The sequence below is a fragment of the Callospermophilus lateralis genome, chromosome X (assembly GCF_048772815.1).
Source record: "Callospermophilus lateralis isolate mCalLat2 chromosome X, mCalLat2.hap1, whole genome shotgun sequence".
Taxonomy (NCBI): Eukaryota; Metazoa; Chordata; class Mammalia; order Rodentia; family Sciuridae; genus Callospermophilus; species Callospermophilus lateralis.
In genome coordinates, this window is record NC_135325.1 from 40516725 (window position 1) to 40660903 (window position 144179).

At 35.7% G+C, this 144179-nt stretch overlaps 1 protein-coding gene and 1 pseudogene across 2 annotated transcripts; one reads left to right on the forward strand and one right to left on the reverse strand.

Moving 5' to 3' along the window:
- Nucleotides 1–23669: 23669 nt before the first annotated feature.
- Nucleotides 23670–25400, reverse strand: LOC143638432 (52 kDa repressor of the inhibitor of the protein kinase pseudogene; annotated as a pseudogene).
- Nucleotides 25401–39746: 14346 nt separating this feature from the next.
- Klf8 (KLF transcription factor 8) lies at nt 39747–78847 on the forward strand. Of its 2 annotated transcripts, XM_077106408.1 has the most exons (6): nt 39747–40688; nt 53726–53799; nt 63153–63717; nt 66886–66997; nt 67668–67807; nt 75722–78847. In XM_077106408.1, exons 1-6 carry the CDS (start codon nt 40412–40414, stop codon nt 75901–75903), a joined length of 1350 nt encoding a protein of 449 aa, XP_076962523.1. In that variant the 5' UTR covers nt 39747–40411; the 3' UTR covers nt 75904–78847. The 2 variants fall into 2 exon arrangements, with proteins under 2 accessions (XP_076962523.1, XP_076962524.1); XM_077106409.1 differs by lacking the exon at nt 53726–53799 and having other exon boundaries at nt 40591–40688.
- The last annotated feature ends 65332 nt before the right edge of the window (nt 78848–144179 follow it).

The following is a 144179-nucleotide window of genomic DNA, read 5'->3' on the forward strand; positions in this document are numbered from 1 at the left end:
AGTGCTGAGAATAGACCCCAGTGCCTCACACATGACAGACAAGTGTGCTACCACTGAGGCACAGCCCCAGCCCGAATGCACTATTTTTACATATTTTAGAATTTAATTTCTAGGCATGGATGAACTCTTCATGGGAGAGACTCTATTGAAAAGATAAAAAGTCTAGAATTTATCCACAACAAAATCTGGCATTTAATGAGTCACTTTGCTAAAGCATAAAGGGAATAGAGAGATAATTTTAATCTCTATTATGGCATACAAAAAAACCCACAAATAATTCATAATTTCAATTTTAACTTTTTTCTTTCTCCTAATAATTATACTCTATAATTATATGTTTATTCCTTGTCTTGCTATTTTATATCTTTTTGTGATTAATTTAGAGCTCCATTATGTAGTTAGAGAATATGGTTTATATAATTTTTAATATTTAGGAATATGTAGGGATTTTCTTAATAGCTAAATAAGCCATGAGGCTTTATTTAAATGTTCTATAGATATTTGAAAAGACTACATATATTCTTTTTCCTTTTCTTTATTTTTATTTCTTTCTTGTTGTATATTTGAATGGATTCAGGAAGGTGCTTAACTCAAACTTGTTGAATCAGATTATTAAACTTAAGTATATCAGGTGACCAGAGTAAGTGGCAGATGGTATCTCAGCATGAGATGTACTTTAGAAGGTGGTTATTAGATATTAGGGACATGGAGAGGGCCTGAAGCCAGTGCTTTATAGACAAATGAGTCCCTTTTGATGTTCTGCTGTGTGATCAAAGAGAGTGGCCTTGTCTGAACATATTGACTCCTTTTAGACCTTCAACAAAGAGGTTAACTGGACATTGTAGACCACAGAGAATTTTGCTGCACATAAGACTAAGGTAGGAGTAAAGGAGCAATGGCACATACATTGTCTTAATGTGGCTTTTTCTCACTGTATTTAAAGGAAATATGTTGGAGGAAACAGTGTGGAAATGTGTAAAAACAGAGAGTGTGACAACAGAGGGGTGAGGGAATCCGAGGTAGTGCTTCATTTGTGTGGTTCTTCCTTAGAAGAAAAAAGTGGAGATCCCATCATGAATTCTGCATTCCTCAGATATTGGACAGGTCTATGCCCCTTAAAGATATTGTTTAATGTGTGTTCTACAATTCTTGGGTTTTACTAATATAGTTAATCCTCATTATGGTCCAGTAAGCATTATAATCGTCTCCATTTCACAGATGAGGAAACAAGCCCAGAAAGGTTAAGAAACTTGAATGAGATCACAATGAGTCTAGCATCATAAAACAAATTCCTCAGATTGATGAATGGTAGTTATCAAACTTTGGCCTCAAGACTTATACACTTAAAAATTATTAGAGACCAAAGGAGATTTTTATGTGGATTTTATATATATATATCTCATAGTAGAAATAAAAATGAGAAAATTTGAAAATATTTATGTATTAATTAATGTTAATATTATATAAATAAGTTAATAAATAACATTTATGAAAAATAGCTTTATTTTCCAAAATAAATTAGTTTTCAGCATTACAGTTTTATATTAGAGCAGGTTTCTTTAATGTTTACTTAAAAAGAAGACAGATACACGTTACAAAGTCAACAAAAAAAATCAATAACTTTCCTATATACCAATAATGAATCTGCTGAGAAAGGTATCAGGCAAACAGTTCTATTCAAATAGCCTTAAAATAAAATAAAATGCCTAGGAATAAATCTAAGCAAGGAAGTAAGAGACCTCTACAATGAAAACTATAGAAAACTGAAGAAAACTTGAAAAATACCACAGGAGATGGAAAGATCTCCTATATTCATAGACAGCCAGAATTAATATTGTTAAAATGGTCATAATGTCAATGGTCATAATGTCAAAATTAATATGTCAACTCAATACAATCCCCATCAAAATACCAATGATATTCTTCATAGAACTAGAAAAAAAGTCCTAAAATTTATTTGGAAGAATAAAAGATTCAAAATAGCCAAAGCAACTCTAAGCCTAAAAAGCAATGCTGGGGGCATCACAATACCTGACTTCAAATTATACCACAGAGCTATAGTATCAAAAACTACAAGGTACTGGCATAAAAACAGACCCATAGACTAATGGTATAGAATAGAAGACAAAGAGCCAAAACCACACTCTATAGCCATCTGGTCTTTGACAAAGTTGCCAAAAACATACATTGGAGAAAAGATAGCATGGTGCTGGGGAAACTGCTTATCTATATGTGGAAGAATAAAACTAGATGCTTATCTCTCACCCTGCCCTAAAATCAACTCAAAATGGATCAAAGACCTAGTATGAATTAAATCAGAAAGTATGTAATCCTAGAACAAAATGTAGGGTCATACAGGCACAGGCAACAACTTTCTCATTAGGATCCCTAAAGCTCAGGAAATAATGTCAAGAGTTAATAAATGGAATGGCATCAAGTTTAAAAGCTTCTGGCAAGCAAAGGAAACAATAAAGAATGTGAAGAGAGAACTTACATAATGGTAGAAAATCTTTGCTAGCTATTCTTCTGACAGACAATTAATATCTAGAATATATAAAGAACTCAAAAAACAACAAAACCCCACAAATAACTTAATAAATGAATTAGACACTTCACAAAGGAAGAAATACAAATGACCATCAAATATATGAAAAAATTATCAATATCATTAGCAATTAGGGAAGTGCAAATCAAAACTACACTGAGATATAATTTCACTCCAGTCAGAATGGCAGTCATCAAGAATACAAACAATAATAAATTCTGGAGAGGATGTGGAGAAAAGGAACACTTTTACACTGTTGGAGGGATTGTAAATTAATAAGACCTCTATGGAAATTAATATGGACTTTCCTCAAAAGCCTAGGAATGGAACCCTCATATAACCCAGCTATACCATCCCTTGGCATTTATTCTAAATCAAAGTCATTATACTATACTAACACAAGCATTCCCATGTTTATAGCAGCACAATTCACCATAGTCAAACTATGGAGCCAGCCAGGTATCCATAAATGGATAAAGAAAATGTGGTACATATACAAAATGGAGTTTTGTACAACCATAAAGAAAATTGAAATTATATTATTTTTTAGGAAAATAAATGGAACTGGAGACCATTATGTTAAGTGAAATAAACCAAACTCAGAAGATCAAATGTGCTATTTTTCTCTCATATGTGGAAGCTAGAGTGGAAAAAGGAAAAGAAAGGTGGGGGGCAGGGATCTCATGAAAATCAAAGGGATGTCAGTAGAGGGAAAGGGACCAAGGGAGTTGGAGGCAGTGAGGGAAGAAGGAGTGATATTGGCTGAATTATATTGTTACATTGTGTGTCTGTATGAATATGTAACAACAAATCACATCGTTATGTACAACTATAATGCACTAATAAAAATGTGAAAAGAAAAAATAAAAGAAGACAAATTTTCACAACTGCTTCTACGTTCAATCTATAGTAATACATTGTTTTGGCCCAAATATATGAAGAAAATATAACTGTACAAAGATGTATATTTATAAAAAGGATAAGTATCTTAATAACCTTTTCAAATAACTGTGGATATTCTTCTTTGATTAAAATTTCTCAAGTGGTAAAAACTTGGTTGGTATATGAAATGTGAAAGCAAATTAATGAACTTCTCATTTAATCAACTTTTCATATTCTTTTCCATTAAAACCCATTGTACTACATTATATTTTGAATGACTCTTTTATCTGTGCATTATTTTATAATATCATCATGTTGGTCACTTAGAAAATATTGATTTGCTCTGTTTTGTAGCTCTTCCAAATGTTATTATGTTTATTATATTTCCTTGTACACTATGAAACAATTGCATACATTAATATTACCACTAATCTCAACAGACAAGTCTTTAAGCTGTTAAGCTCATAGAGCCAGATACAAGTCTTCAAATTTTTAATTTTTGCTTAAAAAACAAATTTTACTTTTGGTAAATATCAGAGACTTAAGTCTGACCAGAGTTTGTCTGACAGTTTTTCTTTCAAGTAAAACTAGTGTTCAGTGAAAATTGCAGGTAGTTTCATTAAAACCTAATTAACAAGTGCTTTTCCTTGGGACAATCATTATACTAAAGTGTATAGCAGAAGTGCCTTGGCCACACAGAATAAAAAGATTCAAACCTAATTTAATAAAGATAATTTTATAGCTTTATCAAGGTATTCTTTTTTAATGTACAATGTCTGTTTATTGAAGAAAACTTTTGAAACAGAATCAAGAAAAGAAAAAAATCAATCTCAATAATGTTAGTAGACAAATGTAAGCCTGATAATACTATCTATATTTTTCTTTACACACAAATATTCCAAAATTTATGGAATTTAGTATACTATATTTATTCATGCACATAGCTTAATTTGGACACTTTCCTTCTGCATTTCTTCCCCTCATCCATATCTCCTTTCTGCCCTAATCCCCTTCTTCTATTCCACTGTTTTCTCTTCTATTTTGATGAGATCAACATTTTAAAATTCTTTTTCTCTCTCTACCTTCCACAAATGAGTGATAACATTTGATTCTTGCCTTTCTGAGTCTAGCTAATTTCACTTAGCGTGGTATTCTCCAATTCCATTCATTCAACAACAAATGCCATAATTTCATTCTTTATTGATGAGTAAAATTCCACTGTGTATATATACTACATTATCTTTATCCATTGCTCTGTTGATGGACATCTAGGCTGGTTCCATAACTGGGCTGTTCTGAATTGTGCTGCTATAAACATTGATGTTCCTGTCTGACTGTATTATGCTGATTTTAGTACTATTGTTTAAATGCCAAGGAGTGGAATAACTGTATCACAGTGTGATTACATTGCTAGTCTTTTGAGGAATCTCCATATTGCTTTTCATAGTAGTTGTACTAATTTTCAGTGCCAGCAACTATGTATGAGTGCACTACTACCCTACATCTTTGCCAACATTTATTATTGTTTATATTCTTGATGATTTTTACTTTAGCTGGAGTGAGATAAAATCTCAGTTTATTGGCATAAAAAAAACAGACAGTGGAATAGAATGGAAGACACAAACATAAATTCACATAGATACAGTCATCTGACCCATTACAAAAACACCAAAAATTTGTGTTGGAGAAAACAGGCTTTTTAACAAATTATGGTGGAAAGACTGGATATCCATATGTAGAGAAATGAAGGAATGAGAGATAGATCCCTATCTCTCACTCTGCACAAAAATGATCTCAAAGTGTATCAAAGACCTACAAATTACAATAGAAGCACTGCAACTGCTAGAAGAAACAGGCTTAATACTCCAACATATCATCACAGCCACTGGCTTCTTTATTAAGACTCCTAAAGCTCAAGAAATAAAACCAAAAATTAATAAATGGAATGACTTCAACTTAAAAAGCTTGTGCATAGCAAATCAAGCAAAAGTGTGAAGAGAGAGCCTACAGAATGGGTAAAAATCTTTGCCAGCTACTCCCCCAACAGGGAATTAATATCCAGTTATATAAAGAACTGAAAAAATTTAACATCAAAAAACTAAGGGCTGGAGATGTGGCGTGCTCGCCTGGCATGCGTGCAGCCTGGGTTCGATCCTCAGCACCACATACAAACAAAGATGTTGTGTCCACCAAAAACTAAAAAAATAAAATAAAATATTAAAAAATCCTCTCTCTTTTCTCTCTCTCTCTCTCTCTCTCTCTCTATCTCTATCTCTATCTCTATCTCTATCTCTCTCAAAAATTAAATAACCCAGTCAATAAATGGACAAAGGAACTGAACAGCCATTGCTCAAAAGAAGAAATACAAATAGCCATCAAATCTATGAAAATTATTTCATCAAAATATTCTTAAGTGAAACTGCAATTTTTGAAAACTACAAATGTGTAATATCATTTAACATAATAGTTAATAGTTTATTTTACTGTCATTGCCTTGATTTGTGTTAAGGTGCCAGCAATTTAATCTACCGTTGCTTTTGTACCATCATAGAAAGTATCAATACAGTAAAAAGGCAAATGAAGTCTTCATTCTATTATCAAAATATTTTATATGTTTTAGTAGTAGTTGTACACAATACCTTATTTTACTTATTTATTTTTATGTGGTGCTGAGGATCGAACCCAATGCCTCTTGCATGCTAGGCAAGTGCTCTGCCACTGAGCCACAACCCCAGCCCCTATTATCAAAATATTTTGACCTCATGAAATCTTCTGAAAATGCAATGAGGCCCCTGAGATATTTGCAGATCATACATTAAGAAGTACTGTTATAAAGACATGGAATGAATGGAATCTGAGCTGCAAAACAAGCATGTATGGGTCACATTTCCATTCTTCAGGATTCTTTAGTGCCTCCAAATTTCCTGATCACTAGTGCAGAGGTAGACTCAGAAAGACTGATAGTAAAAGCACTAGATGTTTCCTAGGGGTATGATTTGTTTGTTTGGTACAGAGAATGGAACCAGAGGCACTTAGCCACTGGCCACACCCTCAGCCCTTTTCACTTTTTATTTTGAGACAGGGTCTCACTAAATTGCTTAGGGCCTCACTAAGTTACTGAGGCTGGATTTGAACTTGAGACCTTCCTGCCACAGCCACTCCAGTCTCTTGAGATTACAGGTGTGTGCTACCACACCCAGCTCCTAGGGGTATGATTTATTTCTGAGGAGGAAGCATTGTGTTCTGGCTGAAGCCTTTTATAGAGATGCTCAAGATGTGACAAGTGTCAGGCTTTGAGGACCAGAATCTATTAATTAAGAAATTGAGAGGTCTGTCTGAGGCCTCCATTCCTGTAATCAAGTTTCTAGAAGTTCTGGTTCAGTTTGGGAACATGGTGTGCATTATTCATATGTCCTGAATTTCTGGGCACTCTAAAAGGAAAGTAAATGAATTTTCAGGGCCTACAGAAACAGCTGAGGAAGGCAATAGGATTGCCATATGTAAGTCACGAAATTTTAATCTTGGGTTTTCTCCAGTGCCTGCCTAGTAAAAGAGACTAAGGTGTGAGTTAGTACTAAAGTATTGGCTAGAAGAACCTATTATTGTTGACTTTCATTCATGATTCATGGCTTTAAGACAGCCACCTAGGAAATTCCCTAAGACTAAAATTATGAACCTGTGTGCTCATATGAAAGGACTGTTGGGCAATGACATTATTGTCAAAATATAATTTAATAACAATAGTTTGTAACAACAATTAAGAATTTACCATGCCAGGCACTCAACTGAGCACTTGCTATGAATTATCTCATTTAATTTTTGCAGTAATTATACAAGTTAGGTACTATCACCATTCCTACTTCACAGAAAATGATATCTAAGTATAAGGAGGTTAAATGACTCATTCAAAACTATACTCCAATAAATGATAGAGATAATATTCTAGTGCAGGCAATCTTGATTTTAAACACATATTTAAAAGGTAATACTTCTTCCCTATATATGGAAGTATTGAGGAAAATAAAATTATGTTACTTATCAGATTTTGAGAAAAACAAAATGGATCAATGATTGAGCCCATATTTATTATTTTCAATGTTGGATTTTCATAAAATATATGACAAAAGAGCCATGATATGATGTGTATCTCAACCTAATTTTGGCCTGGTTAAATTTTATCACTTTGAAAGCCTGCTCTGAAGGGCTTTGAAACAGTGGTCTGAGGTGTCATGGAACAGGTGATGAAAGTCATACATTTCATGAGAATGTTTATGGTTCTACATGATATCATAGTTTTAGGCAAAATTTTTGTAGGCTTCCAAATAGACTTCTCAAAAAATTGTTAGAAATTCTACATTAATTCAGTAATTTTGCAGAATAAGAAATCAACATACAAAAGTCAATTGCATCTCAGTATACTAATAATAAACTATTTGAAAAAGAAATTATGAAAATATACACTTTTATAATTGCATCAGAAAAAATAAAATACTTACAAATAAATTTAACCCAGAAGGTGAAAGATCTGTATACCCAAATCTCTAAGACATTAATAGAAGAAAATAAAATGACAGAAATAAGTAAAAAGATAACCCATATTGATGGATTAAAAATAGTAATACAGTTAAAATGTCCACACTAACCAAAGTATGCCATACATTCCATGCATTCTCTGTCAAAATGCTAATGAGGGAATGGGGTTGTGGCTCAGCAGTAGAGCACTGGCCTAGCACCTGCGAGGCCCTGGGTTCAATCCTCAGCACCACATAAAAATAAATAAATAAAATAAACATATTGTGTCCAGTAACAACTAAAAAAATAAATAGTAAAAAAAAAATTTAAAAAACCACTAATGACATTTTACATAAAATAGAAAAAATAATACTAAAATAGTGTGGTACCACAAAAGACCCAAACAACCAGAACAGTCTGGAGTAATGTAATGTAATGTGGAGGGATCACTCTTCTTGATTTCAAACCATATTATAAACTGTAGTACTCAAAATATTACTAGCTGGGCATGATGGCAAATGCTTGTAATCCCAGCAACTCAGAAGTCTGAGGCAGGAGGATCACAAGTTTGAGGCCAACGTCAGCAACTTAGCAAGACCCTATTTTAAATGAAAAATTTAAAAAGTCTGTGGATGTAACTCAGTGGCAAAGCACTATTGAATTTAATCCCCAGTACCAAAAAAATGTATGTTAACCAACATAAAAATGAACACACAAAGCAACAAAACTGAATAGAGAGCCCAGAAATAAATCCACATATATGTGGTCAACTAATCTTTGACAGGGTCACCAAGAACACACAATGAGGAAAGGGTGCCCTTTTCAATAAATGATGGTGGGACTATTGGACCCTTATACCATGTTTAAAAATTCAAAATGAATTGAAGACATAAATGTTGACCTGAAATGATAGAGATAGAGTAAAACATACACAAAAGAATCTGTGGCATTGGCTTTAGCAATGATGTTTTTTAGGTGTGAACCCAAAAGCACAGGCAAGAAAAGCAAAAATAAACAATTGGGACTACATCAAACCAAAAGATTCTGCACAGCAAATTAAAACTATATTGAGATTTCATCTCATTCTAGTCAGAATGACAACAATTAAGACTATAAATAACAATAAATGTTGTCGAGGATGTGGTGAAAAAGGTATACTGAAACATTGCTGGTGGGACTGCAAATTGGTACAACCACTATGGAAAGCAGTATGGAGATTCCTCCAAAAACTTGGAATGGAACCACCATTTGATCCAGTTATCCCACTCCTTTGTGTATACCCAAAGGACTTAAAATTGGCATACTGCAGTAATGCAGCCATATCACTATTTATAACAGCTCAATTCACAATAACTAAGCTATGGAACCAACCTAAGTGCTCTACAACAGATGAATGGCTAAAGAAAATGTTGTATATATCCACAATGGAATATTACTCAGCCATAAAGAAGAATTCCACCCCCTTTTTATGTTACCATTCTCATATCAGACAGAATATTTGGCCTTTGTTTTTTGAGGATTGGCTTATTTCACTTAGCATAATAGTGTCCAGTTCCATCCATTTACTGACCAATGCCACAATCTCATTCTTCTAGGTATGTATCCAAAGAAATTGAAACCAGTATCTTGAAACACTGTCTGCATTCTCATGTTCACTGGGACATTATTTCCACTAGCCAAGATAAGGAAACAACCTAAGCATCTGCCATTGGATGAATGGATAAAGAAATTGTGATGTCGATAGATACATATAAATATAGATGTAGATATATCAATGATGGAATATTGTTCTATCTTTAGAAAGAAATCCTGTTATTTGTGACAACATGGATGAGTCTAGAGGACAAGATGCTATGTGAACTAAGCCAAGCACAGAAAGACAAATACTGTATGATCTCAATTATATGAAGTATATAAAATAATAAAATTAATAGAAGTACAAAGTAGAATGGTGGTTGCCAGGGATTGGGGTGAGGAAATAGGGAGATGATGGTTAAAGGGGAAAAGTTTCAATTATGCCTAAAGATGACTAAGTAAAATAAGCCAGGCACAGAAAGACAAGTACTGCACGATCTTATTCATATGTGAAATCTAAAAATGTTGATCTCATAGAAGTTGAGAGTAGTTTGGTGTTACCAGAGCCTGGGTGGGAAGAGTAGAGGTGGCGGAGGAATGGGGAAATGTTGATCAATAGGTACTAAGTTACATTTAGATAGGAGCAAAAAGCTATGACATGATATTTTCCAGTGAGATAACTAAAGAAAATAATAATATACTGTATGTTTCAAAAAACTGAAAGAAATTATTTTTGAAAATTTTCACCATAAAAAATAAATGTCTAAGTAGATATGCTTAATCTAATGTAAATTTTACACAATTTATACATGTATCAATGCATTACATAATACCCCATTAATAGGTAGTTTTTATGTTTTGTCAGTTAAAATAAATTGTAAAATGTTTTAGTTATACATGATGAGTAAGTTCTGGAGATCTAATATACAGCATAGTGCCTATAGCTAACAATACTATATTGTATGCTCTAAATTTGCTTAGAGGGTATGTCTTATGTTGTGTTCTTACCATAATACAAATCATAATAATGAGGAGGTTGGGAGGAAACATTGGGAAATGATGGGTGTATCAATGGCCTTGATGATAGTAATGGTTTCAAATTCTTTGAATTTATACAATATTGGCATGTACAGATTTTTACATGCCAATATTGCTTCAATAAAGTGTTTTTCAATACATACACCATTCTGTATAATTAATATGCACCCATAAAAATTATATAAATAGAAGTTTCTTAGAAACCCAGTAGGCTAAATATGGCTCACATAAGTCATTCCCTAGCAAATTTTAATTGTTCTGGGCTTAAATAATATAGATGTATATAATTTATCAAGTAGAACAACATGGAGCCAAGAAAATGCTTATCATTAAAACCTGATTAATACCCTACCAAATATCAAGAATTAAGAACATTCTTGGGATTCAGGAATATGTCAATGACTCCTCCCTCATTGCCAATCCCCTTAAGATTCTAGTTGCAAATATCAGAGCATACTAGAGAGGATAAGAATCTCCATCTCTAGAGAGAGAGCATGAAAATGAGTGGTTCTTTCCAAGAATCTTCCAGGTGGGCTACTGGCGTTTTTATGAGAAAAGAAGTATTAATAGTTTTGAGACCCCAAGTTTTCTGCCACATTGCTTGGGCAAGTCTTATTCTTGCAACACTGCTGTTAGCCTGAATAGCCTAAAGGTGCTATTATAATTGGTTGATAAAAGTTATATATGTAATTGGTTTCACATATCAGAGTTGCACAGAAAGTAAGATTCTGGCACTGATGCATGAAATAATTACCTATTTCTGAAAATATTTCTGTGACAGTCAGTTTCAGACAATTACCAAGTCATTTGGGATCAGTCTACATATGATGAAATCTTGGCTCTACTACTATTAGTTGTATGACCTTGAGTTTCAGTGTCATCATCTTTAAAAATGACCTACTTCAATTTGGGTGCAGTGACACATACTAGTAATACCAGCTACTCTGGACACTGAGGCAGGAGGATCACAAGTTTGAGGTCAGCCTAGGCAACTTAATGAGACACTGTCTCAAAAAGTTTTTACAGGATGGGCTGCTATAAGGAAACAGGGAGGAGGGAGGAAGGAAGAGAAAGTACTGGGGACTGAATTAGAACAATCTATATTCCATGCTTTTATAATTACATCAAAATGAATCCTATTGTCATGTGTAACTAAAAAGAATCAATTTTAAAAACAGATAAGGAGAAAGGACTATGGGAGGGAAAAGGAAGGTACTGGGGAATGAGATTGATCAAATTATGTTATGTACACATAAAACTAATAGCACAACTAATCCCACTATTACGTATAATTATAATGCACTAATAAAAATGTTAAATAATTTATTTTAAAAATGGTCTGGAGATATAGCTCAGTGATATAATACTTGCCTAGCATGCATGAGGCCCTAAATACAATCCCAGTACTGAAAAATTACCTACTTCATATAGGTCATATGTATAAACATTAAATTAGATAATATATACCTTCATATTAGCATGGAGTGTGTACTGTGTTCCAGGAACCATTTTAAGCACTTTATGGGTTATCTCTTTTTATCTTTAAAATAAATCCTATGATTTATTGTTATGAGCTGAATTATGCCACTGCATCCTCAAATTTATATGTTGAAGTCCTAATGCTCAGTAGCTCAAATGTGACTTTATTTAGAAATAGGGTCATCACAAATGTGATTAGTTAAAATGGGGTCATTAGGGTGAGCCCAATGACCTCATTCAATTCAGTATTGCTACTATCCTTATTAAAAAATGGAAATTTGAACACAGAAGCATACTAGAGGAAAGATAATATGAAGAGACATAAGGAGAAGACAGCCATCAACATGCCATGGAGAGAGGACTGGAGTAGAACTTTGCCTTACAGATCTTGGAATGAATCAACCGAGTGAACATCTTGATTTGGGGACTTCTAGCTTCCAGACTGTGAGACAATAAATTTCTGTTGTTTAAACCAATTAGCTATTGTATTTTGTTATGGTAGCCTTAGAAAATCAATACACATAGGTACTACTATTAGCCTTATTCTATACTGGAAGAAACTGAGGCACAGTAAGTTTAAATAATTTACCCAGTATGTCAGAGACAGGATCAAAACCCAGAAGTCTAAATCTGAAGTCTACACTCTTAACTACTACCCTATACTGCTTTCCACTCAAACACATGCCTATTTCATATTGGACAAACAATAATACTCAACATGTGTCAGTGGCCTTCCAATTTAGAAATCTAACTATTGACATAGGACAGAGGTAGATGACCAAATTGATTGGTAAACTTTGAGTCTTCTTCAAAGAGTGACCAGGTCCTAATTCATTTTGGTATGTCCAGAATCCATCAAATAATACACACCACCTCTTAAGTGCTTAGTAATTATTTATTATTGTTGTTTTATGAAGGAAATGCAACTGAAAAATTGAAGCTACCATGATTATGTTGGTTATTTGTATATAAAGTGAGCCAGTCCTCACTATTGATAAGATTCCTAATTAATTCAGTAAATTAGAAAATTCAAGAGAGAATTTGTTTTGACAAAAGAAAAAAATGTTTGGCTCCAAACTCAGCAAGTCTCTTATTATTGACTCTAAAATACTTTTACAAGAGAGCTCCAAGTAGTCTTGAGAAAATGCCTGTCTAGAGAGTAAAATAAGACCTGAGGTTTGTAGAAGTAAGGTGCTCAACAAATATTTAAGTTCTCCACAGCTCACATGTAGCTCCTCAGAAATTTACATAATCAACTACTTATTTGGCATTGCCTAAAAAACATCTTAACATCTATACATCTAAAACCAGTCATGATTTTCTCTCCCCAAACCTGTTTCTTTTCCATTTTCTCATTGAATGATATTTATCCATTTGCTCAAGTTATAATTCTAAGAGTCATCCTAGATACTTCCTTCTTCATCACCACCAGTATTAAATCAATTACCAAATTCTGTTGGTAGAGCTTCCTCAATTGCTCTAACGTCAGTCTAGATTTCTGAATCTTCATTGCCCCTCTCTAGAATAACCTATAATCCTTTATTTCTGAACTCCTGTACCAACCTCCTAATTAGCTTCTGCAAAATTACCACATCACTCTCCAATCAGTTCTCATGATACAAGCCAAGGTACATTGTCAAAATGCGTATGATGGGGCTGGGGATGTGGCTCAAGAGGTAACGCACTCACCTGGCATGCGTGGGGCGCTGGGTTTGATCCTCAGCACCACATAAAAAATAAAATAAAGATGTTGTGTCCACCGAAAACTGAAAAAATAAATATTAAAAAGTTCTCTCTCTCTATCTCTAAAAAAAATGTGTATGATGTTACTCCCTTGTTTAAAATATTTGGTTTCTCTTTGAATAAAAACAAAACTCAAAAAAAAGTTAAACAAACAAAAACTCTAGGATATCTAAAGATGCCTCTTTTTATCAGCCCCAATTTACACTACATGTCCTTTTACTTACTTTCCTCCAGCCTCTCTGTCTTTTCAAGTTTATGAAAACCTGGCCCCTCTTGCACAAAGCCTTTGCTATGGCATTCCCTGTACCTGTTACCTCTTTACTGGGCCCAGCTAACTTTTCCTCATCCTCTGTATCATGTCTGTTTTGTTCTTTTTCTTTTTATTCTCAACTGATACATAAAACATAAATTCATACTATTATTACTGTACAATATAATGTTCAGTACATGTATACATTGTATATTGTTTAAAGCATGTTAAACATATTTATATCCTCAAAGATTTATTAAATTTTTAAGATGAAAACTTTCAAAATCCTTTCTTCTAGCTTCTTTAAGTGTACAATGCAATGTTACCCCAGAGCTTTTTAGTCCTATCTAACTGTAACTTAGTAACCATCAATCAACTTTCCCCACTAAGCTGCACCAATGTCCCCAGCCTCTGATGACCACTATGCTACTCTCAGTTTTTATGAAATCATTTTTTTTAGATTCTACACATGAGTGAGATCATTCATTACTTGTTTTTCTTTACCTGAGTTATTTGTCTTATCACTAATTATCTCCATTTCCATCCATGTTACTGTAAATGGCAGGATTTCATTCTCTCTCTCTCTCTCTCTCTCTCTCTCTCTCTCTCTCTCTCTGTGTGTGTGTGTGTGTGTGTGTGTGTGTGTGTGTGTTTAGTACTGGGGATTGAATCCAGCAGTATTTAACCATTGCATCATATCCTCAGACCTTTTTATTTTTTTATTTTGAAATGGGATGTTGCTAACTTGCCTAAGGCTTCACTAAATTGCTGAGGGTTTCACTGAGTTTCTGAGGCTGGCCTCAACCTCCCAAGTCACTGGGATTACAGGAGTCCACCACACACTCAGCTCAGGATTTTGTTCTTTTATGGCTAAATAGTATTCTATTATGTATGTATACCACATTTTCTTTATCCATTCATCAGCTGATGGATACTTATGCTGTTTCCATTTATTGGTGATTATGGATAGTGTTACAGTGAATGTTGGAATGCAGACATATAGGTTTCATTTTCTTTGTTTATATACCTGGTGGAGAAATTGTGGATTATATGCTAGTTCTATTTTTAATTTTTTGAGGAATCTCCATATGGTTTTCAGTAATGTCACTTCTAATTTGCATCCATTAACAGTTGCAAGGGTTCCCTTTACCCCATAGCTTCACCAAAACTTGTTATCTTTAGTCTTTTTGATAATACTAATTCTTCTGGGGTGAGGTGATATTTCATTGTGCTTTTGATTTGCATTTCCCTGTTGAGTGGTGATTTTCAGCATTTTTCATATTCCTATTGGCTATTTGTATGTCTTCTTTTCAGAAATGTCTATTTAGATATATAGTCCATTAATAAAATCAGGTTATTTTTTTGTTATTTATGAATCAGCTTTTTTCATTGCTCTTTTTATTGTTTTTGCTTTTAGTTCATTATTTCTTTTATTCTACTAATTTTGGCTTTAGTTTGTTTTTTGTTTTCATTTTTCTTGTTCCTTGAGATGCATGTTTATCTGAGATCTTTCTACTTTTTTACTTGGGTATTAATTACTATAAACTTTGATCATAGTAATGTTTTTATTTATTCTATAGGCTTTGGTTTTTGTGACTCCATTTTCATTTGTTCCAAAAAATTTTTAAATTGTCTTCTTGATTTCTTCCTTGATCTACTGAATGTTCAAAAGTAAGTTTTTAAAATTTCCATTATTCTTAGTTTCCAAACCTTTTCCTGTTGTTGATATCTAGCTTTATTTCATCATGGTCAGAAAAGATACTTGATGTGATTTCAGTTTTTTTAAATTCACTGAAACTTGTTTTGTGGCCTATCCCATGATCTATTCTGTAAAATGTTCCCTGTGTCAATGAGAAAAATGTTCCTTCAGCATCTATTAAGTATAATATTCTGTAGATGTCTGTTATGTACATTTAATCTGGGGTACAATTTAGCTCTGTTCTTTCTTTGTTCATTTTCTGTCTGGGTGATCTGCCCATTGCAGAAAGGGGGCATTAAAGTCCCCAGATATTATTGTATTTTAGCCTGTCTCTCCCTTCAGTATTGGGTGCATATACATTTAGAATTGTTGAATTTGCTCTTGCTGAATGAACCAGTTTATCATTAATATCATTGACATTCTTTGTCTCTTTTTACTGTTTTTAATTTACAGTCCACTTAATCTAATAACAATATTGCTGCTTCTTCTTTCTGTTGGCTATCATTTGCATGGAATATCTTATTCCACCCATTCATTTTAAGTCTATGTATGTCCTTGGAGATTAAGTGAGTTTCTTGTAAGGGACATAGGGTTGGGGCTTGTTTTTCTTATCCACTCCATCACTCTGTCTTTAATTGGAAAATTTTATACTTTTACATTCAAGATAACTATCAAAAGGTAAGGTCTTACTTTTTTCATTATGTAACTTGATTTCCAGTTTTCTTATAGTTCCTTCCTTTCTCTATTTCTTATAATCTTCTCTGATGATTAAATGAATTATGCTAGTAGTGTGTTTTGTTTCCTTATTAGGTTTTTTAAACATTTAGTTTTTTAGAAGTAGTTGGACACAATACCTTTATTTTATTTATTTATTTTTATGTGGTGCTGAGGTTCGAAACCAGGGCCTTGCACATGCTAGACGAGCGCTCTACCACTGAGCCACAATCCCAACCCTTGTTTCCTTTTTATTTTTGGTTTGTACATTATAGGTTTTTGCTTTATGGCTAACCTAAGCTCACAAAGAACATATTTTGATTTTAAGAGGCAAATTTCCTTAGTTCTTGTACTGGTAGCTTTGTCTGTATATAGCTGTTCAAGTTAGTGTGTCTATGAGGAAAGCTTGCTGGAAGATCTTACTCAGGACTTCTCTCTGTCTCATATCGTATGGTATGTGCCAAACACGTATCTTTTAAGTAATTAGATATGTTTCAAGACAGGAAGACTTTCTTGATGCTCATAATCTTGTTCTGCTGGCCTATGGTGTCTAGAAATGCTAATTTGTATATGACTGTTTTCAGAATGGTAATGTGAACATGTGCTACTTATTTGGATAGCATACCTGATAGGAAAAATGTGTACCTTTCGAATTCTTAACTTGGAGACACACTCAAGGGTAGTGAGCCACATCTTGATAGTGCTTTCAAATGTAGTATACATTAGAAACCAGAACATCTCCCCTTTAACTCCAGTGGTATAAGGAAGAATCCCTTATTTATATTGGTATCTCTAATAGAACCTATTGAAACTAAATTAAACACTAATTACTTCCGGTTTCATGTAATTATAATTGTGGCATCCAAGATTCTTCTGTGCCATTTTCAATTGTATCTTTAAAAGGCTAATGATAGAGCTAGGCATAATGGTGCATGGCTACTTTGGAGGCTGAGGCAGGAAGATCACAAGTTTGAGTGAAGCCTGGGCATTTATAGTAAGGCCCCCAACTACAAGGAAATAATTTAAAATTTTAAAATAAAAAGCTGCAGATATTGGGTTGACCAAGAGTCAGGGTGGAATTCCTGGAATGGTGGGTACTAAGTCCTGCTCCATTATTCTACTAAACACTGCTTCTGGGGATTTTACTGAAGTTTCTGAACAGAGAGAAATATGCCTTTGAGATAAGAAAGCAACATAGAAAGTTAGCAGATATTCCAATAGGCAGAATATTGAAATGAAGAAGTAAATTAATATTGGGAATATAGATAGAAGGCAACAAGAAAGGGGAAATACACTGAAGAAGTGTGAGTGGTAGGCAGGAAATCCAAGCTTCTAGGTCCCTAATGTTATCTATGGTTAATTGTTGCAGACCAGGTAGGAGTGGGTTGATACTGGTAGAAATAGCAAAATCTCAGCAAGTAATCTGGTCAGAGATAGGACTACTGAGCAGCCATGGCAGCAGTGGTTCTAGTGAGAAGTGAAATCATTTGACTTGCTCCATATGCAAAGAGCAGGAAGGAAAACCTACTAATGCTTATATCTGTGTAGAGGAGATCCAAAGCTAACCTGTTTCTCAGAGCAGAGATGAAAGAACTTTGATTAATTAGAACCCTATAAGTGTCTGAAGTACTGGATAAAGTGTTCAAGCTCCTCTGCTAAAAGCAGGGATTAGTAAGGTAATATACATAGAATGGAATTCTGGATGCTGAGTTAAGAGTTTGGGTTAGAGTGATGGAAAGCATAGTCCTGCTGAGTAGCAGATATACTTTAGGGTATGGATAAAACAGTCTTCTTCTAGATCAAAAATGTTCTATGCTCAGAGTACCTAAATAAATTGTCTGTTTCCTATATGCAAAGCTAGCAACAAACATATTAACATTTTATCCTCTTAAAATCAATAATCCTTCCCTTTTATTATAAGCAGATCATTATTTTATCTAAGGAATATACTATGAATATCAAAAGAACCCATACTGTTTTATTGATACAATGAATTCAAACTTAAAATGTAAGTGTGTGCAAGTGGCACACACACACAGAGGCTCAGGGGGCTGAGGCAGGAGGATCACAAGTTCAAAGCCAGTCTCAGCAAAAGTGAGGCACTAAGCAATTCAGTGAAACTCTGTCTCTAAATAGAATACAAAATAGAGCTGGGGATGTGGCTCAGTGGTTGAGTGCCCCTGAGTTCAATCCCTGATTACCCCCCAACAAGAAAAGTCATAAATAGTAAGTAAGGTTGGAGCCAAGCATGGTGGAGCACACTGGGAGTCTAAGGAAGGAGGATTGCAAATTTAAGGCCACCCTGGGCAATTTAGCAACATCCTATCTCAAAATAAAGACTAAGCAAAAAGGCTGGGAATATAGCTCAGTGGTAGAATGCCCCTGGGTCTAATCATCCTGTCTTCAGTACTGCAAAAAAAAAAAAAAAAGTGAGGAAGGTTGGAAGGTCAATAAAATATCTAATTATTTAATTTTACCCTAGATATGGATCTAAAGGGGATAAAACATCTTCTCTGAAGTTGTCCATCCAGGTTGTAGAACTGTAAAGAGTTTGGGGGGTGGGGTGGGCTGTGGTTGTAGCTCAGTGGTAGAGCTCTTTCCTAGCCTGTGTGAGACACTGGGTTTGATCCTCAACACCAAATAAATAAATAAATAAAAGGTATTGTGTCCATCTACAACTAAAAATTTTTAAAAAAGAATTTGTGGAGATTAGGATGGGTTTTCACCCTGTGATAGTACAGCTATGAGATTAATAAATCAAAGTCAATTTAGAGAAGGGGATAAGTGCATGAAGTCTCAGGCCCCCACTATGGTCAAAGAAATTTTGGCTACCATTTTTGGTTAAAATTTTCAGAATACTTTTTTTAAATGAAATATCAAAAAGTATCCCAAGAATTATGCCATGTTTTAAATATCACATTAAACAAGAATACATTTTTAGTAACCACACACAATATAATTGACAAGATAATAATAATAATCTTAGTTATAAATGTAAAATTTCATAATGTACTATGGAGGTGTGGTCCAATTATGATTCTATATTTGAATTTGTATGATAAAATATTCTTTTAATGTTGTGACTTGGCAATAAGGGCAGAAGTTTAAACTGGATATCCTTGGGGGATATGAGACTTTGACCAAGTGATTTTCAGGTTCCTCTGTGATAAACCATGAAAAAAACCACTTATAATCCTTTCTGAGAATGTAATATTGTTAACATAGATAGTCAGTAGCTAATTATCACGGTTTCTCAAGCAAGAGGGATAAGTTCTCTAGGTATTCTACATAGACATACAGATTTTAATAATTATAATTTTAATAATTTTAATAATGATTTTAATAATTGAGAGACTCTAAACCCAAGGCAACTGAGAATGAACTGTTGCTAAAATGCCAGTCTCATTTTTCACCTCATACTAAGAATAATCTCCTCCCAAAAAAGATCCTTAACTAAAATGAGGCTGGAGTCCAGGGATATTCAGATGGGGACCAGTGCTAGAGAAGCCCATTGATCTTCAGTCTGTGCCCAGCACCCGCTCCAGTCCTCTCCCTACTTGTCCTCGTCGTCTTCCACCTAATTTAAAACTGGTCAAATGTTGAGAATGACTCAGTACTGGGGGGCAGTAGAAATGAAGCACATATACAAATTGGTATGTACTTGACTATAAAACAGGGATAATAACTCTTAGGGTGGATTCATTAATTAAATAAGGCAAATATCATGCTTAGCATCATGTTCCATTAATGTTAGCCCATTATCATCATTATTATTGTTCTCCAATTGTGTCATTCAGAGCCAACTTTGTCTTCACTCCTTTACCACCAGGAATTCAAGAAAAAATAGGAATCTCAGGGTACTGAGGACGGAGATATATATGTATATAAAATCTCCAATACAGTAATCATAATTATTAGCTGTTACAATGAAATTGATTTTTTAAATTAATGGTAAAATGTATTCTTTTCTCTGAAGATTTCAACAAAAAGTAATTCTGGGATCTGTCAACTGTTGGTTTCTAATATCTGTAGAATATTAACAGACTAGCAGGATGTATATTTTCATTCTCTAAAGAGCAAGAACTGGACCATTAATTCTCCAGCTGTGGTCCTTGGAATAGTAGTATCACCATTATAAGAGAATTTGTTAGAAATGAAAATTATTGGCCCAACCTATAGCCTACCAGATCAGAAACTCTGGGAGTAGATACCTACAATCTGTGTTTTTAACAAGACTTCCAGGTGACTCTGATACATGCTAAAGTGTGAGATCCATGACATACTACAGTTTTAAGTGCTGTCACAGAATCTGAATTCTGTGTGAGTCACTTCTTTTTCAAAGAAGACAAATTATTCACATAAGTTTTTTTATCTTATCTAAATTGTTCATGTTTCTCTGACAAATATGTATTACAGAATACTTTTATTCATCTATTCTGTGCTTTGTAACATTTAAAATAATGATCCAAATAAAGAACCTGACATTTTTGGCTTCCATATTTAATACAATAATTGTATGTATTTTTGGCAAACAAATGTAAGTTAAATTATACTTTCTTACTTTCACATAATAAAACATGTTGATTATTTTATGCACAAAACCCCTGGTCTTTCTGTCATACTAAAATGGGAATAAGAGATACTGGTGGGAATTGTCAGGACTGTTCTAAAGCAAGCTCTAAATGTTAAAATAATTCTATAGAAAGTGGCCTTTTTAAAATTTCTCAGTAAAAATTCTAAAAGAGAGGAGGGGTTGGAAAAATGTATTTCAAATCCTGAAAGAAAATAACTGTAGGTGTATGTGGTGGCATACACCTATAATCCCAGTGACTTAGGAGGCTGAAGCAGGAAAATCATAAGTTCAAGACCAGCATTAGCAATTTAGCAAGGCCCTAAGAAATGTAGCAGGACCATATCTCAAAGTGAAAAATAAAAAGTACTGGTAATATAGCTCAGTGATGAAGCACCCCTGGGTTCAGTTCCCAGTACCTAAATAAATAAATATTTATTTTGTGGATATTGCTATATCCACAAAAGATATCCTTCAGAATTAGAGAAGAAATAAGAACTTTCCACAATAATCATAAACTAAAGGACTACATGACCACTAAACAATTGCAGAAAGCAGTTAAAGGAAACCTACACACAGATGAGAAATATAAAAACAACCAAATGATCTCTGGAAGGAATAAATCTCATTAGAAGATTCAACAGATATATGAGATTAGGACCAAATCAAACATTAGAAGTAAAACAAAATTCCAGGAAATAATACATACTTCTCTATAATACCACTGACTATAAATGTTCTCCACTCTCCAATTAAAAGGAATTGACTGGTAGACTGGATTTAAAAATAGACCCAAGTACATATTACAAAAAAACATACTTCATTGGAAAAGACACCCTCAAAGTAAAATGGTACTAGAATGGAATATAATAAATGGTATTCCTTGTAAATGGAATCCTAAAGCAAACAGGAGTAGCTACTTTCATATTCAACAATTCAAACTTCAAGCCAAAATCAGTAAGAAGATACAAAGAAAGTCACTAAACAATGGAAAACGGAACAATACTACAAGAAGATACCACAATTGTAAATATTTATGCCCCAAATCTTGGTGCTGCCCGTTTCAAATTAATAGTGGGTGATTTCAATATACCACTCAAACCAACTAATTGGTCAACCAAACAAAATCAACTAAGAAAGTACAGAGTTAAAATATACTACAAGTAAAAGGAACTTCAACAGACATCTAGAGAACATTTTAATCAACAAATGAATACATTTTCTTTTCAGCTCCTCATGGACTTTTCTGTGAAGTATTTTAGACCACAAGGCAAGTCTTAGCAAATACAAAAAGTTTAAATAATTCCTTGAACCTTAATCAGGCCATATTGGAATAAAATTATAAATCAATAGCAAGAAAACTACAGAAATTATACAAACACATTGATATTAAATAATACTATTTTGAAAGATGATTGGGTCATCAAATAATTGGTGAGATATTTTAAAATTTCTTAGTATGAAATAAGAATAGAAATACATCATACAAGAACCTATGGAGGGGGGCTGTATTTGTGGCTCAACAATAGGGCACTTGCCTAATACATGCAGGATACGGGGCTCAATCCTCAGCACCACATTTTAAAAAATGAAATAAAGATATTGTGTCCAACTACAACTAAAACAAGTGGTGCAGCACTTGCCTAGCATATGAAAGGCACTGGGTTTGATCCTCAGCACCACATAAAAAATAAATAAATAAAATAAAGATATTGTGTCCATCTACAACTAAAAAAAATATGTTTATAAAAGAACCTATGAAATATACAGAAGGCAGTTCTTTTCAAAAATTCACATTTTATTTAAATTAGAATAAATTATACAAAAATAAAAGCAGTATTTTCGGTATTATTTCTAGATAAACTGCAAAATATTTATTTTGTAGGTTTTCCAGGTCTTGCTTATAAATTAAGACAAGACAGTACATATAATCATGGTAAGAATAGAACAGACAAGTTCAAATCGGTGGCCTCTGATTCTGTCTTGACCATGAAGCAGAATGTTCAACATTTACCTGCTAAAATGAAGGCATAGGCTTATGAAGTAGGCTCAACAAAGGAAATGTACCAGCAAAAACCAGATGTGGAACAACAATGGCAGACTCTTCCACTCAAACTTTAACTGTAACTTGTTCTTTAAATTGATTTGATAAAGACAAAATCTATACTGAAATCTGTTTGGTGAGATCACAACTCTGTGATTAACTCCCTTAACTGTCCATTACAGATTTTTAAATCACTTAAAACTGCTAAGAGTCAAAGATCAACAGTAGGCTTCATTGCAACATTTCAAACGATGCTTTCTTTTTTTTATACCTCCTCAAAATGTACTTCCTCAAAATTGATAACAATACCTGACAACTGGATCCACAGTAATAATACATTTTATAGCTAAATGACTTAACTAAAACAATTCCAGAGTGCTGCTGGCAGAGGTCATGCAGAGGTGAAATGTGGTACTTCCAATGCTATTTTCTGAAAAGACAAGCTTTCAAAGCATGAGAGCTCAAACATTTGTCACGTATATAGGCAGATTATGAATGGCTAATGTATTCTTCAGAGGCCTGTAGGCAAAGATATTTAGTGATTAGGTGACCTACATAATACCTTATAGCTTTTCTTCCAAATATCAAATATAGGAGAAAGCCCCTTTTAAAAGTCTTTTAGGTATTTTCAATAGTTTCTGAATTATTGGTAGAAAGATCTGACATAGCTGTATATAGTTTGATATGTGTGTCTACCATTAAATCCAGATCATGTTTTATATCAAAATTTATTTAAGCAAAGCCAAGTTACTTGACCTATGGTCTGTCAAAGTGTTCCTGAATTATGGTTTGAGATGCTTTCGACCATTTTCAGAGCATTCATTCTCAACCTTTATGAATATCCAGGATCTTCAGCAGGGAATATACATTAGAAAAAAAACTTGATATCAGGCAGATGAAGGGCTTCATAAATGGTGGATGGAACCCCTCTGTATCTTTCCTTATTTGTTTCCATTTGATTCTCTAAAAGTGAAGCTCGACTGAAAGTACATCCAGATAAGGCAAGTCACTTCTGTATATACCAGCATGTTGCTCCTCTGATGTATTGAATTTGAGCTGTCCCATGACTGAGGGTACCAGAGATAAACAGAGCTTTGAGGTACTCTTCTGAAAATATATCTTTAACTTCCAGAATGATGTGCTCCATTGTTGGAACACTTAGGGTTTCTTTATAGTAAATTTCAGAGGTTAATTGAGATTCCAGGTTTCCCTGCTGAGCCCTGTGAAATTTCCCAGGGAGTATTATCTGAATATCAAGTTTGGTTGCCAAATTTTTTGCTTCCTCAAACCAAAACTCATGATAGACTTCAATATTTTCCATTACTTCATTGAGTGAATGCAGCACTGTGGTCAAGCTACTGGTGGCAAAGAAGACATCAGAAGTTTGCCCTGGAGGTTTTTCCCAAATGTTCTTGTAAAATATAAGATATTTTTAAGAACAACAATAGTAGCAATGTAATCAAAATCTGTTACTGCACTACAAAGTACAAATGCACAGTTTTTCCATGTAATATTTGTGTCAATATTTATAACATCTAAACATAAAACAAATGCTTGCAGGAAATCCACCAAAATTTAAAAATCATCATGCCTGCCAGTCCACTGAAAATGGCAATTTTCCTTCAGTTCTTTACCCCTTTCTTCACTGTTCTGAAAAAGAACAGAAATTACATTGTCAAGTTCTAATAGCAGTTGTGATGATGATGGAAAAAAGAACAAACTCCCTCAATTGTTCCTAATGCAACAGACACCCCCATCACAGGCAGTAATTTTGCCAACATGTTTAAGATGCAGGAAGAACAGAGTGTGTAAATAGCTTGGGGATATTTCTCTAAAAGTCTAGAAGCAACAACTTTCATTTCAGAAGAGAACCCCTAGACACAATGTAAGCCTGGCCATGACAATAATCCATATTTAGTCTCCACTTCTCAGTTATTGTAGTGTAGAATTTCACAGCCAAAATTTCTGCATCAGCTTCAGAAGGCAGGAAACCCATGAATTCCTCTCTTAGGTTATGAGATTCATGTAGAAACCTCACCAACTTGGGAAGGTGTTCTTCCCCTGTTTTGTCCACCACATCGTCAGTGATAATGGAAAAGAAGCATTAGTCTTTCAATTTCCTGAGGGTTTCTTCACGAATAAGCTCTCACAGATCTCTAGAATCTGTTTCTTCTGTGTTTTTGAACAGAACAATGTGTTAACTGCTGTGATCTCAAAGCGTTTTCTTAGGACCTCTTCACCAGAATTTATCCAGTACCCCAACAGAGCCTGAAAGTTATCAGGAGTGAAGATACCTTCTGGGACTTCATCAGCCTCATGCCCATCCAGAGGTATGTTTTGTTTTCCCATAAGAATCAAAATTTCAAATAAAGACTTTAAGTATTCTTTGTTTTCCTTCAAGGGATAAAGGTAAAATATCTTCATTCTGCTCATCCCCCACCCCTTCTTCTGTACCAGGGTTCTGAGCATTGCTGTTGTTTGTTTCTTTGTTTTTGTTCCTGTTTGGAAGTTCGTAAATTTGTGTGTGTGTGTGTGTGTGTGTGTGTGTGTGTGTGTGTGTGTGTTTTCTATGTATTCTATGAGAATTGTTCAAATGACTGGTAAGATCAAATACTATTGGTATTGCATTAACTTGAAAAACTATCCTATAAGGACTCTATCAATTACTTCGCAAGTATGTGCTTCAGTTAATTTTGAGAAATAAAATAATCCAATCATTCTTTAGTTTTGTGATGCCTCTGCAAAATGTATAGGTCTTCAGATCATAGTGGTCTCGAAGTATTTGGCACAAATCAATAATGTTTATTTAGTTGATGAGGTGTTTAATCTTCCAAGTCAGCTCTCCTACAATTCTCCACCCACTTCTGGCATCTGGCAGGATCCTGCCAGAACCTGAAGAAGGCCAGGTGGGACTGCATACTCTTTTGCATGCAGTTGAGGGCAGCACAGAAGTTCAATATGTCACCTGCTTGCTGGCTGGTGCCTAGCCTCCCCTCCCCACCTCCTCAGGGCAGCCAGGCCAGCTGGCCTGCTCCTGAGGGCCTGCACGGGACTGAAGGCAGTTCTAAGAGAAAAATTTGTAGCTATAAGTGCCTACCTAGCAAGCATAAGAAAGGTCTCAACTAAATAGCCTAGTGATTCATCTTAGGGTCTTAGAAAAACCAATCCCCAATTCAATATAATGAAATTCATAATAAATATCACAGCTGAAATCAATGAAAAATAATTTTAAAAGTACACAGGATCAGTGAAATAGAGTTGGTTCTTTCAAAAGATAAGATTCAGAAACTCTTAGCCAAACTAACTAAAAGAAAGAGAGAAGACCCAAATTAATAAAAATGGCATTGAACAATAGAAAACACTGAAATCCAGAGGATCATTAAGGATTATTTTGAAAATTTATATTCCCATAAATTGGAAAACCTAAAAGAAATAGAAAAATTTGTGGGCACTTGAAATATACCAAAATTTTAAAAATGGATATAGGAAACCTAAGCAATGAGATAGAAACAGTAAGAAAAAGCCTCCCCAAAAATGAAAAGCCAGGAACAGATGGATTCACAGCTGAATTTTACCATATCTTTAAAGAATAAGTAATACCAATGCTCCTCAAATTATTCCATGAAATGAAAAGGTAGATAATGCTTCCAAATTCATTCTATGAAGCCAGTATCACTCTGCTACCATAAATAAATAAATAAATAAATACACATCAAGAAACAATATACCAACAATCTTGTTGAACACTGATGCAAAAATTCTAAGCAAAATTCTTGCAAATCAAATTTAGTAACACATCAAAAAGATCATATATCATGATCTAGTTGATTACATTCTAGCGATTCAAGGATGGTTCAACATCCAAAAATCAATAAATTTAATAGACCACATACATAGAATCAAGGACAAAAATGACATGATCATTACAATAGATGTAAAATCTTTTGCCAAAAGTAAACAACCTTTCATGATAAAAACCCTGAAGAAACTAGGGGTAGAAGAAACTTATCTCAACATAACAAAGATTATATATGACAAACGCAAAGCCAACATCATATAGAATAGGGAAAAATGAAACCATTTCCTCTGAAATCAGGAACCAAACAAGCATGAGGACTCTCACTGCTCCTATTTAATGTAGTACTTGAAATTTTGGTCAGAGCAATTAGGCAGGAGTAGGAAATTATAGGGTTGTATAACAAAAGAAGAAGTCAAATTGCCCCATTTACTGATGATATAATCTATAACACAGAATATCTTAAATACTCTAACAGAAGACTTCTGGATCTGATAAATAAATTTAGCAAAGTAGCATGATATACAATCAACATACAAGTATCAATAGGTTTTTATACACAAATAATTAACCCACTAAGAAAGAAAACAAGGAAAAAATTCCATTCACAGTACCTTAAAAACACCTAGAATAAATTTCATCAAGGAAGAAGAAGACCCCTACAAGGAAAATTACAGAACACTGAAAAAGAAATGAAAGAAGATGCTATAAACTGGAAAGACATCCCATGTTAATGAATAGGCAGAATTATTATGGTTAAAATGGCTACATTATCAAATGTGATCTAAAGTTTCAATGCAATTCCAATTCCAATTCATAGACCTAGAAAAAATAGTACTAAAATTCACAGGGAAGATCAAAAGACTTAGAACAGCAAAAGCAATTCTGAGCAAAAGTGGCAATGCTGAAGTCATTACAATACCATATTTCAAATTATACTACAATGTTATACTAACAAAAAAATTGCATTATACTGACATAAAACATACATGTAGACCAATGGAATACAATAGCATAAACAGAGACAAATACACAGATGCTTTCATCTTATTTTTGCTAAACATGCCAAAAACATACATCGGAGAAAAGATATCCTCTTTAACAAATGGTACTAGAAAAACAGGACATATACACACACACACACACAGAGAGAGAGAGATTCCTATCTCCACCCCACATAAAATTCAGCCCAAACCATGTCAATGAACTAGGAATTAGATCAGAAACTTTGCATAGTAAACACATGTAAAAGAAAACATAGAAGAAACACTCCAACATAGAGGTGCAAGCAACAACTTCCTCAATAGGACTCCTGTAGCTCAGGAAATAATATCAAAAGTAAATGAATAGAATTGCATCAAATTAAAATGCTTCTGCATAGCAAAGGAAACAACAGCATGAAGAAAGAATCTTCCAAATGGAAGAAAATCTTTGCTGGCTACTCTTCTGACAGAAGATTAATATCCAGAATATATAAAGACCTAAAAACCTAAATAGCCAAAATACAAATAACCTATTTGATAAATGGGCAAATGTATGAAATGGGCACTTATCGAAAGAAGTACAAATGACTAACAATTATATGAAAATTGTTTAACATCCTTAGCAAATCAAATCAAAAGTACAATGAAATTCTGTCTCACTCCAGTCAGAATGGCAGTCATCAAGAACACAAATAACAATAAATGCTGTCAAGAATGTGGGGAAAATGGAACACTTATATGCTGTTAGTGTGAATGTAAATTAGTATAGCTACTATGAAATCAGTGTGCAGGTTCCTCAAAAAAACTAAAATTTTAACTACAATATAACCCAGCTATGCCATTCATAAGTATTTATCCAAAAGATTAAAAAACACCATACTTGAATACTATAGTAATACATGCATTCCCATGTTTATAGAAGCACAACTCATAATAGCCAAGTTATGGAACCAGCCTAGGTATATGTCAACAAATGAATGGATTAAATTGTGGTATATATTCACAATTTTTAATTAGTCATAAAGAAGAATGAAATTATGTCATTTGCAGGAAAATGGATGGAACTGGAGAGAATCATATAAGCAAAATAAGGCAGACTCGAAAAACGAATGTCATATGTTTTCTCTCGTATCTGGAAGCTAGAGGGGAAAAAGGATCATGAAAATAGAAGGTAGACTAGTGGAGTAAAGAGGATCAGAGGGAGGGAAAAGGGGAGGGCAAGAGGTGGTACTGGGGAACAAAATTTATCAAATTATGTGCATCAAATTATGTTACATGCCACAATGCAACCTACTATTTTGTATAATGTGCACTAATAGATTTTTAATGGCCTTTTCTGTCACCATGGAAACGTACCTCTTGCTTTGTTGCTACTCATGCCAACACTAGATGAACCTCCCCTGGTCTCATTTCAAAACAGTATGTCTTAGGACAGGTATGAGCCTGCAAAAAAGGATTGTCATTTACAAAAACTCACACAAAAGTAAAATAGTCCCTTATTCAGACCTCAAGTCTCTCTTTTTGAGATTCCTGTGATATGTCCTATATATGAGTCCAAATTCAATCAGGACAAATGAAAAGGGTAGTATATTGTGTGATATTGATGAAATTACTTAGCTTCTCTCTGTTTCTATTTTCTCATCTGTAAAATGGGGATAATAATACTTATAATAATAAAGCTTATAATAATGCTTACTATATGTAAAGTGCTTAAAACAGAACTAGTGTATAGCAAGTACTCCAATCATGTTCATTGTTGTCATAGAAATGTAAATTAATTTCAACCTCACATTCTTACTCCAATTCTCATTTATGAGAGAAAAGAACTACTACAACCTACCCTACTCCCATCATTATAACCCATTGTCATCTAAAAACTTTCAGGAGCTTGTAGATCAGAGAAGTCAAAGATGAATGTTTCATTTAAAAAAAAAACAATGAAGATTATTATTCAGTCAACCTGGCAATTAAATTAATCAATATTTTTGAGAAAGTACTCTTCTAAGTGCTAGATTATATCTATGAATAAAGTTGACCTGATTTCTGCCTACACAAAAAATAGGTCCAGTTGGAGAGATGGGCTTAAAAGAAATAATTATACAAACGCGTAGCATATCTAATTACAAACTGTGTTTATTGCTACTAAAGGAAAATTATTCTGCCAAATGTGTAAGTGAAGAGCAATATTCATCCAAGATTTGTGTACTTTGGCTTGCAAAGCATTGTCCTGAGTAGCTGGCAAATGTTCATTGAGGAGATGAGACTAGGAAGAAAAGCATGTGTTATTTGCAGAGGCCTTTCTTGAAAGTCATACTGGAGATTTTATTTTTTGTCTTAAGAGCAATGAGTCACCTTTCAGAACTTTCTGATTTTAGAATGGTCGATCCTAGTTGTAGTTCAAAAGGACAAATATGGTCAGTGAGATCAATTAGGAGGTTGTTTTGATAATCTAGGTAAGAAATTATATGATTCCTTCCATTAGTAGTGTTATATGTTCATGCTCCTTCAGTATCCTTTTCTGAAGCTGATATGACTAATATAAGTGAAGATTGTGATATGATGATGCTTTACAAATAATTCATCTTATTTTTTATTCTAATTATGTAAATGAAGCCAGGCAAGGTGGCATGTACCTGTAATCCCAGCATCTCGGGAGGCTGAGGCAGGAGGATTGAAAATTCAAGACCAGCCTCAGAAATTTAGCAAGGCCCTAAGAAAATTACCAAGACCCTATTTCAAAATAAAAAATATAAAAAGGGTTGGGTGTGGTGGCACATGCCTGTAATCCCTGAGGTTTAGGAGACTGAGGCAGGAGAATGGAGAGTTTAAAGGCAGCCTCAGCAACAGCAAGGCACTAAGCAACTCAGTGAGACCCTGTCTCTAAATAAAATAGTGCTGGGGATATGGCTTAATGGTCAAATGCCTCTGAGTTCTATCCCCAGTATCCCCCAAAACAAACAAACAAACAAATAGGGCTGGGGATGTGGCTCAGTAGCTAGCACCCCTGGGTGTTATCACCAGTACTCCCCAAAAATACTAATTACAAAAATGATACAAATCAATGATAGGTACAGGCAACCACTTCCTTAATAAGCCTCCTATACCTCAGAAAATAATATGAAGAATAAATAAATAGGATGGTAACAAATTAAAATGCTTCTGCTGGAATATTTGTGTTCTTATAAGGGCTGTTTTAGGTTTCCAAAATGGTGTGCTATTGCTGTGTCCTACAGGGGGGGATTAACACTGACTTCATATGGCATAAGGGATGGAAAGGGCAAAAGGGACAAACTCTTTCCTGTAAGCCATTTATAAGGGCACTAATCCTATTCATGAGGGTGGAACCTTCATGGCCTAATCATCTCCCTTTTATTATCATCACCTTGGAAATTAATATTTCAACATATGAATTTAGGGAAGGGGGAACATATATTCAGACCACAGCATTGTATATTATAGATGTACTATAATTTAGCTACCCAATATATTATTGCTGAACATTTAGATTCTTTCCAACTTTTCATTATATTTATTTTCATTATATTTAAATATGGGGTGTTCTTTTTTGTCTTCATTTCTGTTTTGTGTAAATAGAAACACTTATTCTCACTATTGCGCTTGTTTACCTGGTAAACAACATAGTAAATCACCTTAGACTGAGATAGCATCCCTAGCCCAGGAGGTTTTAATTATCTTTCTCTAACCAACCAAGGTAACAACAGGTGGTAAGGTATATGGAAACTGTGTTATATAAGAAATAGATTAAGAAATCTGGGATGTTTATGGCAAAAGAAGGAAGGTGAGCCCTTTCAGGGATCATGATATGGAAAAAGTAGACTTGCTCTACATTTCTCCAGAGTTGAGTTCCCAGAGGAATTAGTAAAAATTTCAACAAGACATAATTCATTGTAATATAATACATGTTGCGTATCCTTTACTCAAAATGCTTGGGACCCAAGGTGTTTTGGATTTCAGATTTTTTCATAATTTGGAATGTTTACATATATACATAATGAGGTATCTTGCAGATGGGACCCAAGTGTAAACAGAAAATTCATTTATGTTACATATCCACCTTATACAAATAGCTTGGAGGTAATTACGTACAATATACTTAGCGTGCTTGCATTTTGACTGCAAAACATCACATGAGGTCAGGTATGGAATTTTTCATTTGTAGTGTCATGTCAGCCCTGAAAATGTTTCAGAATTTGGAGCGTTTTACATTTTGGATTTTCACATGAGGAATGCTCAACCTCGTAATAACAAAAATGTACATACTGCTTACTCTGTGCCAAGTATTGTTCTAATCATGGTACATGTACACATATTAAATTACATAATCCTCTAACTGTCCTATGTGGTGCAAACTATCACAATCTCTGTTTTACAAATGAGAAAACCAAGACCTGGGTAGATTATGTAACTTGTCCAAAGTCAATAGTTAATAAATGGTGATACCAGAATTAACAACCAGGCATCTCTAAGTCTAAATTATTTCATTCTACAAACTTGTATCATATGACAGATTCTGTACTAAGAGCTGAAAGCATAAAGATGATTGACCTAGTGATGATTCAATTCCTAACCTCAAGTATCTGACAGTCAAATGGGTAAGATTGCTACATAAATGGTATATTATAATGTTGTGAGTCCTAAGAGAAGTACCTTACAGTGCTGTAAGAGCCAGAAGAGGGTTCCTTAGCACACACTGGAGGTTCAAGAAAGAATGGAAGGCTTTACCTAGGCTCAGTGGAAAAATGACATGTTCTGTTAATTCTGCTATAGGCATAAGAGGAAGCAACAAGTTTATATTGTATTTATTGATTTCAGGTTACCCTTCCTCTAAATAAAGGTGTCTAATTAAGGAATTTTTCAATTGGGAGGAGAATTGGATTCACACTGTTTTTGCTAAAGTTCAATTATTAATGTTTCACTTTCATGATTTAGACCATATCTGAGTACCACCTGTACTTTCATTTACTTAATATGCTTCTTTAAATGAACTGACTTATTTTACTAAAATAAATTTCATCAAAAATAGCACTACCATAAATGGAAAGCCAGCTTTACTCTCCATAAATAGAAAGTAACCATAAAAATAAATACATACTATTAGAAAATATTTATCTATGTACAACCTAAAATAATCTTTCATACCACTATTGCATGCCACATGTTGAAAAACACTGAATGAAATAACTTCTTCAGGCCCTTCTACACCAACATTCTGTGATTGAGTAAATAACTCTTGCTACGATGTGACTCCAAAGTTTTATTTTCAGCATATTTTTGTATATTCACTCAATTTGTTTCTCACATAATCCGGATCATTTCAGCATGTCTCCACCATGTAAACAGTTGTTATTGGCTATATCTTCATGACAAAATCGACTCTCAATCCTGATCAAACCATTTATTTCACCGTAGAAAGTGAATTACTACTGATAATCTTCCTGCTATACTCTTTTAAATTCACTACTGGCCAGACATGAGAAGGAAGTATCCTGTCACTGTGGCTTCATGGTAGACTGCTCCAACTATATTTGTAGTATTGACCTGAGAGGAGAAAGGACTACTATAATGCAGGGCTATTTGGTCAAACACAGAACAGAAAATAAAGAACAAAGCTACAATATTTCAATAGGTGTGTTTGCAGAATGGTTTTAAGAAAGCAACAAAGACCCTTCCTTTCTCTTCTCCCTTTCACTTTCTGAGGGAAGTGATAAGACTTCCATGGGCAGAAAAGTAAAGGCCAATCTCCTGTTGGTTTGGGGGACAGTGGGAGATGGACACCACCCCTCTTTGGGGAAGTGAAAACTGCTTGTGGTAAGTAACATGAGGATGATAACTATGAGCCTGCCTCTGGTGGCCTGCAGGGCCCTGACACATCTCTGGATTAGCTCAGTGATAAAGGAGTTCCTGTTCTATTTATACATTTCCTTAGACAATCTCATATTTATTTGTTTAATACAAAAGCAAGAATGCAAGTCTTTTTTGTACACCCAATAGGAACCTTCCCTGACTCAGGAATATACATTTTGGGGACAAGGCCAAGGATGTTATCCATTTCCTGCAGGTGAGGCTAAGGCTCCCAGTTTTTCTGGTTTGACTTGGTTGCTGATTATGAAGCCTCTTCCCTGCCCCAATTTATGGGAGTGGTGGCTTCTAGGGTATAAAATGGTGTGGAAAATGCATGGACACCCAACTCCCTAACCCTACCCCAACACACACACACACACACACACACACACACACACACACACACACACACAGCCCTAGTCAAGCTCTTAGCTCATAAAGTTAGCAGCCTGAGGCACAACTAACTTATAGGAGTTAAAAGGCCTGCTAGAGCTTGTCTAGGATGGTGGTATGCCAGTAGAATTTCAAACCCTGGCCCATTGGCCATTCCTTAGGTAAATTTAATCATGCCTCCAAATGTCTTGAGCAAGAAGTTTAGTTATTAATTTTTATAAATAAGTTTACTTATATGCACAGGGAAAGGGGTTATGTGGATCATGGGATATGTTCTCAATATATTTAGCCAGAGACTCAAAGTTCATAGATTTTATAACTGCCATTGCTAAAAAATAATGGTTAACCTTTACTGAGAGCTTCATTTGTGGCAGGTGCTGTGCTTTGTAGGCTACAAACTCTGCAGGGGCTGATCTAGGTTTGGTAGGGCCTAAAGTTCGTAGACTATGGGGACCCTTTCTAAGGAAAACATAGGTTGATTCCTTCCAGAGTTTTGGAAAAGGGCCTGAAGGCTTAAATTCATTAGTGTCACTGTGAAAGCCACCTCTGCATCTTATTTAATCTTTTTGATAATTCTGTTAAGTAAGTGCTAGCAGTATCTCTGTAAAAGAAATAGGTGAGAAAGCATGTTTAGAGATATGAAGGCACTTGCTCAAAGTTGCATAGTTTATAAATTAAGCCAATTCCCATAATCTCCTTCAAGGTTTTCTCCTCTTAGCTAAATAGATTTCCTCCTCCAAAATATCCTTATCCTTTGCTGGCAGTAACCTTAGTGCTGTCCTCTGGGACACGTGAGGAACTTAACACTGGTTCAACATTAGCAGTGGAGCAAAAGGTCTCCTTCTAGCTGATTTTTCAGGAGGAGTAGGACCTCTGGGAAACTGCAGAGCAAGAAGAAAAGTGGGTGAGGAGGGCAATTTTGTTCCCACTAGGTCAGAGCTATGCACTAGTTTTAGCAACATTTTTGTTGTTCTGTGAACAACAGTGACTTAAGAATGCAGATTTTTCTGTTTATGTACTGCTTGACTTCTCTCCCCCTCCCCAGGCCAGCTCTCCCCAGCTGGGCCCCTAACTCTCCTTCCTTTCCCCCTCCCTTGCTCACTTCACCCTATTCTGCCCCACCTTCCCTTCAGTCCCAGCTCTTCAAGCCTTCTTTTTAAAAGTGTAGTTGTTGTTCTACTGGGAGCTAGGAGGGTGGAGTCCTCTTACTGAGGCTTTTCCTCCTCCCCTCCCTCTAGCCCTCAGACTGGGCTCCACCCTGGTAGTTTGTCAGTTGGCTTTCAGGAGCAGGAGGAGAAGCAGCAGGATGAAGAAGGGGGAAAGAGAACAGCATCCTGTGAGCCCTGACACGTGGTGTGTCTACATACTTCTCAGCTATCTTTCACTAAGTTAAACATATAATTTAACTCTTATCTTCCTCATCTGATTCTTTGGGTACATAAAGGAAAGCGCGGGCTGCTTCCTCAAGCAGTGGATTTCCCTCAGGCTCTGGGTGGAATGGACAGAGTTGAAGACATTTCAGGGTACTATTTGGTATATTTCTTAAATCTGCTAAAGAAAGGAGAACCTGTGGTGCTTCCTAGAAGGAAAGGGAAAGTGATCACAACTTTTACTTCTTCATACCTGCTCTCAAAATGTTTCTTCAGACATAGGCATCAGTCACATGCTTATTATTAGTATCAAGAAGTAAAGAATATAAAGAAAAAGCCCTGCCTTTCCCACCAAATGTGGTTATGGGGTACAAAGTTCCCTGTGTGTCACTTTTGACTCCTAATTTAAGTGAGACAGAGGCCATACCTAAAATATTCAAAAGGAAAATGTGGACTAATAGACTGAGTATGATAAAACCAAGGGCTCCTTACTGGAGCTCCTTGAATAAAATGAATGCTCTCATTTCTCCCCTTAGCACCTAGCATCGTTCTTGATACAACCCAGATGCTTAATATACTTTTATTTACTAAACAGATAGAAGAATGGATGGGGAAGAATCTAGAGTTTGTTTATAAAAGGTTCAAGAATTTACTTCATGTTTTTCAAAAGCTGAATTTGTTATATGAGGTCAAGTTTTCTACCCAAGTAAAACTGAGGCAGAAAAACAATAACCCAGGGTTGGGCTGGGGTTGTAGCTCAGTGATTGAGCACTTGCCTCACGTGCATAAGGCACTGGGTTTGATTCTCAGTGCTACATAAAAAATAAATAAAACAAAGATATTGTGTCCATCTACAACTAAAAAAAATGTTAAAAAAATAATAACCCAGGGTTAAGATAAATTACTTAATCAGAAAAAAGTTTAATAAGAATATAGATTGTTTGGCTATCTGCAAGATAGCTTTTATTTTTTAAACCAGGGACTGAATCCAGGCATGATTAACCACTGAAAAACATCCCCAGATCCCCAGACATTTTTATTTTGAGATACGGTCTCACTAAGTTGCTAAAGCTAACTTTGAACTTGCAATCTTCCTACCTCAGCCTCCTGAGTCACTGGGATTACAGGTGTGCACCACTATGCCTGGCTGGATAGGTCTTCAGTCTTTCCATATTGAATAAGGAACTCATGGTGACCTTAAGGCACAGCCAACCTAGACCAGGAATTCTAGTGGCTACTCTCTTCAAATTTTTACTAATGTTATCTACTCATCTTCATCTTTACAACATAAAAATGCATTCATGATATAAACAACCTAATACATTTGAATCTGAAACTCTTTCCAGTGTTGCTTAAAATTGCCTTGGTTGGAATGGTGAAAATCTTGAGTAGTACTTCCTAAATTTCATATATTAAGAAACTAAGGCTCCAAATGATAAAGTGATTCTTTTTTAAAAAAAAAATTAGTTGTCAATGTACCTTTATTTTATTTATATGTGGTGCTGAGAATCAAACCCAGTGCCTAACACATGTTAGGCAAGTATTCTACCACTGAGCTACAACCCCAGCCTGTAGTGATTCTTTTTAAAGAGAGTTGTAGTCATGTCTAAATGATTCCCTGTCATTTACCTTGTAAGCCGGGAAGGGGTACAGGGAGTGGTGGAGAGATATGGTATAGTAAGATAAGGAGTTATTTATGAATCCATACTACAGGAACATTCATGCAGCAAATATGTATATATGTTCTCTAATCTCTGTCCCTCGGTTTTCTCTTTTATAAACTGGTGATAGTAGTTATAAGGTCCTTGCTTAGCATCTGGATGGCCATCTTAAGTGACAGCCATTTTAAGGAAAAATTTTTGCTTTCCCGCCCAAGGGCCCCAAAGGTATTTCTGAGAAAGGTCACCACTCCCTCATACCAACCCAACCCTTAACCACCCACATTAGGACCCACCCACTCTGATTCCTGAGCCTCCCCCATAAAAGTCCTAGAACTCAAGCCTATTTTGCCTCTCTCTATTTCTATAGAGAGATGGCTTTTATTTGTCAGCTCTGACAAATAAACTGTCATGTGTATTTCTGCCTGGTCTCCCTCTTTCATTTATCACTTACCCGGCTCTCGTTTCTCACTTTCCCTTCAGTAATCCCTACTCACAGAATTTTTAATGATTTAATAGTCATAAAGAGCTCTACAACGGAGTTTGTCACATAGTGCTCAATAACTATTATAATTGTTAAACATAATAATGCCTGTCATCCAAGTTACAGATATTATAGTATCTGGTATCTAACCTCAGAGACTTTATTAAGGGAAGAAATTATATAAACAAATATGTGTTTGGAGTGAAGAAGGCAAAGAGGAAGAAATTTTGCCTGAAAGAAATAAATAAGAAGGAAAGCTACCTTGAGTTAGTCCTTTTAAGAAGGTAGACAGAGAGTTTAGGCCATTTCAGATACAAAAAGTAAAGTGACTCTAATAGCCAAGCTATGGAACCAACCTAGATGTCCATCAAGAGACGAATGGATAAAGAAAATGTGGTGTATGTATACACAATGGAGTATTACTCAGCCATAAAGAAGAATGAAATTATATTTGCCAGTAAGTAAATGGGTGGAACTGGAGACCATCATGCTATGTAAAATAATGCAGACCCAGAAAGTAAAAAGTCAAATGTCTTCTCTGATATGTGGAAGCTAGTCCAAAATAAGGGGAAAAGAAAAAAAACTGAGGAAGGGGGATTCCATCAAAATAGAAGAAAAATCAGTGGAATAGAGGAAAGGGATTGAGGGAAAGGAGAAGGGATAAGTACAGTCAAATGAAACTAACCAAACTTTCCTATGTACATATATGAGTATACCACAGTGAATCTCACCATCATGTATGTCCATAAGGCAACAATTTTCAAAAGGTAAAAAAGTAAGGTTGGAAACAGGCCAGGATTCTCAGGGATTTGCAATCCAGGGAAGACCTAGGACAGCAGTAAAAGCTCTGGTGCTGGAAAGGTAGACAGGGGCCAGACCACAGCAAGTTAAAGGACCCCAGTCTTGATGTCATTTAGGTGGCTAAACTATGGGAGAAAGAAAAATATGTTTGGGGAGATGAGGATGAAAAATGAGATTCTTAGAAGGCATGCAGGCAGAAATAATAATTAAGTGGGCCTACCTGTTGTGAAGTACTGGACTTTGACCCTGTTTCCTTAAATTAACAAAGGAGACAAGGAGGGTACAAGAGTACCTACTTTCCAGAGTTGTTGCCAGGAATAAATAGAGAAATGATGAATGTTAAAGCACCTAGTCCAATGACTTGCCCATATTAAGTGCTGAACCCATAGCAACTATTATTATTTCTCTTTCCTTGCTGCTCCCTCCCTTCCTCTGCTTTGTTTCTTGTGTCTCTTGTCTTTCCTCCTCTTTAGAAGAATTGTGGTAGGCAAGAGCTACTTGAAAAGGGGCTGTGGTTGCTTGTTACTTCCTGACCTCCCATTAAAATTAACTAGAGAAGGACTTTCAGGCAAGGGCAAAGAAATCCTGGAAATGTGGCTCCTATCCTATGGATGCAGCTCTACAGGGATCTTCGCCAATGCCTAGCTGAGAGGCGGTCCCAGGGGGTTGAGAACACTATTCTTAGAGATCTGGTATCTGGGAGACTGAGAACGCCTTTCTTAAGTCTCCCAGCTGGGCCACACAGTATTTGCAATTCTTCTTACCCATCCTCTCCTTTACCTTTACCTCCTTCCCTCCTCTGTTACTAGATAGATATGCAACCAGCTCCAATCTCCTTTCCTCTTAGCATCCTCCCTGAGAAGGCACTGTGACCTCAGTGTCCTTGCTGGTGTCACACGTTACCATGGAGAGCTAGGAGGGTAAATATCGCTTCCAGTTGCCAGTTTTCTTTTTTCTTTTCTTTAATGGAGAATATCATGCTAAGCGAAGTAAGCCAGCTTTCTTATATCTTTCCTTTCCCTGTCCCTTTCTTCCTAGGCATCCCCAGCCCCAGTCTCTACACCCCTCATCCTCCCCTGAGAGTTAGCAGAACGCGAGTAGATAAATGACCGAATAGTGTGTTAACAAGCTTCTTTCTGGGACGGATAAGGAACTGAAATTGATTCCAGTTGTACCTGCTGCTGCTGGAGACACAGAGAGGCAGCCGCCAGGGGCGAGGCCAGTTCTCTCCGCCCAGGGCCCCGCCCCAACCCCTTCCTTCTCCCTCCGCCTTCTCAGCCCCACCCTTCTCCACCTCCTCCTACTTTGCTCTCTCCTCTAGCAGCCGCTTGTCCCTTTTAAGGAACTCCACCCTAGGTGGAGTCCTCACGATAGTCACACCTCTCTTCTGGGCCTAGCCGGGCGGAGAAAGACGGAATCACTCCACCCACTCAGGTTGCCCAGAGAGCACTTCAGGTTCTGACCCGTGTGGGGCTCGAGGTCCCCAGTGGTGCAGCTAGGTGCCTCCAAGAAACCCCGCCCCAGAAGACCCGCAAGAGTTGCTGCCGTTTTTCGCTGAAGCCCCTTCCCTGGGCTGGTGTTCTATATGTTTCGACCAATCGTCGGCATTTTCTCCTCCCTTCTTTCTTTTTAGGAAGGCGCTGGGGTGTGCGGCGGCAACCGCGGTGGTGAAGGGATCCTCTCATGGTATCTCCTCGTGGGGAACGTTCCTGTCTTGAATGATTCCTTCTCTGCCTCAACTTTGTGTTCAAGTAGTGTTTTGAGGTTTAGGGTGGGTTTTTTTTTTAGCCCCCACCCCCGGCCCTCTCGTTTTCAAGGGTGTGCGGAGTTCAGAGGATGGGTGGAGAGTGGGCTTGGCCGGAACTAAATTGGTGGAGGTAAAAGGGGAACGGAGGATCTTTAGCATTGGCCCCTTCGGCCCAGCAAACCCACTTTATTTTTAGCCGAGGAAAAGCTGCAGGGGGAGGATTCTTTTTAGAAAGTCTGCTCTGCCGGCCCTGATTTTTGGGTTGGATGCTTGAGAGCTTTGTTTCCCTTGTTCTAAGGGTGGCCCAGCTGGGGCTGAATCGACTCCCTCCCTTTTCGCCTTCCTCCCCATTTTCCAGCCAAGAGAAAAAGGGGAGGTGGGGGGCCGAGAAAGAGAAGGCTAGAGCTAGTCGCCTGGCGCGCTGTCAGACAGGGGCGGGTGTGAGGGGAGCAGCTGTCTTGCGATCAGCTCAGGGGTATGAACCTCCTGGAGGACGGCATGAGCTCCGGACACTTCAGGAGTCCTCAGCTAGAGACATGGGCGGTAAGTGACTCCGGGATTAGAACCCACCCACTCTCATCCCCTCCGTCTAGATTCTACCCCTCCCCCCTACACACACCCACTTCTCTTTGGGTTTTAGAAGTGGAGGGGGCGGGGGCGGGAAGCGGAAGGGTAAGAACACTGTGTGGAATCAAATGAAACTCAAGGGAAATGACTTTGCTAAAGCGTTGAGCAAAGAGGGGCTAAGAAGGGGAAGAGATACTTTTGGGGGGCTTCGTGAAAGTACTGAAAGAGGACAAGAATGGATGGATTTGTCTAGTCCACCCTGGTTCAATGCTCGCAAATCCCCCTTAAGCGGTAAAGGTTTGTCTTTGACTTAACCCCACATAGCCAAAGTCGCAGCCAGCAAGAACAGTATTCAGAAAGCCGAACCAGGTAACCCCCGCCCCCGCCCCCCGCCAGGCACTAGCGGGTACCTAGAAATGCTTCTAAAAAGGAGGAGGAGGGGCAGGGGGCTAAAGTGGGAACCTGGGCTATTAGGGACACGAATCGCGAGACCCTGGAAGGAGCCGCAGGGGAGGAGCTGCTTAGGGCGTGCCAGTTCTTTAAGGAGGGGCTGAGCTTGGTTGGAGGAGGAAGCCCAAGCCTAAGGCCCAGCCCGGGCCCTTTAAGACGTGGCCAAGGCGGTTGGTTCGTCTGTGTAGGTGGAAGATTGGGCCGAATTGCTGCGATTGCTTGAGCTAATGGACTTGCTCGGCCACTTGGTGGAGCTTTTTATGTGTGTAGGTTTTTGTTTTGTTTTGTTTTAACCATAAGAATTTTGGGGAAAATAAACACAAACAGGTAGCCAAGAAAACGATGTCATATTTCTTTAATATTGTCTTCATTGTGAAGAAAAACATATACTAAGCACCTATCTGTCAGCAAGAGTAATAATAGCTGGAAAAAGAATAATCGCCAAATCTGAATTTTAAACTAACAAAAACTGTGATGGTTTGACAGTAACAGAAATATCTGCTTTGAAACCCTACTACCACCCCTAACTAGTTGTGTGACCCTGGGCATTGCTTTTCTCTACAGAATGCAGATTAATAATTATATCTCAAAAGACATTCAGGCAAATTAAATACCATAGTGTATGTGACACAGACTGCTACTTGTTGTATCTTAGTTTCACTTTTCTTACTCAGTTTGGTACTCTTTCTCTGAGCACTCATGATAGAATTGGTACTTTGCTGTCCTTAAAATACCGCCTAGGTGAACTGAAAGGAGGCCTAGGAAGATTGAATTAGCTTGCCCAAAGGCTGAGGCTAGAACATAGGTTTTATTTGCTTCTGATTTAACATTGTTCCCACTGGATTTTATCAGCTCTAAGAGAAAAGGCCACTAAACTGCCTTTCCCCTCATTCTTTGGGTAACTTAACCAGGACAATATAGCCATTGGGACCTTTGGACAACAAAAAACAGTGACACATAAATGACCTCATCCTACTCTTTAAAGTTTGAGGGAAACCCTTACTGAAAGTCGTTGATCTTTGGTAAAGGTTGGGGACAAAGAGAATAGACTGGGAACAGTGTCTTCAGGTTAGCTTAGGGAACAGGCAGACAGAAAACATAAGAAGGGCAGAAATATAACTTTAAAAGTAAAAGCAACAAATGCATCTATCTAGTCAATTCTCAAGATAAAACTCATGTCTCTACTTTCATAGCACTAGGGAACTGTAGGTCCCTTTTGCTTAGGCATTCAGGTTACAATAGAAAGAACATTAAGAGTAACAGAAACATTGGGAGAAAAACATCAACTAGGTCATCACCTTCACTCTCATTTAGTAATAGAACCCAGGTGTTCTATTACTAAACTATATTCCCAAACCTTTTTATTTTTTATTTTGAGATGGGGTCTGGCTCAGTTGCTGAGGCTGGCCTCCAACTTGCAAACCTTCTACCTCAGTATGCACTACCATGCTGGGCTAGTATATGAATTTTAGAGATGAAGTTCTTAGTGGTTCAGATATCTGAATTCTAGTAACCAATATATCAAGCCCAGTCAAGTTGTTCATCCTTCCAGATTGTTTTTGATGATGGGGAATATCAACCATTCATTCTTCTTCTTTCTTTTGTCCTGCATTACATACCTAAGCTCTTACCCCTTTTTCCGACTGCCAAGGCACTCAGTGACACGTAATGTCATTGTATCTTTATAATACTTAGCTAATCACCTTTCCCTTGTAAATGCTTTGTACATATTTTGTAGATTATTGTCTAAGGTCTAGTTCTAAAATGCCATTTTTTTTTTTTGTAAATGAAGGAAAACTTGATTGAGATGATTGACCAAAATGATCATCTAGTACACTTGCCATCTAATTGCTAAGTAGAGTGTATACACTAATGTTTTTGATTTAGGCATTATACCTACAATTCACATTTCCAATCTATTGATTATCCCCAACTTAGCTTCATTACCTAGTCTCTCATTATCATCTCTAAAATTATATTATAATTTGTGATTATAAATAATCTAAGTAAAGAATTGGACTCAGTGCCTGACATGTAATACAAATTTCATAAGTGGAAGGTCTCATCATTTTTATTTTGTTTTATTTAAATATTTCTGTGTGTTTGCGGGAGAGGAATATAGATTGATGGGACAGGAAGTTGGATATAAATGTTTGGAACAAAGATGCTGTACTAAAAGATATTGTCTGTGTATTTAAATGAATTGGATATATATATGTGGGCAAATCAAACTCTGGGATTTTTATTTTATTTATTTTATTTTGGTACTGGGGATTAAACTCAGGAACACTCAACCACTGAGTGACATCCCCAGCCCTATTTTGCATTTTATTTAGAGACAGGGTCTCTAAATAAAATACAAAATAAAATATATTTAGAGTTACTTAGCGCCTTGCTGTTGCTGAGGCTGGCTTTGAACTCACAATCCTCCTGTCTCCGCCTCCTGAGCTACTGGGATTACAGGTGTGCGTTACTATGCCCAGCTGCCCCAGACTCTTATCCATCCATCATTCAAGACTTCTCCTTTCTACTTCCCTGGTTAAGAAAGTTACATTACATCATTATCATAATCTTAGGGAACTTAATTAAACTTTGTACTTGTTCTCATCTGTGTACTGAGAATAATAATAGAAACTAATTCATGGAGTGGCAATGAGAAATAAATATGTTAATTTTGTTAAACAGAAGAATGCATGAAAACATAGTAAGCGGCAAGAAAATGTAGTTGTTACGGTTCTTATAACTGATGCTCAAAATGCTGGCATCAGACTTTTCCTTCTTTCTCTGTTTCCTCATCTACCTAAGTGCCAAAGGCTTTTTTTTTCCTCTTTGTATCTGGCATTAGTACATACTTTCCTTTTTTCTTCTAACTGCCACCCCCTGAATTTAGGCAAGCAGTGCAAAAAAAAATTAGCCTATGGATCAAATACAGCTCACATGTATATTTCCCCTAAAATTTGAAAACTCTCATTTATAAATATATTTTATCTGGGCTTGGTGATGCATGACTGTAATCCCAGCAACTCAGGAGGCTGAGGCAGAAGGATTGCAAGTTCAAAGCCTTCCTTGGCAATTTAGCAGTGCCCCAAGCAACATAGCAAGGCGCTGTTTCAAAATAAAAAGGGCTAGGGATGGGGCTGGGGTTGTGGCTCATGGGAAGAGCACTGGCCTAGCAAGCCTGAGGTACTGGGTTCAATTTTCAACAACACATAAAAATAAAATAAAAGGTATTATGTCCACCTACAACTAAAAAATAAGTGTTAAAAAAAGGTCTGGGGATGTGGCTCAGTGGTTGAGCACCCTGGGTTCAATTCCCACTACCAAAAAATAAAAAAATGTATTCTAGGTGTGGTAATGCATTCCACAGAGCTTAAAATCCAACATACACAAAACTGTACAGTGGACTTTCTCCCCTATTCCTGTCTTCTAGCCACCCATTTTTGCCTCACTAGAGTTAACTACAGTTATCAATTCATAAGGAGTATTTTCAGGGATATTTAACCTAGGTCAGATAATAAATATGTATACTCCCACTTCCCTTTAAACACAAATGGTAACACATTCTACACATTGTTCCACAACTTGTTTTGTCTACTTAAAAATATACTTGAGATCTTTCCATACAATACATAGAATATGTCTCATTCTTTTGTGTGTCTGCATAGTTTTTCACTATATGGATGAACCATGGTTTATTTAAACAGTTTTCTATGGATTGACAGGCTCTTTCCAAACTTTTGCAATGTTGTAAGAGCAATAACAACTTTGTAAGTTCTATATGAGAGGAATAGGGCTGTCATAACAAGATATCACTGACTGAGTCTGCTAAACAACAGATATTTATTTTTTTGACATTCTGGAATCTAGAAATATTAGATCAAGATGCCAGTATGTTCATATTCTTTTGAGAATTCTTTTCCTTGTCTACATAGCTGCCTTCTTGCTACATACTCACATGACCTTTATGCAAGGAGAGAGAGAGAGAGAAAGAAAACTCTATGGTGTTTCTTCTTATAAAGACACTAATTCTATCAGATTAGAACCCTACCCTTATGACTTTCTTTAACCTTAATAACTTCCATAAAGGCCCTGTCTCCAAATACATTCACATTGGGGGTAAAAGTGTTAACATAGCAGAATGTCAATTTTCCTAGTCTCAGACTTTTAAAAATTGGTTGACTGCCAACATTTCAGATCAGATTTTACTTTAAAATTCTAGAATTCAAGATTTTCCAGAATAATCAGAAGATACTAAGCCAGTATTCGCTCCTGGCAAAAATTGCCTAGAGTTTATGAACTGCTCCCTCTACCCCTTTTAGACAGGACATATATTATCTGTTCATTGTGTTCCTCATCTGGCCTAGGCGACCTTAAACTGTCTGGCCATTCTAGGTATTGAATTTATGGCAATTTTGCAAGTTCTTACCATAAAATAAATAGAATATTCAATTAGCTTCTACTTTTGCATTGATTCTTCCTCCTCTTCATTCTCTGAGGATTATTGCCAGGATATTGTCCTTAAAACACATTTAAAAAAATTATTCCTCTTTTCTTTGCCCAGTCATTTTACTAGACATCTACAAAATTCTAGGTATCATGCTAAAAGCCGGGGTTATAGTGGTGAATAATTTTAAGTGGGACTCTTTGTCTTCATAGAGTTTATAATCTGCTTTTTCTCTCATTTGAATTCCCTTTAGGACTTTTTTTAGTTCTTCAAGCTCCACTTCATAACAAACAATTCTTTGGGTATTTTTTTTCTGACTGTTCCATTTTCAGTAATCTCTCATAGCTTCAAAGGCTCATAACTTCAAGTTACAATTCACTGAAACAGCATCCATTACTTTCTAATGCTTTTTTTTTCTTCGCATGGGCATTGAACCCAGGGGCACTTAAACATTGAGCCACATCCCCAGCCTTTTTTTTTTTTTTTGTATTTTATTTAGAGACAGGGTCTTGCTGAACTGCTTAGGGGCTCACCAAGAGAGGAATGCCATGTCTAAAGGAAGCAGCCACTGATCATCTCCAAATATTTTTTCAGTGTATGCTCCATGTTGTGAGATCTGTCAAGTGTTCAGAAAATCAAGAAATAGATTTTCTTTTTAAATGAAATTTCCTGTATTTGAAAATTTTTCAGCTAATCATATTTTAATTTATAACATCTTGATGAGAAACAATTCTGTGACTTCAGTTACTAACCAATTTGTTATGACTTTGGTATTACTTAGTCTCTCTGACCTTTTATTTCCTCATGTGGAAAATGAGATCAACAATAGTAGCTATCTCACAGACAATTGTGAAGATTAAATATCCCCTGTTAGAAATATCATAGGAATGAAATGTTATAGTTTCTAGGATTTACCTAAAAATATCCACTGAGATAGGGCAAGTAATTTGGAGTACAAATAAAATAAGATTTGCCTTTAATTGAATATATTTGAAGCTGGGAATAGACACATAGGAGTCTGTCTCTACATTTGTATGCATTTGAAATTATCCATAATAATTTTAATGCCATTGGAATGAAACTCAAGTTTACGTAGTGGTTTGTAGGGAATTTAATTGTTTTTCTTGACATCAACCTCACTGGTTCAGCAGAAACGTGGATGATTAATATGGATTTTCCATCTATGACTTTATCATACAATACCCTGGTGGAATTCTATTTATTTATTTATTTATTTATGAATATTATAACTGGAAGGGGCCTGAAAAAGAAAGTAGTTTCAATAACATTTTGAGTAAAGGTAACAGTGGAGCTTGGTCTAGAATCCAAGTCTACCAGCTCCTAGTTAAATTGTTTTCCCTTTATTTCACACTGCCTTCTTTAACTAGAGCAATTTTATTATAAATTCTACCACTGGCTGAGTGTGGTGGTGCACACCTGTAATCCCAGTGACTCAGGGGGCTGAGACAGAAGGTTTACAAGTTGGAGGCCAGCCTCAGCAATTTAGTGAGGCCCTAAGCAACTTAACAATACCTGTCTCCAAATAAAAAATAAAAGGGGTGGGGATGTGACTTAGTGGTTAAGCACAGCTGGGTTCAATCCCCACTACCAATACATACATACATACATACATACATACATACATACATACATACATAAATAAAATTCCACCAGGGTATTGCATGTAAGATTATTATTTGAACATAAATGTACTGTTTGATGGTGTTTGAGGACAGAGGGACTAATTCTAGAAATCTGAGGTTATATTTGTGCAATTTTTAAAAATCTGTTCTTTCAGGTCATCCTCACAAGGATCCTGTGATGTAAGTGAGAAGAAGTTATTTCCGCTTTCCACATTAAGTGATAGGACTTGCCCAAGGTCACCTAACAATTTGGTGATTAAACTAAAACCAAAACTCATATGGGAGTTTATCATCATTCTCTTTAGCTTTTATTTTTTTCAGAATGAGGACTCCCTAGCACATTTCAAGGTGATTTATCAGTCATACATATTTGTTTTATTTCTTGTAGTAAAGAAAATTGGGCTTAACATCAGCATCTGAGGAGAGGACAAATATGTGAAAGCATTAGATGCCATGCAGGTGATACTATAGAATATGAAGTCATAGGAAATAGAGATAAATATATCAAAAATAATAAGATAGGAATTGTTACTCTAACTGATTTGGATCTTTAAAATATGACTTTATTTTTGTACTTTATTTTTTGATTTTTCTGACAGAAATCATCCTAAAAATTACATTGAGATCTTACAATTATGTCTTACAAACAAATGATTATATGTGTTACCATGATTTATCTTCTTGACAACCAAATGAGAGGATGTATTTCCATTTTGTGTATGAGAAACTGGGGCATAGAAAGATCAAATGACTTGCACAAAATCATCCAGCTTTGTTCTGGTGTATCTTATCACCTTATCTTTTCATTACCTCACACTACTTCACTACTTCAAACTTGACTAACTGTTGTGATGGTGTAATATTCAATTTCATTCTTTCTGTCACTGAAATTCACACATGGTATGTGCTGTCAGACTGTACTCATTTTTGTGGTAATGTGTTCTTTCCTCTTAAACTTCTATTCTTTTTACCATCCCAGTTGCCCCCAACACACACATATTTTCTTTTATCTCATTCTAAGTAGCAGGAAATGCAAGTTATAGGGTTTTCTGTCTTGAGGTCACTTCTGAGTACCTGCTGCGTGTTTGGACTAAGTACTTCAGAAACCCTCCAGCTTTTGTGTATATTGAAATCTTTCCATAGGAAAGTCATAAGGATTTTTCCACTGAGATACTACTGTTGGGATTTCTTTGAGATTGAGTTTTCTGATAATGTCCAAAGTGATAGATGTGAGGCTGTTTGAAGGAAATAGGATAAATTAGACGATCTTGCAATCTCCTTTTATTGGGTAGTTTGTTTCTAGCAACCATTTACCCTCTGTTATGGGACCTGCTTCAAGCAGAAGTTGGGGATACATTTGCCTCCAGATCAAGATGCATTATAACTTTATTATGGCTGTATTATAGCTCCAGGCTGTTGAAATTCAAATCCCCTTTCTGCCATTCCTAGGTGGGTGATTTGGGGATAAACCACTTCATCTCTCTCTGCTCATTTTTAAAATGGGGAGGATTGGGGTGTGACTTGGTGGTAGAGTGATGGCCTAGGATGCCTGTGGCCCTGGGTTTGATCCCTAGCACTGCAAAAAATAAAAAAATAAAATAGGGAAATAATAGTAATCACTACAAGGATTGTGAGGAGTAAATGTGATAATATTATTTTCACAGAACAGTACCTGACACATAGTAAGTACTTGGGGAATACAGACTTTTATAGAGCTTTTTATCACCATTCCATTGTTAATGTCATGATACCGAGTAACTTTAATCCTGAAGATTTTTGTAAAGACCCATCCTAACACTACTTTCTATTCCCCTAGAAGATATATAATAAACCATCTAAAATGTATGTGTACTCTAGTCCTTTAATTATTTTTTCTAATAATAAAAATATAGGTAGCACTTTTCAAAAAATGATCTATAATCTCAAAACGCTGAAAGATTGTTTCTCATATTTTAATAGTTTCAGCATTTTTTATGTTCAGAGGATGTAGGTGAATATCTGTATAAGGTCCTCCTAAGTGATTATTTTGTTGTCTTCAAACTTGATCTTTTAGCAGACAGTTTTTCATGAAGAATGTACTCACCAGATTTGAGGTATTCAAAAGTAGTGAGAAGGCACTAAGAGAATAAAAGTTTAAGTTCTTATTCCAGAACTTCTAAACTCTTTGTCATTGAGCCTCCAAATCAGTGATCCGTGAAATGGGAATTATATGAATGCTATCTCTTTCCCTGTTGTAGAGCTGTGCAGATACAGAAGAGGGATTATTATTTGCATTGCCCAAAATCTCTATTCTCTTAAGGCACTAAGTCCCTTCTTAAATGTGTATACTGTTCCCTATTTCTTTTTAGTTGTAGGCTCTAATAACTCTGCTTTGCTTCCCTCAAAGTTCTTATTTCATCTCTAGGCATTTTTCCTCTTCCAAGGTTGGCCAAAGGGTAGGATGTGGTCTTCTTAGTGAGCCATCTCCTCCTATCCCTTGGAGGCACTGTTTACTTTCATAAAACAAGCAGATCATTATAGGAAATGCCAGTTGGGTAAAAAAAAAAAATACACTTCGGAACATGACAGAAGTACATAATCTTATCAACTTCCTGTGCCCATGGTCTTCTATCCTACATGTGGGAGACATTGACCACTGGAGATGTGGCTCAATTCTCCTTTATTTCCTTTCTGCAATATCCCTGCCCCTAGAAGAAAGACCAGGAAATATAGCTTCTAAACCCAAAGGCTTGAAGAGCCAAACCAAGCAGAATTATAGTTACCTTAAGTATGTAATTTTTGTTTTTGATGCCCTCCTGCCTGGGTGATTCACATCTGAATGGCCCAGACCAGTGCATATTTTCTCACTACTCCCCTCACTGACAGCTTCTGTGCATCTGTCTGATCTCTCCTAGATACTTAGAGAAGCAATTCTGACTCTATAAAGTAAGAGGTTTATAAAGCTCTCTTTTTCAAAAACAGCTTTTTAAAAAACCATCAGTGGGCCCTAATTCCTTATTTTTTTAATTTTATCTGACTAAACATTGAAGATACAAAATTTTTAAAAGAGAAGTTTTTACATCTTCCCAAAACCTTTTTCTGTAGTCACTCCTACCAACATGTAGAATATAGATGAGAATTATCTAATGACTATTTGGCTATTCATTTGATGACATTTGGCTATTTATACTTTGAGTTAGTGGGCTCCAACCAGAAATGGCTGAGACATTTCTATTTGTCATCTATTCCCTTTGCCATTTGACTAAAATATTTGTAATTTAGATAGGGCAAGAGATATTTTTAAGTTTCTTGACAATTATTATTAAAGCTTTAGGAGATAAGCAGCTGTGGTTCTGGATGTGGCTCTAACTTTGCTTATTCCCATGATCATATATTCATTGACTCACCAGACATTAGGTCATAGTATGTAGGAGATACTCTGCTAAAAGAGAGAGGAATAAAAGTAGGTAACTATGGATGAGCTTACCCGGTATTCAGAAAAAGAGATAATACTTCTTTGTGACAGGTTCTGTTGTAAGCACTTGAACACTTACTAACTTTATAAATCACAACAACTCTGTGAACTATTATTATTCCCATTTTACAAATCATCACAATAACTCTATGAACTAATATTATTCCCATTTTACAGATGAGAAAACAGACATAGGGAGCTGGGAAACTTTGCCTAATGTCTTACTATTAAGAAGTCTCAGTACCAGAATTTGACCTCAGGCACTCACTCCAGAACTCACTCATTTTATCACACTTCAGTAACAATATGGAGTTTACAAGAAGGAGAAGTGGCTGGCAAATGATGAAGATCCAGGTTTAAGAGGTATTTCTGGAGTAGAATTTGTTGTCGCTGATGACCAGTTGAAGAGAGAGCGAGCGAGCGAGAGAGAGAGAGAGAGGTGTCAAAGTTGAATGACCCTCAGATTTTTAGCTTGATAGATTAGCTTGATGATGATGCTAGAAATAAAATATGTAAAAACAAATGAGCATTTTGTGAGCTTATTGAGTATAAAGGACCTATTGGATACCTAGGAGATATTCTGAGCCACAGCTCAAGATTCTGACCATCAGTAATAATGAGGGTTGGAGATTGTAAATTCAGGAGCAGAGTGCTTGCCTAGCATGCACAAGGCCCTGAGTTCAATCCCAGAACCAAAGTAAACAATAATGATAGTAATGTTTGTGGTGATGGTAATGAGAGTGGTTAATAAGGACTTTTTTATATGCCAAGAATTGTTTTGAGTGCAGTTATGCGTACTTAAAGGCAATATGATTTTTCCCCATTCTTGGCAGGTAAAGAAAACGAGCTTCATTGAAGCTAAATAGTTTTTCAATGTCATTCTTCTTCCTCAGTCCTGTTTTCTCTTAATCCATAGGAATTAAAGAAAACCAGATAGAACATGGCTCTTGTAAATTGTCCTGGCTAGAAAAATGAGGCTTAGCCAAGGTGTTGTGACTTCAGGGGGACAACTGAATTCTCTCCACATTCTCCTATAAATTTTCCGGGTAACAACAAAGCAAGTTCCAGCTTTTTTGTTTCCCTCCAACAATGTAGACAATATAAGAATTATCTGACCTAACACTGTTTTTCTATCATCACACTCCATTTTCCCATTCCAGGAATCAGAAAATGCTTTGCTGTCCTCTCTGACACCTCTTATTTTGTAGTTAATCATACAACAGTCATCTCTCTTATATGCCCTCTCTAATTTTCTTTCATTCTGTCCTACTGTTTTCCAATTCCTGTGCTTTAGAAAACATATTTCCTTGCCTTTTTCCTATCATTATCATCAAAAACATTCATAAACTTATTGAACATCTAACGTGCATCAGGCAATGTTCTAGGTCCTTGGAATATATTAGTGGAAAAAGCAAGGAGCTCAAATTATTTTGGAAATTATAATTTTTCTGAGTTCTGGACTCATCTGTTCTTATTCTTTCTCATTTTTTTGCTATACTTCTTTCTCCATTATACCACCCCTGAGAAGTTCCATAGAAGCCTTAGGGCTATGCAGAAGATAGTTCAAAATCCTTTCATTCTAGACAGATGAGTTGAATCTTTAAAAAAAAAAAAAAAAAAAAAAAAAGGCCTTGTCAAAATTGTGAAATGGTTCTTGTGCATCAGACTACCAGGACAAGATTCTGCTACATTTTTCTGGCTCTCCACATGTCTAGTTGGCCCAGAGCCCAAAATCATAGTAATGTTCCTATTCCTAGTATAGCCTTGGACACACAGCATCTATGTTTGGTGAATGAATGGAGGTCATGTGTACAGTTCTTATATACCTGCATCAAAGATGTCATGAATTTTTAAATAAAATTGGACATATGGTGCTTTAAAATGTTAAGTTTCCGGGGCTGGAGATGCTCGCCTGGCATGCGCGGGGTGCTGGGTTCGATCCTCAGTACCACATAAAAATAAAGATGTTGTGTCCACTTAAAACTAAAAAATAAATATAAAAATAAAATGTTAAGTCTCCTTGTATGTTTCTGCTCTAATTAGGGATGATTTTCTCAATTCTTGACATTCAACAAATGAAATAATTGTTTTCAGGTTCCTCCTTTACATTTTTGTGTTACAATATTATAATTTTGTATCCTTGTTGATTGTGTATTTGTTGTATTTAACTGAATTATGTTTTAAATGGCTGTTGTGATGTGACCTTTAAAATTAATACTTCTGTGTATTTGACATCCCAAACAATTAAGATTTATGAACTTTTGAAATGTAATCAGGTCATAGGCGAGGGAAATAATTGTAATTGACTTGGGAACACTTAATGTGACCTTATATCTCACTGATCAAGTCATAAGTGAGTTGTGGATTTGGCTTCCTTACCGTGTTTTTCTCTCTAGGGAGATTGGACTATACACAGATCAAAGAAAATCTAGTTGAAGAAGAGAACTTGATAGGTGCTTTAGGAAAAATTGTGATGTTTCAAGGCAGCTGAATGAGGCTACCAACTCTCTCATTTCATAAAAGGAATAGATATCTAAAGAGGAAAGGGAAGACTAGTTTTTATTAGCCCCCCCTCCCCATTTGTACATTTAAGAGAGGTAAACAGATAAATACTTCTCTGGAGAATATTCAATCCCAATGTATAGATATTTTAATTGGGTCAATATCCATATAGGAGCTTAGAACTCAGGAGAATAAGAACTGGATCAGGAGGAGAGGATTCTGGAAATTATGTAGTTATGCTGATATTCCTATGAAGTTGGAGAGGTTGGAAGAAACAGATTACCTGTATGCAGAATTTGGGGCAAGTGGGAGTCTAATATGTTGGGAACACATCAGGGCTATCTTGATGAATATATTAAATCCGAATGTTTTAATGACTTCTCTCTAAGTATCTATTAAATCCTGAAAAAGTGTATTCTCAGAACACATATAGGGGTAACCAAGGATAAGTGGCATACTGTATGTTCAGAGTGGGTTAGGTCTTGTTCTAAAAGTTATCTTTCCCTTGTATTTTTTCCAGATATGGATCAACTCATAAACAACTTGGAAGTCCAACTTAATTCAGAAGGTGGCTCAATGCAGGTATTCAAACAGGTCAGTTATCAGGTACTAATATTGAGCCATAAGAGTGTTGAGGACCAGTAATTATTGCAGAGCTAAAGCTCATCTTTTCTTCTAACATGTTTGGAGTCTGAGACAGAAAGGAGGAAGATAGATTTCCAGGAAGTATTTGAATGCCTGGGGTTTAGTTTCAACTATAGAGTAGATTTGACCTAAAAGAAACAACCACTGGGATCAAGGCTATAAGAACAATATTAGACCTTTGGTAGACCATAGCAATAATTTATCTAGCACTATCTCATATTTCAGGTATTGTGAAGATTAAATACATTCTCTTTTTTAATCTCCACAATAATCCTGTTGAATATTGTATTAGCCATGGAAATAGAGGCAATAAAATGTATATATAGATAGATACCTAGTAAATATATAGAGATTTTATGAAATTGGCTCACGTGCTTACAGAGGCATGACGAGTCCAAAATCTGATGGGATAGGCCAGCAGACTGGAAACACAGGAGGAATTGCAGTTTGAGTCCAAAAGCAGACTGCTGGCAGCAGGTGTCTATCCACATTATAAAGGTTAATGTACTTTACTCAAAACCAGTGATTTAAATGTTAGTCTCATCAAAACTGAACAATCAGTCCATCAGTCAATCAATCACAGAACCATCTACACCAATGTTTGATCAAATATCTGGCACTGTAGTCCAGCTAAGTTTTAACATAAAATTAACCATCACTATTCTCAGGGTTCCCATTTTACAGAAAAGAAAACAGGCCTTGAACAAGGATTCAAACCATTATTTTTTATAGATAAGCATTCTGTGCTATATATTGAAGTTCCATCTTGCTCACAGTTAAATTTTAATCCACTGTATAAATGAAACCCAAATACAGTCAAAATTATCTTTGAAAGTTGCCTATAAATTTGAGTATCCAATTTTGTGTATACAGTATTTATCTGTTTTTTTCTCATTCCCAGATAAACTATATGGATTACTTTTGGTTTTAGGAGTCATATTTATCTTTTATTTATCATTAAATATTTGGCCCATGGTATATAATTTGTTACATATATATATATATATATATATATATATATATATATATATATATATATATATTGCTAAGACTCCTTTGTAGTATTTTAGCGATATTAAACTCAATTTAATGTCTTGTTTACTTAGCTGTTGTCATTTAGAAACTATTAGCACATAAAAACTTGCTAATTATTGCAAAACATCTGCTAGTTACTGGAGTTTAGTGATAGTTAATACCAAGAGGAAGGTGAGTTTTTCTATTGTTAGATAAAAATATCTACTGTATGAATGTTGTCCAGCATGCATTGCTACTTTATTTTTCAATCTCAGTGTGCTTAACTATGATTCCAGATATGTATTTCCATGCATTATTTAAGTATAGTAAAATTCCAGAATTTGAAGGGACTTTGAAATTGGTTCAGTGTGTAGAAAATTCTAGATAGTAGGTGATTAAAGCACTTTGTTTGTATTCTGCCATTTTCAGGATATATTTACATTTAGTAAAATAAGATGCTTGTAGTACATAGCCATAGAACACTAGCCATGTCTTAGGGCACAAAGGCTAGGGGCTGGTGCTCTATAACCACACAATGCTAGCATTGTGGAAAATGCCTCCTGGTTTGGTTCATTATATGGTTTGTTTATGTCACAAATTATGATCTGTGATCGAATGTCTTGCTGAGAGCATATGTACTACTCTCCCTTCTCTGAATTCTTATATCAGCATATCATTACAAATGAGCACTTGGTTGTCACCTGCCCTTTATTTGTAGTTTCTAATTATTTCCTAGAAGTTGGATTTCTTGATTGAAATGTATGAACAGCTTTAGGGTTATTTACTGTTGTTAACATTTTGGAACATATTTTTGCATAGTTTCAGATTCCCCCCTCTTTATTTTCTCTCTCCCCACTCCCTTCATCCCTCTCTCTCTTCCTCTCTCTCATTTTCTTACTTTTGAAAGTAAGCTACATCAGTAAATTTTGCCCCTAAATAATGTAGCATGCATCACCTGCAAATAATGACATTCTGCTACATAGCTACATGAAAGAAAATGAACAGGATTTCCATAATAAGATCTAACTAAGTCATACATTTCTAAAAGTTTCTCAGTGCCACATTTTCTTACACTGATTTTTTTTCTGCTTGGACTCTGCCTCAGTCAGCCTAATTTACCAACCCCTACTACTTTTTTTAAGGTCCAAATTCCAATTTTATCTTTTCTGTAAAACTTTAACTGACAACCCTAACTCACAAATCTCTAGTGCACTTGCACCCCTGAAATGCTAACTTTTTGTACTTTCATGTAGCTCTGCTAGTTACTTGTTCTCCATTGTGAACAAATTCATATAAATATCTTACTAGTGATATTTTTCAACTATTAATTTACCACCTTCAAAATTTTTATCCTGTCTCTTGCCATCAATATTATTTATGTTTAAAAATCAACTAACTATCCAAATAAATAAGTGCATGCATAAATAAAGTCCTATATTAGTTTTGTCCTTAGCAATCTGGAGAATTATGGGATTTACATGAGGTATTAGTTTCCTAGAAATCCTGCAGCAAATTACCACAAACTTGGTGATATAAAACAAGAGATCCTCACTATCTTGGAGGCCAGAAGTCCAAAATCAAGGTGTTATCAGTGTTGTAGTCCATCAGAAGTTGCTAGGGGAGACTCTATTCATTATTTCTTCCAGCTTCTCATAGATAGGGCATTTCTTGGATTGTGGCCCCATCCCTCCAATGTCTGCTTGTGTTTTTACATCACCTTCTTCTTTTGTATCTATCATTCTTCTGTGTTCCTCTTTTATAAATTAGTCATAGAATTTAGCTGATACCCAGATAATTCAGGATGATGGCCTCAAGATCCTTAATTATATCTACAAAGAAAACTTTTCCAAATAAGGTATTATTCAAGGTTTCTAGAGATGAGAATGTGGAAAAATCTTCTTTGGGGTCCACCATTCAGCCTACTACAATGTGTTAAATTTTTATTAGAATGAGATTACTTCATCCATATATCATCCAGAAATTTTCTCAGATGCTTTGAGAAAGAAAAATTGTTTTATCTTATTGTTTTTCATTTTCCATAGTTTCATGCTGAATGTTTCCATATTTTATATGAAATACTAAGTAAATACCTAATGAAATAATATAGGCATACATGTAAATAATATAGCTTATACATATATATGTACATACATACATATCTACATTTCTGATCTCCTTTTCCATAGATGTGGCTGCTACTATCTTATTCCCTTAAGATTGCCTAGTTCATCAGTTTGTACAAATTGATGAATTCTTTTGTCCTACAATGCTTTATTTCCTGATGCTGTTGAGATGATGGTGATGTAAGATTCAAAATTCCTCTTGATTTAGTTTAAGTCTAGCTTTCTAATAATATCCATCTCCATCCACCTCTATTTTCTCTAATACTAACATGCATGATGTCCTTAATGTAGAAGGTTTAAAGTTTCAGAGGGTTAAACTGATTTTTGACCTAAACAATGAATGTGCACAATATATGTGTGTATGCCCACACATGTGCACCCAGGCATGAAAATGATTAGTCTACACCCAGAGAAAAGCTAGGAGAGACCTGTGTACAAAAACAGCATTCATCTTTCTCTTAGGGAGGAGCCTGGGCTTTATCTTGTTACCATGACAACGCTCCTTACTCTCCTTTCCACCTACTGTGCTGTCTGAAGTATTTTGTTCTTTCATTTTCTTTCTAGTCGTGCCTTCCCACTTTAATGTTCCACATCATGGCTGTTTCAAATAAATGAAAGGTGGAAACTTTGTTTTTAATAGTTGATTTTTCTGACCATTCATCACCTAAGGCTTTTCATCGCTATCTTTATCAAATACCCAAGAGCTTAAATCTTTGTGAAATTGACCACCTTTTCTCTGGATTTCTTTCTAGAATCGGGGATTCCTAAGTGCCTTTCTCTATCACCTTTGGTAATATATCAATAAAGATTTTTTTTTTAAATTGCCAACTCAGATTGGCTTTAAAAAACTGGATTAGGATTGTGGGAATTTGAGGATGAATACTGTATAAATTAAAGCTTCTCTCAATTTTCTCCCAAGTTTCTGTCTTTTTTTTCTCATGCATGACCTTCATAGACTCAAAAATTCTAGAAAGCTGTAGCTTCAGGTTTTAAAATAGAAAATGGGAAAAGTAGCCATTATCTTTCTTGAAGAGTGATAATGATTGGCTAGAGAACACTTAAAAACTGGAGCCATCCCAAAGTATTTGTATTTGTCAAGTTTTTGTTGCTGTGACAAATACCTGGGGAAAAAAACAGCTTAAAGGAGAAAAGGTTTATTTGGGCTCATGGCTTCAGAATATTTATGCCATTGCTTGGCTACAGCAATGGCTCCATTGCTTTTAGACCTTAAGCAAGGAGAAACATCATGGCAGGAGGGCATAGCAGAGGAAAGCTATACACCCCATGGCATCCAGGAAGCAGAGAGAGAAGCAGAGTCCCAGGACAAGATATAGATCCCAAGGGCACACCCCGAAGGACCTACATCTTCTAACTAGCTTCCACTTCCAACAACTTCTATGACATCTCAATAGTCAATTCATCCATGGATTAATCCACTGATGAGTTCAGAATCTTCTTGAGCCAATCACTTCCTATAATTTCCACCTCTTAACATTGCTCATTGGGGATCAAGTCTTCAACACATGAGCCTTTGGGGAATAATCCATATCCAAACTGTAACAACATTGAAGATGAAAAATGTGACTTAGAGTGATGGCAGAGCTTTAAATCAATGCTCAGATTAACTTTCAAAGTTAATATTCAATGAATAGTAGAATAGGGAGCCAACCTGAATCATCTTAGTGAGAATTTTTTTTTTAGGATGGAGATACTGGGAATTATTCAGAGACACTCACCCACTGAGCCACATCCTAGTCCTATTTTGTATTTTAGTTAGAGACAGGGTCTCAATGAGTTGCTTAGTGCCTTACTTTTGCTGAGGCTGGCTTTGAACTCCCGATCATCCTGCCTCAGCCTCCCAAGCTGCTAGGATTGCAAGTGTGTACCACCGTGCCCAGCTTAGTGAGGATTCTTAAAGTCACCAAAGTTCTAGGGTTGAAAACACACCCATTCTTTACATTATTTCTTCTTCAGAGTCTTTAAGTATAATGCACTATGTGGAAAGAGAAAGGAAATCACATAGTGTGTTTTTTTTTTTAACAAGAGGGATGTTTATAGTGATAATATAGAATAAATCAGTGTAATTAGGATCCTATGAAAATCATTTTAATCATGTTGAAAAGAGAATCCTCAGTGCACACAAAAACTTTTCACTATGTGACTGTATAAATATTGAAAACTTGTCTTTAAGCCACAAAGCCAGGAATAGTAAGAATAACCTTGAGAGCTGCTTTCGAGAGTAATCTGTTTTGTTGAGGAAGCTTGCTTGCAGAAGACAGTACTGAAACAGAAAATACTTGCTGTGGGCTGGATTCACTTGGATATAACAAGCACTCTTGAAAGTGATATGTACAGAAGGAAAATGTGATGATATGCTTTGAGGAATTTTACTATTAAAACACAGAAACCCAAACAACTAGCCTTCTAACATTTCTATCAAAGTCATGTGATGATGGCAGGAGAGGGGAATGATTGAAGTCCTGTGGCAGACTGGGTTTTGGTCTGAAAGACTGCAAGGCAGACTTAATCTATAAAGGGCAACTCAGGATGGCTTATTAGAGCAGGAAAATAATATCTCATCAAGGCAATAAGAATAACCTATTTATTCTTCAGTTTCTATACTTTCATGAGTTAGTTTCCATTTTGGATCTCCCTAAATTATGTGTTTTCAGTGAAATGAATAACTGTAGATCAAATACCAACTAGGCACCAGGCCTTGAACTAATACCATTATTGTAGGTAGCCCTCAGCATCTTGGAAATGGCCTTTGTTTGGCAAAAGAGAGAAAAGTTACCAAAATAATTTTCACTTTATATATTTAGAGTTTCGGCCTCATAAAATAAAATCCAGAAAGTCCCTAATAATTTAGCCACATCTTTTCTTGATGTTATTAGCAGATTGTGTCTATTTATATACCTGCACCCACAATACACATTCTTATAGAAAATAATATTATACCTAACTACTTAAGCTTTTTTTTTTTTTTTTTTTTTGGTGCTGGGGATTGAACCCAGGGGTACTTAACCACTGAGCAACATCACCAGCCTTTTTAAATATATTTTATTTAGAGATAGGGTCTGTCTGAGTTGCTTAGGGTCTTGCTAAATTGCTGAAGCTGGCTTTGAACTAGTGATCCTCCTGCCTCAGCCTCCCAAGCCGCTGGGATTACAGGCATACACCACCGTGCCCTGCTCTTTTTAAACTCTATTTCTTAATATCATTGACAGCTGTGATAGACTATGGAAACAGAAACCCTTCCTGTTCTTTTTTAGAGATTCCTTGGATTTGGTCTCTTTTATCTGGGAATAAAACAAAACAAGTGGGAAATGTAGGAAAAATAAAAACTTAAATTGGTTTGGGGGATTCAGTGGACTGGGATTTTTATGTCTGGCAAAACCATTCTTGATATTTTCTTCTCTCTTCTCGCTACACCCCACAAATACCACTGCCTGCAGGATTCTACTGCCTTCCCCTTCCCCAGATGAATTGAATCCGCCCATTAAGGATGGATTATATTAGAAATATATGCAATAGTACGAAAAATCACAAAAATTATGTCCTGGATGAGTAGACTAAAGCAAGGGTTTAGATTACAAACTAGGCCTGAGTTGAATTAGGGATTTTAAAATCAAGAACCAAATAGTGTCTCAGCATAGCAAAAGGTAAAAATAGGCAACATTCTGGTTAAATTCTGAAAATAAAGCATGGATGCTTTGGGTGCCCTTTACCTCATTCCCAGCATGCTCTGAGTCAGAGCAAGAGAACAGTACCTCCCAAGACCCTTCACCTTTCTCTGAATTAAGGCCCTTTTGATCTCAGCTAAATTTAAAAATTATTTATGAACAGAATATTATTATCAAAAATTACGTTTTAAAATATTCCTTAGTTATAGATGGACACAATACCTGTATTTTGTTTATTTAGCTTTTTGTTTATGTGGTGCTGAGGATTGAACCCAGTGCCTTAGGAGTGTTAGGCAAGCGCTCTACCACTGAGCCACAACCTCAGCCCCACACATTACATTTAACAATAATTCTTTAATATCCAACATCCAGTCAATATTCAAATTTCTCCAAATGTCTCATAAATATCTCACTAAGATGTTTATACTTGCTTTCTTTTTGGTCCTTTTGCGGCCAGTCTTTTCTTTAACACTACCTTCATTGAGAAGCTAGTTAAATCTCATAGAGGGCAGGGATATAGCTCAGTTGGTGGGGTGCTTACCTTGCATGCCTAAGGCCCTGGGTTCAATCCCCAGCACCACACCCACACACACACACAAAAAAAAAAATCTCACAGGAATAGTTCTGCCATATCACTCCACTCTTCCAAACAATTGTCTTCAACCTTTCCTTGAACTTAACCTTCCCTAATCTTCCAAATATAAAACACCAAAGGATGTTTCTATTTTGTATAAAGGATGCATTCTTGAACATCTCTCATAATTTAAAACTATTATGACTCAGAATATCATGGAGACTTGTTGTCAAGATCCAGAGTGCTGCTTGGCAATGGCATATGTATTTCACAGTATCTTTTGATGTTTCAAATTATGGAATTCTTAGAAAGTTTTTAGTTAGGTTGGAGCTCTACATTGGTTTATATTACATACAATGGTAATTTATTAGTAAGTATTAAAAAAATATTTCTTTACTGACAGAACATAAAATTTGACATAATAATGGGGTACCATGTAATGTTTCAATACACATCTTTTGAGTCATGTTTAAATCAGGTTAAATCAGGTTAAACATATCTATCTCCTCAAATATTTAGTATTTCTTAGTTGTGAAATTTTTCACTCCTTTCTTTCAGCTTTTTGAAATGCTTTATTGTTATCTACTCACCATAATGGGCAAAAAATAGCCCAGAGTCTCTTGTTCCTATCTAACTGTATCTTAGTACTCATTGTTCAACCTTTCCCATCTCTCCCCTACCACTGTCCCCAACCTCTGGTAGTCACCTAGAATGGTAGAATCTCTAAACTTCTGTGGAATAAACTCTTAGATTCCACATACAAATGAAATCATGCAGTACATATCTCTCTGTGCCTGGCTTGTAATCTCCAGTTCCATCCATGTTATTTTAAATGACAGGATTTCATTCCTTTTATGGATGAATACTACTCCATTTCTATATGTACAGCATTTTCTTTACTCATTCATTAGTTGATGGATACTTGGGTTGTTTCCATTTCTGGGTTATTGTGAATAGTGCTACAGTGAATATGGGTGTGCAGGTGTCTCTATGACATATATATTTCATTTTCTTTAAATGTATATGCAGTCATAGGCTTTTGTATTTTTTAAATACAAAACAATTTGGAAGTTGGACGATTTAATTTTTCATATGATACAACTAACTATACTGCATTGATATTCATTAAACATATTTGTTTGTTATATCTCTGCAGACAAGAAACATCTTTCTTACCTCTTTCTGCCTAGAGAAATCCTATTATTTTTAAAACTCATCTAAAATGTCACTTCCTCTATGAAGTTTTCCCTGTCTAGATAAAATGAACCATTCCTTTTTCTTTTTCCAAAATACCTTGTTTATGTGTCACATCACATTTATGGTATAACTCATAAGATACTTGCATTATTCTATACTAACACACTATTCTCTGTTAGTATGAACTCCTTAGCTGTACCTTCTTTATGTATGCTGTCACTGGACTTGGCATAATGCTTATAGTACATGCACAGAAAGTATCGACTTTAATTAATATTGCAGGATTATTGTGAAAATTAAATGAAATGATTTCTATCAGTTACCTGATATAATACCAGTACTTACTAAAGCTTAGCAAACTTTTTCTCTTTGGTGTATTTGTACCTAATTTTCCCCAACACTTTGTGCTGGGGGAGGGGCACATGTATTTTGTTGTACTGGGAATTGAACCTAGGGGCACTCTGACACTAAGCTATATCCCTAGCCCTTTTTATTATTTATTTTGAGACAGAACCTTACTAGAGTTGCTTAGGCTGGCCTGAAATTTGCAATCTTCCTGCCTCAGCCTCCTGAGACACTAGGATTATAGGTATGTGATTGCACTCAGCTATATTTTTTCAGTGAGAACAGAGATTTTTTTCTTTTGTTTCTCACATGTCTCTTTAGAGTACTTACAGTATTTAGCATCTTTCATTTGATTATTTATTTTAGGTCACTGGTCCTGTTCAGATCAGAGATCCCACTGACACAGCTGACGGAAGTAATATGACATCTCCACCACTCCTGGATGCGAGCCCCATGGAGAACCCAGCCCTATTTAATGATATCAAGATTGAGCCCCCAGAAGAACTTCTAGCAAATGATTTCAACTTGCCCCAAGTGGAACCAGTTGATCTCTCCTTTCACAAACCCAAGGCTCCTCTCCAGCCTGCTAGCATGTTGCAAGCTCCAATACGTCCTCCCAAGCCACAGTCTACTCCCCAGGGCCTTGTGGTGTCCACTTCAACATCTGAAACGACCACTTCAGCAAACATCCCTACTATTCTGACTCCAGGTTCTATACTGGCCTCCTCTCAGGGGACTGGTGGCCAACAGATATTACATGTGATTCATACCATCCCCTCAGTCAGTCTGCCAAATAAAATGGGTGGACTGAAGACCATACCAGTGGTGGTGCAGTCCCTGCCCATGGTGTATACCAGTTTGCCTACAGATGGAGGCCCTGCTGCCATTACAGTCCCGCTCATTGGAGGAGATGGCAAAAATGCTGGATCAGGTGAGTATTAATGTTTCCCTTGACCTCAGCCTTATTTTCCTCCATCTTTTCAAATCATTCAATCTCCTGCGTCTTTTCACCCCCTCCAATTATTCTTCCTCACTGCTTTAAGGATAGTCTTTCATAAACACTGTTTTTATCATATCTCTTTAATGCTTAAGAATGTATAAGAAGGCGGTGGCACCTGTAATCCCAGAGGCTTGGGAGGCTGAGGCAGGAGGACTGTGACTTCAAAGCCAGCCTCAGCAATGGCAAGGCGCTAAGCAACTCAGTGAGACCCTGTCTCTAAATAAAAGAGCTGGGGATCTGGTTTAGTTATTGAGTGCCCCTGAGTTCAATCCCCCATACCCTCCCCCAATATAGAATGTATAATGAGCCAGGTGTGGTTGTAACCCCACTGTAGTCCCAGGGTCTCAGGAGGCTGAAGCAGGAGAATTGCAAATTCAAGGCCAGCTTCAGAAACTTAATAAGTCCCTAAGCTACTGAGAGGGACTCTGAAAAAAAGGGGGGGGACAATTTTTTTTTTAATTTTTTTTAAAATGTTTTAGTTGTAGATAGACATAATGTCTTTATTTTTTAAATTTTTATGTGGTGCTGAGGATTGAACCCAGGACCTAGCATGTGCTAGGCGAACAATCTACCACTGAGCCACATACACAATTTCTACTTCTATGATACTTAGTTAACTTATAAGTTATAAGTATCATACCTTTTTTCTTTCCTACAAAATAGTATCTTTAGGGGCTGGGGATGTGGCTCAAGTGGTAGCGCGCTTGCCTGGCATGCATGCGGCCCGGGTTCAATCCTCAGCACCACATACAAAACAAAGATGTTGTGTCCACCACTGAAAAATAAATATTAAAAAAAAATTCTCTCTCTCTCTCTCTCTCTCTCTCTCTCTCTCTCTCTCTCTCCCTCTCTCACTCTCTCTTTTAAAAAAAATAGTATCTTTAAAATATTGCCATCTTTCCTGTATTTCACCTCATTAGGCATCTATTACCCCCCTTTTATTTTTTGATTACCTGTATCATAAATATATGGGCCTTATTCCCTACTGAATTATAAATTCCTCAAAAATAATACTGACTTCTTTTGTGTGTGCATGTGCCTTTCCAGAGACCTTAACACAGTGTTACATAGTAATCTTACAACATATAATTTAATGAGCAAACAAATGAATATTTGTCCAGAAGAGAAATCATATGCTGTAATCTTTCTTTTTATTTAATTTTTAAGTTCAGAATTCATAAGGGTATAAATAAAGTCTCCTTTTCACCATTATCTCCCAGAAATGCTGTTCCCCTCCTAGAGAGGTATATCTATTTTAGTTTGTAATCAGGAATGATCAAAGAAAATTATATAGCCTCAGAGGTGGTACAAGATATTTAGCTTCACCACATCTGTAGTATTAGTCACTTTTGAGTTTTGTGCCTTAGGAAAGACATTTACAAATTGGGAGGATAATCAGAAGATTGAAATCAGGATGATAAGAGGATTCAAACCCATGTCAATTGTAAAGTTGACAATATTTAGCATGAATTAAAAAGGCCAAAGGGAAGAGATGTGGATGGAAATTATTAGGAACAAAATTTTAGCTCATTATAATAAGGAATTTTCAAGTAGTTCTCTTCCTTTGAAATTCAATGTCCTGTGATCATTCCATCACTAAATGTAGAGGTTAAAAACCAACATACAAAGCATCAAGTTTCTGAGACTCTGCAGTGCTTTTCTAAATAAAAATATTATTATAGAATAGTGGTTAATTGTGGTATTGATAAATATTCATAATTATCTTGTTTTTGAGATATGATATCAGTTTCTGTATAAGAGGAGCCCAGAAAAAGGTAACAAACTTTCCCTGTGTGAAAATTTTCTGAGATAAGGCAGTAAGATCATCAAGGGGTGGTTTGAAGGAGCATTGAATTCTTCCCCACCCCCACTCAAAGTATTCATCAATTCACCAGAGCCACCTTAAATAAACAAACTAAAATTTTTTTAAGGTGTAAAATAGAGTTTTAAGATAAGGACATTAATTCAATGGCCTCCAAAATGGGGTGTTTAAACCTTAGGGAGGCACACAAAACAACTGGAGCGTAATAATAAATTACCAAAATTTATATTCTTACCCTTTTTCATGTCACTTTTTGTTTTTCATAATGTACACAAACTTTTAAGACACCAGTACATTTATATCACATTCATATACAGACATAGAGAGACAGACATGTACATATACTGAGATGTATGTTTAAAATGATTTAGTGATTAATAAAGTATAAAGACACCTGGACTAGCTAAATACTTCCTCTCAAATTATACCCTCCCTCAGGTGGGTTTAAATTTTGAAGCTTTCAGTGGATCCGGGAGTCTATTGAGCACCTGACTAAACTTTGCTAGGAAATGAAAACAGCAGTGGTTGATAATAAGGAATGTTTGAGGGCTTCTCCCAACAGTGGCACAAAGGAAGAGTGCTAACGTGTCAAGCATCTACTAGGTGCTAGGTACATGTTTTATTGCACTTATTATTTTCATTTAGGAGCATGAAGGCCAAAGGAGATTTTCAAACTTCTAGGATAATCCTAGAAATTATTTTAGAACAACCAGGGAACCATTCAGAGAATTCAGTTCAACAAACATGTTGAATCTGACTTTTCAACAGACCCTGTCCTGGAATCTGGAGATGGAGAAATGAATCATACTCAGATCCTATCCTAGAGAAATTCACATTCTAGTGGTACCAAAATAATTCTTACCACTCTTCTTTTAAAGGCATTTCTGTCCTTTGCTATGCTAAAATTTTATATATTATCATCTTCTTTCCTCACACATACACTTCTCCCAGCTCTCCTCTTTATTTTTCTATTGGGGGGAGGCGGGCATTTCAGGGGATTGAACCCAGGGGCACTTAACCACTGAGCCACATCCCCAGCCCTTTTTTTACATTTTATTTAGAGACAGGGTCTCAATAAGTTGCCAAGGCTGGCTTTGAACTCTCAATCCTCCTTCCTCAGCCTCCAGACCCATTGGGATGACAGGTGTGCACCACCACAGCCAACTTTATTTTTCTTTTTCACTGATACTTCTCAATATTGATCAAACTGAGAATCCTGAAAGTGATTGTAGAGGCACATACATTCTTTCTGGCTCATACTGCTTCTTTGCTTTTAGTGAAAGTTGACCCCACCTCCATGTCTCCACTGGAGATTCCTAGTGACAGTGAAGAGAGTGCAATTGAGAGTGGATCTTCAGCCTTACAGAGTCTGCAGGGACTCCAGCAAGAGTGAGTACTTTTGTCTTTACTTCAAGTCTGTATCTTATGTGTGTGTGTGTGTGTGTGTGTGTGTGTGTGTATGTGCTTGAGTGCATAGAGATGGACTTAATTTTCAGAAACAGGGTAAAAAAAATTTGGCAATATAGGCAAACTGCCTTCCCAGAGAAGATATATGAGTTCATGTGCACACATGTGCATGAACACGTGCATAAAGGTTATGGTAGAGTTATATTCTAATTGTAGATCATTAATTTTACCCTTGAAAAAAAATCTCCAAATTCCCCATAAATTCAGTTGTGTACTCTTTTTCTCTGTAAGTTTTAAACAACCTGACTTTCTAATGTTGAAATTAATTGGAAGTAATTGGTTTATGTTTAGCAACCATGTGTATGAAAAATGACACTCATCACGGTGAAATGGTTGCCCCATTTGGGAACATAACCACTCAAGGAAAAGTTACCATTTCCCATGCTTATTCAGGAACATACACTTCCTGAATAGAATGGCCTAGTTGAAAGAATTGCTTGCTTTATTCCAATTACTTCTTTACTTGTAGAGCTAACATTAAATTTGCATAAATTAAAAACTGGTATGAGGTAGAACCACTTTAATAAACTCTATTTCTTTAGATTCTACTTTAAAGTCATTCTTTGGCCTATCTCTTTCTTTCTTTGCTCAGACCAGCAGCAATGGCCCAAATGCAGGGGGAAGAGTCACTTGACTTGAAGAGAAGACGGATTCACCAATGTGACTTTGCAGGATGCAGCAAAGTGTACACCAAAAGCTCTCACCTGAAAGCTCACCGCAGAATCCATACAGGTCTGCCTGCCCCCAATTCAACTCCAAAACTCACTCTCTCTCTCTCTCTCTCTCTCTCTCTCTCTCTCTCTCTCACACACACACACACACACACAGAGAGACATACACACACATGAATCTTTGAGAGCTAGGAAGAGAAGGAAGTCTTGAGGCAAAGATGGATTCATTTGGGGGCTGGAGTGGTGGCTCGTTGGTAGAGTGCTTGCCTAGCATGTATGAGGCACTGGGTTCAATTCTCAGCACACCATATAAACAAATAAAATGAGGTCCGTTGACAGCTAAAAAAATATTTTAAAAAGAGATGGATTCATTAATACTCATGGACAGGCCCAACTCATGGTTTTAACCTCCATGTCTTATTCATGTTCTATGACAGCATTTATAAAATGAGACTAGCAAAACATGAAACCTGGTTTCTTATGAGTAGTCATCATTCCTGGTGAGCACCCATGGGTATTTCTAATTAAGAAGCCATAACACTGAAGCAAAAATTAAGGCAACTAAAACATTATTACCTCCTTTGTGACTAGGGTCCCCAAAATTTTAATGAGCATGGAAAAGCACAAAAGCAATTTAAACTTAGTGATATTAAAGAAGGCTTTTGGAGCTCAGCTCTGTACACTAACCTATAATTTATCTTTGTTTACATCTGAAGCAAGATGCACCTAAATAATTAAAGCAGACTGGGTAAGGATTGTGTCAAAGGGGACTCCTTCTTCATTTGAAGGACAGTTGCCACCCTACTCCAACTGAGTATTAGGAAATCTCCTAAGTTTAAATCAAGGTTTTTTATTTGAAGGATCTTAGTTGTTGGTGGGTTTTTTTGTTTTTGTTTTGTTTTTGTTTTTGTTTTTGTTTTTTGGTACTGGGAAGTGAATCCACAGGTGCTTTACCACTGAGCCACATCCTCAGCCCTTTTTTGTATTTTAGAGACAGGTCTCATTGAATTACTTAGGGCTTTACTAAGTTGCTGATGCTGGCTTTAAACTCGCAATCCTCCTGCCTCAACCTTCCAAGCCTCTGAGATTTCAGGTGTGCACCACCACACCTGGCTAAAATGTCTTAGATTTTGAATGTTGACATCTAGTTCAAAAATTTTTTATAACATCAGCAATTCAAAGAAACCTGCCCAGAATCCAGACACAGAATGTCTGATCATTTTGTGTACTTTGCCTTAATGACTGCTCTCAGCAACCTCCAACTCAGAATTGAGACTGAGACACCTTGAACAAAGAAGATGCCCTCTATCTATTGTGTTTTATTTGCTGTGTTAGAATTCATATAGAAGAGCCCAGAGCCTTAGTGACTCTATCTTCAGACTCTCCCACTTCTTATTATATTATTTTATTTTACTTTTTTGGGGATACCAGGGATTGAACTCAGGGGCACTCAGCCACTGACCCACATCCCCAGCCCTATCTTGTATTTTATTTAGAGACAGGGTCTCACTGAGTTGCTCAGCGCAACACTTTTGCTGAGACTGGTTTTGAACTTGTAAACCTCCTGCCTCAGCCTCCTGAGCCACTGGGATTATAGGTGTGTATTACCACACCCAGCCCATTATATTGTTTGAAAACAATTCTAAATATCCTGCAATTTCAGTCATAAATACTTCAGAATATGTTTTTAACAGGCACTTAAAATAAGCACAATAACATTAGCACATAAAATTTCTTAATATCAAGTTTCCCCTAAATATCTAATAACTATTTTTAAAAGGTTGTTCAAATCAATATCTAAATGAGGTCATTAATTGAATTTGATTAATATTTCTCTTAGTTATCTTTTAATTCTTTAATTGTTCTTTCTCTTCTGTTTTACTTGTTGAAGAGCCCAGGTCATTAGTCTAATCCAATGTTTCCATGTTCTAAGTTTCTCTGGTTACATCAGTCATTTTAAATTATTCCTTGTTCCCCATAATTCCTACAAGCTGATAACTATACCTGGAAGATTAATCAGATTTATGTTAAGTTTTTGGCAACAATATATCAAAGGGTGCTGTGTACTTTCTATTGCATAGCATTTTGGCACATGCTTCTTAGTTGTTTCTGTGTGATGTTAAGATAGATCCATGGGTTTGGGTCTCTGAACTGTATTTTCTAGATAGTTATAAAGCTATAAAGCAGATCTGAAGGCAGTTGAATAAATTCATTTAATGAGAGGCAATATGGTATGGTTTTAGCATACATATATTGTAGATTTATCTAAATAGTAGGGGTCAGATGACCTTTCCCAATTTCAATTCATTATTCTATACTCAACAATACATCAGATCACATCTGTTCACATATTCCTCTTTAAGCCTTAAAATTGTTCCCCTTGAAGTTATCAAGGCAAAAACAATAAACGGGGGGTATAGAATGCCTGAGTTCTAATCCTACCTCTCCGACTATCCAGGATCCTCAGCTGTAAAATGAAGGTGTTGAACTGGATGACCCCATCTGACTATTTTATATTTCAATGTATCCTAGTGTTTACCCTTCTAGAAGATCCCAGGAATTAACATGCAATCTTTCCATGGATATATAATCTCAAGGGTAATCTTGAAGGCACTTCTCAGAAGCAATTTAATTTGCCATAGCAACTTGAGTCACAATAGGGTTAGCCATTTTGGGGAATGCGGTGGCAATTTGTTAATTCATCTCCTTCCCTGGACTAATGTAGTAGTACCCTAACTAATCTTCCTGCCTTAATGCTTTTCTCACTACAATTCATTCTTCATACAGTACTCAGAGGATTTTCATATGTTTTTGTTCTGTTTAGATTAAATGTAAATCAAACCATATAACTGCTTCTGCTTAAAATACTCCAATGACTTCCCATCATACTCTGAATGAAATCCAAATTCCTTACAATATCCTAAAAGGCCCTGTGGAATGTGGCCTCTGACAAGTTTCATCTTATGACACTTCTTATCTTTCATATCTCAGTTTAAATGTCTTCTGATCATGAAAGTCTTCCTTAAGCCTAAGCAGTATCCTCTCCCAATTATCAACATAAGAATACCCTATTTAATTTGTTGGTAGGAAGGATTTTTAAGTTGGGAAATAACATAATCAATCTGAGAAGGGGTCAACTATACCAAAAAAAAACTGAGGAAAGAGTGTTCTTAACTAGATGGAGTACAAAATCTGCAAGATGGGAATAAGCTTGCATTTTTCACATAACTGACAGAAGTCCAGCACAGCTAGAGCATACTGAGTGTGATGGTGGGTAGGGGAAGCATTGAGGTGCAAGAGTGGAAGGGAGGGAGACCATTTAAGAGGCTAAGGTAGCAACCTAGGCCAAAAATGAGGACAGTCTGATTAGGATGTTGGCAGTGGAGGTACAGAAAATGAGATATATACATGATGATTGAGGGGACTCTGATGACTCAGGTTTCTATTTGGGCCAATTGGGTAGATGGAAGTGCCAATTACAAAGATGGGTAGTTTGTCAACAATCACACAGCTAGTAAGCAGGAAAACTTCTTGAAATGAAAACTTACTAGGTATCCTTTTCTCTATTGCTACTATTCTACATGTTCCTTGAGACTAAGGCAGTTGCAGAAATGCCTAATTCATTGCCTTCCAAAGATTGCAGTTGAGTCTTATTAGTTCGAGTTCTCAATCTCCAGTGGGGAAAATGTAACCTTTAAAATTTCCACATTTGGGCCACACTTCAAATCTGTTAAATCAGAAACTTTGGGTGTGACCCAGGTGTCAGTAATTTTTAAAGCTCCCCATTTTCAGTCAAGACTAAGCATCACTAACTTAAGGATTAATTTTATATGTGGAGAAACTATAGTATAGAATGGAAAAAGCAATGGTAGAGAATCAAATTTCCCTGGATTTGCCATTAAAAAGTTAACCATGTGGATTGGGGATATAGCTAATTTGGTAGAGTGCTTGTCTTGCATGTGAATCCGGGCACAATAGTACATACCTGTAATCCTAGCAAATTGGGAGGCTGAGGCAGAAGGATCACAAATTCAAGGCCATCCTCAGCAACTTAGTGAGACCCTGTCTCAAAATTAAAAATAAAAAGGGCTGTGGATGTAGCTCAGTAGTAGAGCACCTGTATTCTCCAAAGGGGAGAGAGAAGAGGGCGGGATTGATTTCAGCTCATTGCTATAAATCCTAAGAATGATATCCCTGTTTTTGGTAGAAATTCTTTTAGAAGAGATCCAAGAATCTCAGAGACCCTTCTTGAATGCAATGAAACCCTCATCTCTAAGCTTGCACTCATACAAAGCAGGAAATACAGATACAACAGGTCCCATTAAACACATCTTCAAGTCCCATTTTTTTAAATAATAGCATAACTCATTCACTCAGAGTCAAAATTTATCATTGATTTTTTTTTTTTTTTTTTTTTTGGTACTGGGAATTGAACCCAGGGGCACTTAATCACTTAGCCACATCTCCAGCCCTTTTAAATATTTTATTTAGAGACAGGGCCTTGCTAAATTGCTTAGGGCCTAAATTGCTGAGCCTACTTTGAACTTCCAATCCTCCTGCCTCAGCTCCCCAAGCCGCTGGGATTATAGGTTTGTGCCCCTGCGCCTGGTGGTTTATCATTGAATCTTAATATTCTCTTATATACTTAGATATTCTTCTTAAAGCTCTATTATTTATTTCTTGTTTTGAATAATTTTTTCATTGGGGGATGCAAATATAATGGCTAAGAGCATGTATTGTAAACTACAGTGTCATATTTGACATATCATTCTACTACTAATTGCCAAAAGTTATTTCACCTTTCTTTACCTGTTTCCTTATCTGGGAACAGTAATAGTGTAAATCTCTTAGAATCTGTCGTATAGTACACACTTGATAACTTTTAGCCATTATTAATATTCTTTCCTCCAGTCCCACTGCACCCCCATAGGTTTTTTCTTACATTCATTCTTGATTTCTTTATCTTTTCAACAATTTGATCACTTACTTTGTGTCAGTAGCCTCTTATTCATTACATGTCATGGCTAGATAATTTTAACATACAACTTTGAACAAGTAACCCTTAAGTTTAAAAAAATCTTCAGTGTTACCCCAATATATACCCCACTGCCTTCATGAAGTGCTTTACCAAGAAGGAGAAGATAGTCGGAGCTCTCTCTCCTAGTGGGGAGAGGAATGTCATGGACATGGTTTAAAATTGGTGCATGGTAATAATAAAAGCAGACCAGCTGGGCATGGTGATGCACGCCTGTAATCCTAGCAGCTCAGGAGGCTGAGACAGGAGGATCTCTAAATAAAATACCATACAGGGTTGGGGATGTGGCTCAGTGGTTAAATGCCCCTGAGTTCAATCCCCAGTACCCCCACCCACAAAAAGCTGACCAACTCAGCCTATTTTATTATTGTTTTAAAATTTAAAATTCTATATAGTCAATACATCTTGATTATAGCCTGTATGCAGTGCAGATTGCATACTTTCTGTCATATTACTGCTTTTTATACTTAAGCCCAAATTCCTTTTTACTCACCAAGATTTTTGGCCTGGCTTTTATAATAGGGTTCATCTTATAGTGCTTCTGAAAAGATGCCTCATGCTTCAGGATCACTGACCTTATATTAACCATTCACTGCACTGCCTTACCAGAGTTTGCCCCCAGCTGATTGGGTTGCTTTTTGTCTTCTTCATCACTCATATGAAACTTACCCTTCCATTTTAATGCCTTAACACTAGACCAGAGGTTATTATATCTATCCTTGGAACTTACACTACACTATCTTTGTCACATTGTGTGTGAGCTTTTAATTATGAATTAATTTTCCCTATATGTTTTGTTCTTCAATTCACATAATAAGTTGATGGAGGTTTTGGGTTGTGTCATATGAAATTAGCTCAAATAGGAGCTTGTTCAATGATAATAAAAGGTAATGCTTTTGAAATAGGAAAATTCCTATACCTTGTGTGTTCTAGCAATGATCCCAATTGCCACAGGGTGTCACTGCTTTACAATTCAAATTTTCTTCATTTAGATGTAGTGAAGATAGGAATTCTCAAGGGAAATTCTTGAGAGATCACAAAAATATGTATAGGTAACAATGAGGCAGTTTGAAGGTGTGGAGATGTACAAAATTATATAGAATAAAAAGTGAAAATCACGTTTACGTATTCTATACCCTTTGAAATTTCATTCTCTTTCCTGCTCTAAATACTTTCTGTATAGCTTTCCACATATTTTCCCTTTGTCTGGTGTGTGTGTGTGTGTGTGTGTGTGTGGTTATTCAGTAGCTTTTTCTTTTCATTTGATAATATTTCATTGGTCATCTTTTGGTCTCAATACATATAGCTCTATTTCATTTTTCTTAGTTGCTAACAAAATTCTGCATATTGAAATGATTAGTAATTGACAATTTCAGTCATCAAAATGATTGCCTGGGTATAGTCCAAAGCTGTGAGTTAGGATGGATGCATTCTGTTGTCCATTATATGAAAGCTATAAAGTTAATTAGTAAACACTTGGGGGAGTTAGTAGATTGTAAGCAGTAAATTGAAAAACAGTATGTGCATATCGGATTTCCACCAAAATTTAAAGTAGCAAAAATGCAAATGCCCTGGAAAATTTATGAGGAGAAATAGAAAGGAAGGAGAAGCACTGAAAAACAGAATTTTAAAACAATGTGTTCATGTTATCACTTGTTTCTGATTATAAAATAATACATGCTCATTGTAGCAGATAGCACAGCAAAATACATTCAGAAGAAAGCAAATATTACCATAATCACAAAACCCAGACTTAACCACAATGAGTATGTATTTGTACTCACATAGCTCCTTCACTTTTTTATTTTAAAATTTTTATAAGATATACCATGATTTTAAAACATTCAGACAGTACAAAAAGATATTTTAAAAAAGAAAAAATACTCTTCCCACCAGCTGTCATCCTCACTGTTAACAATTTCTTTAATGATTTACATTTAAGTGTATTGGTGTTGGTATTGCCTTTATTCTGAGTATACAAATGTGTATGTAGCATGTGACCTATACATATAATGGAGACATAACTATGTTAATGTTTTTATACTTCTTTTTTTTCATTTGGCTTTCTATCCTGAGCACATTATATATATATATATATATATATATATATATATATATATATATCCCAAATGCAACCAAAAGACTCTAAACATAGAGGTATTTCAGGAATTTTCACCTGAGCCCTCTCCCCATACCATTTGATGCATTAGAAATTCATTTCTAACCATACACAAAAGAAGACCTGTAGCTTTAGCTGAGGGCCCTTTCTACTGAGTCATAGATTCTTCTTGAGTATGGCTCTATTTTAGACTGTTCAGTGGGAGGTAATAGAGAGAAGATGTGGTTTCTATTATATAGTACAGTGGAAAGTATCAATAAAGATCTAGTTTTTGTCCCAGTTTTATTATTTAGTAGCTATCATTAAAAGAGAAAATGTTTTAAACAACACTGTAAGATATTTTTGCTCCCATTTACAGATGAGAAAACAGAGACTCAACCAGGGAATGGTGATTTTTTAAGCTCACACAGCTAGTGTGGTAGAGCCAGGATTCAAAAAAGGGTCTTATTGAGTCAGAGGCTGTATGCTTTACACCCTACCATTTTGACCTTGTTTTATGATTTCTGTAAATAAAAATATATTGTATTGTTGAAAATTGATGGCAGTAAATTTTAAGGGTTCTCATTACAAAAACAATTTATGTGAGGTAATGCAATCAGCCAATCCACAATCGATACATATTTCAAAACATCATGTTATATGTGATAAGTATAGGTGTTTGTTGAATTAATTAATTAAAAAGGTGAACCAGAGCATGCCTTCAAAGTGATTGCCTTGCCTTTTGACTAAAGTTTTGATTTAAAAAAATTATGGATTCTGTTATCTTTCTCGGAGCCAAGCATCTCTCTGATTCCCATTGTTTTGGCAAATTCCCTTTGTAGGAGAGAAGCCTTATAAATGCACCTGGGATGGCTGCTCCTGGAAATTTGCTCGCTCAGATGAGCTCACCCGCCATTTCCGGAAGCACACAGGCATCAAGCCCTTCAGGTGTACAGACTGCAACCGAAGCTTTTCTCGCTCTGACCACCTGTCCCTGCACCGCCGGCGCCACGATACCATGTGAACTCCATAGGCCACACTAGAGGAGCTGCACTGGTCTCTTTTCTGTGTGTGTGCTGAGGTCAAGACCATATCTTCCTCTTTTGACTTCAACTTGCCTCTGGGATGGGGTTGGAGGATCCTACTGAGCCAGGTTGTGGAGACTGGAGAGAAAAATAGCTAGTCTCCATGGGGCTCTTCATATTCCACCTTCACCTCTCCACTATCCAGACTTCAGTTTTTTCAACCTCCGCATGGGTTGAATTCCAGTGCGGCACCCATGGCTGCCCCTGCCCCAACACCCCTTCCCTGAAATAGACATTTTTCCTACAATAACAAAACAGGAATCAAACTCAAGGCTGTGAACAAACATACGCTGCTTTTCCCTCTATTTTTTCTCTTGTTTTCTATAACTTTTATCCATCCATATATATGTACATATATGTGTGTGTATGTATGTATATATACACACACGTATGTATTTTTAATCAGTACTTAAAGGCAGTTGATGGGGTTTTAAAATGACTTTTCTCAAGTTCCTAGATGAGGGAGGCATAACAATATAGTGGACTGGTAAGATTTACAGGAATTTTGGTCCTAAGTATAGGGCATCTTCTCAGTGAATAAGGTGAATTTCACACCAAACTTAAAAGTTTTATAAATCCAATTGAATTTCTTCTTACAGTTTGGTTTCAGACAGTCCTGGTGCTTCTTAAGTCCATCAAAAGGAATGAAAGGATCTTCTTGTCCTCTCCTCTTTCTCCTCCTGCTCCTTTAAGATTCAAGATTTTGTGGCACAGTTACATTCTTTGTTAGGTTAGATTTGGACAAATATTCAAAGCACAGTTCAGTTCAGTTCAGTAGGGAGAAAAGGGTTCCAGGAAAATATGTTGGGCAGTGACAGGAACAAGCAAACCTGGGGCAAACCTGAGAACAAATAAAAGGTGACTTTAATTTGGACAGAATATTAAAAGTGCTGTTAATCACAAACCTCATTCAAATGCCAGCCTGTTGAGACAGTGTCTTGAGGGGCTTCACTGTACTGTTTATTCTTTTGTTTACATAAAGCAACTATTCAGTATAATACATGATGAGAAATCACACATTGAGGCCATGTTATACAGAGGTGAGAGGTTGAAAGAAAGGAATTATGTTCACTTCATAGCATTACTGGCATTCATTCCTGTATTTTGAATGGAATATAAGGGGCTTTTGTGAAAACTGACATACAAAAAGCAATTTGATGTTTTATAACTGCATGACCACCTAAGCTATTTCTTTTAGCCATTACAGCAGGTTGCAAAATTCACATTTGGTTGCCCAATCAGTCTGTTTCATGATATTATCTGGGGCATGAAATCCCCTGTTCCTGGCCCTGGACCTCAGATCTACCTCCACATAGCATATTTCCTCTCCCAGAATGAGGGGAAGGGGGCTTTGTATCAATTGGATTGGTCTCAGCCTCTCTCCTAAAGATTATCTTCATATTGAACCCCTTTTCCTTGGCAGATATTCAACCAGTCCCTGCTTGAATACTTTAGGTTACTACCTCCTGAGGCTGTTCATTCTAAGTCAGATTTCTAGCATCAAGAAGGGATCCTTTTAGCTGTCTAGTCCTACCCATTCCTAGTATTTTACAGATAAGACAAATACGGGTCAGATTTTTTTCTCCAGATGTTTCCTTGAGGCCTTATAGACCTGCACACTCATTCTTCCAGGGATCACATTATTAAACCAAATTAAAGACAATTTTTCGTGGTTGGTTGCAATATTTGTCCAATTTTATATGTTATACTTAAAAAATCTTTACACCACCCCAAAATAATTTATAGTTGATGACGTAGTAAAATGTGCTTGTGGTCATTGCCATATAACATTAGGCTCACAGTTTTTCTATTGTAGCACTTTTATAGTATCTAGATTTTATTTACCTCATTTCAACTTGCAATGTCTTTCTAGACCATAAACTCTCCATAAATTTAAGACTGCTTGTATTTTTCAAAATGACATGTAGGTTTTTACTATTATCATTCTTATTTTGATATGGGCTTTTTCCTGACTTTTGGTGTGCAAGTTCCAAACTGTATATTAATTACTAAAGCACTAGGAAATATCTAGAGCCAGTATGTTCATGGAGACATCTCTGTAGCTGTAAAACAGGTTGGTAAAGGTAGATTATCATCATACATAGATTTAAGCTTATGATTGAGTAGTTGGTACAGTATTTCACAATAGAGCCCAAGGGCATATTCATTTTCTCCACAGTTTGGATCCTAGGACTCCTTTTCCAGAGTTCAGACCTGATATATACCCTTTAGACCTCAGGATCATTTGCATTGGGACATTTGGTTTATTTCTAAGTAAAAGCTATCAAACATACTGTTACACTAATTAGGATGACCAAATTATGATCCCAAATATTGGTGTCCCTGACATCCCTAAGACTTTATTCTAAATTTTTTCTTAAAGTAATGAGAGCATTTGTTAATTGTCTTTACTCAAGAAGCATTTTTAACCCTATTCTCATTGCCCTGTCTTCTCAATAAAATAAAATAAAATCTTTCAAATTACATAAGCTTTAAGAAATGTGTCAAGATTCATGAAAGGAATTTTCATAGAATACATGTATTCAAATACACTACACAACAGAGTTATTGCACCAAAAGCGCATAAAACTTTGCTAGGTAGACAGCGAGGTGGAAAGGAACTAAAATGTATCTCTCCTGGGTAGCATTTGGGGTTTAATTGAATTTGATGTGCTTATACCAGCTAAGCACTGTTAGTGTGACAGTTGCCTAGGATATAGAAATGACTTTATCTAATAATTGAATAATATCATGGAATTTATTACAGTGGAATTCCTTCATCTGTATAAGATTGGCAGTTAAACATAACTTGATAATTAAGACTATAAAATTTGGGGGAAATATGAGGAATGTGAACTGGTTGGATAGATTAGGTGAAGTGTGTTATGGGTAAAAAATAATAAAAGTTTATCATAGAAACTTTTTAAAATAAACTTTCCATTTTTGAACATTTTCAGATTTACCAAAAAATTGTGAAGATAGTAGAATTCCCTATACTACACATCTAATTTCCTCATTACTAACATCTTACATTAGTAGTGTACATTTGCTACAACTATGAAAAAATATCAATACATTAATATTAACTGAAGTTTATACTTTATTCAGATTTCTTTAGTTTTGACCTTGTATCCTCTTTCTGTTTCAGCATCCCATTCAGAATACCATATTACATTTAATAATCATATCTCCTCAAGTTCCTCTTGGTGTGACAGTTTCTCAGATTTACCTTTCAAGGTCATTTTTAATGGCCTTAGCAGTTTTGAAGAGTATGTTCTTCAATTGGGATTTGTCGATGTTTTTCTCATGAAGAGATGGGCATAACGGGTTTGGGCGAGGAAGATCACAAAGGTGAAGTGCTATTTTCATCACATGGTATTTACATGACTTATGACTTTTGATGTCAACCTCGAAGAACTGGCTGAGATTGATTGTATTTATCAGGTTTCTCCCATATACTCTTATTCCTCCCTTCCATACTTTACTTTTTGGAAGGAAGTCACTATGTGCAGCCCGTACTTAGAGAGTGTTGAGTTATGTACCACATCCTTTAGAGCAAGTATCTACATAAATTATTTAGAACTTTTCTGCATGGGTGATTTATCTTCATTTATTTATTTATACAATCATTTATTTATATCAGCATGGACTCGGATATTTATCTTATACTTTTATGTAGTAATCCAATGCTAGTTTATTTATTTTGTAACTCAAATTGTTCTGACTTTGGCCATTGGGAGGTCTTTTGGGCTGACTCCCAAGTCCTTTTGACATATGCCCATCCCTTTTTTAGAATGTCCTTACTTTCTGGCACTGCAAGATGTTCCATTCTCATTTTGCATATTTTCAGGTCCACTACTATAATCAGCCGTTTCATCAAGGAATCCTGGTTACTTTTACTATAGAATTGTATTAGAAACCTAGATCTGGGCATTAAGTATGCTTGTTGCTACTAGAGTGCTATTGCTTTGAGGCCTTCTCAGCTGACAGAGCAAGGAAATATATGTGTGTATACTAACCTATGTATATACACATCTTATAAATATTTCTGGATGTAATTATCCATATCTGTTTAGCTATACATGAGTTAATATTGATGTTGCAACCCTAATCCATTACTACATGAATTAGTCTAGCTTTTTGCTCCTTACTTATCTGTAGCCTTTCATTCCAACAGTGAAAAACATGATTCCCAACTTCTGCCCTCTATTTACTTAATTGTTCAATTCCAGTATATATACATATAACATTATCTGACCTGGACACCAATGAGAAAGAACTTTATCACTAAAACCCAGTGCTTATGTACATAATAGTAACATTTTTGGCATTCCAATAATTCCTTAAAACAAAGTACTCTACAACGTTCTGGAGTTAGAGATTTCTGTGATCTGAATTCTAAGAATCTGGGGTCTCTCCTGTCCCCAGAAAGTTTTCTAATGTACTTTAGTAAAAGAAATTCCATTGGAAATTGACCTAACCTTGAATAAACCAAGGGAATTTATTTATCTTTCATAGTGTGCTAATCCCTGATGAGGTACTATAGACAGATGGACACAAAAGAAACTGGGTAGGCCCAATTTAAAGAAACTGCACTATCTTTTCTCACAGCTAAATATGGCTCTCTGATAATGAGGTGCTACCCTAAGTTGCCTCTCTTCTATATTTTTCCCAGTCTCTTACATGGTTGACCTTAGGCAAGTCACATCACCTCTGTGCCTCAGTTAACCCATCTGCAAAATGGGAATCCAAGTATCTACCTCACAGGAATGTTGTGAGGCTTCTTCTTAATGTTGGCAAAAATCATGAGAGATCTCTAAATGAACAACTAAGTATTATAAACATTACTATAATGATAATTATTGTACCCTATATTTACCCTATGAAAAGGAGAGGATTAGGCCTCCTAGGTGATAAAGAGCTAAATTTGATTCAGTAAGAAAGATAATTGAAGAGTGGCCACTAGAAGCAATATTATTTCTTGTTCTCACTTTCCCTATATTTTCTTGGTTACTAACTATAGGATTACCAAGTGTTTCTAGACTTGAAACATAATAGATATAATAGGTATATTCCATTATTTCAAAGCTATATTTTCCTCTTTCTTACTCTGCCTGGACTATATTACATGACACCCTGTCAGAAGCACAAAGGCAGTTTCTTAAAACCTTTCCTTCAGTCTTTGATCAGTTCATATTCATTAATTACATTTTCTCCACTTACTGTACTGTAAACAGTAAAGGTAGGAGGGATGAGGGGTGGGATGGTTAGGGTGGGAATGGGCAGGGAAAAGATGAAATTCATATCAGTGGCAGGATATTTCTTTGTTTTTCAAACACTGGTTTCACTTTCTGTGGTGGGCTGGGGTCAGGGGAAGAGATATTATTTTGTTAACTGTTAAACTCTCCTTCACTTCCATAGATGTTTCCTAGGGTCACTACAAGTAGCTTTGTTGGACATTACTTTATAACTATGTTGTATGCAGTGCTGTTTTCATTGTATTCCTGAAAAAAAGGTGAAGAGAGTCCCTAGTGGTGTTTATCCCTGTTTTTTCACAGGAAGTCACAGCTGGAGAGCAGTGCCAGAAACTGACTCATTTTTGTGTTGGGGAAAGGAGCCTGCAGTGAAGGGATTGATTGAACTTTTGTCATTGTTAACTTGTTTAAAGAAATTATAAAACAGTATATTAAGCTTTAACTTTTGTGTTTTTGTCTCTTTATTATAGTGCTTTAGAGCAACACCCTGTTTTTCCTCTATTTTATACTAGTTCCTGCTCCAGAAGCATGGCTTTGAGCAATCTCTCATGTACAAGTTTGTCATGGACCTCAAGATCCTCAAGAATTGCTTCAGTTAGCATGGCCACTTAAAGGTTACTTTGTTCTAGTTCCATGGGACTCTCCAGTTGTGACATCCAGGCAGGGTGTGTGCTTGGGTACTAAGCAATCTTGTTTAGTTCTATTATTGTACTTTTTTATTAATAAAAATATTTTAAACTTCAGAATTCATGACTATTATCTTGAATTTGTCTCCAAATAGTGTTTCTTCAACATGGGATGATTAAATTATTTTATTTCCCTCTAGCTGAGTAAAGTTCTGATGAAACTACTGTTTAACATCATGGGGCAACAAAGGAAATCAGGCTGACTCAAACACAATAAATTATCTGTTTAAGCCCATGAGGCCCAACACATTCTTGGTAATATATTTAACCATGTCCATGAATGGGGCTCCATGAAGACTGTATGCTATTTTCTGGTATAATTCCTGTATGGGATTCCACAAGAGTTTATAGAATACAGGGATATGTGCTCAGTTGATTAGGTTTCTCTACCCAGCCCTGTTCTCACCATTTTGTGTTTTTTCCTAGGAAGAAGGATAAGAGAATATTGGGAAAACGTAAACTCTAAAGATATCTTAATACAGCTATCAGCTTTGTGTAGGGATATGGGAAGTTGGCTCATTGGAAGGTTTTGCCTTTCAGAGAAACACTGGGAGAAAAAGAAAAAAGGGAATTCTGTGATGGAAATCAAGGCCAAATTGGAAGGAACAATTGAAGTGATGGTTCCCAGAGAATGGAATTTTCACTGCAAATGATAAAAATAATGAACATCAGGTTTATTTATCTTCTATCAGTCATGTAGCTCCTGTTCCTTCTCAATATCCAATAACACATAGAAGCTCCCACTTTTATTGCTCTCCTTGGAACTCTCACTCAGAGCTATGTGATATTTGTCTCCCAAATTTCAATTTCTGTGAGACCAAATAAAGTCTTTTTACTTTCACAGTTTCTGAGTTTGGATTGATTGTCATTATATTGTGTCAAGAGTGGGATCAAAAGTGACTCATCTCTACCTCCAATGCTGCCAGACGTGAGTAAAGAAGCCCTTTTATGCTTCACGATCTCCCTGGCAGCTTCTGGTCGTAGGAGTAAATGGTTTCAGTTTCAGTCAGAGGGGTAAGTTATTTCAGTTTCTGAACCTTCTGTTTCTTTGGTTGAGGTTCCAAAATTTTATCTGGGTATTCTTCATTGTTGGATGCCTGGGAGGGAAATCCTTTATTTGGGCGTTTAGGAGGAACATTCTCCATTTGGATGGGCATTCAGATTTTTAAGAAGAGCAAATAAAGCATGTATCTACAGTTAAATGAATAATGATAGCATAGACCTACATGTATTCATTAAGATTGAGAACAAGACATTTATTGTTCAGACTTCCAGAAGCATCCAGGTACCAATCCCTCATCAGAGGTAACCATTATATTATTTTCAGTGATAATCATTTCCTTCCATTATTTAAAAAATGTATCTTTCCAACTGATGAATGCAAACCTAAATAATAGTTTACTTTTGCCTGTTTTTGAACTTTAAATAAATGGAATACTATTTTATGGGGGTTTGTGCTTTGTTTCTTTTACTCAGAGTTATTCCCGTGAGAGTCAATCATGTAGATATGTGTTAATGTAGTACTTTTATTTTTATTGCTGTAAGATATTCCACCACATAAATAAATATATGTATTCCTCTGAGATTTGAAGTTCCCTTACAGTGCTTCAGATTTAGAAGCAATAATGCTTAGAGAAACAAAACTATAATGAATGTTTTTAAATATCTCTTGGTGTACATGTGTAAATGTTCTCTAAGGAAAATATCTAGTGGCACAATTGTTCATACACAGAGCATTTGCTTTTAAACATGTTAATCTTAACTGTATAATGCAAAATATTTTTAATGCAGTTGTATCAGTTTACATTTCCACAAGTAATGTATTAGGATTTTAGTTATCTACATAAATTGTAATATATGTTACAACCTGGAATAATTTTTTAAGGTACTGAGGATCAAACCCAGGACATATGCTAGATAATATCTACCATTGAGATACATGATCAGAACAATATATTTTAAAAATATTTTAATTTATTTTATTGTTACATTATATACAGAAAACTGGGTTTTATTGTGGCTATTTGTACATATATATAGAGAGAGAGAGAGAAAATTTGATCAATTTCACTCTCCAATAACTACATTTACCCTCCACTCCTCCCTTCCCCAATAGACTTTCTTTGCCCTAACAGTCTTCATTCTACTTTCATCACATCACTTTTCTTCTTTTTTTCCCCCTTTGGCTTCCACATATGAGAGAAAACATATGACACTTGTCAGGTTTCTGTTTGGCTTATTTCACTTAACATAATCGTCTCCAGTTCCATCTATTTCCCTGCAAATGACATAATTTCATTATTTTTGGCTGAATAAAACTCCACTATCTATACACCATGTTTTCCTTACCCATTTATCTTTTGATGGGCATCTGAGTTCATTCCATAACTTGGGTGCTATAAAATGTGCTACAATAAGCGTGGGTATTCATGTATCTCTAAAGTATGCTGAAATAAATTGTTTCAGATTAATACCAAGGAATGGTATCACTGAACCATACAGTACTTTAATTTTTAATGTTTTTAGGAATGTACATGCTTATTTCCATTGGGGCTGTAGTAATTTACATTCCCACCAAGAATGTATAAGGGTTTCTTTTTCCCTTTCTCACAAGCATTTATTATTAATATTCTTCTTATGATTGCTATTCTAGTGGAGTGAAAAGAAATCTTGATGTAGTTTGTTGTTGTTGTTTAGGTACCAGAGATGAATCTGGAGGTGCTTAACCACTGAGCAACATCCCCAGTGTTTTTTGTTTCTAATTTTGAGATAGGGTCTCACTAAGTTGATTAGAGCCTTGCTAAGTTGCTGAGACTAGCCTTGAACTTGCAGCCCTCCTGCCTCAGCCTTCTGAATCACTGGGATTACATACAGGCACCACCACACCAGCCTTCAATGTAGTTTTTGTTTGCTTATTTTGTATTGGTGAGTAATAATTATACAGAACAAAGGTTTCATTTTGGTTTATTAACAGATGCATATAACAAAATCTCATCAATTTCAACCACCACTACCTCCTCTTGCACTTTCCTCATTTTTCCCCCTGACCCCCTTTCTTTATCCCTCTGGTCACCTTCTATATTCATGAGATGTTTTTTTCTTTTTGCTTTTGTCTGTCTAGCTGTCACATAGAAGAAAAACATATGACCCTTGACTTTTGCTTAAAATGATGCTCCCCATTTTTATTTATTTTCCTGCAAATGCAAATGACATGCCTTCATTTTTCTTTATGGCTGAATAAAATTCAAATATGTATATTATATGGATGAAACCTAGGCTAGCTTCATAACTTGGCTATTGTGAACTGTAAACATGTTTGAATGTACCTTTATAACTTGCTGACTTTAGTGTGTGTTTTTTTTTTTTTTTTTAGTAAATCCCAGGAGGTTTTTTGTTTGTTTGTTTTTAATACCCAGGAGTTGTATAGATGCATCATATGGTGTTTTCATGCTTTGTCTTTTGAGGATCTTCTTCACTGATTTCTATAATATCCACACTAATGTATATTCCCACCAATAGATATAAGAGTTCCTTTTACTCCACGTACTTGCCAGAATTTGTTATTTTTATTCTTGATAATTGCCATTCTAAATGGAGTGAGATGAAATCTCATTGTAGTCTGGATTTTTAATTTTCTGATGGCTAGAAATGTTGAACACTTTTTCAACTATATGAAAAAAAATGTTTGATAAGAAATCAATTGTTTGATTTCTTCTGATTTTGAGAACTGTTTATTTAGTGCATTGGCCCAATTATTAAATAATTCATTCTTATATTAAATTTTATGAATTTATATTCAAAACATTAATCAACTCTAGGAAAGTTAGCTGGAAAAATTCCCCCATACATTAGGTCCTCTCTTCTTGGTATTAATAGTTTCCTTTGCTGTGTAAAAGCTTTTTAGTTTGATGGTATCCCATTTAATCATTCTTGGTATTATTTCCTGAGCTATCAGAGTCCTATTGAGGAAGTTTCTTCCTATGCCTGTATGTTGTAATGTTTCCCCTATGTTTTATTCTAGAAGTTGTAAAGTTTCAAGTCTTCCTTCTAGATCTTTGATCCATTTTGAGTTGACTTACATGCAAAGTGAGAAATAGGGATCTAGTCTCAATCTGTAACATATGGATATCCAGTTTTCCATTTGTTAGAAAGACTATCTTTTCTTCAACCTATATTTTTGGCATTTTGTCAAGAATCAAATGACTATGTCTGTGTTCGTATTCTTCCATTCTTTTTCACTGGCTTATATGTCCATTTTTATGTCAGGACCAAGCTGTTCTTGTTACTAAGGCTCTGTAGTATTATTTGAAGTTAGATATTATGATACCTCCAGCTTTACTTCTTTTGTTCAGAATAGCTCTGGCTATTTTGAGTCTTTTGTACTTCCATATAAATTTTAGTATTTTATTCTAGTTCTTGGAAGACCATAACTGGTATTTTAGTGGTGATTTCATTGAATCTATAGATTGCTTTTGGTGGTATTGTCAATTGAATATGGGAATTTATTCTATCTTCTGATGTCTTTGATTCCTTTTTTTTTTCAGTGTTCTGTACTTTTCTGTGCAGAGGTCTTATATTTATTTCTAAATGTTTTTACTATTGTGAATAGAATTGTTTGAATTCTTTCTCAATAGATCTATATTGGCATATAGAAAAACTATTGATATTTGTATGTTGACTTTATATCCTATTACTTCACTGAATTTGTTTATTGGAAGTTCTACTGGTATTGCTTGTAGGATTTTGTAAATATAAGCTCACATCATTTGCAAACAAGGAAAAATTAACCATTCTTTTCCTATTTGTACTCCTTTTATTTCCTTCTCTTGCTTAATTCTTCTGGGTAAAGTTTCAAGGACTCTCTTGAATAAGAGTGCAAAAAGTACACCTTTACCTTCTTCCTGATTTTAGAGGAAATGCTTTTCGTTTTCCCCAGGTCAGTAAGATGTTGGCTTTAGGTTTTTTGTATATGACCTTCTTACCCTAGTTTATTCAGGGGATTTTTTACTCATAAATACATGTTGAATTTTGTCAGATTATTTTTCTGCATCTATTGAGATGGTCATGTGGCTTTTGTCCTTGATTCTATTTATATTATTTATTCTATTCATTGATTAGCATATGTTAAAATATTCTTGCATCTCTAGAATGAAACCAAATTGATCATGATGTACAAGCTTCTTAATGTATTATTGAATTTGATTTGCTAATAGTTAATTAAAGATCGTTGCATCTATGCTCACAAAGTATGTGGGTGTTTCATTTTTCCCTTAAAGAGTTCTTATCAGGTTTTTCGATCAGGAAAACACTGACTTTGTAGAATGAATTTGAAAGTGTTCTCTTCCTATTTTATTTTATGTAATAATTTGAGGAACATTGGCATTTGTTCATCTTTAAAGGTCTGATAGAAAGCAGCTGTGAATCCAACCATCTGGTACTGAGTTCTTATTGTTGGAAGTCTTTTTATTACTACTTCAATATAATTTCTTTTTTATTGTGTTTTTATTAGTGCATTATAATTATGCTGTTATGGTTCAGACATAACAGACATATGATTCCCCCAAAAGGTCATATGTGAGACAATCCAAGAAAGTTTAGAGGTGAAATTATTGAGTTATTAGAGCCTTAATCTATTCAGTGCATTCATCTCCTGATAGGTATTAACTAGTTGGTAACTGTAGGTCCCTGGAGATCTCTCTCTCTCTCTCTCTCTCTCTCTCTCTCTCTCTCTCCCTGTCCTAGTACCATGTCCTGAGATGATTTTCTCTACCACATTTTTCCACTAATCTTGCCTATCTCAGGCCTTAAGGGTTGGAGTAGGCCATCTATGGACTGAGACCTCCTCTAAAATTGTTCTTATCAGGTCTTTTGGTCATAGCACCAAAAAGCTAACCAAAACATATACATAATACAGTTCATTGCTAACTTATATTCATATATGCACATACCATAGTTTGCTCCACTTTGATCTCCCCATTCCTTTCTGTTCTCCCTCCCACAATCCACCTCTGCTTTGCTGATCTCCCTTCTAATAATTTAGTTTTTAAATTGATGCTTAGAGTTCTACATATCAGTTGGATTCATTGTTTAATACATGAATATGCATTGTGTTATACATGTGTTCATATATGTGCATAGCATAATTTGATTGATTTCACTCCCCAGTATCTCCCCTTTCTCTCTCCCCCTCTATCCTTTTTCTCTACTCTACTATTCCCTCTTGTACTTTTGGGAGATCCCTTTTTTTCAAATTCCTTTTTTTCTCATTAGCTTCCACATATGAGAGGAAACATTTGATCCTTGTCTTTCTGAGTTTGGCTTACTTCACTTAACATGGTGCTCTACAGTTTCATCCACTTTCCTGCAAATGACATACTTTTATTCTTCTTTATGGCCAAATAAATCTCCTTTGTGTATATGTATCACATTTTCTTCATCCATTCACCTATTGACTGGCAGCTAGGCTAGTTCCATGACTTGGCTACCATGGATTGTGGTGCTATCCACTTGGCATGTAGGTGTTTTAGTCAATATTTATCACTGTGAGAAAAAGACCTTACAAGAAAAATTAGAAGAAGAAATTTTTATTTAAAAGTTATTAATATCTCCTGTGAAGGCTTAAGATCCAGTGTGAACCCCTGTAAAAATCGAAAGCAATTCGCACATATCCAATATTCTAGCTTGCATCTTTAAATTCTCAAAATTTCACTTCCCTCAAAACTTTTCCATAGGCTTCTGAAACACATGGTCAAGTTAGTCACAGCAACAACCCTACTTCTTGGTACGAACTTCTGTTATAGATTTTTTTTTTTTTTTTGTCACTGTGACCAAAAGACCTGATAAGAACAATTAGAAGAGGCACATGATTTCAGAGGTCTCAATCCATAGATGGCGGACTCCATTGCTCTGGGCCTAAGCTGAGTGGAACATCATAGCAGAAGGGTTTGGCATAGGAAAAGAACTTAAGATATGGCAATCAAGAAAGGGCGGGGGGAGGGCGGGGAGAGCACTATGCTCACCAGGGACAAAATATAAACCCCTAAGGCATAGTTCCAGTGATCTACCTCTTCAAGCCACACCATACCAAGTTAATTCACATCAGTGATTGGGTTAAAATTCTTATAATCTAATCATTTAACCTCTGAAAGTTCTGGCATTGTCTCACACAAGAACTTTTGGGGAGAAAGCTCATATCTAAGCTATGGTATGCTCATTTTAGTTCTTTTGGACAAATACCAAGAAATCAGATATATGGGTCACATCATTGGTCCATTTTTAGACTTTTGAGATATCTCCATATTGATTTTTATAATGGTTGTACTAATTTTCAGTTGCATTAACAATGTATTTCTCCCCATATCCTCTCCAGAATTTACTATTTTTTGTATTTTTTAATAATTACCATTATAATTCAAGAGAGATGAAATCTCAAGGTAGTTTTGATTTGCATTTCCCCAATTCCTAAAGATGTTGAAAATTTTTAATGTTTGTTGGCCATTTGGATTTTATATTTTTTTCTCTTTATTTATTGATTGATTTTGTTAGTGCATTATAGTTATACATAATATTGTGCCTCATTTTGACATCATTATACAAGCATGGAATATGATTTGCTCCAATTCAGTCCCAAGCACTTTTGATTTCCCTCTCTCCATCCCCCTGTTCCCTTCCCTCTACTGATCTATCTTCTCCTTATTTATAGTTCTTTTAAATTCATGCATTATGGATATACATAAAGGTGAAATTCATTGTGGTAAATTCATATGCACACAGGAAACTGGTCGAATTCATTCTACTCTTTCCCCATTTTTTTATTCCTCCACTCTCCCCCTCAACCTCCTTCTCCTACTCTACCAGTCTCTTCTGTTTTTATGGAATTCTGCCACCCTTCTCCCCCCCCCCCCCCCCGCTTACTTTGATCTAGCTTCCATGTATAAAACACTCAACCCTTGACTTTCTGGGTATGATTTATCTCAACTAGCATGTTGTTCTCCAGCTCCATCCATTGACCAACAAATGCAATAATATCATTTTTTATGGTTCATTAAAACACAATTGTGTATATATACCACATTTTATTTATCCATTCATCTGTTAACAGGCATCTGGTCTGGTTCCACAGATTGGCTGTTGTGAATTGTGTTACTATAAGCATTGATGTGTCTGTAATGTGCTGATTTCATATCTTTTGGATATACACCATGTAATGGGATAGCTGGGTCATATGATGGTTCCATTCCTAGTTTTGTGAGGAATCTTCACAATGCTTTCCAGAGTGGTTGTACTAATTTTTAGTTCCACCAACAATATATGAGTGTACCTTTTCTCCCACATCTTCCCCAATATTTATTACTATTTGTATTGTTGATGATTGCCATTCTTACTGGAGTGAGATGAAATCTCAATGGAGTTTTGATTTGAATTTCCCTAATTGCTACAGAATTTAACTTTTTTCATATATTTGTTGTACATATGTACTTATTCTTTTGAGAGGGATCTCTTTAGTTTTTAACTGGGTTATTTTTTTATTTGTTTGTTTGTTTGCTTGTTAAGTGTTTTGAGTTCTTTATATATTCTGGATATTAAGTCTCTGTTGGAGGAACAAGTAACAAAGAACTCTCATTGTGTAGATTCTCTCTTCACACTCTTAATTGTTTCCTTTGCTGTGCTGAAGAATTTTAATTTGATGTTATCTCACTTACTGATACTTGCTTTTATTTCTTGAACTTTGGGTGTCTTGTTAAGGCAATCAGAGTCAGTGCCAATATGTTGGAAGGTTAAACCTCCGTTTTCTTCTAGCAGTTGCAGAGTTTCTGGTCTGATTTCTAGGTCTTTGGTCTACTTTGAATTAATTTTTGTGCATAGTGAGAGATAGGGATTAAGTTTCATTCTACAAATGAATATCCAGTTTTCCTAGCACCATTTATTAAAAAGGCTATTTTTCTCTGACATGTTTTTGAAAGCTTTGTCAAGTATCAGAAGACTGTACCTATATGGATTTGTCTCTATGTCTTCTATTCCATTCTGTAAGTTTTCATGTATGTTTTAATGGTAATATCATTTGAGAGCTGGTATTGTGAAACCTCCAGCATTGCTCAGAATTGCCTTGGATAGCTGTGTCTTTTATTCTTCCAAATAAATTTTAGAACTGCTTTTTTTCTAGTTCTGTGAAGAATGTCATTGGTATTTTGATTGTGATTGCCTTGAATTTGTATAATGATTTTGGTACATGACCATTTTGATAGTGCGAATTATGCACCTTCAAGAACATGGGAACTCTTTCCATCTTCTAAGGTCTTTTTCAACTTCTTTCTTCATTGATCTGCAGTTTTTGTTGTAGAGGTTTTTCACCTTCTTGCTTAGATGGATTCCTAAGTATGTCTTAAAATTTTTATTTGTTCTCTTTAATCTAAGTATTTTTTTAGGTTGTTGCCAATAGGATATTTTCCTAAATTATTTTTTTAATAGATATAGTATGTTGATCTTGTATCCTGCTATTTTGCTTAATATGTTTATTAGCTCTAAAAGTATAAAGGAGGGTTTTGGGGTCTTCTAAATATAGGATAATATCATCAGCAAACAGAGATAATTTCCCATTTCCAGTCACACAAGTCACTATTCATTCTTCCCAGATACAACCCCAACAACCTATGACCTGTGTACTCCCAGGGCAACAAAGTGCCACTGCACTCACACCATAGTACTTCTATATTAGACCACCATACCACACAAACTCGAAAACACATATGAGAACCAACATTGGATTTGACAGTGTTGTATATACAGAAATTTTCTTCAGGAGGACATACAAAACTACACCCCCTAATAAAGAGTAATCTGACTTGTAAGTCACAGGCAATTAAGGAACATCTCTTCTGAACCAACAGAAAGCTAGTAATTACCTAGACACATCAAAGATAAAAAGTATATATTATTCCAAGCCCTCCTGACATTTAGAGTTTGGGCTGAGTGATCAGAAGAAGCCTAATTGGCTTCCTTCTAAGGTGAGTTGCTTTTCTCTTTGGCTTTTAAAATTATATCCTTGTTCTGCACATTATACATTTAATTATAATGTATCTTGGACAGAATCTTTTTATCTTATTTGGGATTCAAAATGACTCTTGTATTTTGATCTCTAACTCATTCCTAAGGTTTGGACAATTTATGATATTATTTTATTGAAAAGATTATGCATATTTTTAGATTCTATCTCAGTGCCTTCTTTTATACCAATGATTCTTAAATTTGTTCTCAATGTTATCCCAGATTTTTTAATATTCTGGTTTCTTAACATATTTTCTTGTCATTATGTTTTTACTGTTATGATATGCTATGCTTTATTCTTTATTTTCAAGGTTACATACTATGTCTTCAAGACTTGACAATATTCTACATGGTCTAATATATTTGCAAAGCTTTCAACTGAATTTTTAATTTGATTTATTGAGTCTTTCATTTCTAGGATTTCTGTTTGCTTCATTTTCAGAATCTCTATCTTTTCGTTGAAATGTTCTTTTACTTCCTGTATTTTCTCTTAGTTTATTCCATACACTGAAAATTTTAACTCTGAACATTCTAAATTCTTTACCTTATATTTCCTCCATTGTGGTGTCAATGTGATCAGTTGTTGAAGTATTGTGGATTTCGTGGAATGACTTGTTTCCTTGCATTATAATATTGTTTATATTTTTACCCATCAGCTTGGATGACTATCCCTTCTACTTTTATGCAAGGGAGCTTTCATCTTTTATGTGCCTAAGGATTGGCAAATATCTGAGTACTGGTACTCCTATTCAACACATACCCACTACTATGCTGAGTATGCAGCATCATTTTGAGAGAATATACTAAACTGCAATCACTTCAGTGCAAATCCATGTACTAATAAGCTTAATGAAAATATTTCTCACACTTCTTCTGATTAAAGTATAAAATTAGATAATATTCTCGAATAGGTTGAGAAATTAGTGGTTTAAAGTAGTAAAATTATTATTGAAAAGGGGGAAAAGAGAAAATAGGCAAAGAAAGAGAAAGGAGAAATAAAATAATACAAACTAAGATAAAAAGAAGAAAATAGGGGATTTGAGACAGTAGTGGGTAATGCAATAAGGAAAAGAGGAATTAAGAGCAGCAAGTGTGGGGCTGGAATTGTGGCTCAGTGGTAAAGTGCTTGCCTGGCACACGTGAGACACTGGGTTTACTTCTCAGCTCCACATATAAATAAATAAAATAAAGGTATTGTGTCCATCTACAACTAAAAAAAGTTTTTTTTTTAAAAAATCACACTTTAAAAAAAGAGTAGCAAGTGTAAACTTGAGCTAAGAAAATAAAGATAGAAAGAATGCAGTTAAAACAGAATATGATCATTTGTATGAGGACTGCAATGAAAATAATAAGGGAACATATATTAAACATATATTCAATACAAAATACATTATCTAAATCAAACTGACATAAAAGATACTTATGATATACCATGCTAAGATATCTGAGATGGAGTGATTTCTTTTTTATGTATTTTTTTATTTCTATATGACAGCAGAATGCATTACAATTCATATTACATATATAAAGCACAATTTTTCATATTTCTGGTTTTATACATAGTATATTCACACCAATTCGTGCCTTCACACATGTACTTTGGATAGTAGTGATCATCACACTCCATCATCATTAATTAACCCATGCCCCCTCCCTTCCCCTCCAACCCCTCTGCCCTATCTAGACTTTGTCTATTCCTCCCATGCTCCCGCTCCCTATCCCACTATGAATCAGCCTCCTTATATCAAAGAAAACATTCGGCATTTGATTTTTTGGGATTGGCTAACTTCACTTAGCATATATTCTCTAACATTTACTGGCAAGTGCCATGATTTTATTCTCTTTTATTGCTGAATAATATTTCATTAAGTATGTATGCCACATTTTTTTATCCATTCATCTACTGAAGGGCATCTAGGTTGGTTCCACAGTTTAGCTATTGTGAATTGTCCTGCTATAAACATTGATGTGACTATGTCACTGTTTTTAAGTCCTTTGGGTATACACCGAGGAGAGGGACTGGAGTGATTTCTTAATGAGGCTTCCTTATTTGGATTTCATCAGGATTTGGGACCTTTAGAAAAATGCTCAACATGCCTTGGCTTTACCTCGGTGAGGAGGAAGTGATCACACTAACTCACCTCTGATAGAAGGGCCCCATCCAGGAGGTCAGATAAATGTGTTGTATACAGCAGGGCATATGGATTACACCTTCTGGGATTGATGTTCTATACTTGACAGCTCTGTATGTTCTGAAATGGTATGAGATTGATCTAGATTGAGGGCCCTTGTAGGTGTGGTATGCACAAAGGTTATGTTATTTCTTTTTGCTATTGCTTTAGGAGAGGATGTCTATTAATGAAGCCTAAAGCCCCTTCCTATCCATTCCTACTTGGGGCCTGGTTATTGGTTGGAGGCTTTCCTTCCCCTATTCTTTGTGTTAAAGTATTGCTGAAGTTTGAATGTGAGTTAGGTGTGTGTCAAACAATGTGCACTGTCTCTTATAAAGGTTGGAGTGTAGCTCAGCAGCAGAATACCTACTCTGTGAACTTGTAGTGTCACACTAGATTCACAGAACCTCACAGTAAAGAGTAAATCAATCACATCAACAATGGCAACAAAAAAATCTAGCATTAAATTAAACACCAAATGCTTTTTATTACATCTATAGCACTAATAACCACAAAAACTGAAATCATGGGGTCAGAAAATTTAATATCAGCAACAAAGAAGCCATGAACTAGATATAGTATTGTAATATACACCAGTTGTCAACTATGACATCCATAATACTAACAATAACAACATGAATGATGAGGCAGAAATTTTATAAGATAAGTATTTTTAAAAGATCATAAACATGCAGATCATTAAGAGAAAATAAAATGTGGTGGGAATGCAAAAGGTAAAGTAGAGGAGGCAGAAAAGAAGTAGAAATTAAAGGCTATAATGAAGGAGAAGACAGGGAAAAAAAGAAACAAAATACAGCAAAGCAGGGAGAGAGAGGAGAATTTGGCTATTAGATGGAGAAGAAAAGAATGAATAACAAATGAAACAAAAGCAAAGAAAATATAAGCCCAACACCAACCCTCAAAAACAAAACAAAATAACAAAAGGATAATAAAAAGAAAAACTTATAAAAACAGAAACACAGACACACACACAAACCAATTAGCAAATACAAAAAGAAGAAAAAATCTTAATGAAATGTAAAAATTTTTTCCATTTAGGTAATCAAAACTGTGGACAAGGATGGATATTCACTGCCTATGCCAGCTGGTCCTTTCTATTTATTCTTGAGCTGTGCACCCCTTAGAGAGAGAAAGGTCTAGATGTTATTAAGCCATTACTCCTTTGGTGTTGCTCACCAAGGTGCAGACTGGAGTGGCCTGCTGCCAAAGGTGATTGAAATGGCTCTCAGCTTCCCTGCTCACAAGTTCAAGGTAAAAAGGAATGGGAAGTATCTCTATTGTAGTTATATACAGAGAGACTAAATTGGTGTACTCCAGGATAGGCTGATGCAGAGTTTTAAATGGGAAGTTGTAGTAACTGGGATCTGATTGAAAGTTTGGAATTTTGTCAGGTGGTATCTACTGTGCAATGATTCGGTCAACACACCCAAAGGACTGGGCAATTGCTGATATTTGCTGGGTATCTGGATCTCAGAGTCCTCCCAAGAATTTCATTAATAGTGTGGGGTAACCAACAACCCTGGGTAGAGGCAGTAGGGTAGTTCTTGTTTATGCCACCATCCAGAAACCTAGTTGTCTGAGGTTCTGAATATAGCCATGCCCTACTGTTCAGTTTCATGACCCTTTTCAGCTGGTTGCACAAGCCACTATACTGAAAGGGAAAGTGAGTTGTATTCCCCTCAATATCTCTGCCCTGAACCCCACATCCCTCCAGGATACAATCTTATCTGTTTCTGTTTCAATTGCCTTCTGCAAGCTGTACCCTGAGCCACAGAGTAGACAATGGCTGTGAAAGTGTGGAGATATTTGCTACGTGCTCCTGACTTCTCCCAGCGAGTTCCTGAGTAACCTCCCAGCTTGAGCACTCTGATCACAAGTTGAGAAACACAGAGCATTTATTGAAGATCAGCTAACTGTGCAGCCTCTGAATTAGCAAAATTTAAACTATTTTTTAATCTACCAATATTCCCCTGTCAAATTTGTCCTTTGTTTCTTTCTTTTTCTTTTTGTTGCACCTCCCCTGTGTGGTGACTAAGTGTTGCTGTTGCCACAAGCTTGGTTCTTATGTATTCCTATTTGTTCTCTGTTCAAACCATCAGAATTTCTGGGTCTCTTTATGTCATAGTCTAATGCTGAATTTCACTGAAATCGTTGAATCACTCACCACACTGAGAAACAGTATTCTTACTGCTTTAATTCCAAGCCATGGAGCAAATGGAAAGTGCAGACTTTCTCTACTCTGCCATCTTTGCTCTCCCACTCCTATATTTTTTGTCAAAGTATATTTCACCAAATATAAATATGCTACTTCTGCTTATTTAAGATTTCCATTTGCCTAGAATGTTATCTTACATTCTTTCATTTCCAGTCTGTGTGTGCTTTTACTGGTAAGGTGAGTTTCTTATGGGCAGAAAATCTGTTAGTCTTGAATGCTTTGTTGTTCTTTATTGTCTTGCACTTTTAATACTTTTCATAGGTTAACTATAATATGGCATACTGAAGATATTTTCTGGTCATGTCCTACAAGCCTCATGTATAAAAATGGCCATATATTTCCCAATATTGGGGAATTCTTCTGTTATTTCACTAAATAAAATTTCCATATCATTCCTTTTTTCACCTTGTCTTCAGTTATTACAAAAATATGGAGATTTGTTCAATTAATGGTGTATCAAAGAACTTGAATGTTCTCTTCATTATTTCATTTTTTCCCTTAATTTTTGCCTAATTGGGATATTTCAAAAGACCTGTCTTCAAGTTCAGACATTCTTTCTTCTCCTTAGTCTTATCCTTCAATGGAGCTTTCAGGTGTACTATTTATTTGACCTATTAAGCCCTTAATCACCAAGATTTCAATCACATTTCAATCACCTATTTGCTTCTTTTTCAACATCTCTTATCACTTTGATGAACTTCTTATTCATACCATGCATTGTCTTCCAAGTTACATTTAATTGTTTACCTACATTCTCTTAGGTCTCATTGGGTTTTTTTTTCATAATCATTCTTTTCCCCACATTTTTATTGATGTATTATAGTTGTACATAATTATGGGATTTGTTGTTATATATTCATACATGCACACAATATAACAATATAATTTGGGCATCATCATCCCCAGTATTTCCTTTTTCCGTTACATCCAACCTCACTGGGTCCCTTTATTCTATTCCACTTGTATCTCTTTGATTTTCATGAGATCCCTCTATATTTATTTTCCTTTGCCTCTCTAGTTTCCACATATGAGAGAAAACATATTACCTTTAACCTTCTGAATTTGGTTGCCTTCTTTTGATTAATATAATGTTCTCAAGTTTCATTCATTTTCCTGGAAATGACATAATTTTATTTTTCTTTTTGGCTATTATATATATATACACATATACATACATATATGTGTGTGTATGCACATATGTGTGTATATGTGTATGCACAAAAAACACACATGCATACCATATTTTCCTTATTCATTCATTCTGTTGATAGACACCTAGGCTGGTTTCATAGTTTGGTGATTGTGAATTGTGCTGCTATAAATATTGGTATGCATGTATCATCATAGTATAATGATTTTAATACTTCAGGATAAATATCAGGGATTGGTACAGCTGAATCATATTGCAGTTCCATTCTTCATCTTTTGAAGAACCTCCATACTGATGTTCATAGTAGGTGTACTAATTTACAATCTCACCAACAATGTAAAAGTGTTCCTTTTTCTCCATATCCTTTCGGCATTTATTATTGTTTCTATAGTTGATGACAGCCATTCTGATTGTTTTGAAATGAAATCTCAGTGTACATTTTATTTGCATTTCCCTAATTGTTAATGATACTGAACAATTTTTATACATTTTTGCCATTTATATTTACTCTTTTATAAAGGATCTAATTCATTTGCCCATTAATTGGGTTATTTAGTTTTTGGTGTTAAATTTTTTGAGTTCTTTATATAGCTAGCAAAGATTTTTCTCACAATCTGTAGGTTTTCTGTTCACAGTCTTTGCTGCTTCCTTTACTGTGTAGAAGCTTTTTAATTTGACACTATCCCACATATTAACTCTTGCATTTTTCCTGAATTTTAGAGGTCCTATTGAGTAAATTGTTGAATGTGCCTATATTTTGGAGTATTTACCCTACATTTTCTTCTAGTAGTTGCAGAGTTTCTAGTCTAATTCTTAAGTTTTTGCTCCATTTTGAGTTGATTTTTTTTTTCAGGGTGAGGAATAAGGGTCTAGTCTCATTCTTCTACACATGGATAACCAGTTTTCCTAGCACCATTTATTTAAAAAGGATGTCTTGGGCTGGGGTTGTGGCTCAGTGGTAGAGCACTTGCCTAGCATGTGCGAGGCACTGGGTTCCATTCTCAGCACCACAAAAAATATAAATAAAATAAAGGCATTGTGTCCATCTATAACGAATAAAAAATATTTTTTAGAAAGATGTCTTTTCTCCAATGTATGCTTTTGGTAACTTTGTCAAGGGTCATATGACAGTAGATATGTGAGTTTGTCTCTCTTTTCTGTATCATTGGTCTATGCATCTATTTTCATGCTAGTACCATATAGTTTTTGTTACTGTAGCTCTGTAGTGTAGTATTGTGATGCATCCCAGCGTTGCTTTTTTGGCCTAGAATTGCTTTGGCTATTCTGAGTCTTTTATTTTAGCACTGTTTTTTTTCTTGTATGTGAAGACTGTCACTGGTATTTTGATGAATATTGCATTGAATCTATATATTGCTTTTGGTAGTGTGGCTATTTTAACAAAATTAATTTTCTCTATAAACATGGGATGTATTTTCATTTCCTGAGGTCATCTGCAGTTTCTTTCTTCAATGTTGTATAATTTTTCATTGTAGAGGGTTTTTTCTATACCTCCATTGTTAGATTTATTCTTAGTATTATTGAGACTCTTTTTTTTTGAATTTTTTAATATTTTATTTTTTAGTTATCGGTGGACATAACATCTTTGTATGTGGTGCTGAGGATCGAACCCGGGCCGCACGCATGCCAGGCGAGCGTGCTACCACTTGAGCCACATTCCCAGCCCCAAGAGACTATCTTGAATGGATAATTTTCCTGATATCTTTCTCAGGAATGAAGATGAAAATAAGAAGAACAAAATAAAGGGAAAGAGAAAAAGTAGTGTCTCTTTTATGTAAATGGTTGCACCCACATTTGGGGCAGATTCAGTGTTGGGATATAGGAGAGCTATTGATTTTTTAATGTTGATTTTGTAACCTGCTACATTGCTGAATTTGTTTATTAGATCTAACAGACTTTTGAGGGGTGGATCTTCTAAATATAGGATCATATCATCTGCAAACAATAATAATTTGGCTTCTTCCTTTCCCTTTTTTATCCCTTTTATTTCCTTCTCTCCTCTAATTTATGTAGCTAGAATTTCAAGTACTATATTAAATAGAAGTGGTGACACTGGATAGCCTTGCCTTGTTCCAAATTTAAAGAAAATGCTTTCAGTATTTCCCCATTACTATAAGGTTGACTTAGGGTTTTTCACATACAGCCTTTATTATGTTAAGATACGTTTCTTCTTTCTCTAGTTTCTTCAGTGGTTTTATCATGAGTGGATCCTGAATTTTTGTTGAATGCCTTCTCTGCATCTGTTGAAATGACTAAGTGTTTTTTGTTCTTAATTCTGTTTAAAGTGAGGAGTTACATTTATTGATTTGTGTATGTTAAAGCATCCTTGCATATCTGGGGTAAAACCAACTTTTTCATGTCTTATTACATTGTTGAATATGATATGCAAATGAGTTTTGCATCTAAATTCATCAGGATTATTGGTCTGTAGATTTCTTTCTTTGAGGTGTCCTTATCTGGTATGAGTACCATAATGGCTTCATGGAATGAATTTGGAAGTGTTTCACCATTTTCTATTTCATGATATAATTTTAGGAGCATTGGCACTAGTTCTTCTTTAGAGATGTGATAGAATTCAATTAAGAGTCCATCTGGTCCTGGGCTTTCCTTTGTTGTGAGGTTTTTTTTATTACTGCTAGTTATTGATCTGTTTAGTTTTTTTATGCCCTTTTTCCAGGTCATATATGTCTAGAAATGTGTCCATTTCTTCTAGGTTTTCCAATTTATTGGATTTTAAGTTCTCTGGATTTCTGTGATAGCTGAGGTGATTTCTCCTTTTTCATCTCTAATTTTATTAAATGGGTCTTTTTCCCTCCCCCCTTCTCTCTCTCTTTCTCTCTTAATTCGGATAAGGGTTTCTCAATCTTGCTTGTCTTTTCAAAGAATCAACTCTTCATTTCATTGATCCTTTGTAATTTTTATTCTTAATTTCATTGCTTTCAGCTCTGAAATTATTTTCTTTCCTCTACTAATTTTGGATTGTTTTCTTCTTCTTCTTCAAGAGCCTTGAGATTTATCATTAAGTTGTTTATTTGGGATCTTTCGGATTTTCTTATGTAGGCACTCATAGCTATAAACCTTCCTCTTCAAACTGCCTTCATAGTGTCCCAGAGGTTCTGTTATTTTGTATCACTATTCTCATTTGATTCAAAGTCTTTTTAAATTTTTATCCTGATTTCTTCTATCATCCACTCATCATTCAAAAGTGTATTGTTCAATTTCTATGGGTTTTTATATTTTCTGAAAGGTTTTTTTTGTGTTTCTAATTTCATTTATTATCTGATAAGATGCAAAGAATTATGTCAATTTTTTGTGTGTTTATTAAAAGTTGCTTTATGGCCTAGAATATGGTCTATTTTGGAAAAGGTTCCATGAGCCACTGAGAAGGAAGTATGTCAGTTCTCGTTGAATAGAATATTCTATAGATTTCTGTTAAATCCATTTGATTTATAATATTTTTATATCCAAAATGTCTACCTAGTTTATGTCTGGATGACCTACCTATTGGTGAGACAGTTGTGGTGAAATCACTCAGTATTATTGTACTGAGGTCTATCTGAGGATTCAATTTGAGTGGTATCTCTTTTTTGTAAATGGTTGCACCCACATTTGGGGCATAAACATTTATTATTGTTATATTTTCCTGTTGGATAGTTCCCTTTACCATTATGAAATGACCTTCTTTGTTTCTTCTGATTAATTTTGGTTTGAAGTCTGCTTTTTCAGATTTGAGATTAGGTACTTCTGCTTGTTTTTGTGCTCTGTTTGCATGGTATATCAATTTCCATCCATTCACATTCAGCTATTGGCTGTCTTTGCCTATAAGGTGAGTCTTTTGCAAACACATAGTTGGGTCTTGTTTTTAATCCATTCGGCCAGCCTATATCTTTTAATCGGAGAGTTGAGGCTATTTACAATGTTATCATAGAGAAATGTTTAATTCCTGCCACTTTGATTTACTTGTAATCCTTAATTTGGTCCTGTTTCTCATTTGCTTAGCAGTTCTTCAAGTGAGATTTATTCACTTGTGAGCTCTGGGGTTTGTTTTTCATTTCTTCTATGTAGGGGTGTTTCTTTAAGCAAGTTCTGTAGTGCTAGCTTAATAGTGAGGAATTCTTTTAGTTTCTGCTTATCTTGGGTAGTTTTTATTTTTTCATCAATTTTAAATAATAATTGCCGGATATAGCAATCTTAGCTGACATTTTTTTCAGGTCTTAGAACACATCATTCCAATCCCTCCTGGCTGTTAGAGTTTGTATTGTGAAATCAGAAGTAATTTTGATTGGCTTACCTCTAAATGTGACCTAACATTTTTCTCTCAAGATTTTAAAATTCTATCCTTGTTCTGTATGTTAGGCATTTTAATTATAATGTGTTGTTGACAGGTTCTTTTTAAATCTTGTCTATTTGGACTTCTGAATGCATCCTATATCTGGATGTCTGTCTCATTTTGTAGATTTGGAAAATGTTCTGTTTTACTTATCTGAAGGGGTTATCCCTTTCCATTATCAGATAAATTACTTATCTGAAGGGGTTATCCCTTTCCATTAGCCTGCATCTCATAACCCTCCTCAATTCCACTCTTAGCATTGTCCCAGAGTTCTTGTATATTCTGATCATGGCTACTTATTTTCTTTTCTTTAATGCTTTCTGAATGTTCAGGACTGGCCACTTTACCTTCTTTTTTTATTATTTTTTTTCATATTTGAGTTATTTATTTATTTATTTATTTTTGATGGTCTTTATTATTATTATTATTAGTTGTTCAAAACATTACAAAGCTCTTGACATATCATATTTTATACATTTGATTCAAGCAGATTATGAACTCCCATGTTTGCACTTTACCTTCTGAGATTCTGTCTTCAGTATGGTCTACTCTATTAGAGCAATTTTCAACCACATATTTTATTTGATTAATTGTGTAATTCATTTCCAAAATTTCTGTTTTGTTCTTTTTATCTCTGTCTCCTTATTGAATTTCTCATTCATATCCTGTCCTAGCTTCCTTAATTCATTCAATTATTTTTCTGTGTTCTCTTAGAATTCATTGATCACTTTTATAATCATTCTTTTACATTGTTTATCTGATATTTCATCCACTTTAATATCTTTGGGGTTAGTTGTTGGTGAATTGTGAACTTTAGGAAGCATTGTATTACCTTATGTTTTAATAGTTCTTGTATTCCTGTGTTGGATTTTATGAAACAGTTGGGATTCATTAACATTCCACTCTTACATGTGGGCCTTTTTATGGCACAAACTTGTTTTGCAAAGTGCTCTTGAGTGATCCAAATTGAGACCTCCTCTTAGGTGTGATTTCCATAGCCTTCATATTAATTCTTTTTTTTTTGCTGTAGCAGTGGATGTCCATGAATGGGTACTGAGGGTCATTCTTACTTGGGGCCTGGTCATTAGTTTGGGCTTTTGTCTTTGTATTAAGGTATAGCTGAAGTTTGATAGACATTAATTTGTGTGTGGAGCAAAGTGCTCTGTCTTTTGGTTGAATTTAATTCAGCAGCAGAGTCTTTATTATGTGAACATGTAATTTCCCTGTAGATTCCAAGCACCTGACAGAAAGTGGAGAAACAAACAACATAGAGTGTTAAAATAAATACATGGTTCCTACTATGACATCTACAACATTAATTTTTTTATCACAAACAGAAATGATGGGCTCAGCAATTGCCAAGAGCAAAAACAATAAGTAACCATGAACTAGATCTGTCATTAAAGCAAACAGCAGGGGTGAACTATGTCATCCATAGCAATAATAATTGAACAATATGAATGGTGGGGCAAGAGTTATATAAACCAATTAGTGCTAAAAGATATAAAACAGAGTTAATTAAGAGAAAATAAAATGTAACAGAAAGGTAGAAGAGAGTTTACAGTATTCAAAATGTAGAAGAGATGGAGCAGATGATGCTTATAAGGAATGAAGAGGAAAACAGGAAAAACAAAGTAAAGGGAAAGAGAAAACAAGAGAAATTGGTTATTAGTGTGAGGAGAAGAAAAACAAACAAACCAAAAAAAGCAAAAAATAAAAAAATCCAAAACCCCAACCCTCATATGACAGCTCAAGGAAAAATAACTACATTTAAACATGCTAAAATGAGAAATATATATATATATCTCCACAATACTTAATGAAAAATGAAAAAAATCATTTCTGTTCAGGTGGTCACATAGTCAAAGAGAAATTAATGGTCACTGCCAATGCCCAACTATCCTTTCCATTTCTTCTTGGTCTATGTACTGAGGGAGAGACAGAGACAGAGACAGAGAGACAATGGGGGTTATTAACCCCTTCCTCTTTTTGTGCTGCTAACTGAACTGCCAGTTAGAGTTGCCTAATACTGAAGCTGGTTGAAATAGCTCTCAGGTTCCTTTCTTACCAGTACAAGGCAGGATGAAATGGAAGGTACTACCAAGTAGAGTTTTGTCTTAACAGAGGGGATCCCAGGATGTGGTTGCTGCAGAGTTCTTTGAAGGGAGTTCCAAGAGTTGAGGATTAGGTCTAATCAGTCTCAGGGGCTTTGTTGGGTGGTATCTGCTTTGGATCAACTCATTTGGCCATTTATTGATTGGGTTATTTTTTATTTAATTAATTAATTTTTTTTTGGTGTTAAGTTTTTTTAGTTCTTTGAATATCCTGGAGATTAATGCTTTATCTGAGGTACGGATTTCTTGTAATTTTTTAAATTAGAAATTTTATCTATATCAATTTCTTTAGGATCTATTGCTAGAGAGTTATGTTCTTTTGGAACTGTCAAACCACATCATTTTTTTCATATTTCTTGTGTTCCTACATTGAAATTCATGCCTATGGTGGTATCAATCTTGACTACCTTCATGGGCTGGCCTTCTTAGTAAGCAACTTTCTCCTGAAGATGTGGTTTGGAGTGTTAATTTGTTATTCAGTGTTTGCTTTATTTTCAACTGGACATAATAGCGTAGTCTCCCTGTAACTTTCTTAGTTACAGGGCCAAGAACGTTGATTTCAGGCATGGTCTATACTGTGACAGACACAGAAAACCCCTCTGACTTTATGTGACATGCAAGGCTGAGGAATGCTGTAGTAGTTTGAGCAGATGTGGTGCAAAGAGCAGCGGGTATGGGACTACTTCTACAGTGGTAAATGGTGGCCCCTATCAGGTTTTGGGTGTTTTCAAAGGCAATGTTGATGCTGGCTGTGCTACCAACAAGGGTCTCTGGCACTGGCAGTACCAACAGTGGTGAGGTTTCTGAAGCACTTTTTTCCCAGATGCTGCATGGAAAAAAAAAAAGCAAAACAGTGGCTGGAAATGCAGTACACCTCTTTGATGCTCACATGCAATCCTGAGAGCAGTACCTAGTCGTAAAAGGTATGGTGGTGAAGTGGCAATGGAAATCTCACAACATCTATCTCCAACATTGCATGGTACCCTGGGTTCTTATGTCACAGTCACTTCCTGGGCCAAGTTTGGTCCATGAGGCAGCAGGTATGTGTAGTGTTTCTTTCTGCTAGTGGCAGTGCAGGACCAATGAGTACTACTGCTGGCACCCAGCAGAGTTCCTCTTAGGTCTCTTTGGTCATGCATACACAGAAGCAGGGCAACAGTTGATTCCTTCAGCTGTAGTGCTTGCCAAATAGTAGGTGACAGGTGAACCCCCAGAATAGCTCAAGGGCCCCTCAGCATGTCATTCTGGATATAGTAGCATTGAGAATTTTGATGTTTCCTCTTAGCTCTATCAGTAACAGGTTCCTGAATATGATATGAGAGGGAGAGGCAGTGGGAACCATTGAACACCTGCCTACAGTCCTTTCACTGGTGCAACTCCACACATTGCTGGCTTCACCCTTGGTCTCAAAGAGCACGTGCCCTGATCCAGTTCTTGACCATGGTGCACTCCATTCCCTCTGTCATAACATCTATCTCCAACATTGCATGGTACCCTGGGTTCTTATGTCACAGTCACTTCCTGGGCCAAGTTTGGTCCATGAGGCAGCTACCCCAAAACCAGTGAAGTGCACTGTCTGTGGCATCCATAGGATTGGTGTACACAGTGGTTTCTGAGCCCTAAAGCAGTTTAAATTCAGACAATATCTTGTTTCTCAAGATGGTTTGTGGATACAATAGCCTGGATGTTCAATTTAAAGACAATGTGAGGTTTGATTTCAAAACAAGGCTACTTTGCAGATTTCACATTATTTATTTAAGTGGGTTGAAATCCTTTGAGGATTTTGAAATTTTTCTTTAGCTAGGATTTGAACTATCTGCATTGACTAAAGTTTGTTGATAGATAGGGACTCTCTATTTCACACCTACTTCTGCAAAGGGGAGATTCTCTTTCTTTTGGCTGTAGAGCCAGAATGACTGATGCTGGGATATTTTATTTCTCTTACTGTATTATTGTCTCAATTCTCCAAATTTAACAAGGTTTGGTGTCCAATGTTCTCCCATGGGCAGACATCAAAATGCACATATAAACCAGTTACTATAGCTCTTCTTTTTGGGTGGGTATTAGGTGCCTCTACAGTCATTTTGGATCTCATATAGTTGAATCATTACCCATGAGCCAGTGTGTAAACATTTAATACAAGGCCAGAGGTAGGGTAAAGTCAGATTTACCCAGGAAGCAGTTAGCACTGGGGTAATTTGAAGATGGCATAAGTGTCTATTCATAGGTAGTTGATCTCTCTCTTCAAATGTTTCTCTTTTTTAATATTTCTTTTTTAGCTGTAGTTGGACACAATACCTTTATTTTATTTATCTATTTTGCACATGCTAGGTGAGCGCTCTACCACTGAGCCACATCCCCAGCCCCAAAATGTTTCTTTTCCACCAATTATATCTGACTTCTAAATTGTTTTTCTTTTAATTTCTCTGTGTTTGTCAGGGGAAAAAAACCCAAGGATTTAGAGAATGAAAGAAGCCTTTTATAATTATCTAACAAAGTACACATGGGCCAAATTAGCCCTTGGTTAAGCCACTGCTGCTCCTAGGCTGAGAACACCTATTCCATTGCATTCTTTCAGAGTGAAGTGCAAGCTTGCCTGCTAATACATTCCTTGTTGAAATTGATGATACAGTGGGGGGATGGGAAAGGAAAAGGGATGAGAGTATCTCTAAATTTAAGAACCTGGAAAAAATATTTATTTTCCAAATTTAGTTAACAAGACTTGTTGAGACTCTTCTTTATCTATGGTACTTTTTAAGATGTTGTTATGTTGGAAATGAATAAAAAAGACAGGAAGAGAATTTAAACAGCTTAGGAAGAAGACATTTTTTAATTCTCAGAATATAGCCCCTCCTTTTTTCTCTCTTCTAGAAAAACATCCCTGAGAGTGGCAATACCTAATTGCAATTTATCACCTGCCCCTTCTTTCCTGTGGTTTCAGCTGTTCTAAACACCATCACATTCTAGTTGTCAAATTAATAGATCTAACACATTCCTAACAGGCTGATTTGGGGAATTAGTTCTTATAAGAATCTTTGTTTGCATATTTTCACCTATGAGTTATTTGACCTCACTGTCAAGACCGAAAGCAAATGAAAATCATGTGGAAACTGAAGAAATAATTGTTACATTCAAATATCATGAATTTGTACTCCCTGATTTAAAATCTGAATAATCCTGCACAGGACTGGGATGAATTTAATTGCTATATTACATGTGATAAAATTTACTAAGCAAATGCATACTGCAAATGATCCTGCAAGAGGAGATATTTAACCAACTATGAAGAAGACATATTTTTCCAGTCTTTGGAAGCATTTATGTAGAAACAAAATTGATGTACTGAGTATAAATGATTTTCTGTCAGATCTCAATGTATCTCTATAAGCCAATTCTTTTCTATATCTAGTGTATTTTTTTCCCTTGAAAGAATTACACTTATATTTCTTTAAAATATGGGATTTGTCCCTAGTTCAAACTGCTTTTTATTCCCTTGTTAAAATTAGGGAAGTTCAACTATTTCAAGTAATCAAAAAGTCTGTTTTGGTTTATAAGAGGAGGCAGTTTGGGGGCTGAGGTTGTGGCTCAGTGGTAGAGCACTCGCCTAGAATGCATGAGGCACTGGGTTCAATCCTCAGCACCACATAAATGTAAAATAAAGATACTGTGTACACCTAAAACAAAAAATAAATAAATATTTTTTAAGAGAGGAGGCAGTTTTTAAAATGCTCCAGCACTTTCCCTGGCACCCATGCAACAATTTTCATAAGCACACTTCAGTATCTCCAGTATGACCCCATCCTTTTCATATAGATGGAGAGCATGACATTGATGTCATATTGACAAAGGTGAAATAATTGCTGAAATTCATTCAAAACTTCATCATCTCTGTGAATCATAATTAGTTGCAGTATTCAGTGGCCAGATGCTAATGCCTTGAAGAGAGGCTTAGAAAGGTACATTAAAAAGCATACTCATCAGCATCCCAGCTCCTAGTAGGAGGCTTCTTGCCAAGCTAGTTAATGACTACAATTTAATCTTGAATCACCTTCCTGATTTGAACAATATGAATGATTCAAGAAAAAGTGTCTTAAGGATCAAGAAAACAGACAATTTTTATCAATTTCAGTGAACAGTTCTGAAAGTATTTTAGATCACACTATTTGCATTTTTAAAACTGTATATTAGTTGAATTTGGTTTTTTAAAAATTTTTTATATCTAATTAAGTTAAATTTAAAAATCAGGGTCATGAAAGCCATAAAGTGATATTGGTCCCTTTGGTCTAATGTCAAATTAGTATATCTAACACAATATACATAATGTACAGTAAATCCTTTATTCTGAGAAATCAAAACCATCCTGCAGTTCATTCAACATTTTCCTGGAACTGATTTTCTCTCTTGCTGTTCTACTTCTTTTTTTTTTTTTTTTTTTCTTTTTTTTTTTTTCTGGGTGTGCTACCTGTCTTTTATTTTTTTTTTTATATTTTTTTTTATTGTTGGTTGTTCAAAACATTACATAGTTCTTGATATATCATATTTCACACTTTGATTCAAGTGGGTTATGAACTCCCATTTTTACTCCGTTTACAAATTGCAGAATCACATCAGTTACACTTCCATTGATTTATATATTGCCATACTAGGGTCTGTTGTATTCTGCTGCCTTTCCTATCCGTTACTACCCCCCTCCCCTCCCCTCTTCTCTCTCTACCCACTCTACTGCAGTTCATATCTCCCCCTTGTATTATTTTTCCCTTTCCCCTCGTTACCTCTTGTATGTAATTTTGTATAACCCTGAGGGTCTCCTTCCATTTCCATGCAATTTCCCTTCTCCCTCCCTTTCCCTCCCACCTCTCGTCCCTGTTTAATGTTAATCTTCTTCTCATGCTCTTCGTCCCTACTCTGTTCTTAGTTACTCTCCTTATATCAAAGAAGACATTTGGCATTTGTTTTTTAGGGATTGGCTGGCTTCACTCAGCATAATCTGCTCTAATGCCATCCATTTCCCTCCAAATTCTATGATTTTGTCATTTCTTAATGCAGAGTAATGTTCCATTGTGTATAAATGCCACATTTTTTTTATCCATTCGTCTATTGAAGGGCATCTAGGTTGGTTCCACAGTCTTGCTATTGTGAATTGTGCTGCTATGAACATCGATGTAGCAGTGTCCCTGTAGCATGCTCTATTTAGGTCTTTAGGGAATAGACCGAGAAGGGGAATAGCTGGGTCAAATGGTGGTTCCATTCCCAACTTTCTAAGAAATCTCCATACTGCTTTCCAGATTGGCTGCACCAATTTGCAGTCCCACCAACAATGAACAAGTGTACCCTTTTCCCCACATCCTCGCCAGCACTTGTTGTTGTTTGACTTCCTAATGGCTGCCAATCTTACTGGAGTGAGATGGTATCTTAGGGTGGTTTTGATTTGCATTTCTCTGACTGCTAGGGATGGTGAGCATTTTTTCATGTACTTGTTGATTGATTGTATGTCCTCCTCTGAGAAGTGTCTGTTCATGTCTTTGGCCCATTTGTTGATTGGGTTATTTGTTATCTTGTTGTCTAATTTTTTGAGTTCTTTGTATACTCTGGATATTAGGGCTCTATCTGAAGTGTGAGGAGTAAAGATTTGTTCCCAGGATGTAGGCTCCCTATTTACCTCTCTTGTTGTTTCTTTTGCTGAGAAAAAACTTTTTAGTTTGAGTAAGTCCCATTTGTTGATTCTAGTTATTAACTGTTGTGCTATGGGTGTCCTATTGAGGAATTTGGAGCCCGACCCCACAGTATGTAGATCGTAGCCGACTTTTTCTTCTATCAGACGCCGTGTCTCTGATTTGATATCAAGCTCCTTGATCCATTTTGAGTTAACTTTAGTGCATGGCAAGAGAAAGGGATTCAGTTTCATTTTGTTGCATATGGATTTCCAGTTTTCCCAGCACCATTTGTTGAAGATGCTATCCTTCCTCCATTGCATGCTTTTAGCCCCTTTATCAAATATAAGATAGTTGTAGTTTTGTGGGTTGGTTTCTGTGTCCTCTATTCTGTACCATTGGTCCACCCGCCTGTTTTGGTACCAGTACCATGCTGTTTTTGTTACTATTGCTCTGTAGTATAGTTTGAAGTCTGGTATCGCTATACCGCCTGATTCACCCTTCCTGCTTAGCATTGTTTTTGCTATTCTGGGTCTTTTATTTTTCCATATGAATTTCATGATTACTTTCTCTATTTCTATAAGAAATGCCATTGGGATTTTGATTGGTATTGCATTAAACCTATAGAGAACTTTTGGTAATATTGTCATTTTGATGATGTTAGTTCTGCCTATCCATGAACAGGGTATATTTTTCCATCTTCTAAGATCCTCTTCTATTTCTCTCTTTAGGGTTCTGTAGTTTTCATTGTATAAGTCTTTCACCTCTTTTGTTAGGTTGATTCCTAAGTATTTTATTTTTTGGGGGGATATTGTGAATGGAGTGGTTGTCCTCATTTCCATTTCAGAGGATTTGTCGCTGATATACAGGAATGCCTTTGATTTATGTGTGTTGATTTTATATCCTGCCACTTTACTGAATTCATTTATTAGCTCTAATAGTTTCTTTGTAGACCCTTTTGGGTCTGCTAGGTATAGAATCATGTCATCTGCAAATAGTGATAATTTAAGTTCTTCTTTTCCTATTTTTATGCCTTTAATTTCTTTCGTCTGTCTAATTGCTCTGGCCAGTGATTCGATAACTATGTTGAACAGAAGTGGTGAGAGAGGGCATCCCTGTCTTGTTCCAGATTTTAGAGGGAATGCCTTCAATTTTTCTCCATTCAGAATGATGCTAGCCTGAGGTTTAGCATAGATTGCTTTTACAATGTTGAGGTAAGTTCCTGTTATCCCTAGTTTTTCTAGCGTTTTGAACATAAAGGGATGCTGTACTTTGTCGAATGCTTTTTCTGCATCTATCGAGATGATCATATGGTTCTTATTTTTAAGTCTATTGATGTGGTGAATAACATTAATTGATTTCCGTATATTGAACCAGCCTTGCATCCCAGGGATGAATCCTACTTGATCATGGTGCACAATTTTTTTGATATGTTTTTGAATCCGATTTGCCAAAATTTTATTGAGGATTTTTGCATCTAGGTTCATTAGAGATATTGGTCTGTAGTTTTCTTTCTTTGAAGTGTCTTTGTCTGGTTTAGGAATCAGGGTGATGTTGGCCTCGTAGAAAGAATTTGGAAGTTCTCCCTCTTTTTCTATTTCCTGAAATAGCTTGAAAAGTATTGGTGTTAGTTCCTCTTTAAAGGTTTTGTAAAACTCTGCTGTATACCCATCCGGTCCTGGGCTTTTCTTAGTTGGTAGTCTTTTGATGGTTTCTTCTATTTCCTCAATTGATATTGGTCTGTTTAGGTTGTCTATATCCTCCTGCCTTAATCTGGGCAGATCATATGACTTAAGAAATTTATCGATGCCTTCACTATCTTCTATTTTATTGGAGTATAAGGATTCAAAATAGTTTCTGATTATCTTCTGTATTTCTGAAGTGTCTGTTGTGATATTGCCTTTTTCATCCCGTATGCTAGTAATTTGATTTCTCTCTCTTCTTCTCTTCGTTAGCATGGCTAAGGGTCTGTCGATTTTATTTATTTTTTCAAAGAACCAACTTTTAGTTTTGTCAATCTTTTCAATTGTTTCTTTTGTTTCGATTTCATTAATTTCAGCTCTGATTTTAATAATTTCTTGCCTTCTACTTCTTTTGCTGTTGTTTTGCTCTTCTTTTTCTAGGATTTTGAGATGGAGTATGAGATCATTTATTTGTTGGTTTTTTCTTTTTTTAAGGAATGAACTCCAAGCAATGCATTTTCCTCTTAGAACTGCTTTTAATGTGTCCCATAGATTCCGATATGTTGTGTCTGTGCTTTCATTTATCTCTAAGAATTTTTTAATTTCCTCCTTGATGTCTTCTATAACCCATTGATCATTTAGTAACCAATTGTTCATTCTCCAAGTGATGCATGTTTTTTCCTTCCTTCTTTTATCGTTGATTTTCAGTTTCATTCCATTATGATCAGATAAGATGCATGGTATTATCTCCACTCCTTTATATTGTCTAAGAGTTGCCCTGTGACATAATATATGATCTATTTTTGAGAAGGATCCATGTGCTGCTGAGAAAAAAGTGTAACTGCTTGATGTTGGGTGGTATATTCTATATATATCAATTAAGTCTAGGTTATTAATTGTGTTATTGAGTTCTATAGTTTCCTTATTCAACTTTTGTTTGGAAGATCTGTCCAGTGGTGAGAGAGGTGTGTTGAAGTCTCCCATGATTATTGTATGTTGGTCTATTAGACTCTTAAACTTAAGAAGAGTTTGTTTGATGAACATAGCTGCACCATTGTTTGGGGCATATATATTTATGATAGTTATGTCTTGTTGGTGTATGGTTCCCTTGAGCAGTATGTAGTGTCCCTCTTTATCCCTTTTGATTAACTTTGGCTTGAAATCTATTTTATTTGATATGAGTATGGACACTCCTGCTTGTTTCCTAAGTCCATATGAGTGATATGATTTTTCCCAACCTTTCACCTTCAGTCTATGTATGTCTTTTCCTATCAAATGCGTCTCCTGTAGGCAGCATATTGTTGGGTCTTGTTTTGTGATCCATTCTACTAGTCTGTGTCTCTTGATTGGTGAGTTTAAGCCATTAACATTTAGGGTTATTATTGAGATATGGGTTGTTCTTCCAGCCATAATTGTTTATTTATGTTACTAAACATGGTTTGTTTTCCTTTTTTGATTATTTTCCCCCCCTTTACTGTCCTACCTCCCACTGTTGGTATTCATTGTTATTTTCCATTTCCTCTTCCTGTAATGTTTTGCCGAGGATGTTTTGAAGACATGGTTTTCTAGCTGCAAATTCTTTTAACTTTTGTTTATCATGGAAGGTTTTAATTTCATCTTCCATCCTGAAGCTTAATTTCGCTGGATACATGATTCTTGGTTGGAACCCATTTTCTTTCAGTTTTTGAAATATGTGATTCCAGGATCTTCTAGCTTTCAGAGTCTGTGTTGAAAGATCAGCTGTTATCCTGATTGGTTTACCCCTAAATGTAATCTGCTTCCTTTCTCTTGTAGCTTTTAAAATTCTCTCCTTATTCTGTATGTTGGGCATCTTCATTATAATGTGTCTAGGTGTGGATCTCTTATGATTTTGCACATTCGGCGTCCTGTATGCTTCTAGGATTTGGGATTCTGTCTCATTCTTCAAGTCTGGGAAGTTTTCTCGTATTATTTCATTGAATAGGTGGTTCATTCCTTTGGTTTGGACCTCTATACCTTCCTGTATCCCAATGACTCTTAAGTTTGGTCTGTTTATATTATCCCATATTTCTTGGATGTTCTGCTCATGGTTTCTTAACAGTTTTGCTGAGCTATCTATGTTCTTTTCAAGTTGAAATACTTTGTCTTCATTGTCTTCATTGTTCTATCTTCTAAGTGTTCTACTCTGCTGGTAGTATTCTCAATTGAGTTTTTAAGTTGGTTTATTGCTTCCTGCATTTCTAGGATTTCTGTTTGTTTGTTTTTTATTACCTCTATCTCCCTGTATAGTTGATCTTTTGCTTCTTGGATTTGTTTATGTAATACATTGTCGAAGTGGTCGAAATGATCTTTCATTGTCTGATTTTGCTGTCTAATGTCTTCCTTGAGACTCCAGATCATTTGCAGCATGTATATCCTGAATTCTTTATCTGACATTCCATCTGCTGCAGCTATAACCTCTTCTAAAGTTGAGTTGACCTGCATTGCTTGTGGTCCTTTCTTTCCTTGTCTTTTCATATTGCTCGTGTTTCTTTCTGCTTAGTGAAACTATTGTGTTTTTGAAATTTTTCCCCCTATATATTTATATTGCTCTTGTATAGTTGAAAAGTCTCCCTTGCAGGGGCGGGCGGCAGCTCTGCTCCTCCTCCAATTGGGGTGATCTGTCTACCACGCTGGTGGGCCGCTGGGACTGTTCTGCCGGTCAGTCGCAGGTCTGCCTACCTTGGAGGCGCGGGCAGCGGCTCTGCTCTGCCCTTCCTCCTATTGGTGTGACGTGTCTACCACGTCACCACGTCCGTGAACCCCTGGGCCTGTTCCACCAGTTAGTCGCGGATCTGACTACCTTGCAGGCGTGGGCGGCGGCTCTGCTCTGCCCCTTCTCCAATTGGGTTGTCGTGACTACCACCCCGGCAGGTCGCTGTGCCTGTTCTGGGCGCGGGCTGCGGCTCTGCTCTGCCCCTACTCCAAATGGAGTGATGTGACTGCCACGCTGGCGGGCCGCTGGGCCTGATCCAGGCTCGGGGAGCGGCTCTGCTCTGCCCCTCCCCCAAGTGGTGTGACGTGTCTACCACGCCGGCAGGCCGCTGGGGCTGTTCTGCCAGACTGTCACAGGCCTGCCTACCTTGCGGACGCGGGTGGAGGATCTGCTTTCCCCCTACTCCAGTTGGGGATTCTTGACAACCACGCTGGCGGGTCGCTGGGCCTATTCCGGGCTCTGGCAGCGGCTCTGTTCGGCCCCTGCTCGAGCCGGAGCGATGCGACACCACGCCGGCGGGTCTCTGGACCTGCTCCGGGCGCAGGCGGCGGCTCTGTTCGGCCCCCGCTCTAGCCGGAGCGACGCAACACCACGCCGGCGGGTCGCTGGGCCTGCTCCGGGCCCCGGCGGCGGCTCTGTTCGGCCCCTGCTCTAGCCGGAGCGACGCGACACCACGCCGGCGGGTCGCTGTGCCTGTTCCGGGCTCTGGCGGCGGCTCTGTTCGGCCCCTGCTCTAGCCGGGGCGACGCGACACCACGCCGGCAGGTTGCTGGGCCTGTTCCGGGCTCTGGCGGCGGCTCTGCTCCGCCCCTCTGGCCTTCACAGTATTCAGCAGGACCCGGACCGAGAGACAGTTTCCGCGGGTTCTTTATCCCTGGGCCAGAGCAGTTCCGGGAGCCAGAATTCGGCCTCTCCGGACTTGGTGCCTGCTCCGACAGGAGCAGGCTCCAAGAAGCAGTTTCCGCGGGTTCTATAGCCCTGGGCCAGAGCAGCTCCGGTAGCCGGAGCTCCGCCGCTCCGGGCTCGGTGCGTGTTCTGATAGGAGCAGGCTCCAAGAAGCAGTTTCCGCGTGTTATTTAGCACTAAGTCTGAGCAATTTGTCTGCGAGACTCAGACAATTGTCAGCCTGAAATTACCTGTTCTATAGCTGAAAGAGCTGCAATCAGTCAAAAACAAGGATGGTGACGTCAGCTCTCCAAGATGGTGGCCGCTGGCTTCCTCCGTGGTCTGACCGGTGTGGAGAACCGAACTGGACCGTTTCCTTCCCCGTCTCCAACCCAGAATTCAGCTCCGAGCTCAGCAAATGCCTAGCTGGCAGGAGCCCGCAGAATCAGCATCGCTGTATCTCTGCGCCACCAGCCCGTCGTTTCCCAGTGCGCTCCGCAGACTCCAGCCGCAGGGCGATCTGCCGAACAATAAGCGCTCCGTACGGACAAATCGCTCGCTTTTGAGCCCCTGAAGCTGATCCTCGTGCGATGAAAATCCTTCCACTAGGTTTTGGAGCACCCCAATTTTGCTGGAAATTCCTAACCAGATAGCTTTTAGCCGTTCTAACTCATCATTTTCCCTCACAGTGACGCAGTACTCGGAGTTACTGCACTCCCTTCGCGGCCATCTTCCTTGATTCTCTCTACTTCTTGAGTTGATCACGTGTTTGTCTTTTCCTTTTGTGATACCCCTAATGTAGTAAGATTCTAGATATGGGTAATAGGAGGAGGGTATGATGACAATTAAAATGAGTATCTTTTTATAAATTAAAAATAGATGAAATTAGTAAGAGGTTAAAAAACGTAACATGAGAAGACAGTAAAAAGGCAAAAATATTTAAATAAATCCTTTGTGTTTGTTATGCTAATAAGCAAATGGTTTTTAAAAACTTATCAAAAGGAAAAGCAATAAATATGTTAAAGATACACCTACACCCTCACATTCATTAAAGTATTATTCACAATATCCAAGATTTTTAATCAACCTAAGTATCTATCAGTGAATAAATGGATAAAGAAAATGAAGTACATATACACAATGGAATGTTTTCAGTCTAGGAAAAGAAGGAAATTTTTTCATTTTTTTACAACATAGATAAATTTGGAAGATGTTAAGTGACATAAACCAGACAGAAAAATATAAAAACCACATGATCTTACTTATGTTGAACCTAAAATAATTGAACTCATAGAAGTAGAGCATATAATGGAGTACCAGGGAATGAAATAAGGGAAAAGAAGTGAGGAGATTTAGTTAAAGGACATAAAATGTTAGATAGGAATAGGGTCAAGAGATTTATTTATAACATGGTGAATATAGTTAACATATTATACTTTTGAAAACTGCAGAAAGTAAATGTAAGTGTTCTCACCACAAAAATAAATCTGAGGTAGAAGATATGTTAATTAGCTAGATCTAGTCACTTCACAATGTATATATACCTCAAAATAGCCTGCTGTACACAGTAAACATATAGAATTATATCTATCAATTTAAAAAAAATAAACTTCTTCAATTTTCCAAACTTTTAAAAATAACATCGATGGGCTGGGATTGTGGCTCAGCGGTAGAGTGCTCACCGAGCACGGGTGGGACCCGGGTCCAATTCTCAGCACCACATAAAAATAAAGGCATTGTGTTGTGTACATCTACACCTAAAAAATAAATATAAAAAAATCAAAATAATAGAACAAATAATGTGTGTGTGGTATAATATATTATTTGAAATGACATTAGGCAATAACTTTGAGTTTATCAGAGAAAGTGCTATCAATTTATGAAGAAAATCCCTAAAATTATTGATAGAACTAGTTCCCAGGTATTGCTACTTTGAGATATTACAGTAGAATCTAATATTTCATAAGCTCCAAATATGTGTCAGGTTTAGTGTTAGATATTTTACATGTATTATCTTGCTTGCATATGAAACGTTATGTGTAGCCTCTTATTACCATTTTATAGATGAGGAAATAATGGATCATAGATGCAAATTTGCAAATGTGTGGGAACTTGAATGTATACTTTGCACTGTAACCTAGGAAGTTCACAAAATTTCTAAAGATTTTTAATTACCTATTAAAGTGGTCCTTCATTCCTCAAAAGTAGCAGTGTCCAAATAACCAACTTCAAATTATCCTAGAGTAGTATTAACAAAAACAGCTTGACACTGGTTTTAAAATACACATGAGGAATAGTGGAACAAAATAGAGATGCAGAGACAAATCCAAACAGATAGTTATATTATTCTTTTTTTAACATGTTAAATATTTTTATATTATTCTAGACAAAGGTGACAAAAACTTATGTTGGAGAAAAGACAACCCCTTTAACAAATGATGCTGTGAAACTGGCTAGTCAAATATAAAAGATTGAAATTCGATGACTCTCTCACCTTGCACAAAGTTCATCTCAATATGGATTAAAGATCTAGGAATAAGACCAGAAACTTTGCAATAGCTAGAAGAGAACATAGTAGAAACACTCCAGCATATTGTTGTAGGCAGCAACTTCCTCAATAAGACTCCTATAGCTCAGGAAATAATACCAAGAATCAATAAATGAGTGACATCAAACTGAAAAGCTTAAATACAACAGAGGAAATAATTAATGGTGTGAAGAGAAAACCTACAGAAGTGGGAGGAAATCTTTGCCAGTTAGTCCTCTGACAGAGAATTAATGTCTAGAATTTTAAAGAAAAACAACAACTCCCCTAAACCTCAACACCAAAACCACAAATAACCCATTCAATAAATGGTTAAATGAACTAAACAGATATTTCCCCAAAGAAGAAACACAAATAGCCAATAATTACATGAAAAGCATTCAACATATTTAGCCATTAGGGAAATGCAAATCAAAGCTACACTGAAATGTAATCTCATTCCAGTTAGAATGGCAAGCATCAAGAATACAAATAACACTAATGGTGAGGGTGTGGGAAAAGGAAATTTTAAATTTTCAGCACTGGGATTGATGCCAGAGATAATCTATCACTACTGCTGAGCTATAACCTCATCACTTTTTATTATTTATTTCCAGGAGAGGATTTCACTAAGTTGCTGATGCTGACCTTAAACTTGTGATCCTACTTCCTCAACCTTCTGAGTAGCTGTGATTACAAGCATGTGCCACCACACACCCAACCAAAAAAACTCTTAAACATTGTTGGTGGGAATTAGTACAACCACTATGTAAATCAGTGTGGAGTTTCCTCAAAAGACTAGAAATTAAACCATTATATGATTCAGCTGTAACACTCCTCAGTATTTAGCCAGCACACTATAATTAAGCTCAGCACACTATAAAGATACATACATACCCATATTTGCAGCACATGCAAATGGAACCAAACTAGGTATCTATCAACAGATCAATAGATAAATAAAACGTGGTATACGTTTACACAATGGACTTTTACTCTGCCATAAAGAAGAACAAAATTATGTCATTTACAGGAAAATGGATGGAATAAAACAGCATCATATTAAGCAACATAAACCAGACTCAGACAGTCAAGGGTCATATGTTTTCTCTCATACATGAATTCTAGGGACAAAAGAGGAAGAAAACAGATCTCATGAAAATAGAAAGGAGATCAATTGGGTAGAGAAAGGGGATATGAGAGGGAGGAAGGAGGGGAGGACAAAGAGAGGTACTAGGGGCTGAGATTGATCATGTTATGTATGAATATGCCACAATGAAACCCATTATTCTATAAAATTATTATACACCAATACATTTTTAAAAAGAGAAAAAAATAGTGATGTCCAAAATTTTAAATCACATATCCCACTCACACAAAAAAAAATTGAGAATTCATTCAACATACACTTACTGAAAGCCCAGTATGACATGAGGATTTAAAGTTGTCAAAAAAAGACACAATCTCTGGAGCTGGGCTGTGGCTCAGGGAAGTGATTCCCTAGCAAGTGTGAGGCATGGGTTCAATCCTCAGCACCACATAAAAATAAATTAAATAAAGATATTTTTTGATATTTTTATCAAAATTTTGATATTATAGTGGGAAAAACAATAAGCTGATAAATACAATGTATAAATGTGGTATTAATGAAATAATTTGGGGTTAGGGATTAAAGACTGTTCAGAACTGCTTTGTAATATAGGGTAATCAAAGATTTTTCTGAATAGATTTGATCTGAGCAGAGGCCTAAAAGAGGTGGGTCAATGAGCCTTAAGATCTAAAAAATGTCCATTTCAAACAGACAAAATAGTAAATATGACAGCTCTTGGGGCAAGAATGTGTTTATTATACCCGATAAAGGTAGTGTGGCTACAGTAAGTGAAGGAAAGAATGATAAGCTGCATGTATCTCAAATATATGTTCATTTATATATAAATTATGTAAAGCACTGTAGTAAATTTATATGTATTATAAATCATTCACAAATAAATTATAAAACGTGAAAATATTGTAATATAAATAGAAATTTTAATATTTTATTCATATAATGCAGTAAATCATCTTGTGTCCTCCTCCTCTAGGGTACACACACTACATTGGAGATCATTCTTTAAACATTGGGAAACAGAGGTATGACTTAACACCATGCAGTTGTAGCAAAGATCACTACCAGATATATGAATAACTTCTCAGCTGCAATCCTGCCTCAGTATAGCCTAAGTGTGAGTCATTTATCTACCTTAGCATCAGCAGTGGCTATACCATTTCACATCTATCAGGTGAGATTCATTTTCTGTACATCTTTGCCAGGATTTGATATTACTACTACTTTTTTATGTTTTTATTTGTGCATTATAGTTACACATATTATTGGGGTTCATTTTGACATAATCATACAAGCATGGAATGTAATTTGCTTCACTTCAGTCCCTAGTAGTTCCCACGATGGTATACTCATTTGTGTACATAACATATTGTTCAATTTCATTCCACTGTTCCTCTGTTTACTGCCCCCACCCATCTTCTTCTTTTGCTCCACTAATCTCCCTTCTATTTTCATGGGATTTACCCCCTTCCCTTTATTTCCCCTTATTTTGGTCTAACTTCTGAATATGAAAGAAAATATTCAACTCTTGACTCTCTAGATTTGGCTTCTTTCTTTAGCATGATGTTGTCTAGTTCCATCTGCTTATCAGCAAATGCAATCATTTCATTCTTTTTTATGTCTGAGTAAAACTTTTATTTTAATAATTATATGTGCTTTCTTATAATGTTTTAATTGGCATTTCCCTAATAGCTATTGATGTTGTATGCCTTTTGATGTTTCTTTGTCTCCATTATATCATCTTCAATGAAATGTCTCTTGTTCATGTTTATTTAGAAACACACTATGTTGGACAGGGGATGTGGCTCAAGCAGTAATGTGCTTGGCCGGCATGCGCGTGGCACTGGGTTCAATCCTCAGCACCATATAAAAATAAAAAATAAAAATGTTGTCTCCCCTGAAAAATAAATATTTAAAAATTGGCTCTCTCTTTCTCTCTTTTTTTAAAAAAAGAAACACATTATGTTCATTTATGGTCATTTACTATATAATTTAAAGAATTTTAAATTGTATTCTAGTAGTGATATAATAGTCCTTTGTGTGATAAGTGTTTATAAATATTTCCTACTAGTCTACACTTATCATTTCATCCTTTCAACAAAATCATTCACAGGGTATGAGTTTTTTATTTTTCATTTTGATGACATGAAAAATTTGTCAAGTTTTTTTTTTTTTTTTGTATGAACTGTACAAAGAAATCTTCATCATGCTCTATGCCCCAAAGAGGTTTTTTCTCCTGTGTCTTCTAAATATTTTCTGGGTTTACATTTTACATAAGACTACCATCACTTTTCAGTTATTTATTTTAGAAGTATGAGGTCAAGGTTGGATTCATTTTTTTACCTTTGGGTGTTCAATTGCTCTAATGACTTTTGTTTTAAAAAAAAACTGTTTCCTGAATTAGATTGTATTTGTATCATTGTAAAAAGTCAGTTGAACATATTTATGCAGGCCTATTTCTGGGTTTTCCAACTTGTTCTATTCACATAATACCATGCATTTGTGGGGCTGGTTTCAGGGGTAGAGCGCTTGCTTCACAGTTATGAGGCACTGGGTTCGATCCTCAGCACCACATAAAAATAAATGAAGGTATTGTGCTCATCTACAACAAAAATATATTTTAAAAAATACTATGCAGTCATATTTGCTATATAAGCCCTAAAAGGGGGAGAGTGCAGATACAGCATTAATCTCCAGAATATACACATAACTCCAAAAACTTAACACCAAAAAAAAAAAAATAAAATAAAATAACACCCAATCAATGAATGAGTCAAGGAATTGAACAGACACTTCACAGAAGAAGAAATAGAACCTATCAACAAATATATGAAAAAATGTTCAACATCTCCAATAATTAGAGAGAGGCAAATCAAAACTACACTGAGATTTCATCTCACTACTGTTCGAATGGCAATTATCAGGAATACAAGCAACAATAAATGATGGCAAGGATGTGGGGGAAAAGGTACACTCATACATTGCTGAAACTTGGTGCAACGACTCTGAAAAACAGTATGGAAATTCCTCAGGAAACTTGAAATGGAACCACCATTTTACCCAGTCATCCCACTCCTAGGTTTGTACCTAAAATCAGCATACTACGGTGACACAACCACCTCAATGTTTATAGCATATCAATTAACAATAGCCAAACTACGGAACCAACCTAGGTGCCCTTCAACAGATAAATGGATAAAGAACTTGTGGTATATATACACAGTGGAATATCACTCAGCCTTAAAGAAGAATGAAATCATAGTATATACTAATAAATGGATGGACTGGAGACTATTATGCTAAGTGAAATAAGCAAATCCCAAGAAAACAAAGGCCAGATATAATCTCTGATATGTGGATGCTGATTCACAATAAGGGGAAAGAAAAATAGAGGTACTTTGGACAAGACAGAGGGGAGTGAAGGGAGGGGAGGAGGTATGGGGATAAAAATGATAGTAGAATTAGTTGGACATTTTTACCCTGTGTGCATATGTGATTACATGACCTTTTAAGTCTACATCATGTACAACCAGAAGAATGAGAAATTATGCTCCATTTATATGATGTGTCAAAATGCATTCTACTGTCATGTATAACTAATTAGAACAAATACAAAATTTTTTTAAATAAAATATTTTCAGAGAAAAAAATGAAAAATAAATGGAGTGATTCTTTCCACTTTTTTTCTTCTTTTTTTAAAATTGCATTAGGTCTCCTGAATACATCTGCTCATATCGAAATACAAGTGTTGTTTCATATGTATTAGTTTCCTGAGGTTGATAGTTTGAACAGCAGAAATTTATTGTCTCATAATTCTAGGGGATTGATGTCTGACATCAAGGTATTTTAAGGATTGTCTCCTGAAAACCATGTGGAAAAACTGTGCTACACCCCTGTCTTCCCTTTTGATACCCTTAGGTTTTCCTTGGCTTGTAGATGACATTATTCATGAGTCTTTATGTTACCTTCCTCTGTAGGTGTCTATCTTTGTGCCTAAATTTTGTAAGGACTCCAGTCAGATTACACTAGGTTCTACCCTAACTGGCCTAATATTAACTTGGTTACCTCAGTATAAATTCTATATCAAAGTAAGATCATATTCTGAAATACAAAGGGTTAAGACTCCAACATATCTTGTTTTGCAGGGAGGGGCAATTCAACATATGACATTGTATAAATCTTAAAATAGATCATGGAAGAATAGAAGTATCCTTCATATGAATATGTGAGTGATAATAAATAATAATATTCCAAGGAAATACAGGAAGGAAGACCTTTGGGGATAATGAAAGAGGTAACAGGAAACCTAAAAAGAACAGGGAAGAGGAAAGGTAACTCAAAGAAAAGGCTCCTGTGGGGAGTGAAATCCAATACTACAAATGCAAGCTAAGCCTAAAGAGTATAGGCATCCCCAAAGATAAATCAATGAACCCAGTGCACTTTAAATCCAGTGTGGAAGGGCTTGCCTTGCGTGCATAAGGCCCTGGGTTTAATCCCCAGCACCACAAAAAATAAAGAAATAAAAATAAATCCAGTGTGGGGAGTTGGGCTGAAAATGATTCCTTCTACATGGCAGACTAGCTTTGGAGAAATAAATCATTGCAGTGATCTCTAGTTTTCAGAGTGCTATAACTAGGAGCTATTTGCTTTTTTATTGAATCTTTTTAGTTATTCATGACAACAGAATTCATTTTGATATGATTATCCAAGGATGAATATATCTTATTCTAGTTTGAGTCCCATTCTTATGGATGTACATGGTGGTAGGATTCACTGCAGTTTTCACATATGTACATGGGAAAATTATGTCAGATACATTCCACTGCCTTTTCTTTGTCTATCCCTCTTTCCTTTCCTCCATTCCCCATTGTCTAATCTTATGTGCTTCTTTTCTTCCCCTCACTCCCCCTTACTATGTGTTAGCTTTCACATATCATAAAAACATTCGATCTTTCTTTTTGGTGGGCAGGAACTGGCTTACTTCACTTTGCAGGATAGTCTAAAGATCCATCAATTTTCTGACAGATGTCATAAAGTCATTTTTTCTTATGGCTCAATAATATTCCACTGTGTAGATATACCACATTTTCTTTATTTAGTCATCTATTAGCTATTATGAATTGATTTGATATAAACATTGATGTGCATTGCTGTAGTGTGCTGATTTTAAATCCTTTAGGATTAGTACTAAGGAGTGGGATAACTGTGACCGGTCAAATGGTGATTCCATCCCTAATTTTATGAGAAATCTCTACACTGCTTTCTAGAGTGGTTGCACCAATTTGCAGTCCTACCAGCAATGTATGAGTATACCTTTTCCCCCACATTTTGGACAACATTCATGGTTACTTGCATTCTTGATAATTGCCATTCTGACAGGAGTGAGATGGAATCTCAATGTAGTTTTAATTTTCTCTAATTGCTAGAGAACTTGAACATTTCCACATGTATTTGTTAACCACTCATATTTCTTCTTCTCTGAAATGTCTGTTCAGTTCTTTTGCACATTTATTGATTGGGTTATTTGTTTTTTGGTGTTACGTTTTTTGAGTTCTTTTTATATCCTGGAAATTAATGCTCTTTCTGTGGTGAAGGTGGCAAAAATTTTCTCCCATTCTCTAGAGTCTCTCTTCATGTTCTTGATTGTTTCCACTGATGAGAATAACTTTTTAGTTTGATGCCATCCCACTTATTGATTATTGATTTTACTTCTTGCACTTCAGGGGTATTATTAAGGAAGTTAGTTCCCGACTATTGGGCCTAGCTTTTCTTCTTGTATGTGCAGGGTTTCTAGTCTAATACCTAGGTCCTTGATCAACTTTTAGCTGACTTTTGTCAGGATGGGAGATAGGGGTTAAATTTTATTCTACTACATGTGGATTTCCAGTTTTCCCAGCACCCTTTATTGAAGAGGCCATCTTTTCTTCAATGTATGTTATTAGTGCCTTTGTCTAGTATGAGTTGTATATTCGTGAATTTGTCTTTGTGTTTTGTATTCTGTTCCATTGGTCTTCTTGACTGTTTTGGTGTCAATACCATGCTGTATTTGTTAATATAGCTTTATAGTATAATTTTAGGTCTGGTATTGTAATGCCTCCTGCTTCACTTTTCTTGGAAAGGATTTACTTTGGCTATTCTGGGCCTCCTGTTTTTCCAAATGAATTTCACGACTGCTTTTTCTATTTCCATGAAGAACATCTTTGAAATAGTTTTTAATATATTTTTAGTCGTAGATGGATACAATACCTTAATTTTATTTATTTATTTTTATGTGGTGCTGAGGATCAAACCTCAAACATGCCTCAAACATGCTAGGTGAGTGCTCTACCACTAAGCCACAACCCCAACCCCATAATTGAAATTTTGATGGGAATTGCATTGAATCTGTATAGCACTTTTGATAGTATGGCCATTTTGACAATATTAATCCTGCCCATCCAAGAATATGGGAGGTCTTTCCTTCTTCCAAGGTCTTCCTCAATTTCTGTCTTTAGTGGTCTGTAATTTTCATTGTAGAGGTCTTTCACCTCTTTTATCAGATTGATTCTCAAGAATTTTTATTTTTCGAGACTATTGTGAATGGGATCATTTCCTAATTTGTCTTTCAGCTGATTTCTCATTGGAGTATAGAAACCCAATTGATTTATGAGAGTTAATTTTGTGTACTGCTAATTTCTTGGATCTTCTAAATATAGAAACATGCTTCAGCAAACAGACATGGTTTTAGCTCTTCTTTTCCTATTCGTGTCCCTTTTATTTCATTCTTTTGCCTAGTTGCTCTGACTAGAGATTCAAAGTCTATGTTCAATAGAAGTGGTGAAAGTGGGCATCCCTGACTTGATCCTGTCTTTAGTTTTTCTCCATTTAGAATGCATTCAGTTTTTCTCCATTTAAAATAGACCTGGTTATGTAAGCTATAGAATTGTAATTATACAATTGTAATATTTGCTGGGAGCCATCAGCCAAGTAGGTATGACAATCTCCTTGCCAGCTTACTCCCATGCTGTCTAGTGGAAGGACTTCTGAAAGGTGACCTTGCTCAAGGACCAGGGCGGTTTAGCATAATAGGAAATTAGGGTGTTCCCCCTTTAGAATAGGGCAGTTTAGCATAATAGGAGATTAGGGTGTTCCCCCTTTAGAATAGGGCGTATCCTGCTGCTGAGTTCCTCTTGAGTTCTTAGGGTCAGACAGTATATTTTGGGAGACAGAAGCCCATGAGTAGTGGATTTGGGCAGAGTAGTGGATTTGGGCAGAAGTGGATTTGGGCAGAGAACGTGGATTCCCCCAGAACGTGTTTGTAGACGGCCGGTGTGAGTTCGGGAGTAAAGAATTGCTGTTTGAATCTACAAGCTGTGTGGTGACTCGTGATTTGTGCCCAGCCAGAGACTGCGGCAATATTACCTTAATACTTTAGTATCTGTAGGGTTGTTTTGATTTCTCCCTTTCAATTGATATTAATTTTTTCTTGCTTATTTCTTGATTAAACTTGTTAGATTTTTATCAACTTTTAGTTGTATTATTTCTTTTCTATTTCACGTATTTCTGCTCCTATTTTTTCCTTCCTACTACCTAATTTGAAAATAATTTGATTGTTAATCTGCCTTCTTTCTGATACAAATACTTTAAATTATAAATGTTCATCTGAGTACTATTTTGTCCCAGAGATTCTGATATTTTAAGCTTTTATTATCACTTAATTCAAAACACTTTTTATTCACTTTTCTTGTGCTTTCTTCTTTGATCTTTGAGATATTTATAAGTGTGCTGCTTAATTTTGAAGTAGTTGAGACCTAGGGGTGGACTTCTATATATCTTAGGGTGATAGATTTCTAATGCAATAAATCATGAAGGAAACACAGTATGCATGATTTCACATTTTTAAAATTTCTCAAAGCTTATTTTATGACTAAATGTAGTCTATTCTTATTCATTTTCTACTTGTCATTTTTGTGTATAGTTCTCTATAAAAAGTAGGTCAAGGAGGCTGATAATGTTGTTAAGTCTTCTATATCATTACTCCTTCAACAAAGGGAGGGAGTTTAAAATCTCCAAATATGATTGTAGATTTGTCTTTCTAGTTTTATTAATTTTTGCTTCATGCATTTTGAAATTTAGTTATTAGGTACATACACATTTAGGATTGTTATACTTTCTTGAAGTAGTTACCCTATCATGATTCTGAAATGTTCCACTTTATCTCTGAAAACACTTTTTCTTGAAATTTATTTTATATTAATAATTCTACTTCGATTTCTTATGATTGCTTTTTCCTTCTTTTGCTTTTAAAACATTGATGTATTCATATTGTCTGCTTTTTACACATGTTGAATATTTATACCTTTTAATTATAGTATATAGTTATTTATATTTAAATTAATTATTGATATTGTTGAAAAAAGAACACTTGAAATGAAGGTCACTGGAAAATTTGGTAAATCATAGGTTTGATGATGTAATATTTTGGAAAACAGGTTGAATAATTCTGCTGTCATGCTCAGAGAGAATATTGTTGGAATGCTTTTGTTGTAATTGTTCATTCTCTCATTTATCATATGGTACACAGCAACAGACTTATTTTAATGTTTACTAACATTTTTTGTTTTGCAAATAAAAATCATATATACATAATTTTATAATATATATTTCATAATTTATGTGTGTGTGTGTGTATATATATATATATATATATATATATATATATATATATATATTACCATAGGCAATCTCTTAGGTATTTTTAATGTGAAATTCTGTAACAACAGATAATGCTGCTTATTTTTTCATATGAGTATTTGCCATTTAAAAATTCTCTTCAGTAAAATACCTGTTTATATATGTTTTGTTAACTTTTAATTACATTACTTGCTGATGGTTGAGTTTTCCAATCTTTGTATATTTTGTAAACAAGCATGTGTATTACAAATGTTTTCTCACAGTCTATGGATCGTTCCTTTATAAATGATTTGTTGAGTAAAATTTTTTTAAAAAAATTAAAAACAGAATAATGATATAATCATGCCATGTAGATTTTCAAAAGCTTCATTGTATAATCACAAGAAAATAAGAGTGAAAAAGAAAAGTTTAAAAAAAGTAAAATTAAATTTTAAAAAATACAAAAACAAATAGTCAATGAAAGTATATGTTCACTGTCTGTGCCAAACTCTCTTTTTGTTTCTCAGCTCCCCTTCTCAGTGGGATGGTATGGAGAGCTGTAGAACCTGCAGTCTGTGGCTTCACTCCCAGGGCATAAATGCTGCTGGGTTCTATGAGATCAATTTCAGGAAGTAAAGCTCTCCGAGAAAGGATTAGTTCTAGTATTGCCTCAGGTGTTTTATTGTGTTATAGGGCATTAATGAGTCAATGCACCACTAGGACTGTACCCCACGAATCTCCCCAGGGCTCCACTCATGGGAAGGGGCATCCAGTCCTTCGCCATCTGTGATGTTCACCAATACTGCCCTTTCTGGCCTCCAAGTTCTGCCCCTGAGCACTGAGCTCTGTCACTCTTGCCCATTGAGATTCATGACCTGCTGTCACTTGTCCTGCACACTGCTGGATTCAAAGGAGGGGAAGAGAGTGGGCTTTCTCTTGTCTCTTTGACCTGATTTACCCCTGGGCAAAATGCTCTCCATGCCATAAATTCTCCTAATTTGCTAGGCTTTGAGATCACAAGGCTACTGTCTGAGGGATTCATTATCAGACTCAGGAATTTAAGTTCCAGGTCTGAGTTGGTGCTGTTGCAGCATGGACATCCCCAAATGTCTCCAGCTTGGAATCCCTGGTCACAGCAGGAAGACCAGGGTGACTTTGGTGCATCAGTTTAATGAGCCAAAGAGCAGGCTGCCCCTCCAATCCCAGGATTCTCCACCCCTAAGACTGTCCATAGAACTTTTCAGTATTTCCCAACCTTGCTACTAATTTCCCAGGCTCCTGCTCCTCCTCCAGCTCAGCTCCAATTCTGTTCCTTATCCTTATCTGATGCACCCCAAATTTCCCAGTCTACAATGTTGTCCGTCCAATATAAAGTATCAGTGAAGAGCTTTTTTTTCACCCAACTCACAGACAAGCAGTTTTTCTCACTGTTTGAGTCCTGTGTCATAGAGCTGTGAGAAAAGTTGCTTCATGCTAATCTGCCATCTTGTCACTAGAAGCCATCTTGAAAGGGGGCCTATTGGTTAGGACTGAGCTACCAATCACAGAAAGCATGGAATAATCACAATTCAGCATCTTTAGGGTCTATGGTCTCCAGCCACACTGACTGGACACAAGTAAGACAGTTGTAGAGTATGGGGGAGATAAGTCATAGACGACCTAAAAAGTTAAGCAGTGAAGAGCTCAGACTGTGAAAGGCACAGTAGTCAGTGTCAAAGCCCTTTAGGGTGATAAGCAAGATTTGTCACATGTGGTTTGCATGGGTTGGGTCTGAGAGTTCTGAGATCCTGGATGGTTACTTGGTTCTAATAACTGCATCCCTCCAGCACATAACTCAGGTCTGTTTGCTTCCCCCACTCCAATGCATTTGAAGTTATGTCTTATCTTGAAAATTAATCCTTTCCCCATGGACACAGACTGGGGATCCTCTGAGTGAGAACTTGCATGGTGCACATGCCACAAAACTAATTGGGGATAGCAGTGACTTAAGGTGCACATTTGTTTAGAAAGCTTCTGGAGTAAATACAGCCCTGCTGTAGACAATACACCATTAAACATCCTTGCCTAGCAGAAATCCGGGAGTAGGACTATGTCTGTGTATACACCAACCTGTTTGTTGGTAATGGAGAGGAATTTACTTTACTGTATTTTTCCTCTTCAGAAGCATCTGTTTAATGAGCATTTGAGCATTATTGGTTATTTGGATTTTTAAAAATTTTTTTAGTTCTTTATATATTTCGAATATTAATCCTTTGTTAGAACAGTAGCTAGCAAAGATTTTCTCTCATTCTGTAGCTTCTCGCTTCTCATTCTTTTTTTCCTAGTTAATAGAATCTTTTTAAAATTTTTTTATTTATTTGTTATTTACATATTACAGTGGAATGCATTACAATTCTTATTACACATATAGAGTGCAATTTTTTCATATCTCTGGTTGTATACACAGTATATTTACACCAATTGGTGTCTTCATACCTGTAATAATGATCATCACATCACACCATCATTAATAACCCCATGCCCCTTTCCTTCCCCTCCAACCCCTCTGTCCCATTTAGAGTTTGTCTATTCCTCCCATGCTCCCTCTCCCTATCCCACTATGAATCAGCCTCCTTATATCAAAGAAAATATTCGGCATTTGTTCTTTTTTGAAGGGGGGATTGGCTAACTTCACTTAGCATTATAGTCTCTAACTCCATCCATTTACCTGCAAATGCCATGATTTTATTCTGTTTTGTTGCTGAGTAAAATTCCATTGTGTGTATATATACCACATTTTTTTATCCATTCATGTATTGAAGGGCACCTAGGTTGGTTCCACAGTTTAGCTATTGTGAATTGTGCTGCTATAAATATTAATGTGGCTGTGTGTGTGTCCCTGTAGTATGCTGTTTTTAACTCCTTTGAGTATAGACCAGGGTGAGGAATAGCTGGGTCAAATGGTGATTCCATTCCCAGTTTTCCAAGAAATCTCCATACTGCTTTCCATATTACCTGCACCAATTTACAGTCTCACCAGAGTGTACCTTTTTCCCCACCTCCTCACCAACACTTATTGTTGTTTGTCTTCATAATAGCTGCCATGCTGACTAGAGTGAGATGAAATCTTAGAATGGTTTTGATTTGCATTTCTCTAATTGCTAGTGATGATGAACATTTTTTCATGTATTTGTTGATTGATTGTACATCATCTTCTGAGAAGTGTCTCTTCAGGTTCTTGGCCCATTTATTGATTGGGTTATTTGTTATTTTTGGTGTTTAGCTTTTTGAATTCTTTATATACCCTAGAGATTAGTGCTCTATCTGATGTGTGAGGAGTAAAGATTTGCTCCCAAGATGTAGGCTCTCTATTCACCTCACAAATTGTTTACTTTTGGTGGGAAGAAACTTTAGTTTGAGTCCATCCCATTTATTGATCCTTGATTTTAATTCTTGCACCACAGGAGTCTTATTAAGGAAGTTGGGGCCTAATCCCATGTAATGGAGATTAGGGCCTATTTTTTCTTCTATTAGATGCACGGTCTCTGGTTTTATTCCTAAGTCCTTGATCCATTTTGAGTTGAGTTTTGTGCATGGTGAGAGATAGGGGTTTAATTTCATTTTTGTTGCATATGGATTTCTAGTTTTCCCAGCACCATTTGTTGAAGAGGTTATCTTTTCTCCAATGCATGTTCTTGGCACCTTTGTCTAATATAATTGTAGTTTTGTGGGTTACTGTCTGTGTCCTCTATTCTATACCATGGGTTTACCAGTCTGTTTTGGTGCCAATACTATGCTGGTTTTGTTACTATTGCTCTGTAGTATAGTTTGAGGCCTGGTATAGTGATGCCACCTGATTCACTCTTCCTACTAAGGATTGCTTTAGCTATTCTGGGTCTCTTATCTTTCCAGATGAATTTCATGATTGCTTTTTCTATTTCTATGAGGAATGTCATTGGAATTTTGAATGAAATTGCATTAAATCTCTATAGTGCTTTTGGAAGTATGGTCACTTTTATAATATTAATTCTGCATATACAAGAGCAAGGTAGATCTTTCCACCTTTTAAGGTCTTCTTTGATTTCTTTCTTTAGGATTCTGTAATTTTCATTATAAAAATCTTTCACATCTTTTGTTAAGTTGATTTCCAAGTATTTTTTTTGAGGCTATTGAAAATGGGGTGGTTTTCCTCATTTCCCTTTTGTCACTGATATACAGAAATGCCTTTGATTTATGAGTGTTGATTTTATATCCTACTACTTTGCTAAATTTATTGACTAGTTATAGAAGTTTTCTGGTGGAACTTTTAGGGTCTTCTAAGTACAGAATCATATCATCAGCAAATAGTGCCAATTTGAGTTCTTCTTTTCCTATGTGTATCCCTTTAATCTCTTTTGTCTGTCTAATTGCTCTGGCCAGTGTTTCAAAAACTATGTTAAATAAAATTACTGAAAGAGGGCATCCCTGTCTTGTTCCAGTTTTTAGAGGGAATGCCTTCAATTTTTCTCCATTTAGAATGATGTTGGCCTGGGGCTTAGCATAGATAGCCTTTATGATGTTGAGATATGTTCCTGTTATCCCTAGTTTTTCTAGTGTTCTGAACATAAAGGGATGCTGTATTTTGTCAAATGTTTTTTCTGCATCTATTGAGATGATCATATGATTCTTACCTTTAAGTCTATTGATGGGATGAATTACATATAATGATTTCCGTACATTGAACCAACCTATCCCACTTGATCATGGTGCATAATCTTTTTGATATGTTTTTGTATTCGATTTGCCAGAATTTTATTGAGAATTTTTGCATCTATGTTTATTAGAGATATTGGTTTGAAGTTTTCTTTTTTTGATGTGTCTTTGCCTGGTTTTGGAATCAGAGTAATTAATATTGGCCTCATAGAATGAGTTTGGAAGTGCTGCATCTTTTTCTATTTCCTGAAATAAATTGGAGAGTATTGGTATTAATTCTTCTTTAGAGGTTTTGGAGAACTCGGCTGTGTATTCTTCTGGTCCTGGGTTTTTCTTGATTGATAGACTTTTGATGGCATCTGCTATTTCGTCACTTGAAATTGATCTGTTTAAATTGTGTATATCATTCTGATTCAATTTGGGCAAGTTATATGACTCTAGAAATTTGTCAATGCCTTTGATATTTTCTATTTTATTGAAGCATAAGTTTTCAAAATAATTTCTTATTATCTTCTGTAGTGTCTGTTGTGATATTTCCTTTTTCATCACATATGTTAGTGATTTGAGTTTTCTCTCTCCTTCTCTTTGTTAGCATGGCTAAGGGTCTATCAATTTTATTTGTTTTTACAAAGAACCAACTTTTTGTTCTGTCAATTTTTTTCAGTTGTTTCTTTTGTTTCAATTTCATTGATTTCAGCTCTGATTTTAATTATTTCCTGTCTTCTGCTGCTTTTGGTGTTGATTTGTTCTTTTTCTAGGGCTTTGAGATGTAGTGTTAAGTCATTTATTTGTTGATTTTTTTCTTCTTTTAAGGAATGAACTCCATGCAATGAACTTTCCTCTTAGAACTTGTTTCATAATGTGTTAGAGATGTTGATATGTTATATCTGTGTTCTCATTCACCTCTAAAATATTTTAATCATCTCCTTGATGTTTTCTGTAACCTATTGTTCATTAGGTAGCATATTATTTAGTCTCCAGGTGTTGGAGTGGATTTTATTTCTTATTTTATCATTGATTTCTAATTTCATTCCATTATGATCTGATGGGATGCAGGGTAGTATTTCTACTTTTTTATATTTGCTAAGAGATGCTTTGTGGCATAGTATATTTATTTTAGAGAAGGACCCATGTGCTGCTGAGAAGAAAGTATATTCTCTCGTTGAAGGATCAAATATTCTATATATGTCAGTTCACTTCCCATTCTTAAGTGTTTTCTTTGCTGTGCAGAAGCTTTTTAATTTTGTTCCATCCCAATTATTAATTCTTGGTAGATCCTGAGCTTTAGGAATCCTTTTGATGAAGTCCTTGCCTACATCTATATGTTGGAGTGTTGGCCTTGTGTTTTTGTTTTTGTTTTTCTAGGACTTGCACAGTTTCTGATGTGATTCCTAGATCTTTTAACCATTTTGAGTTTGATTTTTGTTCAGAATGAGAAATAGGTATCTATTCTCATTCCTCTGTGAGTGGAAAACTAGTTCTCCTAGAACCATTTGTTAAACAGGAGAAGCCATTAGAAATTCTGTAGAAAGATTATGACAGGGGAAACAGGATGACTTTTCTTCCCCATCCTCGGGGAAATAGTTAACATGAAATTCACATCTGGCTAGGACCAGATAAGTTTAGTGAGGTAGCAGCTGATGATGCAGATTGAGTGAGTCAGATGCCTTAGAATCTCAAGTAGGGAAGAGTGGCCCTTTAGTCTCTGGCATACAGATGGTTTTAGACACATTCTGTTATTCTGGACCAGGGTGTATTTTGTTGGCACACAACTTGTCCATCCCTGATTTCTGAGGGGAAATCAAAGAGAAAGATGTAGAGGGAAAGTGAGATGACAGCACAAGTGATAACATATCCTGGAACTTGGGGAGAAATGATAGAAGAAAGGAAAAGAATAATGAACACATGAAAGAGAAAACAAACACTTCTAGTAATAGTGCCAAACTCCAGAAGTATGTGCCCGAAAACTTAACCACTAGGAATCATCATTTACCAGGTCTCTTGTTTCTTGGACATGACATGTGTAGTGTGAATTCCCACAGGATCAAAAAAGAATTTTCCTGTACTTTCCCCCTTACTTATTATCTCTATTTCATAGATATAATGTAAAGGATGACATTTGACATAAAGAGGTGAGAATCACTGAGGACCTTACTAATATATTCATTTATCTTTTATTTGAAAATAGCCACTATTATCCTCTCCAATTTATAAAGTATTTTCAACTTTGCATATTTTTTTGAAACCCAGGGAAAGGTAAATAGCACTACTTGATAGATGATGAATCTAGGAGCCTGATGAGAGTCACACTTTGAATTAATTAAATAGTTGCAACCAGTGGGTTTACATTAACCTTATTCTAATGTATTTTCCTTTGTTCCCATCATCAAAAATGAAACTGAAGTCTACTTGTTGCCAGCTACTTGGCTTGGAGAGTCATGATTTTTATAGTAACTTAGGATTTGGGCTATCAAGATCTTCAGATCTTGATGCTCTTTTGCAGTTTAATCAAGCCTGCCCCCCCACCACTGCACAGGTCTGGCTAATCATGCAATTAAAGAAAGTTTTCACATTATCTATTCATCCAGTAAATATTCATTGATCAGTTTAACTATGTACTAACAAATTTTGTCCTTAGGTCACAAAAATATTCTTTCATGGAAAAATAGTACAGACGCATTTAATAAAGAACAAGAAAGAACCAGCAGGAAGCAGTAGAGCATAATGATTAAAAGGTGGTTTAGAGTTAAGAGTTTAATTCTGCTTTTAATTAAATATATGATGTGCTCAAAGTGTCTATCTGACATACAGTAAATGCTCAATAAAAGTAATTTCTTAAATCTGGACTTTATCATTTTTCAGTTCCAACGATGGAAAATATACAGATAGGATGAAATATATTAACATCCTATATACTTCCATGAGGATCACTTTCTTGTTACACTTGGCAATATGATAAACCTCTTTATTTCTTTTTTTTTTTTAATTAATTTTTATTGTAGGTTGTTCAAAACATTACATAGTTCTTGATATATCATATAAAACCTCTTTATTTCAACAAAGCTTCACATTATTTAGTATATACTCAACTAGGAATGAACTCTGTTAAAGGAAAATATCATAAAGGTGTATATTTTACATGGTTTAATCTATGCTAGGTGCCAGAACTTCAGCTGCATTTTCACCCAGTCCACATATCTTTAAAACTTCTTGAGAAGGAGTTTAAAATGTGGCTATATGATAGCAAAATAATGCAAAAATTGAGAATTATTAAACACACACATAAGAACTGAAAAACCAGCCTCTACCTCAGAGCTAAGCCTGTCCAAGGAAGGGACATGACCTTTGTCCTTGGAAAGACCCACAAAGCACTCCTAGGCACATTCCCACCCTGCTAAGTTGTTTATCTACAAATAACAGGAGAGATCTGCTTTGTCAGGTGGCCCTGACTCAAGTCAGGCTAGGTGAGGACCCATAGCAACCCTCTAGCAACCACCAATCAGCATGAGACAGGGAAATACCTGGGATGCCAGATGACCCTCCCAGTAGTTTATGGTGGTTGATAACATGTTGGGAAACCATGTAGTTCAGCACGTACACCCCTCTTGGCTTAAACCAATCAGTTCAAAAGAATCCCCCTCTTGTAGTAACCAATCACCCCTAACCAACTTGTTCCAGCTAGTGAATGTGCTAATCATGTTTTAGAGTTGTTTTATGATTTCCCCCCGGTGTGTGATGATTTGCTAAGAGATGCTATGATGTATGTGAAGTCCCTGCCTTCCCCAAAGAGTTTATAAAACTGCCGCAAACCCTGGGCTCAGGGCCTCTCAGCGTCACCAGTTGCTGTGTGTGTGCATGCAGAGGACCGAGCTAGCTCAAAATAAACACCTCTTTGCTGCTTACATAGATCTTGGTCTCTGGTGGTCTTTTGGGGGTCCCGAATTTGAGCATAACAGAACCACATAAAGCTTACTGTAAAAATTATCTTAAGCATTCTTACATAAAACATATTATGAATAATATGTTGCATGGGTTTTTTGGGGGGGTGCCAAGGATTCAACCAAAGGGTGCTTAACCACTAAATCACCTCCCCAGCCACCCTTTTTTAAAATTTTGAGACAAGTTCTCAAAAAGTTGCTTAGGACCTTATTAAGTTGCTGAGGCTGGCCTTGAACTTGTGATCCTCTTGCCTCAGCTTCCCATGTCGCTAGGATTACAGATACACGCCCTGTGCCCAGTTTGTTTCATGTTTTTGATGTGTAGTGCAAATGTCTCCTCTAAATAAATTGACGATATTTTGGCCTCTATTTTCCTTTTCACATATATGTTATTCTTGTCTAATTTTGTATCATTATACTAATCTCAATAAATTAGTAATGCTACTTCTTTTTCTTTACTCGAATAAGATTGAAATTATTTGTTTTAAGTTTGCTAGAATTTTCTTATCAAACTGGCAGTGGCATCTTTCTGGAGGAATAACAAATAATCTGTGTAGATAATGCTGCTTTATATTTTTCACATAATCCCTTTCCCAAATGATTTAAAGATATTTGTCAAATAACTCATTCAACTGACATGAATCAAATATAAATCAATTAAATAGAACTGATTTTTGAATCTTTATGCCTAAGCAAGTGACATCATTTTTTTATTCAATCCTCTGCTACTCTGATTCTAAGGTGTAGGAGTAGATTTCCAGTGTAGGTTTCAATTACTCCCAGTGTATGTTTTTCCACTGCATGCTGTGAATAATGTTTTGCATGTGCTTCCACCAAGTTAATTCTAACATGGACATTCTACCCTAACAAAAATTCCTCAGTGTTTTTTGTTTGTTTGTTTCCTGCTGTTGCTGTTTATTTTTTGTTTTTGGATAGCACATATTTCTCTTTTATTATTTACATTATTATATTAATTTCATTATTTGCATAGGATTTGGAAGGGTGGAAGAAAATATAGAAACTGAGATTGTCATCCTAAAGCAGAAGTCTTATTATGCATCCACAATTTATTTTATGTGCTTAGAGTTAGTGATGTGCTATATGTGAGAATAACATGCATTTTATGTGTTATGTTTTATGTTAATGTTTTATTAATATTTCTTTTTTGAGAGAGAGAATTTTTAATATTTATTTTTTAGTTTTTTGGCAGACACAACATTTTTGTTTGTATGTAGTGATGAGGATTGAACCCGGGCCTCACGCATGCCAGGCGAGCGTGCTTCCGCTTGAGCCACTATCCCCAGCCCTTATTAATATTTCAAATATAGCCATGTATGGTTTTAAATACCCAAAAGTATGTAATTGCCCTTCAGATTGACTAATTTAATATCTAAATATATACAGTTGATTCTATACTCATTACCTGTTCTGTGATCCTCAGCACACTTGGAAATTTACTGTAATCTCAATCTTAAACCATGGGAAAGATACCATTTCAGAAGATTTGGTAGTGTCCTGAGGCATTTAATTTTATATAGCAATCCAGAACACCCTAAAATTCATAAGTTGATATTTGTATTCCCTAGGAATGACTGGTTGGTAAGAGAGCCCATTGTTTGTTAGTGACAGAGGAACTAGGGTGTTTAGAATACCTCTTTAACTTTACAACAAAATCTGGTATGACCTCTTTCTTTTAATAAGAGGGAGATGCTCAGTCCGATGTACCTAAACCATACATCTGTTGCCAATACAGATGTATTTGGGTATTATATGATGACTGAGGGAGAAGATTTATAAGAGTCTATCTGTATAAAAAACTAAAGTGATTGGTAACATAGAAGTAAATGATTGGGTACATTGTGGGTAAATAACTGCTTCCTGAACTACGATAATTCCACAACTCAGGAAAAGATTTACTCTTTAACTTCTCAGAAATTACATTGACTAAGAAGAAAGTCAGTGCTCTTGTGTAAGAGTTAAAATATTCAAAGACACTTTGGAGCAATATTAATAACAACTAATACCCACTAAAAGCTTCCTATCTACAAGGCATTATTCAAAGTGTTTAATGTGCTTTAATGTACCTCACAACAATCATTCGAGGTATATATTACCATTAATCCTCATTTTGCAGAGGAGGAAACAAAGGCACAGACAACATAAGTGATGTGCTTAAGGTTTTCACAGTTGGTAAAAAGCATCCATATATATAATTGAGGCAAATTGTTTTTTGAGTTCATCCTTTTTAAACATTGTGTACTGTTGTTTCTCATGGTCAGCAAGACAGGGGTCCAAAACAGTATAATAACACTTAACTAGTCTTCAAGTGGTTTCTGTGTTGACCAATGGCAGGAGAAGGGACAATAATAAAATATAAGTGTAAAATTTCTTCTCACTCATCTCTTAATGTCCTAAATGCTATAGTTTGGATGTTAAATGTACTTCTAAGGCACATATGTTTTCAATATGATACATAAAAGTCATATGTGTGTGTATATATATGTGTGTGTGTGTGTGTATACATATGGTACCATGTAATATTTGATACATATATACATTGTGTAATGTATAAATCAGGTGAAACATTTAATTGTTCAAACATTTATTAATTCTTTGTGGTAAAAATTTTCAAAATCCTTTTTCACTTAATATAATGATCTCTACTTTCATTTATGTTGTCATAAATAACAGGATTTTATTTTTTATGAATGAATAGCATTCCATTGTATATATGTGCTACATTTTTTGTTCATTCATTGGTTCATGAACATTTATGTTGTTTCTATTTTGAGCTATTGTGATTTGTGTACAAATGAACATGGAATTGCAAATGTCTCTTCAACATATTGACCTCATTTCCTTCAGAGATAGACACAGTGGATCATATAGTAGTTTTATTTCTAATTTTTTGAGGAATCTCCATCCTCTTTTCCATAATGGCTCTTCTAATGTACATTCCCCACAACAGTGTACAAGGGTCCACTTTTCTCTATATCCCTGCCAGCAATTTTTATCTTTAGTTTTTTTACTTGAGTTATTCTTACTGAGGTCAGGTAATATCTCATTGTGGTTTTGATTTGCATTTCCCTGGTGAATAGCTATGTTGACCATTTTTTCCTGCACCTGTTGATCATTTGGATGTCTTCTTTTGAGAAATAGCTTTTCAGATCTATTGTCTTTTTTGTCACATTTTTGACTGTTATTTAGTTTTGGGGTTCCATACATATTCTGAATATTAGCTTTTTGCCAAATGTATGCATAAAAAATATTTCCTCCTATTCTGTAGATTCTCTCTGTATTCTATCGAGTATTTTCTTTGCTGTTCAAAAGATTTTTAATTCTATGTAATCCTAATTGTGTGTTTTTTATTTCATTTCCTGTGCTTTTGGTGTCTTGCTCAAAAACTCCTTTCCCATCCCAATGTCCTGAAGCATTTCTCCATATTTTCTTTTGGTATTTTCATAGTTTCAGGCCTTATATTTAAGTCTTTAATTCATTTTGAGTTTCTTTATGTAACTGGTGAGAGATAGGGGTCTAGTTTCATTCTTCTGAATTTGAATATCTAATTTTCTCATCACCATTTATTGAAAAGACCCAATGCAATTCTCAATACTATTGTTGAAAATCGGGGTCTGTAGGTGCATGAGTTTATTTCTAGTCTCTCTCTTCTGTTCCATTGGTCTAGGATTCTGTTTTAATGTCAATATCATACTTTTCTGATTACTACAGATTTGCATTATATTTTGAAGTCATTCAGCCTAATACCTCCTGCTTTGTTCTTTTTGCTCAAAATGGCTTTGATCATTTGCATGTATAATTCCATATAATTTTTACAACTTTTTCTAGTTTCATGAAGAATACCATTGATATTTTGATAGGGATTACATTGAATCTGCAAAACACTTTGAATATCATGGACATTTTAACAATATTGTTTTTTCCAATGCATGAATATGTGATGTCTTTCCACATATTTGTGTCCCCTTCAATTTCTTTCATGAATGTTGTTATGGTTTGGATATGAAGTGTCCCCTAAAAACTTCTGTGTTGATTCAGGAATGTTCAGAAGTGAAATGATTGAATTGTGAGAACTGTAACCTAATCAGCCCATCATAGTTTTAAATGGACTAACAGGATGTGAAATGTAGACAGGTAGGTATGACCTGGAGAGATGAGCACTAGGGAGGTGCTCTGGAAGGGTTTATTTTCCTTGCAACCCATTTCCCTTTCTCACTCTGCTTTCTCACCACCATTAGCAGAGCAGCACTCCTCCAACATGCCCTTCTGCTGTGAGCAATGGACTCAGCCTACCATGGAATCAACCTCTGAAACCATAAGCCAAAATACACTCTTCCTCATCTAAGTTGTTCTTGTCAGGTATTTTGGCCACAGCAACAAAAGGCTGACTAACATAATATTTTACAATTTTCATCACACAGATCTTTCATTTCTTTAATGAAATTAATTTCTAGGTGTTTTCATAGCTATTTATAAATTGGATTGAATTTTTATTTCTATTTCAGATAATTCACTATTGGCATATAAATGGTACTTATTTTCATATGTTGATTTTGTAATCAGCACATTTGCTGAATTATTTATTAGTTCTAATGGTTTCTGTGTAGTTTTGGAGAGTTTCTATATATAAAATCAGGTCATCAACAAAAAGTAGCAATTTGACTTATTTTCCTATTTCCTATTTTCCTATTTGTTTCTCTTGCCTAATTGCTCTCATAAAGACTTACAGCAGTATGTTGTATAGAAGTGGTGAAAGTTATCATCCTTGTCTTCTATATCTTAGAAAACTTTCAGCTTTTCCCCATTCAATATAATGTTAGCAGCTCGTTTATTTTAAATGCAATTTATTATGTTAAGATCATGTTATGATACTTTCTTTGCATGCCTAATTTGTTGAAAATTTTATTATGAAGTAATGTTGAATTTTTTGAATGCTTTTGCTGCATCAATTGAGATGACTATATGATTATTTTGCTTCATTCTATTTATATAGTGTATTGCATTTATTGATTTCATGTACTGAAATAGCCTTGAATTCCTATGATGGGTCCTACTTGCTTTTGGTTTATAATCTTCTTTAAATATTTATTTATTTGTACATGAACACACAGTATCTTTATTTATTTTTTATGCTGAGGATTGAACCCAGTGCCTCACACATGTGAGGCAAGCACTTTACCACTGAGCTACAGCCTTAGCCCTATATAATCTTTTAAATGTGCTGTTGGGCTCTGTTTGTTAGTATTTTGTCAAGGATTTTTTTTAGTCAATGCTCATTAAGGCTACTGGCCTGTAACTTCCTTTTATTGTGGTCTCCTTATGTAGTTTTGGTGTCTGGGTTATGTTGGCCTTGTAAAATGTATTTGAAGGAATTCCTTCCCCTTTCATTTTTCAGAATAACTTAAGGAGTATTAGTATTAATTCTTCTTTAAATGTTTGGTAGAATTCAGCAGCGAAGATATCTTTTTTCTTTTTCTTTTCTTTTCTTTTTTCTTTTTCTTTCTTTTTTTTTTTTTTTTTTTTTTTTTTTTTTGGTACTTGGGATTGTACAGGGGGCACTTAACCACTGGGGCACGCCCCCAACCCTTTTTTTGTATTTTATTTAGAGATAGGGTTGCTTAGTGCCTCACTAAGTTGCTGACGCTGGCTTTGAACTCATGATCCTCCTGCCTCAGCCTCCCCATGCCACTGGAATTACAGGCATGTGCCACCATGTCTGGCCAGACTGGGCTTTTTTAAAAAAAATGTTAGAAATTTATTCTCTCACAGTTTTGGAGTCTTAAAGTCTAAAATCAAGCTGTTGGCCAGGCCATGCTCTCTCTGACAGCTCTGGGGGAAGATTCTTCCTTGCTCTTCCCTAGCAAGAGGTGGTTACTGACATTCCTTACTGGCCATCTTTGGCATTCTTTGGCTTGTGTCTGTGTCCACATTTGCTATTTTTAAAAGGATACTTTTTATTGGATTAGGGTCCACATTAGTCTAGTATTGCTTCTTTTTAACTTCATTACATCTGCAAAGATTCGGTTCCCAAATGACATCACATTCACAGTCCAAGGGATTAGGAATTCAACATATATTTTGGGGAAGACACAATTCAACCCATATTAACAAGGTAATTAATTTAGTCTAAGAATTATACATTGAGTTGTACTTGTCTTTAAAGATCCCAAAATTTATAAAGAATCAACTTAAAATAGATAATTCTATCATAATATGGCAAATGCAATAATATTGAGATGAACATTTGTTGTTATGGAAGCATGAAGGGGAGATACTCAACCAACCTAATACAAAACAGATGAAGGTGTGATCTTGGATAAAAATAGAAAAATACAGAGAAGCATTAATTTCTTGGGACTTAGAACATTCGATCTTTTGTTTTATAATTTTATTAATTTAAAAAATAACCTCTAGTTTAGGTACATACAACGGGAAGCATCTCTCAGAAATTAATAGACAAGAGTTCCATGCAATTTCTGTAGCAGAGACAGCTATGGGAAGTATCTACAGAGAGGAAGAAGTCCATGTGTATCTCATCCCTTCTTTCAGTTTATACATTTCTGGGGCCTTTTTCCCTATTCCTGAAGTTCAGCCTTAAAACTCAACTTTTCTTTAAAGATAATTGACTGAGCACACAAATTTCTTGATTTCTTCCTTGGTGGCTTGGTTGTTCAAAAATAAGTTGTTTAATTCCCAATATTTATATAGTTTCCAAAGCTTCCCTTGTTACTGATTTTTATCTTTATTGCATGGTAGTCAGAAAAGATACTTGATATGATGTCAATTTGTAAATTTGTTGAGACTTGCTTTGTGGCCCATAATATGATGAATACCGGAGAACATTTCATGTGCTCCTGAGAAAAATGTGTATTCTGCCATTGTTAGATGAAATGTTCTCTATATATCTCTTTAGGTTCATTTGGTCTAGAATGAAGTTAAACTCTGCTGTTTCTTTGCTGATTTTCTATCTGGTTGACATATTCATTCCTTCAAAGTTCACACTTTTTTGTCTTATCTCTCCCTTTAAATCTATTGATCCTTGCTTTCAATATTAGATGCATACGTAGTTAGAAGTTTCATTTATTCTTGGTGAATTGATCACTTTATAATTGTATAATGGTGTTCCTTGTTTCTTTTTGCTGCTTTTGATTTAAAGCCTATTTTTTCTGATATTAGGTTGCCTGTTTCTGGTTTCTATTGACTTCCACTTATATGAAATATCTTATTCCATCCCGTCACTTTTTCTATATTTTTACTTAGAAGTTAAGTGAATTTCTTATAAACAATATATAGTTGATTCCTGTTTTTTATCTATCCAATCACTATATATTTTAATTGAAGAAATGAAGGTAATTGTTGATAAGTAAGGTCTCACTCCACCCATTATGTAATTTGCTTTCAAGTTTTCTTATAGCTCCTTTCTTCCTTATAATTTTTCTTAGTAGCCAAGTAGATTAATGTAGGAGTGTGTTTTGAGTCCTTGCTTATTGTTTTTGGCTAATCTTTCATATATTTTTGTTTCGTGGTTACCATGAGGGTTACAAAAAGTATTTTGATTGCTATAATCTGTTTTTAAGTGATAGCAACTGAACATGATACTAAGGACAAGAAGAGAAACAAACAAACAAAAAAGACAAAAGAAAATGTACTCATAAGAAAATTCTCTATTTAAACTCCATTCCTCTTCACATTTTGATAACCCAATTTACAACTTTCTATATTGACTATTATGTAACATATTAATGTAGTTATTATTTTTAGTAGTTTTGGTTTTTATTCTACATAATAAAGATGAAAGGTTTATACACTATGCTTATAATATTGAAGCACTATAATTTTGTTTGTATAATTACTCTTATCAGAGACTTTTATAACTTCTTGTATTTTCTTCTTACTCATTAATGTCTCTTTCAGTTTGAAGAACTGTACCATTCCTATTATAAAAGAAATGATAAAGATATATTCTAAAAGAATTGATGGACATATATTCTCTGAACTTTTGTTTATGTGAGAAAGTATTTATCCGACCTTCATTTCTAAAGTATAGTTTGGCTGGGTACAACTCTCTGTTGACAGTTTTTTTTTTTCTCCTTCAGTACTATGAAAATCTTATGCCACTCTCTCCTAGAGTGTAAGGTTGCTGCTAAAAATTCAGCATTCAGGTGAATTAGTGTACCACTAGATGTTATTTTTTTTCTTCCAGCTTCAAGAATCTTCTATCTATTTTTTACCTGTGAGAACTTGATTATACCATGTCTTGGTGTAGACTTGGTTGAGTTAAATTTGACTAGTGATCTTTGACCTTCCTGTACCTAGAAATTTGTTTCCTTCTCTAGGTTTGGGAAGTTTTG

What these genes read in the sequence shown, in the direction of transcription:
- Klf8 (XM_077106408.1), top strand. Translation starts at nt 40,412, where the DNA reads ATGCTTGAGAGCTTTGTTTCCCTTGTTCTAAGGGTGGCCCAGCTGGGG. An exon ending in CTCAGCTAGAGACATGGGCG is followed by an intron (nt 40,689 to 53,725) that starts GTAAGTGACTCC and finishes TATTTTTTCCAG; the next exon opens with ATATGGATCAACTCATAAAC. An exon ending in CTGCAGGGACTCCAGCAAGA is followed by an intron (nt 66,998 to 67,667) that starts GTGAGTACTTTT and finishes TTCTTTGCTCAG; the next exon opens with ACCAGCAGCAATGGCCCAAA.